Source organism: Globicephala melas, chromosome X (assembly GCF_963455315.2).
Source record: "Globicephala melas chromosome X, mGloMel1.2, whole genome shotgun sequence".
NCBI lineage: Eukaryota > Metazoa > Chordata > Mammalia > Artiodactyla > Delphinidae > Globicephala > Globicephala melas.
The window spans coordinates 4,401,386-4,544,923 of NC_083335.1; the positions used below are offsets into that span (position 1 = coordinate 4,401,386).

Consider the following 143,538-nt stretch of genomic DNA (forward strand, 5'->3'; position numbering starts at 1 on the left):
TTTGAGGCTCTGCTGGACAGGACAGGACAGGCCTGCCTCAGTGTACCTGGCTTCCTCAGCCCCCAAAGTTCCAAAAGGTGTTGGAACATTTTGTACCTTGAGGATGAGGATATAAACTCTCCCTGCCTGTTAGGGGATTAAAGCTGGTGCTTCAGCTGCGCTCTTACAGCACACGGGGTGTGTGTGTGTGTGTGTGTGTGCGCGCGCGTGTGTGTGCGTGTGTGTGTGTTCCCAGCTAGCTTCCTCACTCCCTTTGCGGAGACGTGGTTCCCTCTGCAACGCCCCTGCCGCCAACGCGCCAGATCCCGGCCACCTCGTGGGAAAGGCACAGGTCCCACCCACCTCTTTAGGGTCCCCTTCAGAATGAGGCCACATTTCGATGAAGCTCTGTGGAAGCCACTTTCTTGCTGTGAGGGAGGGTCCCGAGTGTGAGGTGACAGGAGTCCCTGTTGTTTTCGTGCAGTTTAAATTGGTAACAGCCTGCCGCCATGATGCTGCCTGCAACTGCTGGCGGGGAGGGCGGGGAGAGGAGGAGGCCGAGCGGGGATTGGGTAGCAGGTCGGGGCGGGGCTCCAGGGGCGGGGCTCCTGGAGCTCGACGGGCGGGACGACGGCACAGCCGCTGCATGCCGTCCGCTCAGCACCCCGCGCCGCTGAGCTCTGCCCCCTCCAGTGCTAAGGACGAACAGGGCTGGCCTTAGCGTAGACTCTGGGGGAGGGCCCGGGGACGAGGAGCCGGGAAGACCCTTCTCTCCCGGGACCACGCCTTCACCAGGCTCTTCCTGACTCTCTCTGTGAAGTGACGGACAACCTCCAGCCGCCCTATGTGGGTCCCCCTTACGTGGGAGGAGCTGGATCTTTAGTTGGGCCTGTCACCCTCTCAGTGGAAAGAGGATGGTGGTGGGAGAGTCTAGATTCTCAGCTCAAGCCTCCCCCTGCCCCCTGCCCCCAGCGCAGAGTCACCTTAGCGGCTCCCCTGTTTCGTCCTCTGTAGAAGGAGGCGTTCGAGTCAGAAATGATGTGCTTCTATGCTGTGATGTGAAAGGATCGCGGCTCACGCTACACAAACTTCTCACCCCTCTCCCCTCGGTGGCCAAGCATTCAGAAAGGCCCGAAGACACTAGCGGGCTTAGCTGACAGGGTTTGTAGATGCTGAACGCTCCCTGGAGAAATGAACACATAGAGGCACTTTTCTCCTGGTTGTTTATTACAGTACGAAGAAAAAACGCACTGGTTGGAAACAGACGCCAGATTTCAAATGTAGAGGCGGCAATTAAAATGTGAGAAAAGTTTACAGGACAGTGGGTGTGGGTTTTCTATAACAGACACTTAAATATACATGACGATAATTGCAGATAGAAACCATCAAAGACAAAGCCCGAATCAACAATGAATGTTTACAGACCCATTTTCCCCCAGACCACAGAGCCTTACATCAAAACAAATACCGAAAGGCTTTAAACCGGGAACATCTCACCTCCACCCAGCAAGGTGCTGCTGGAGTAGTGCCAACCGTCTGAGGGATAAAGGGAGGAGACTCAAGATCCTCAGACGGTGCCCAGCTCACACATTACCTCCTTGCTTCTCCCAAATCCACAGAACTCTCCGGCCTCCGGGCAAATAATTCCTCTGAGGGGCACTTAACGATCAAACGGCTTGTGCTGTAATATGCTCGTCAGGAAGGAGCTAGCAGAGACTGAAAGGTTTGCGAAAGAGGTTAAGAACCACACAGGGCGGCAGAAGTTTTAGTATTTGTCAGTTTGCACAACACCTCTTGATCACATCCACCACTGCATCTAAAGCGTACGTGACTCCACCACCCGGTTGATAAGGTATGGCTGGAGTGAGCGACACAGTCTGCGTATTGGCAACAATGTAGAATAAACACAGACAATGCATAATGGACACAGCTCTACTGAAAGGAAAGCCGTCACTTTATTTACAAAGTCACAAAACGAAGTATAAATACTTCTGTCGTGAATGTTTAGGAAAACCATTTACAAAATGTTCAGATATGTACAGGTAGCTTGAAAAATCACCAGCTTTCCATTTCGTCACAGGTAGCGAGAGGGGTGGGCGTGGGCTGACGCCCCTCAATCGTAATGAGGCAACAAGCGTGTGGCTACGTGGGACCAGCTGCGAATTTGCTGTGGACTCACACCGCTCCCCGGAGTGATGGCCCCGTGGAGGTTTCTCTGGGCATTTAAAGCTCGCCAACATTCTGGGGGATGTGGCCAGCCTGCTCAGGGATGTGGCCGGCACTCTGGGCTGCGGCAGTCTGGGCAGCAGCGTGCTGTTCTAGAATGTCATCGATCAGCCTCAGGTTGCACACCCAGTCTTCATCTGGGCTCACGCCGGGGCCTTTCAAGAGAGCTTCGATGAAATCCACCTCAGTGCAGTCAGGGGGTGAAATGAGATCGTTCAGTGAGGCCTGGGGCAACAAGGCATAGGGTGGCAACTCAGGGGGGCTCCCCACGCTGTTGAAGGGACCAGGGGACGGGCTGGCAGCGACAGTGGAGGCGGCGGCGGCGGTGGCAGCCACATAGCTTGGTGGCTCGATGCCCTGGATGGGACTCACGGGCCTGAAGCTGGCCATGCCTTGCTGGAGGGACTTGGTGGCGTGCAGCACAGGCACGGGACCCCGCAGCGGGCTCTGTCTGAGGCTCTGGTGGCCCAGCAGGCTGAAGCCTGCGGGGGCAGCGCCCACCTTCTGGCTGGGTCTGCCTCCCGGGGCCACCTGACTGGGGGACACAACTGCCTGTTGTGATGGAAACACTGGGGCTCCCTGGGGGACTCTCACGGGGGCCTTGGCAAAGAGGGAGTTGCTATGGAAATGCTGCTGGATGCCATGGGCTGCTTGCCTCGGGGGTGGCCCCCTCAACACCGCGGTGCTCACAGCTGCTGCTGCTGCCGCCACCCAGGCAGCGTTGTGGAGCACGGTGGGCACTCTTGGCACGCAGGGCTGTCTGAGCTGGTGGGGACTCAGGGGCTGGCTGCCCAGGGGGCTGGGACAGAAGCCGGGCAGGGGCACTCCCGTGGGGGCGGCCTTGGGAATCCGCGTGCGCCGGCAGGTGGACCCGAGGCTGCCCGCGGGGTTGTGGCTCAAGCGCAAGGGTGTGGGAAACGGGGGGCTGGAGCTGAAAGTCCCGTGCTGCTTGCCTGGACTTGGTGACATCAGGGCCACGCCCTCCCGGCTCTGGTGCCTGGCGGGCGGGACCATTCCTGGGCTCAGAGCGCTCTGGAGGAGCGCAGCTCCGGGTGGCATCATGGGTTGGTTGGGTGGGGAGCTTGCCTTGGTCCGGCTACACTTGGAGGTGACTTGATCTTGGACGGCTACAGAAAGAGAGAAGTGGGGGTCAGTTCCAAAGGCATCTTCAACTTGGGCCGCAGCTGCTGGCGGGGAGCCACCGGCCCAGCACTGACCTCTCACCTTCCGCCCTGGGCTCTTCCCGAACATCCCCTGCTCCCCTGGTTCCTCCACCCTCAGCCCGGACTGCAGTTCTTGGAGGAAGCCCTCCTAGACCCCCTGGGTCTGTGCTCATGGCTCCCCCTCCGCCCAAGAGCAGATCATGTTGGACTGAAAATGCCAGTAGTTTGTAAGCTCCATGAAGCCAGGGTCTGGGTCTACTTTTCTACTCAGTATCCGTACGCAGGCCTGGCACCGCCCACCCCCTGAAGGATGCCCAGTCCTTGACACTGGCCTTTCTGGAACTTGTCCGTCCTGTCCCTGCGGCTGAAGTGTGCCTGACATGCCACTCCAGCCTGGACAGGTGGGACATTCAGCTGGTATCAGACCCAAAGGAACAGGGGTTTTTGCAAGAGAATGCAGGAGCAATGGGCCATTGCTGGCCACTGGGCTACAATGAAGCTGCCGAACACCTGTTGGAGGGCAAGCAGCTTCCCCCAAACCCCAGGCAAGAATACCCTTGGCCTGGTCCAATGTCACTATTGGCTGGAGAGGACTGCTTAACGCACGTTTCCCCTGCTAGTCCGGCAGAGACCGTGTCTGGTGTTTGGCTAACAGCTGTATCTGCGGCCAGTCAATGTTGATTACAGTCCTAGATGCCATGGGTGAATCAATCTCTTGAATCAAACAGCGATTTCAGAGTCATTAAGACTGAGCGTTTCACTGGGACTCTACTTAAGCTTTCCACGTGACGGATCCAACCAGGCTGCCCTGGAAGTGCCTTGCAGACCTCCTCTCTTTCCCTCAATGCTTTTCAGAAACATCTCAGTAACTGTTTCTGCTGGAATGAATTCTCCCCCAACCTCACACACACGCCCCCTGGCCCGCCCTTTCGAGAACATCGAGTTTAAGTGCTTACCTTGAAATTGACTCATCTGTTGGGCGAGATATGCACTCCGCTGTTCAGGGATCATTGCCATAAGACCTGATTTCTGCTTCTCTTGCTAAATAGAAGATGAGAAAGAAGTGTCAGATTAGGGATACCAAGAAATACTAGCCTTGGGATCTCTGTGTGGGGACTCAGGACTTGGCTTTGGTGTAGCAGAAAGCATGAGTGAACACACCAACACACACTCGCATGCATGCCCCACCCTCCCAAGCAAAACTCCGCAGGTATAAATAAAAGTAGGATTCTGCACCTGGGTTAAAAAACCAACTGCGACAGCGTAGGATAGGGCGGGAGACACAGAGCTTAACAGCAAGAGCACGGAGAAGAAAGATTTAGGCATTCTGGACATCCTTCTGCTCAGGATGGGGCAGCAGTGAGATGTGGTCACCAAAAGAGCAAATGTGACATTAGGCTGCATTAGTAGAAGCAGAGTATGTAGAAGGAGGCAGGTGACAGTCCTACACTACTCTGCCTTGGCCAGACCACGTCTACGGTGCTGACAAGAGTTTGGGCATGCCAGCCTCAGGGAGACCCAGACAAACTGGCCGCACTCGGAGGACACTAAGTGATGGAGGTAGGGCTTGGACTCCCAACCACGAGGGCAAAGAATGGCTGAGCGAACCAGGGATGTCGGGGCTGTCATGGGGAAAGGGCCAAGGCTTGTTCCAGGTGGTCCTGGCACGAAGGGCGCGATGATCACACGATCAGATGGACGCACTGGCCGACGCCCGGAGTAGCCACTCAGTCCCAGCTTCCCTTCGCTTGCCTGATTGGCCGCACACGGGCGATGGGAACGGGCTCCCGGTCTCCATCCGCAAGCTGGGTGGGCAGGGGGAGGAGCCACGTTCGATGGCTGCAGTCCCAGCCCTGAGGCTGGGAGCCGCTCAAGGGGACAGCCGCGAGCCAGCCAGCTGAGGGCCGGGAGAAGGCACAACTGGCCCCAAGCCCCTCAGCCGTTCGGCGCCAGGCTGTGACTGGGCCCCAGGTCTGCTTCCCAGTCCAGTGCTCACCCGCTGCCGCCTCTGTCCCCTTCTCAAGGAGTCTGCTTCCTCGTGCGCCACCAAGCAAGGCAGCTCTGTCGGGGAGCACGCCTCCCTGAGTTTACTTTCGGAACTGCGTCCCCCGCCCCCCAGATGCCAGAAGACTTGACCCGACAACACAGGCTGCCCGGGGCCTGCTTCTCTGCACTCGGAGGGCCGGCGCTTGGGAGAGAGCCCGGCGCCCAGGCCTGTCGGGCAGTTCTCGGCCTCGGTTCCTGCCAAGGCAGAGAGGACAAACACGTGGCAGTGGGCGGACCACACCACAAGCGATGTCAGCTTCCCGCCCTCAGCCTGCTTCCTGTCCGAGCTCTTGCCCCCCTTCCCCCGGGGCTGCTGGGAGGTGGGTGCCAGGGATGTCGCTCTTCAGCCCTGGAGCTGCTGTCTTCCTGCTAAAGCGTGGGGTGGGGAGACAGGACCTCAGGAGCACAGGGGTCGCATGACCACCCAAGGCCACCCCATCGGGAACTGGGGGAGCTGGGGGAGCCCTGTGCTCTGCCTGAGCTGCTCAGGGTGGGCAGGCCTTTCTGAAGGCAGCCCTCTCACCTCTGTTCTTGCCATCGAACCTCCCACCAGCCCTAGGAGATCTGGGTAGAAGACCTATGGTCCCAGCTTACTGACGTGACAACTGAGGCTCACAGAGGGTAAGTGACTTGCTCAAGGTGACACGGCTGGGGAAGTGCAGCGTCTCCTAACTGCAGATCCACTGCTTCTGCTTCCCCAGCCCGCTGCTTCCAGGAACCGGCTCCTGTGCTCTGCTGTCTATACCAGCCCTAACTCCATCCCCACCAGCTGCTCCATTAGGTGCATCAAATAGCAGAAAGTTGTACGGAGTGGGGGAAGGGCAGGTGGAGGCTACAGAGTGCGACGAAAGACAAAGCAGGGGACAGGCAGAAGAGTCCAAAGGGAGGGAGGTAGAGAGGAAAGACGCCCCCGGGGCCTGGGAAACCAAAGTGAAGGCGAGGCTGGGGCAGAGGTCAGAGTGGAGGAAGTGGGCAGTGTCTGCCAGATGAAAGGGAGTGCTTCTCGAACGGTCCACAGTTACAGGGACAACGGGATGCTGGCCGGCGTTCATCCAAGGAAGCAGAGAAACCCAGAGGATCCAGAGTTGAAGCGCGAGTCTGCGGAGCGGCACGGCTACAGAAGCTGCCGAGTCCGAAGGGCACGGCCGACGCCGGCCTGGGGTGTCGCCGTCAAGCAGGGCTCTCTTCACGCTGCTGGGGCATCGGGGGGGGCACCGCCAGCCCTCTGCTCCCGGCCTGTCCTGTTGTCCCTGGCAGAGCAGCCAGAGCATTCTCTCCAGGCCTCCCGAGGAGGCTGCTTCCTTTGTTTTGCAGACAGAGGCCCCCATCCTTTGTTCTGAATCAATGTGCTCCAAAGATAAGCCCCAAGAAAACAGTTGTTGCCTTTTGACACTGACAATTAGAATCGTTGGAAAATGGAGAAAACAGGAAATGACAAATGTTTTCAGTGACCAGGAGGAAGCAGCGGCTGAAAGGGGCTGCTTAGTGATGGACGCACTGAAGGATGGCCCAGGCAACCTGTGGCTTTCCACCACCGTGGTCGTGGAGGAGCTCACCCAAGGCCTGCCTTTCCTAGGGCTGCGGTCGGCTGTCACGGAGCTGGGTGCTGCTGTACCGGGTGACGCCGGCGGGGCGGCGTCGGGTGGGCCTGTGTGAGCCTGGGTGTGCTTCCCCACGTGGTCCCCGGAAGGAAGTCTCCCCAGGAACGAGGGCCCTGGCTCCTCCTCCCACCTGGCCAAGGGGCCACCTTCACAGACAGGCCTCGGCCAGGATGGTGATCCAGGAAGTCCCGGGGCTGCCTTTCGAGGAACTTCCTGCCGATGCCCCAGGAAGCTCTGGGGGCTCACCTGAGGGCTAGCGTTCACCTGCGGGTGCTATAGGCACAGGCAGGACAGACGGGCAAAGGGCCGGCCCGAGCCCCAACACAGCAGAGAGCCCAACACTGGGCCCCCCCAGGGAGGCCGGGCCGCCCTATGGGCCTCACGCTTTGGCCACCACAGGAGGATGTCTCCTGTGAGCCCCAGAGCACGCACCTGACGCGTCCTCTCCCCACTGCAGGCCGAGAACAGTCTCATTACTGATTCAACCACTTCATGAGACCCAGGGACGCTCTAACTGGATGGGGATGAGGCAGAGGCAGATGCGCACACAGGGTTCCTGCGTCTTGGGCAGATTCGGCCTGAAGTTACTTGCCCCACGATCCCCAAGAGGAGAGCATTCTGACTGGGGAGGGGATCCAAGGGAACAGCTCTGGGGGAATGCGGGGATGGACGTGAAGCCTTATTTTGTGCAGCAGAGTTAAGAGAGGGAAGGAGGGGGGAGGGAGAGAGACGGGATGACAGAGAAGGGAGAGAGTGAGGGGAGGGGGAGAGGGAGATAGAGAGGAGGAAGAGGAGGAGAAAGGGGGAGGAGGGGAGGGGGGAGGGGAGGAGAGGGAGGGGAGGAGGGGGAGAGGGGGAGGGGAGGAGGGGAGGGGAGGAGGGGAGGGGAGGGGGAGGGGAGGAGGGGGAGAGGGGGAGGGGAGGAGGGGAGGGGAGGAGGGGAGGGGAGGAGGGGAGGGGAGGGGAGGAGGGGGAGGTGGAGGTGGAGGGGAGGGGGAGGTGAGGAGGGGAGGTGGAGGGGGAGGGGAGGGGGAGGGGAGGGGAGGAGGGGAGGGGAGGGGAGGAGGGGGAGGTGGAGGTGGAGGGGAGGGGGAGGTGAGGAGGGGAGGTGGAGGGGGAGGGGAGGGGGAGGGGAGGGGAGGAGGGGAGGGGAGGGGAGGAGGGGAGGGGGAGGGGAGGGGAGGGGGAGGGGAGGAGGGGGAGGGGGAGGAGGGGCAGAGGGAGGGTTTTTCTTTTTCCAGCACCAGGCAGCTCCTTGCTCCCTTCCCAGTAGACAAGGCCCTGGGTGCCCCACGCAGAGCCAGCCTGCCACAGCAGAAGCCACTCGCCTCTGTGTTAAAGGGTCAAAGGTTAGCGAGCTCCAGTGTGTGGGCTGGTTGGTTGTTTCCTCCTCCAATAGGAAAAGCACCTTCTTTTGTGGTTTTGGGAAGGCAGATTTGGAAACAACTCACCCACTCTTGTGACTTTTCCTTTGAAATGACGGGAAGACAGCGTTCTGCATGGAGATCTGAATTCTAGGGACTCCCACACGCCTGTGGATGGGGACTCCTCAGACCCGAAGCCCTGTTTGAGGGGGCGTGGATGCTCTTAGGCTAAAACTCTCCTCAGGTGTCCTTCAGAAACGGGCTGCCCACAGCGAATGGCAGGCCAGCTTCAGTGTTTCCTAACCCCCGCTCCTAACTCTCTGAGCCCGTGACTCAGTTTCTCCAGAGTGCCTCCACATGGGAGTGCTGAGTGGGTCATCAGGCCGCCACTCTTCCCTGCGGACCTCAGAGGCCAAGGCCAGGGCGGGGGGAGGGGCGGCCACACACCTGCCCTTTCCTCGGGCCTCTGCTCAATGCCTTTCCCTGCCCGGAGGGCAGCCTCCCTGACTCCGGGTGGGAAGATATAGGGTTCACCTGGCAGCCCGGTGAGCCCCTCTGTCAGTCAGCTGATGGACATTTCTCACGGGTCTACCATGGGCCAGGCTCTGTCACAGGCATGGGGTGGCACTGTGTGTCTCTACTCTCATGAAGCTTACAACGGAGGGGGCAACTGACAAGACGCAAGCAATCAGTCACAGAAAGTCATTGCCAATGGTGGCGCATCTACTAAAGAGAACACGACAGAGTGACGGGACGGGGAGTTGGGCGGCACGGCAGAAACCCAGGCGCAGACCGTGGGGCCCTCAGGGCACATGGGAACGTGCCACACCCGGACGCCGGGGCGCCAGTGGCCTGCTGAGGTCTTTCTTTGACCCTTGGGGCCTCTGGAGCAGGAGACAGGGACCACCCGCACGGTCATGATGCTGCCCTTGGGTTTGAACCGATCTGAAGCTGCCACCGGGCACTTCACAAAATCAACGCCATCGAAAACGACTTTTCTCTTTTCCATTTTCTGCCTTTGCAGTTGACCTCCAGCTGTACGAACTCTCTCCTGACTCCACCTCCATCTCGGCGGTTTCAGGGCTGCCTGGTCCCGGAAGGGCTGGGTCTACGTGCTAGGATTGATCTGGCCGCAAAGGAAACAAATGTCTTTGCAGCTTGCCTTTCTTCTTCCCCTGGGGAGCCTGCATCCTCCGTCTCACACTGTGTCTGGTCTTCCTGAGTCATGGCTGAGCTGGAGGTCCTGTCCCTCAAAGCCCCCCGAGGTGGGCCCAACTTCCAAAGCTTCGTAGGGAAGATCTGAGGGCCAAGCCTCCGCCCGCCCCCCACCTCCAGTGCAGGGTGGAAGGCCTGGCTTGGCTTTGAAGAGAGATAATAAGATGGGGAAATGAATTCTCTCGAGGCAAGCTAGCTTGGATCGCTCATTTTTTGCGTTTTGGGGACAGGGAAAAACAGGTCAGACCAGGGTGGAACTCAGAGACATCCTGAGTGGACGATGCCCCAGTCCATTTTGTTAATTCTGTTTCCCTGGCAGCTTTGTACTGGACAAGCCGGAGAGCACCGTGAGAGCACACAGAGAAAAGGGGGAAGAAAAAGAGAGAGAAAAATCGATAGCCCTTGAATGGAAAGCACTGCTTGTTCTTGCGGGCCGAGGCAGGTGGGATGGGGAGAGCGAGGCCTCACGTACCGAAGCAGCATTTCCATTAAAGGCCAGAATCCCGGAGGTCCTTTCAGCCGGATGAGCATCTTCTGATCACTATCACTCAGCCAATGCTCATTTCTCTAGCTTTCTCTGCAGAGAGGTCTGACTGATATTTCATGCGCCAGAACAACAACTCCACGAGCCCAGTGAAATTCTCTGCAAAGGCCCGCTCCGGCTGGCGTCCACCATCTTTCTCTCATGCCCACTAACGTGACTCCTTAGGGCAAGTCAAGGCATTTCTTTGAGAATCTGGGCTTCCTTCTGCTTGCCCTCCCCCGGGGCTACCAGTCCTCCAGTGGGGCGATCCAACTTCCCACTTCTTGGGGTGCGTGAGTCCCAGGTGGGGTCAAAGAACACCTCGGGGTGCGGAGTCCACAGCAGACCGCTGGAGGGAGAGGCAGTTCCCGAGCGCCCACCGGCTATGGAGCAGGCAGGCACGGGGTCGGGGCGGATGTGGGGGGTGGGATTCGGAGGTGCAGAAGCGCAGCCCCTGTGCCCCACGGACTCACAGCCTGGCCGCAGGGACAGACAGGCAGGGAATGAACTGGGGTGCTGGAAGGCCAACAGCCGGGAGGGAGCAACTGCGCCCAGGGCGATCACCACTCAGTGCCCCGAAGATGAGGCTGAGATGCCGGAGCAGTCTGCTTGCCTGGGTGGTCTCTCTGCTAGAAATCCCTCCTAGGTGAACAGAGCTTTACGGGCCGGGCTGTCACCTCCTCTGTGCCCCCCAACAACCCTGTGCGGCAGGCGGGCAGGCTGAGCAGGGGACCGTGCCCAGCTGACAGATGAGGAAAGCGAGGCTGGGGGAAGTGACTTACCGACAGCGTCGCAGCTAGGCAGTAGTGGAGCGGGCACCTGCCTCCAGGCCTTCGGATCCCAGCCGCCCCAGGGCGCTGCCTCTGAGGTACTGTACGAGGAGGTGACTCGGGCCAGCTCCTGAGCAAAGGAGCTGCCGGGCAGGAAGGACTCACTCCCCAGGGCCTGGCAGGATGGGGGCTGTCGCCCGAGGCTGACCTGGGGGGGCCTGGCTTCCCCAAGCTTGCAGGCTTTGTCTACATGAGTCTACAACAACCATTGAAGAGTCCATCAGCGGCGTGGCCACGACATGCCTCTGAATGCTCCTGTCACTGCCCTGACCGCCTAGCGGGGTCGTCTGGGTGCTCGGTGAGACACACCAAGTGGTCTGGGCCAACCAAACCCAACAGCTTTGTGGTCTTGGTTGTCTTGGGTCACAGACTCCTTTGAGAATCGGCTAAAAGCTATGGTCTCTCTCCACAGAAAAAGCACTTACGCTGGTGTCTCCCCCTTCCCAGCCCACCGACATCTTACGTATAATCTCAGGGGTTTTCTGGACCACTTACTACCCATCCGTGGGTCTCAGTTAAGGAGCCTCTGCCTCCATCAGTCACTGTCTTGTTGGAAATGGGAGTCAAGCTACGTCATCAGCAATGACCTTGACCAATCCCGATCCCTCCCCACGCCCCTCCCCCCCCAGAGCACACCATTCTAAACTGGTGTGTAGGTACGTGTGTGTAGACACATGCTGAGGAATCTGCAAAACCAAATGGTGAGTGCAAAACCAAGCAGTCATGTGGAAACCTCACAGCAGCCCAGCCCTGAGCGGCAGCCCTCACTGCACTTCACCTTGCCGGGGCCCCCACGTTTCAGGACTTGCGTGTGAGTGGCCCCTCCCCTTTCCGTCATATTTTAGAAGGCAGGGATTTCACCCGAATTGAACATCTGACCCAATTCTTTTAGCCAAAGGCAATTAAAAACCCTCACACTTGATATCCACGTCACAGGAAGCCTCAAGACTCCAAGGAGCTGCCGAGACGGCTCTGACATCCTGCCGAGCGCAGCGAGCGCTCGGCCACAGGGGTGCCCAAGAGGACCAGGGGGAGCCTGCCTTGAGGAGAAGGTCTTTCTACGTGAAGCAGCCTCTTCGTTGTCGTGCTTTTAACACCTGAGCTTTGAGTGATCACCTGTGTCTATCAAACAGCCCGGTCGAAAGGGAAATATTTATCCTCCGAATCTAAACAGTCGGAGTCAATTCAATTCATGACAATAAACACGACTAAGTGCCTACCGTGGGCAAGCCTCTGTGACGGATGACAGGCCAGTAGATATTTGGATGCCGTAGTTGAATTAACGATTAAAAACTGCCACCACTGAATTTATCGAGCGTTTGCTACGTACCAGGCACTAACCCAAGTGCTTTCAATACTCAGTCTCACTCAACACTTGCAACAGCTGTATATGAGGCAGGAACGATTACTGTCCTTATTTTACAGAGGAGGACACTGAGGCCCAGAGAGGTTAAGGAAGTTGCCCAAAGTCACACAGCTAGTTAGTAGCAGGGGAGGATGCAAATCCAGGTTTGCCTGGTTCCCAGGTCCACATGAAGTCTGGCACGGTGTGTGCATGTGTGTGATTACCTTGTCATATGGAAAACAGGCTTTGAAATGTAGAAACTGTTCAAGTGTGTCATTAAGAAAAGTACAGGCCGGATTTTACAAGGGATCTCCAGGCAAAATTTTAAGAACACGTTATAAATACTCAAAGATGGGATTAGGAAGAAAACCTAACTGCTTGGAGAGCTTTAGAGATGACACCCCTCTCCCCAGAGAAAAACAGAACCAAAAAACCACGTGAAATACGCTTAGCAAGTGAACTCACTGCACGTGGGAAGGAAAACTTTCTTTGCCATTCTGACGATAAGCCAACTACAGAGGGCCCGGCGCCCCTCCCCTTGGGCTGGTGCATTCGTGCAGAGCTGAGCTCACTGGCCACCTGAAGCTTCGCTTAGTCAAGCTCCAATTTGTCCTTGGACCAAGGTCATCTCTACAATGGACTATTCTTTGTGCCTGCATTCCTAGCGCCTTGATAATTCAAGACACTATTTTATAGCCATGTAGGAGTTTTTACGATCCCGATATGCAACTATTCCTAGAGGTCTGATTCCTTGCCCACCCCGTGACGACACAGACTGAAAGCAATGAGTGGGGCTTATTCGTAGGGAACTGAAGCATTTTAAGCTTTTGCTCAGGAATCCCTGGTAGCTTCATGTGACTTGTAGGATATTAGTGACGGGTCAGGAAGCAAGAACCCCCATCAGCATGAACATACGCTCACAGCGCCTCGGTAGTTCATCAGGCAGAAAAAACCCTGCAGATGGTACATGGAAATTACCAGCAGCAGAAGATGCCCCGACGGTGCGGGCAGTTCTGTTTCGGCGGCAGCTGGGAACGGGGCTGCAGCCACCCATTCAAGTGGAGCAGAATGGGAGCAGGCGCTTCGCGGACCGGTGTAATCCTTGGTTAAAAAAAGAAAAGAAATAAACTAGATGAGATTCAGTCTTGACTCTGACCGACAAGGAGCTTTGTAGCTGATGCTCGTGTGTCTTCTCTGTTTTATTTACTTTGGAAAAGAAACTGCTGTTACGCGCCCTGTTAAGTGGGAGGTCCAGCTTCCAAAGAAAAAGTGGTTGGCACTTTTCAACGCCTAGAGGTTTCCACACATAAGGTAAACCCACCTCTGTCTTTGGAATCACTGAAAATCTCAGAAAAGCAAAGCCAGTCCATGATTGGTGGGCATGATTACTACCTCTCGGACTGGCCGGCTCCGCGTGATTCCAAATTTCAGATGATCAGACCCTGGGATGGATAGTGCCCGATGCTGGTGCCCGATTTCACGGAGCTCACCCCCACTGGGCTTCCCGTGATCGCTAGAGAACTTGCTGGAACGAGGTTGTCCCTGGGTCCCTCTAATGGCTTGCAGCCACTTAGAGCCCCAAGCACGTCCTGCTAAACTTTGCAATTAGGGCTCTTTGTTCCTTGGCCTCCTGCCTTCTTGGCAGGCAGGTTTCCTGTCCCATGGTGTCAGGTACACTACCCCGCAGTCATACCCATGTCCTTGGAGTTCCCCAGACAGGCTGCCGCCCGCGTTCAGTCCCCTGTGATCGCGCTCCTTGCTTCGGTAGCCCAGAGAGCCCTTTCTCCAAGTTTCCCGTCTGGAACCCCGCATGTCCTTGGAGATCCACCCTGGGAATTCTGCCTCTCCTTTGGTCCAGCTCCTCTGGCTGACTGAACATCCTTGTCGGGCCAAGTCTTAATCATCTTTAAATCCCTCTGGTGCCCAGACAGTGCCTGGCACAGGCAGAGGGTTCAGCAAATATTTGGAAAATTCAACTGACTGTATCTGTTATGAGCTTGGCACGATATCCCAGGCGCTCGGGATATGCTAGTCCAGTGAGCACTGTGCTGGCTTCTTTTAGGGATGAACGTTAATGATAAAAGTGAGCCTTGACCCTCATTTTAAACACATTTACTCATCTCTTTTCAACGCCGTTGGGTTAATAAAGCCCAACAGGGATCATCACACCGTGTAAATAACGTCAGCTAACATTTACCGCACTAACCGTGCACACACACATACATTTGAGACTGTCCCCAGTTTACAAGACGAGGAAGTGGAGATAGCTTTACCAGGCACACACAGGAGAGTGGGTACAGACCTGGACCTGATTTACAGAGTGACTAAACCCAAGCAACTGCTGGGTTTGGGAGAAGAGGCTCCTTCTCTGCGCACGGAGAGAAGCAGTCGGTGTCCTTCATCTACACTGGAGTGACCATGCTGTTGGCTATTCTGTGACCTCACCGTACAGCAAATGGGCTGCGGTGTAAGGCGCTCAGATTATGACTAACCTGCACAGACACTCAGACGCTTTGCAAGAAGCGGGTACCTGCTCTGGCTTTATCAGTTATTGACCGGATTCGATCTCGGTCCAGTCTTCGCCGTGGAGGTCGGAAGGAAATACACGCGCATTCACAAGGTCACAGTTGTGTACTGTAATTCCACTGGCTTCTGGGAGCTCGTTGATGTCTAGACTTACTCATCCTGAAAGTTCAGGCAACAAATCCTGCTTCACTCCTCCTTTGCTTTACTAACCGTGTAACAGAGGCGAGCAGAGAGAGCCCACAAGAAGGAACTGGAGACTTGGTGCGTGTGCCAGAGACTCTCGGAGGCCAAGGTCACTCACGGCTGGGCTGACTTCAGAAGCCAGCCCCAGCTGTTCAAGCCACGAGTGAGATGAACACGCTAGGGTACTAAATGCTACGCAGATAGCTCAAAGAGGGCAAGGCAGAGCTGCGGAAGAAGCTGGGTCTCTGGGCAAATGCATGAATGTGCAGACTTGTCAAACAGAGGTGACAGGAGACGACTTCGTAAATGTGAAGTCATGCTTTGGGAAACCAGGGAAGTGTAATGTGAGTCAGACTTCTTGGCCTCTTACTTGCCATTACACTACTTGGCCAAATGCAAATGCGATTTCAATATATCGCAAGCATGCATCTATTAATAACACTAGGAAAAAGCTATACAACTCAAGCCTGAGATTTTGTAAGAAACAGAATCGTAGAAGCTCAACAGAGCAGCACAGTCCCACAGAACCTTGAGATGATGCTGAGTCATCCTCCCAGAAAGAACAGAATGCTCTATACCTGCGCTGTCCAATACGGTAGCCACTGACCACATGCGACAATAGAGCACCTGAAATGTGTCTAGCGCACATGAAGAACTGAGTTCTTAATTGTATTCACTTTTAATGAATTTAAATAGCCACCTGTGAATGCTGGTGACAGTAACGGAGAGCACAGCTCTTCACCATACTGGCGAAGAGTGCAGGCTCTGGAGAGAGAGGGTCTGCGCTTGAATCATGGATTTGCCACTTCTTAGCTAGGTGATTGGGGGAAGCCACTTAACCTTTCTGTGCCTTAATATTCTCATCTGTAAAGGGGAAGTCATAGGAGTGCGTCATTCAGAGAGTGGCGGAGGTTATGAGGAGTCACCGAATTAACTAACACACGTGTAGTGCCTGCGTGCTGTATTCTCTGAAGGTTAGTCAGTGGTAGTCTTAATTAACAATAATACCTCTGCCGTGTATCAAGCCCTTTTACAACGTTCCAGGCACTGTCCTGTGGGAGGAGGTGAGCTGCACGTCCTTCTATTCCACCATCTTGATCCACTCCTCCTAGAACTGAACATGCTCTAAGGCGTGGTCTGGCCATAGCTCAGCGGAGCTATCACTTTTCCTATCTCTTGGTAAAACAGACTAATAATAATAATAAACAACGATGATAATATTAGAAACATTTATTGAGAACTTAATCTAAGGCACTGGGTTCAGCCCTTCCCTGGAGTCATTTCAATTACTTAATTCTTAGAACAATCCGAAGAGGGAGGCACTGGTATGATCCCATTGTAAAGATGAGGAAACTGAGGCACAAAGAGAAAGGTTAAGCAACTAGCTTGCTCGAGGTCAATCGTTAGTAAGTGCCAGGGCCTGGACTAGAACCCAGACATTGTCTGACTACAAAGCCCAGGCCCTGAGTTTTGCTTGATCCAATTGCCCAACTGAAACTTTTGCTAATGTGATATAGAGGCAGACCAGCAGCAAGAAGATTCTGGAGTGCTGCTAGGGTCTCACAGCTGTGCAAGGGCTGCTGGGTGGGCTATCGTGTGACCCAGGTGTTGTCTTCCTTTTGTAACAACTGTATCCTAAAATGAGAACTCCAAGCTGAGGGATTTCTGTTCTGATACATGTGGTACAGGGAGTGGGAGGGTCACTAGAGAGATTCTGCAAGAAAACCTCTAAGGTAAAAGTTTGTAAAAGTTTCCTTTCAGCTTTTCTAGACTTTTCCTGTATAAATGTGTATAATTGACCTCCCTATCCCACCCCTCCAGGCGGTCACAGAGCACCGAGCTGATCTCCCTGTGCTATGCGGCTGCTTCCCACTAGCTATCTACCCTACGTTTGGTAGGGTGGGACGGGGAGGGTGGGAGGGAGGGAGACGCAAGAGGGAAGACATATGGGAACATACGTATCTGTAGAACTGATTCACTTTGTTCTAAAGCAGAAACTAACACACCATTGGAAAGCAATTATACCCCAATAAAGATGTTAAAAAAAATCAAATAAGCTTAAAAATGTAAACATCACATTTAAACTTGTAAATTTCACTAAATATTTCAAACTATAATTGCAAACTTAATACATCTGGTTTTGTTAAAACTTCAAAAAACTGTGTATAATTGAATGTTAGTATTTCCAAGTTTAAATGTCTGGAGCTGTTTTCCGTGGGGCATTTTTGCAGAGTGGCCAGGGCTGTGCCCATCATTGGTAACGCTGGGTTATAGACAAGGAAGACTGCACGTCTGGTCAGGCTACTTGGGCCCCTGGGAATCAGCCTACGAGCAAGGTGAGGTCAAGGGCACTGCTACAAGGAGCGTCACGGACTGGGTCAAAGGATACCAAAGCTCTCGAGAGTCCAGAGCCTCTGGAGCCAGGCTCTGACAGCTTCTGCAAGGCTCCTATAGTCTCATGATGACGAAGGTGACGATGATGAACAGCTACCGTGTCCAAAGCATAACCCTTCTGCTTATGCGCACCGAATCCTCCCCCCATTCTGTCCAGTGTCTCCCCACTGCGTGCAGTAAGCACTGCTGACAGGCCCCGGGGTTCCAAAGAAGCCATCCGACTGACCGTCACATTCAGGCAACCGAGGAAGGGCGCGGCAGGATTTCCTTTGGAGACTTCCGGATCGAGACGGCAGACCTAATGCATGCACCTAAATTCAGTCCCTCGCAAAGCCCCACTAAAAGTCCTGTGAGGGGTTGGCCTGGTTTGGTTTTCAAAGACACAATCCTGCAAGGATAAGGCGAATGCATTAGCCCAAGCTCAAAGGCAGCTAGGCCAGGGTTAACTGACTCCACGGCCCCAGGGAAGCTGAATCACAGAATGGCAGAGGGGAAAGTGGAAAGGCAGCTTGGTCTACGTGGCAGGCTCAGGAAAAGCAGCCCCAGGTGGCCTCTGGAACTGGCAGGTGAAGTGCACGTGGGTGGCCAACACAGTGAGGCAGATGCCTGGATGGCCATCCCGCCTCCACAGCCCTGGGTATCTGCCTCTCCTCCTCTCTGGCAGAGATCTGGCTTGACCATTTGCTGCTGAATTTCCTGCTCTGTCTTCCACATCCTGCTGCCCGGATTTGCTTCACCCCACAGAGGTGTTCTCTGTTGACCTCCACCTGGAAGCTGGAGGGCCTGGAGGCAGGCTGTGGCGAGATAAAGCCCTCGGGCCAGATTCCTTCTGTCTGTCCGGTACCACGCCCATGACTCCACCAGGAGCCCTGACGGCGGTGGGCTTTACACATGGCCGGATCCGTGGTACCTTTAGTCACTGACTTCCCTAAGAGGGGAGCAGCTTCTCTTCTGGAAGCCTCCACTGAATGGTGGCACCGTGACCCTTTGCTGCCTAAGCACCTAGATGGTGCCTGCCACTTGGTTCTTCAAAACAAATCGATCGCTTGTTGAAGAGCTCGTGAATAAGTGGTGGAACTACATAGAAAAGCAAGAGAACGTTGGAATCCAGATAGTGGTTAATTCTACCAGAAGGGGCACATGGCAGCAGGGGTGCGGGGTCTACTCGGGGGTCGACCATGTTCATATAGGCCTTGCATACTTTCCTGTATCTATGTCACGTTTCACAATAAAAGGAAAAAGCCATATACACAGCTTAACGCCAGTCATGTGAAATACATATTATGGCACAGAAAAAAAATAATGTGTATTCCAGCATGTTAACAGCGGTTATCCCTGGCTAATTTATACATTGTATATTTATGTATTTTGTTATCTCATGGGATTTGTGTTTTCGCTACACTTTTCTGCATTTTCAAAGTTTACTACAAAGAGCATATATTGTTCTTGTAATCAGAAGATCCTAGGGGTAAAGCAGGAATAAAGACGCAGACCTCTTAGAGAACGGACTTGAGGTTATGGGGAGGGGGAAGGGTGAGCTGTGACAGGGCAAGAGAGAGTCATGGGCATATACACACTAACAAACGCAGTAAGGTAGATAGCTAGTGGGAAGCAGCCGCATGGCACAGGGATATTGGCTCGGTGCTCTGTGACAGCCTGGAGGGGTGGGATGGGGAGGGTGGGAGGGAGGGAGACGCAACAGGGAAGACATATGGGAACATATGTTTATGTATGACTGATTCACTTTGTTATAAAGCAGAAACTAACACACCATTGTAAAGCAATTATACCCCAATAAAGATGTTAAAAAAAAAAAAAAAGAAGATCTTAAAACATATTGAAAAAAGACAAGGTCTCCATCTAAGATTGAAACTGGTAAGGATGAACACGAAAGAGATGGGACGACCCATCTGTGGGAATCTATGCAGAAAATAACGACCTAAAGAGACTGGTGATGCCCCTAATCTAACTAGAATGAGCTCGAAGGTCACCAAGGAGCCGTGGGTAGGTTCCTAGCGTTGGCACTCAGATAGCTGCTATCTCTCTCTGGGAAGAGGGAGGGCTTCTAAGATACTGTGAGTGTTCTATTTCTTAATCTGTCCTGGCGGGTACACGGGTGTTGGTTTTATTATTTTGTTTTATATGCTCCTCTGTAGCTATCCTATAGATTAAAAAACAAACCAGGACTCATGTAAGTAGAAAATATGATGGTGTGTCAAAGGAACAACAAGTTCATGTAAAATCATCATCATTTAGGTTAAAAAAGTCACTTTGGAATTTAGATCTTCTTTTCTTTTCTGTTGCCGATCCCAGATCTTTCTGGAGATGCTCCAGTTGCTGGGGAACGGGGTGGGATCAGCACACTCTTCATGGGGTTTCGGGTGGCCTGGTGTTGACAGTCTGAATTCTTGTCAGGAATGCCAACCATTCCAGGGCTCAGGATTTGGGGTCTTCCTTCTTCCCTGGAAGATTTTGTCCATATAGATACACAAGCAGGTATTCCAATGACAAATGAGCCTGTGCCTTCCTGCTACGCCTCTCTCTCACAGCAACCTGGGTTTTCTTCCTTCCCCACTGGTATGGGAGCAGGGCATCATTCTCTGCTTTCCTTTTACTGAAGGCCTCACCTTCTGTCTTCTTCTGACCCATTCTGTCTCCCTGGGGCTAACTCCTCTCCCTACGACCCTAACGTGCTTTTCGTAACTCGAGGGAAATGAGAGATCACCTACTCAAGTCATCTTTCTCAAGAGGAGAAGGAGAGGGCCCATGGTTTGCTCAAGATTACCAAACAATGGCTAAGCCTCACCCTAGGAAAACCATCTTCCTGATCACGTTCTCTCCCCTGCCAGGTGAGCATTGGTGGTTGCTGGGGACGGAGGGGAGTGGGTCATGGGGTGTTATTGTTTCATAGGGACAGAGTTTCAGTTGTACATGACGAAAAGAGGTCTAGGGATGGCTGATGGTGATGGAGGGCACAACAGTCTGAATGTACTTAATACCACTGAACTGTACTCTTGAAACTGGCTAAGATGGTAAATTTGACATGATGCGTATTTTACCACAATTACAATATTGGGGGCAAAGAGATCACCAAGCAAGTTAAAGACAGAGAGGCCGAGTGTCAGAGAGACCTACAGAGAGCGTCTATCCGCACTGTTTTGCAGGGACTCAGTCTCTGAGCGTGGAGCCCTGCAACGCCACCCTCTGAGGACCCTGGTAGGTATGGACCCTGAGTCTCATGGTAGGGAAGAGCCTTGCCCCAAATCAGAGAAGACTAGAACTCACCACTCCAGATGCCCAGTCCAAGGTGCCTTCCGAGTCCTGACCCAACTGCATCGCTCTCTCTACCCGACTCTCTGAAACCTCTGCCTTCTTTTTCTTGTTTCATCTGGAAGCGAGAGCTTTCACTGCGACGGCCTCCACCAGAGGCCAGCCGGCCTGGTCCTCAGCATGTCCAGGAGCAAAGGACAGTCTCATCCCCCTCTTCTCCGCGCTGCCCTCCACCTTCCAACCATTTGGCCTCTGCCCTCCCCAGTGCCGCTCGCTTTACAGTTCTGCCGTCCTCATAAACGGCCACTTAACCCAGATGACACGGATGTAGGTCAACAACCTGGACTCTGAGAGTTGTCACGTACTGGCATAGGAGAGGGGGCTCTTTCCCCAGGGAATTTGGAGGACATTCCCATCCGCTTACAGCAAAAACCCATCTACTTGACTTGGCAGTAGGTGAGCTGAGAACTAATGGAATCGGGTTAAGCCAGGAGCACCAATCAGCGAGGAGAGCAGTGAAGGGCAAGGGAAAGTTCCAGAGTGGGAGGCAGGAAACCCGAGGTCTAGGCTTAGCTCCTTCGTGCACTCGGCAGCTGGGTGGCCTCAGGTAAGTCATCTTATCTCTCGAAGCCTCAGCCTCCTTACGCAGTAAGTAGGGATGACATAGCGCCCGCTGCCAGGGGCTGTCGTGAGGACCGGATGAAAGGACAAGGGGCAAGTCCCCAATATGGGGCTCAGTGCAGTGTATGCAGTTGCGAGGGCCAGTTCCACCCTCCATCCCCACCCCGACTACTATTAAGAGCTCTGGCCTGGAAGTCAGGTGACCTGAGTTTAGTCTGGGCTTTGCTATTCATTTTATGAGCTTAAGGAAGTCCCTTTCCCTTTTGCGTCTGCTGAGATGATTATGTGGTTTTGTTTTTGTCCTTTGTTCTGTTCATATTGTTCATCACATTGATTGATTGTCACAGGTTGAACCAGCCTTGCATTCCTGGGATAAATCCCACCTGCTTATGGTGCATAATGCTTTTCATATGTCACTGGGTTCGGTTTGCTAGGGTCTTGTTGAGAACTTTTGCATCTCTGTTCATAAAATTTGTTTGTCGTCTACCTTCTCCTTTTAAGGTCTCAGTGTCCCCATCTGTAAAATGATGTAAGAATTCTCCATGGGCCTGGCTGAACCTTTCTTGGAGTTGCTGTCTGAGACTCCTCATACCCAGTCTTCCTCTGTCCCACAGTCGTCACAGGCCACCTGCTTTGCGGTTTGAGGCTCTCCCCACCTTCTCTCTTTTTTTTTTTTTGTGGTACGCGGGCCTCTCACTGTTGTGGCCTCTCCTGTTGTGGAGCACAGGCTCCGGACGTGCAGGCCCAGCGGCCATGGCTCACGGGCCCAGCCGCTCCGCGGCATGTGAGATCTTCCCGGACCGGGGCACGAACCCGCGTCCCCTGCCTCGGCAGGCGGACTCTCAACCACCGCGCCACCAGGGAAGCCCTGGGCTACATATCTTTTTTGGTGACTTTCCTTCCTTGCCCCACTTATGAATTGGTTGTTTTGAAAAAGACAATGGGGAAACCCCAGACTAATCTGCTTTCCAGGGTTCCTGGCTAACTTGGGCGTTAGTTGGGCTCTAGACTGTCTCCACCTGCCCAAGTCCAGCAACTCTCAGTAAACACAGCACACTTTGTCCTGTGGAGAAGGTTCTGGTCTCCACCATACTGCTGTCTCTCCTTCACCAGGGCCTTGCAATCCAGCAAATGTGTGGATTATAGGACTGTTCAAAAGGAAGAAGGGCTCCGGGAGCCAGACAGACCTCCTTTTAGTGTGTGCTCATTCAGTGAGAATGGATCCACCAGTGACATTAAGTGTAGGCACAGGCTTCAGAGTCAACATCTGCAGGGTATACTTCTGGTCAGTTTGTAGACTTCATCTGCTTTCTCTCAATAAAGAATTTTCAGGTTTGGTTGAATTTCATTATAGTAGGGAATAATAGTAGGGAATTACAGCATTGGGGATAATAATAATAGGTAATAATAGTAGGGATAATAGTAGGGACAATAGTAGGGAATTACAGCATTGGGGATAAAAAGCGTACGAAGTTCATATCTCATTCCTGTATCTGAAGCCACCCGTCTGCTTCAAGATGCAGAATTTGTGAGCCCAGAGTCTGAGCCAGGAGTCAGGAGACTCGGGCTGTTGCCTGGGGCCAGGCATTTATTTCAGGGCCTCGCTAGACTCACACCACCCCAGGGGGAAAATGTGGGCTTCGCCCAGACCAGCTCTCTAGGCCCTGCTGGGTGGGGCATGCTGTGAGCTGCGGGGGCTTCCACTGACTTCACCCAAATGCCTAGCTCCAAACTATGGGTGTGGGAGGGGTGAAGCTGGGTGTTCAGGAAGCCGCTGTCTGGAGAGAGGAGGCCCAGGGTGCCTGGTAGGGAGACACCTAGTTCCCAGGTGCCAGGTTCCCAGAGAGAAGGCAGGAGGGGTATGAAAAACTTGGCTGTAGTTGCCAGGGACTCTGAGGCTCTCTATCCGTGTGTTTGTTTCTTCTGACGGCTTGTCTGTTTCGTTCCTTTGGAGCAACCATCACTGCACACAGTAGAACGTATAGTATAGACCGTTTGATAGCTTTCCTCGTAATAAAATACGGTGGCTGGAATCTGCTCACAGCCTGCCTCTTATAGCATTCGTGCAACACGTATTTACTGAGCACCCACCAGGATCCAGGCCCTGTGCTGTGATAACACTGGTGGATAAAGCAGAGATGGCGTCGCCCTTCTAGAGCAGGCACGTTCGTGTAATGGAGATCACTTAAACGGGATTTGTAACAAAGGTGGTAAGTGCTATACGGGAACACTGCAGAGAACAGGCAACAGGAGAACCCAGCCTGGCTGGGGTGAGGGGTTAGTTAGAGGAGGCTTCCTGGGGGAACTGAACTTTAAGCTGTGACCTGAAGGACAAAGAGATGTTGTCCAGGTGAGGGGGTCCTGGGCAGACAATTGGCAAGGTTCTCAAGTCAACTTTAGCTACATCACAGCTTCACCCAGTGCCACTCCTATCCCAAGACCTGATGGATACGCAGATTACGTAGGGAGGAGGCTTTCAAAATGAGGCCTAAGGATCTGGGTTCTCCCTGGAAAAAGGGCTGCTTTCTGGAGTCACACGGAGTCAACCCAAAGAACATCGTGCTGCAGTGGATGGGGGCGGGGAAGACGGATGAACAGTCTTCGTATTTCTATTCCTAACTTATTAAATTCAAGAAAGTTGTTGGTTTTCCTGAAGCCTTAAGCCCACTTGCGGAAAATCAGATAACAAACCGAAGCTGGGGGTCTGAGATGTTCTTAGCTATTCACATGGTAGAGTAGGGTGTGTCCCATTTATAAAACAATCTGTTGTAAATCAATGTAGAACGGAAGAGGTAGCTAAGAAAAAGCTGAGTCCCAAACGTCAGAATCAGCAGAGCCTGCGGGACTCATCTACACCAGAGGTTCTCAACGTGGGAGTCGCTGGGCCAGCAGCAGCTGTTAGAAATGCACATGTCTGGGTCCCACCCAGACCTACCGAATCAGAAACTCTGCAGGTAGAGCCCAGGACTCTGCACTTTCACAAATCCTCCAGGACACACTCCAGAGAGAACCACTGCTTTAATCCAACCTTCTTGTTATACAGAAGAGGAGACTGAGACCCGGAGAAGCAAGGAACCCCTAAGCCCGTGGATGCCGGGCTCGTGACCACCGTGCGCTGCTTTCCAGTTGCTCCTTTCCAAACGGGAGCTCCTTTTTTTTTTTTTTTTTCCCTCCTGTCCTGTACTTCTGCTTTTTCTCTGCCAAGGTGAGCGCGATGGCCGGGGGTCCCAGGAACAGGAGGGGCTATGCTCTGACCAAACTGAGGGGATGGCACGACATCTGCAGTTTCTGGATTGGAACTGAACCCCTCTGGGGAGGGAGTACATAGGTTTTCTGGAGGAGTGAGCATTTCGGGAGGCACGTGCATGGGAAAGAGGGAGGGTATGGCTGTGGATGGCCAAAGAGGTCGATTGCAGCAAAGACAACTGATGGTTAAGCTGGCGCCTAGCTCTCTTGCTCTCATTGCCTTCCACAGTTTCCGTTCAGGCGGCCTCACTTGCCCCACGTGCCTATGTGCTTTGGGGAAACCTCGCTCCACCTGGGCTTGCAGAGGCTGGGCACCGAGCTCCGCTTACACGAAGCAGAATTGTAGGCGTGTGATCCATTCAGGCCACTGAGCCCAAAGTGCCTGAGGCTTTCTGGGAAAGACACCTCTTTGCTCTTCTGACAGAGCTTCTCAAACCAGCTCTCTCTTCTGCTCCCCTGGATGAGGGCAGGAGGAGGCCTGCAGCCCCTGGAGGTGCTGAGGGCTATCATGTGCCCACAAGGGGGAGCCGGCCTGAAGACGAAGCCAGTGCTCCGGAAGGCCGGATAGACGGCAGGGAGGAAACGGCATCCTTGGTGACACTACCTGAAGTTTGCCCAAGAGCCGGCCTTCCACTTACGGGACTCAGTCAGTTCCCTTTATTGTTGAAGTCAGTTCCCTTTATTATTTCCTGCTATTTGCGACTCAATACATCCTAACTGCCAAAGACTCTAGCCTGGCCCCTCAGACCTTCACGACGTCTGCGTCACACCTCCAGCCTCACGCTGGAGGACAGCCCATCTCTGACGATGAAGCCTGGGGCCTGTGGGACCCTGCTCAGCCTTGAGTCATCTTCCTTTACCCACAGACCAGTTCATCTAAAGATGAATGCTTAAGCTGTCTGTACAACATGATCAAGCAAACGCATCGAGTGCGGATCCCACATTGCAACCTTGGGCTCTTCGCTCAGATCTCAAGTGTGGTACTCAAGCTCTTAAATACTCTATTTTGCATTAGTTGAATGTGATCCACGTTTTAGCAGCAATAATCTAGCTTAACAACATTATGAATTCCTGGATCAAATTCAATTCCGACGCTAACTCGAATATGTACTTTGTGGTTTTCTGTGAAGAAAATAATTGATGATCCAAACTGGAATTCATCTATAGCAAATTAGCGGTGCTAGCTCCTAAAAGCAATTACTGGCACCGAACTCCTAAATTTTTAAATCCCTTGAAAAGTCCAAGACCATACCAGAAAGTCGAGATTTGATTTCAGAGGTAATAACTGTAAACAAAAATATTAAAAGCCTGTAAGAGGTGTTGGTGACTCGGGTGCTGATGGCTCTAGGAGGGTTCATTCTCTTTCTCAAACCCTAGTCCAATATTATATCAAAACTTTATCGATTAGCAGATATACACTACGGTATATAAAATAGATAACCGACAAGGACCTACTGTATAGCACAGGGAACTATACTCAATATCCCGTAATAACCTATAATGGAAAAGAATCTGAAAAAACATATATAAATGAATCACTTTGCTGTACACCTGCAACCAACACAACATTGCAAATCAACTATACTACAATAAAAAAAAAGGAGTGCCAAAAAAAACACCCTTGATCTACTGCAGAGTGGGAATGACCTTCCTGCTCTCCCCTGCGCAGGGCTCATGCACCTGGAGCACTTGGGTCAGTCCAGTAAAGCCTTACCCACCCAGAGGGCCTCACGCCAATGCCCTGTGCTCAGTTCAGAGAGAAATAGTCAGGAAACGGGCAGAGAATTGGGGGTGGCAGGGAAGATTCAGTGGGAACATCCCAGTTGTCTTTAAACCTCTGAAGGGCTCTGAATTCTCAGAGAGCATATTGGACTACAATGTCTTTTTTTTAATTTTTAAAATTTTATTTATTTTTCTATACAGGAGGTTCTTATTAGTTACCCATTTTGTACATATTAGTGTATATATGTCAATCTGGACTACAATGTTGATCAACCTCACGATTTTGTCATTTGTTTCCAAAAATGGGGCATATGGAGAAGGATTCTAAACTCTAAACTGGATATTTGTTGCTCGCAGCGGAGTCTGGTCAGTTCCTGAGGCCATGAGGTCATTCCGATAGTCGGCTGACATAGTTTCATCAAAGGATGGGTCCTCTGTTGCAATCCTGCCTTTTGCAGTGAGGATGGGGTAACTACGGCGCTTGGAAGAGCAGTACTGCCCACCGGCTGCTGAGGAAAGGGCCAGGCAGAGCAGATCTACATGATGCTGGAGCTCTAGGAGTTCAGAGGGAATCGGCAGGGTCAAGGCCGTTGCCAGAGGCTGCCCTTTTCAACCCCATTCTGCTACTTTGATCTGTACCAATCTCGAACTATAACAGCTGATATAGCAATAGGGGACATCAGGAGATCTTTCTGGAGGGTGCCAGGAAGGAATCTCTGTGATGTAATTATTCTGCTAAAGAAGACACTTCCAAATGAAAAGTGAATCAAGCAAATAGAAGAAGCTAACAATACAGCTGTCAAAATGACAAAAACAAACAAATCAAAACGAAACCCCCAAAGATCATTTCCACAAAGGATATAAAAATCTGTGCTCATGAACTAGTAAAAAAAAAAAAAAAAAAAACCTTTTAATTCTTTTAAACCAATGGGGAAAGCTTATTCAAATACAACCAACTGTTCTTATAAGTTAACATTTAAAGTCTGACAGGACAAGAACATACACTGAGCAGCCTTCAAAACTGAAATTGATTGGGTTACATTAGGAATAACAGTGCTGCCCCAGAGCGGCATAAGCGAAGCTGAACTGGGGAAAAAAGCAATGGAATGAGTGGCCTGAATTTCTAAGCCAGCTTTTTTTTTCTTTTCTTATATCATGTGCTGCTATCATTGTGGTATGTGAAATAGCAGCCAGAGGTCTTGTTTGTCCTTCTAAAAGGCATGAAACAACCGCTACCGCTGCAACAGAACAACCAGTGCAAATTACCCCTGGAGATCCAAAACGGTGTTATTTGTTAGAGTTTGAAGAAATCAAATGTATTCAGATAGTGCACTTGTAGAATTGTAGGCAAGTGCCTGTCCTCGTGCTGTTGGCAGACAAGAGCCCCAACTGGACCAGAAAATGTCTCACGGTCACAGTCACGGGGTAGGGACCCTGCGTGCAGAGGCGGAGCTCTCCCTTCAGTCCAACACAAGAATCTGAGTTCATCAGCCTCCTGGGCTTCAAGGATTGGGGATCTCTACCAATAGTTACTCTAAAACACTCAAAACAATCTCAGGAGCTTAATTCTCAGAGGCCAGCAGATGCAACCGATTTATAGGTTGATTCCTTCCTGCCTTCTTCCAGTCATGCGTTCAAAGGCTCCTTGAGCTCACGTTTACAGACCTAGATAAGACATCATGTGCCTGAGGAATCTGCTAGCAAATGGGGGCACAGGCAAGACACAAATGACTCTGATTAAAAAGTGGACACTGCCAGGCCCTGAAAGGCAGAAACCGAAGGTCTTGAGAGCTGGGGTGTGAGTGGGGACACAGTGACCAGGTGTGTCAACTTCCCAAAAGTCAGTTGAACAATGACTAGAGGTTCCTGTTTCCTACTTTGTGTGTCAGGGTCAAGCCTGGTTTGCACTGTAGCCGAGACCCTTAACTCTTTCCAGAACTCTCCCCCAGAGCCTAGCACTTGCTCCAGAGGGACACTGTGCACAGACAGTGAGTCCCTCGCATTGTTCTGTTGGCTCTTGTATTAATCAGCAAACTGCGAGCCATCCTAGTATTTCTAGGCTTGCACATGCACCAGAGAACCCATGAAGCCAGTGGGCTTTCTTACCCCATTCCGGAGCAGAGACCCCATTCTGTCTATATCACTTCTCTGTTCCCCCATCCACATGTTGTCATTTCTCTAAAATGCCCAGAAAAGGACAGAAGTTGTGATCGATTTATCAGGAAAGTTCTTTCTAAGCGTTGGCTATGCCCAGGAACCCTACGCCGGGCGTGTTAACACGCATGCACTAAGTGAAAAGGGGAAGTGCACACATTCCTAAGTGCACACATGTCACTAAGGCATCTAAGAAGTGCAGCCGGCCTGCACCGAAGCATGGGTAAGGTACCTGTGCAGTCAGTACTCTCCTCTCCATGAAGGAAGACAGGCAGCTCAGCTGCTGCCACCTCGACATCACACGTTAATATTATCAAAATTAAATACTGCCTTGACTAGGAGAGGATTAGCTCATGTTTTAAAATTTGTTTTTCCTTTTCTTGTTTTCTTGCTGTTAAACTGATTTTTTAATTTAATTTAATTTTTTTTTGCGGTACGCGGGCCTCTCACTGTCGTGGCCTCTCCCGTTGCGGAGCACAGGCTCCGGATGCGCAGGCTCAGCGGCCATGGCTCACGGGCCCAGCCGCTTCGCGGCATGTGGGATCTTCCCAGACCGGGGCACGAACCCATGTCCCCTGCATTGGCAGGCGGACTCTCAACCACTGCTCTACCAGGGAAGCCCGCAAACTGACCATTTTAAGTGTCTAGTTCTGTGGCATTAAGTACATTCGCAGTGTCCTGCAGCCATCTTCCCAAACTGAAACTCTGTCCCCATTAGACATTAACCCCCAGTGCCCCGGCCCCAAGCAAGGACCACTCTGCTTTCTGTCTCTATGAATCTGACTCCTAGGTCCCTGTTATAAGTAGAATAACATGGCATATGTCCTTTTGTTGATTGACGGCTGATTTCACTTAGCATAATGTCTTCAAAGTTCATCCATGTTGCAACAGGTATCGGAATTTCCTTCCTTTAAAGGCTCAATAATATTCCACTGTGTGGACGGGTCACATTCTGTCCATCCATTCTTCTCTCTGTGGACATTTTGGTTGCGTCTACCTTTTGGACATTGTGAAAATGCTGCTATGAACACTGGTGAACAGATATCTGTTCAAGAACCTGCTTTCAATTCTTTTGGGTATATACCCAAGAATGGAATTGTTAGGCCATATGGTAATTGCATGTTTAATGTTTTGAGGAACCACCCTACTGTTTTCCACGGCAGCTGTACCATCTTACATTCCTACTAACAGTGCATATGGTTTCCAGTTTCTCCACATCTCACCAACACTAGTTTTTCCTATTTTAAAAAAAATGATAGCCATCCTAATGGGTGTCAAGATTTTGTGTTTTGATGACATGAAACTAGAAAGCCATGTTTGAGAGCTTTGCCTGTTCACATTTTCTAGAGCTCATCTTTGAAAGTGTTGCCTGATAGAGGGAAAGGTCATGGAATTGTTCCCACTTACTGTCACTCAAGGGTGGTTGGAGGCTTCCCACATCTTTCAAAGCTTTGTCACATGGAAATAAATGATCATTATGCAAAACTGTCAATAAGGAGTCCACTTTCATCTACTGGCCTCCTGAGTCAGTTGGCTTGGCAAATTCTTTTCACGTGCCACCCAGACATGGGCCTGTAGAAAAGTCTGGGTCCCCACAATTCTGCTCACTTCCTCTGCTCAAAAAGGGCCAAACATGGTAGCATGCTGCAGGGGGTAAGGCCAGATAGAACCTCTGCACTTAGCTTCAAATCCAAAGCTCCCAAAAGCAAAGCAAGAGTTGGAGTAATTTCTGATGAAGTAGGGCTATGCATCTTTCAGGCTCTGAAGGTCACATTTAGGCCAGGACTTTGTGATCATTTCCTGGACTGCCCACTTCCCCTTTTCCCGTGCACCTAGCTCTCCATCACTGAGTCAAGGTCTACGGGCTCCGTGTGAGTCCATGCTGCCCACTTTCTAATCTAACATGAAACTCGGTTCACATGGGGCGAAGGACCGAAGGATGAAAGAAATGGAGAAATGCTGCCCCTTTCTTCCACTCTCTGTCTTAGAAGCTGTTATTCCACTGGGAGTCAGGAGCCAGGGAAGGCTCAGCTCGGGGCACTGCATGGGCTCTCAGGACCACCATGCACGCACGCGGGCCTGGGGTGGAGGGGTGATCTCTTTGGACCTTTACGCTGCTTTTAGCTCACAACAACCTCACTGATTTGGCTGGGAGAAGCTAACACGATAAGCCCTCATCCAACAACAGCAAATCAAAACCTAAACTTTTTCAACTCCTTAGGAAGAAGCAGAAACTCTTTCTCTGGGGGTGGGGTGGGGTGGGCTGCTTTCATTCGCCGCTCCCTTCAAGCTCACAAGACACCAGTTCGGAGCATACGCACACTGTTGCTTTGCGCAGCAGGCCCAGGTTGTGGGATTTGACAACCCCCAAAGGACAGAAGAGGCTGAAAGTATAAACGGGCTTAGGAGAGGTTTCCATAAATTTGTGCTACGGGGCCATGAATGGGTTTGAGAGAGGGAAGCTGGGGAGGGTGCAGGAAGGAGGGGCAAGGATGCAGTGCAGCCCCCTTAGGACACATCCCTTGCTCGCCCCAAGGGTCGCATCTCTGACCTGCATTGCTCCTCTGGCGCCATCCTGCACTCAGCGACAATGTTGGCTGTAGGTGTTAGGGTCACAGCCGAACGGTGCAAATCCACCGTGACCCTCCATCTGCCCCAGACATTTTTTCTATTTTGCTAACTTTTCACTTGGGGTCACAACAGTAGCTGACCCCTTCACTTTCAAACCTGTTTTATGTGTGGAAGTGGACGGCCTCTCCTTGAGGTAGTCTACATTTTGGGTTTGTAGATATTCATAAGCAGTTACAGTTTAAAGGAACATAACACAATGATTTATTTCTGTCCTCTTCGACTCTTTGAAAACTGAAATCAGATTCCTTTCCTTGCTTTACAGTGACAGATATGCAGCCGGTTTCAATGAACTTAGTATAAAATAATTTACATACTTCATTTTTAAAAATCTCATTTTTGGGCACCCCAACTTCAGCAATGTTTAGTGTTCCTTTTCAGATATGTAAAGACAAAAGGAACAAACAAAAAACCAAACAAAAACTTCACGGGAGGTTTCTGAAAATGGCTGCCTTTCCAGCTTTCATGGGTCAATTGTCAAACAATTAAACATTAAGGCTAGGGATCGCCATTAAGGAGGCATCTGAACTGGGGGGCTTTGTGCATCCACGTTAATTTTGGTGTTGACCTTACTAAGTGATGGATCGTTACTCCAGGGGCAAGTAACGCTGCCTCATTGCAATGCGACGTCTCACTTATTCCTCAGCCTCCGACACAGGAAAAGCTTGGTGTTTAAAAAGTTAGCATTTGATAGGCAGCTCATTTAAAATGTCCACTTTTTGAAAAAGGGACATAGCTTTGAGGTGGAGGATCATTAATGGTACTTAGAAACCAAAAAAGAAACTGAAAAACAAATCTGATTCTTGGTAGCATTAGTACCAAGTTCTGAGCCTGCGTTTTGCCAAACAGACTTTCATTTCCTGGCAATTCAGAGTGGTTAAAACAAAACTTATTCAACACAGAGATGTCGGTCTCTAAATTATCAAAATGTATATTACAGTAAGTCCCCTACATATGAATGAGTTCTGTTCTGAGAGTGCATTCGTAAGTCCAATTTGCTTGAGATCGAACAAAGTTAGCCTAGGTACCCAACTAACACAATTGGCTATATAGTACTGTACTGTAATAGGTTTATAGTATTTTTCACACAAATAATACAGAAAAAACTAACAAAGACAAAAAATAAAGAAATTTTTTTAAAAAAACTCATTGATTTATTTATTTTTGGCTGCATTGGGTCTTCACTGCTGCGCGCGGGCTTTCTTTAGTTGCAGCGAGCGGGGGCTACTCTTCGTCGCAGTGCGCGGGCTTCTCATCGTGGTGGCTTCTCTTGTTGCAGAGCACGGGCTCTAGGCGCACGGGCTTCAGTAGTTGTGGCTCACGGGCTCTAGAGCGCAGGCTCAGTAGTTGTGGTGCACGAGCTTAGTTGCCCAGTGGCATGTGGGATCTTCTCGGACCAGGGATTGAACCTGTGTCGCCTGCATTGGCAGGCAGATTTTTTAAAAAATTAATTATTTATTTATTTTTGGCTGCGTTGGGTCTTCGTTGCTACATGCGAGCTTTTTCTAGTTGTGGCGAGCAGGGGCTACTCTTCATTGAGATGCGCAGGCTTCTCATTGCAGTGGCTTCTCTTGTGCAGAGCATGGGCTCTAGGGCGCAGGCTCAGTAGTTGTGGCTTGTGGGCTCTAGAGCGCAGGCTCAGTAGTTGTGGCACGCGGGCTTAGTTGCTCCGTGGCATGTGGGATCTTCCCGGACCAGGGCTCAAACCCATGTCCCCCGCATTGGCAGGCGGATTCTTAACCACTGAACCACCGGGGAAGTCCTGGCAAGCGGATTCTTAACCACTGTACCACCAGGCAAGTCCCAAGAAAACATTTTTAATCTTACAGTACAGTACGTTGAACAGTACTGTAGTACAGTACAACAGCTGGCATACAGGGCACGTGCGCATCTTTGTCTAATTATATTTCCTCCCAAAGCAGCTAAAAAATGTTTCACCAAATTAAATAGTTCTTTGCTGCCCAATTTAAAAAAAGAAAGGAAAAACTAAGCTTGCATGTACAATCATGCTTAAATACAAAATAAAGATGCTTAGGGACTTCCTTGGTGGTCCAGTGGTTGAGAATCCATCTTGCAATGCAGGGGACAGTGGTTCGATCCCTGGTTGGGGATCCCACGTGCCGCAGGGCAACTAAACCCACGCGCCGCAACTACTGAGCCTGAGCGCCACAACTAGAGAGAAGCCCGCGTGCCGCAACTACGACCCAACACAGCCAAAAATGAATAAATAAATAAATTTTTAAAATAATAATAATATAAAAACAAAATAAAGATGCTTATTCAGGAAAATGTCCTCATGTCTGGTAGAGAAGACGTGTGCAAGGCGAGGCTGGAGCTCAGACACATGGGCTCTTTGAAATCTGACTTTCCTGCCCCGCTTCTTCCTTAGTTCAGGCCAGAGCTTCCCCCAGAGGCCTCTGCTCTTGCACTTCAGCAGTACTAACCTTTGAAATGAAATCTGTGATGCTTCTCACCAGGATTTGTAAAAGACAAAGGCGAAGAAACTTTCCTCATTACACGGGGAGCAGTGCTGCCCTGCCCTGCCTCTTAGCCTCAAAACAGCAGAAGAATTAAGGGAAGCTGGTGAAAGGACTTTCAAGTCCGAGGTCACAGGCCCTTCCTTGACAATGTGCGGTACATCTGGCAAGATAGTGGTCACTCGCTTTTAAAGGGTCATGAACGATGTTGAGGCTAGGAGCAGACGCACGCTGCCATTTCTCCTGACTCTCTTCCTCCAGTGGAAAATGGAGCCGGCATAACTTTGACAAGATTAGGGAATTCTCTCGGTCTAGCTAACCTGCTTTTATCATTTTGGTTTTCAATGGGAGGCCACGGTGTGAAGGGAAAGATTTTAATTTGCAGTGTTAATGGAGACAGCAGTAATTCACGGTTCTGCCCTACCGAGCAGTCGAGTCCAACCTCGGAAGTCCAAACCAAGTGACCACGATGAACCAGTGCTCCTGGCGGCGTTGGCGCCGGGTGGCTGGCAAGGCTGGCCCTCACTTGCCCTTCATTCTTTCTCTCCGCCCATCAGCAGCAGTCCCTCTGGATCTAGAAACCCAGGCAGCCCTCGGCCTGTTGCAAGCGGCGGGATTGGGGCCCAGCTGAATGCAGGCAGAATGTGTTACTCAGCACACACGCGGGATGGTGCAGCCCCCTGCGTGGCTCCCTCTGCCGCCTGTGCTTGGAGGGACAATGGCCAGCACCGTCCCCTCCCCACTGGCCAGGGTGCTCGGGAAGCTGCAGCCGGGCCTGGCTGCTCTGCTCCTTTCGGGGGTCACCAGTCTGTGTCCGCCACTTGGCCTCCCTGACACCCCACGGCTGGAGCGCGCTTCCCCGCCCCTCCTCTGCGAGCCACCAACACTGGGAGCCGGAGAGGAGCCTGGCAGTCTAAACGCATTCCACTGAGGGCCGAGTTTCAAGAGCTTTCTCGAGACAGTAGAGCTAACATCGGTGGAGCGGGATTGTGGCCAGGCCCTGGGCCAGGCCCTTCTACCTCACCTCGTTGAATCCTCTCAGCAGCCCCATTTGATAGGTATACAAGTGCCTCCATTTTGCAGATGGAGAGACTGAGGCACAGAGAGAGGAAGGAGCGCGCCAAATGAAACAGTGGCAGAGCCGGGATTTGGACCTCAGCGATCCAAGCCTCAAGCCCAGTCCCGGGGCCCGCACCCTGCCAGGAAGCAAGGGCCAAGGCCCCGCTGTCCCTGGCTCTGTGCTGTCTCCCTCCAGGCCCTGGGTGCTGGGGGTGCTGCGCTTCAGAGGCTCAGTTCCCAGGGACAAGAGGCACCCACGGGTGAGGGTGACAAGAGGGCTTCCTCACGGTCCCACTTCAGGCCGAGGTGCCCAGATCCCCCTCCTAGGCCCAGCCCTCCAGGAGGGTGGATGGCAAGTTCTCCTAATGAGCCCGCGCCTCCACCATTGCTGGGTGCTCACTGCTGCCTAAGCATGGGAGACGGGCGGCTGGCATTCAAGGCGGAAGACGGGGCAGACGCAGGTGAGGGCTCGTCCAGCCTTCCCAGAGGCAGGCTCAGGTCCCCGCTCTCGCCCCTCTCAAAATCTCTCCAAACGATATCACGCGCCTCTGGTCTATTTCTCTGCAGCGGCCCACCCCCCCACCCCAGCCTGCCTCAAGGATCAGATTTCAGGCTTTTTTGTGCTTATTCCAACTGGCCACCATCCTCGTCCCTCCTCCCCGCCATGCTACACTCCCAGCTCCGACTCTTCCAGAGCACAGGTCTCATCTCCTGGACAGAACTGTTTCTGTCTTTGAGTAAATGTCAGTTCCTCAGCCAGTGGCTGATAGTCCAATTGAAGTCCTAACCGTGATGTTCACAACACCCTACGGTATCCTCGATGGTTTTCAGCGAGAAGGGGCATTCCATTATGGAAACAAAATTCATTTTGCCTCGCTTCGATTAAAAACAGAGGAGTCACGCAGCCTTGGGAGTAGGGTGGGGAATACAGTGAGGAGATTTGGGGGCCTTGGAAGTCACCACACCAGGGCTGGGTGTCACAACTCCATAGTCCCTTCCTTAATAATTCTAGGTCCACCTCCCTTATCTGTAACTTCAAGCCCCAAAGCTCTGCAAACCTATTTTAGTTCTGTAAATTCGGTGCCAAAATTTATTTGGGAACAAAACTTGACCTGGGCTTCGTTAAATATTCATATATCTCTGCAAAAATAATAAAATGTGCCCCAGATTCCACCGGAGGCTTGTGTCATATTTGCTACATGCACCACATTCCTTTTCTAAAGTCCCCAAAGTTCTGAATTTGGAAACGCGTCTGACCCCAGGGCTTCCAGATCCAAGTCCGGGAGCCCACGCCTGCCGTGCCTGGGTGCGGAGTGTGGGCCGGGCAGGGGTGTGAGCGGTATCGGGTCAGCATCTCCTGTCTTTCAAGGCCCTACGCGGTGGGGCCCATCCCTTTCCCCAGGTACAGCTGAGGCTCAGGGGGCTTAAGTGACACTGCTCCTGGCACAATGCCCACTTAAGAGTTGGTGTCCGGACTTGAACCCCAGTCTGTCTGCCTCCAGCGCCCCTGCCATGCTGAACTGCTGCCCTGATGCCAGATGGCATTTACCTCTTACCTTCAGGGCAAGCAAGCGGGTCGCTGAAATTGGATCGCTCACGTAACTGGTAAAGTGAAATCCCCCAAGCTGAGAAAGGCTAGTCTGAACATAAGAATGAGCTCCTTGCGGCAGCCGGACTTGGCATTTCTGGTTTAAGATGAATGCCCAGTCCTTCCGTGGTAACCGCTACCGTCCATGGAGGTGCGACGAGCTAGTCAACGCCGTCCACGGGGTAACGAGTGTTTCCCGAGGCTCAGCTTGGCCATCAGTAAAACACTGCAAGTTCTCCCTGCTGGGAGCAAGAAGCATGAACTTCCTCACCACGGGGGCCTCAAACACTCGCCTCTTCCTTTCTTCCACCTTCTCCTGGCCAAGTGACCAGAGCTGGGTTCTTAGGCCTTAAACTGAATGCGGAAAGGCCATGGGAAGGAACAGCGGAGCTGCTGACGTGCCCGTTTGAAGGCCTCGTCAGTGCATTTTGGCTAAAAGAATGCCGTGCACAGAGCAGGGAGCTGGGAAGCGGGGCGGAGCCAGCGTGAAAGCGCCGAGGCGGCTCGTTCCCCTCGCCCAGCGGGCCTGCGGTGGTCTAGGCGGGGCAGGGCCTGGGACAAGAAGAGCCCACGAAGCTAGTGAGCCCCGCCACTGCCGTCCATCTCACTGGCAGGCGTGGAGGCTGGAGACAGCACTGCTCATATTCCGTCCTGACACAGCCCCAGGTTTGAGAACCATCTTGGCCCCCAGGAAACAGATCTGGAGACTCAGGACGAGGAGTCAGGCTTTCGTTGGCAGGTTTTGCGCCAGGCTCTGTTTGGAGCGCTTTCGACGCGCAGAATCGACGCTTTTAATCCTCAAACAACCTACCACCACACCCACTTTGTAGAAGAGGCAACCGTTAGGAGGTCAAGGCAGGAACAGAGGGCTCTGGAGGCCCCCGTGCGTGGGGTTACAAGTGTGGGCTCTCTAGCCGGACTCCCTGCTCTGGCCCCGACTTGCTGTGTGACTGTGGGCAACTCTGGGGACTTCTCTGTGTCTCAGTCTTCTCAACTTTAAAGAGAATGATAACAGCCCCTACCTCTGAGGACTAAGACAAGAAAAGGCAGGTGAAGTCCCAGGGAGCACACTCAGCCCCTGGGCACTGGCCAGTGCTGGCCGGGAAGGCAGCTCTTGGCGGCAAGAGCGTCCCATCGGGGAGCCCGGCCTCTTGCCTCTGTCGACGGAGATCACCTGAGCCCCTCCTGACCTGGGGAGCTTGGCTGCACGCGCTTTCTCCCGGACACTTTCTCCAGCCCCACCTAGGGAATCAGTCGGGTGTGATTCTCACGACCCTAATCATTAAGGCTTCTCTCTGTGAGCCAGGTGGTCTGGCTCCGAAGCAACAGTCAGGCTACACATGTTCCCCACTGAACACAAAAGAAACCAAAAAGGCTCACAATGTTAGACGGTGACACGGCTCCGGGCTGAGGCTCTTTCCTGCTAGGATAAGGGCTCCAGTGCTGAAGCTGGCACTCCCCCAAGCCAGCTGCAGAAGTCCACGAAAACAGCTGGCAACAGGCCTATAACAAAACCAAACCAAAGTGCTCCTGAACTGTGGACAAGGGCCGGCCGCTCACCCTGGCCACCCCCACGGGCGCTCCCCTCGAAGGACCGACCCCTGGCGTGGAGTACTCTGCCTGGTGATACTCCACGAGACCTGGATGAAAAAGACACGGTGTCTCTCCTCCGGGGACTGCCGCGGCCATGGTCATCCAGGGCCCTCAGCAAAGAGGTCAGCCCCCACTGGGAGCTTCCCTTGGGCCACATTCCCAGACAAGCACTTTACGGCCACCTACTCCTTGGCTTCTCTACAGAAGAAGGAGGCAGAGTGGGAGGCGGAAGTGCAGAGGACAGCTGGGGCAAAGCTTCCCGGGGGCGGGGGGTGATAGTGACAGAGCCTTAGGACCTGTAAGAGTGGGACAGGACAGCAAAGGTGGGCAGGGAAGGCCGGACACAGGCAACAGTGGGAGCCAAGGCCAAGGGCGCAGAGTGGGCCAGGAGTTGCAAGCACTTTGGGGCCCGAGGGACACCGAGTCTAAGGAGGTAAGATGGAGTCACAGCTTACGGGCCTCCAGAATCTTCCGAGCAAGTGTGAACATGGTCAGGTCCGTGTCACAGCAAGTAATTCTCAGAGAAACGGATGGTTTATTGGAACAACCAGTTTAAGAATCAACTGTACGAGTTCGGACGAAGAATCGAGAGGGCCTGAACTCGGGCAGGCCTGAGAGCAACGGAAAAGAGGAAGCACGAAAGACGGTATTCGGGGCAGGGAGACATCTGACGTGGTCCCCAGGGATCTCTGGTACCCTCCCCAGCCTGTAATCCCCTGCTGGTACTCACATCTTCATGCTCGCGTCTAATGAACAGAATACTGCACACGTGATGCAATGTCACTTCCCAGGCTAGGTTATACAGACTGTGACTTCTGACCTGCTGGCACTCCCCCTGCCTCTCTTCCTGGCACATTCTCTCTTGCTTGCTCTGACGAAGCTGGCTGTCATGTTGTGAGAGGCTCTATGAAGAGGTCCACGTGGCAAGGAACCAAGGGAGGCCTCTGGCCAGCAGCTCATGAGGGACTGAGACCTCAGTCCAACAACCCACAAGGAACTGCTTCCTGCCAACAACCACAGCAGTGAGTCTGGAAGCCAGTCCTTCCCAGTTGAGCCTTAAGATGACTGCAACCTTGTGAGAGACCTGGGGCCAGAGGGCCCTGCTAAGCTGTGCCAGGATTCCCAGCCCCCAGAAACTGTGAAGTTACGTATGTGTCTTGTTTTAAGCAGTAGTTACGGGCTAACTTGTTACGCGGCCATAGGTAACTAATACAGGCAGGGGTCAGAACAAGTGAAAAGTGGGAACTATGATAGACACTGCCCAGGGAGAAGTAGCTGAACTGAGTGACTGACAAGACTGTAGGAGATGAGAGAGACATCATGGGGATTTTGAGAAGAGCACGGGCTCTGGAGCAAGCCTGCCTGCCTTCAAGTTGCTCCTGGGCCTCTCGCTAACTGTGTGACTCTGGGCGAGTCATTTCAACACTCTGAGCCTCAGTTACTTCGTCTGTAAAACGGGGATGGTAAGAGTAACTACCTGACACGTCTCTGACAGTTTCATTTAGGACCTGCCTCAGCACCTGGTGCAGGGGTGGATGGCACGCTGCCGCTGCCCAGCAGACGTTTGCTGTGACACTTCTAGAAGGCTCGGTGTGCAGCCTCATGCCAGCTGGGAGAAAATTTAAATGCTTCAGTGCCATTTCCTTGCATCCTATGAAGGCTTCACTGGTCCTGGGTGAGGGGACGTGCCTCACAGCCCAGTTCTGTGTGATTCTGACTCGTCTGCCCTGGTTCCTTCCCCTGGCGGCACCTTGTGGGTGAACTTTTCTCCCAGGGAAGCTAAGCAACCTGCACAGGAACTGAAACCCTAACCTTGACCTCATGAATACTGCGCTTCGACTGCGCAGAGTAAGTTGGCTTCAATAGACTTTTCCAGAGTGAAGTCCACTCTCAAAGAGGGCTACAGCCTGGATCTGCCTCCAAAGGCGGCTCTCAATACATGAAACGTGGTTCTTATTTCCAAAACCAAGGGACGCAACCAGAGATGAGACCGGCTTACCTGTCTGGGCAGAGAAGGCATGGAATCCGAGGCCACCGACCGCTGAACACGCTGCGGCTGCTGCGTCACGTGCTGCAGAAGGAACGAAGCGGCGTCCGGCTGCTGCTGCAGCTGCAGGCTGGCTGTGGCCGTGGACGAGGCCGTGGCAGAAGAGGCCGGCGTCAGCGTCGGCTGCTGCAGGTAGTGGAGCAGGGCAGGCTGCCGAGACGCGGCGGGCACCGAGGGCATCTTCGGGGGGCCCGGCTCAGAGACGAAATGTGACAAGGGCTTGGTGTGGCCGAAAGGAAAAGGCTCCGGGGCTCCCGGGCTGGGGGCGGCCAGCCCCTGCTGCATGATCAGGCTCAGGGTTCTGGGCGAGCTGGTGGCCATGGGCTTGAGGAGGGTACTGGCTGGCGGAGGCGGAGGTGGCGGCAGCTGCAGCTGCGGCTGCTGCGGGCCGAGCGGATTGCTGGTGGGAGTGAGACTCCGGATCAGGGGGCACTGTGGGGTGAAGGACTGCTGCGGCAGCCCGGGGCTGGACAGCTTCTCTGGGCGGTAGGGAGTGGAGGGCCCCGGGTTGCTGGTGGGCAGAGTGGATATCAGGTGCCCTTGAGGCTGTTTGATGGTGGAGGACACCAGGTTGGCAAGGATGGAGGGCTGCGGGCTGAACTGCGGCTGCTGCTGGAGCGCGGGGCTGGGGAGCTTCTCGGGGGCATAGGTCATGGCCGGCCCCAGGGCAGCGCCGCTGCTGGGCGCCACGCTGGACAATAAGGCATTGGGAGAGCCCTGCAGAGCGCTCGCCGGCAGGCTGCTCGATGACATGCAGGACACCATGAGGCCCTGAGGGCTGAACGGCTGCAGCGGCTGTGGTGAGGGCAGCGGGCGGTAAGGCGGGGAGAGGCCGGGAAGAGGCAGGCCGGACCAACTGGGAGCGGGGCCCTGCTGCTTCGTACTACAGCCCTGCTTGCTGGCCGCCAGCACCTTCAGCTGGTGGGCGTGATGCCACTGAGGCACCGGGAGCGGTGGCAAGGCAGCCGCAGGGAGCGGCGCCTGGACCTGGCTCTTGGCCTGTGCTGTTGAAGAACTGGGGGAGACCATCTGCTTACTGGTGGAGGGAATGACGTAGCTGATCCCCGCAGAGGAGGGTGGGATTTGAAGCGACACCCCCGGGACCTGGCTGCAACTTGAAGCGAAGTCCTTGCTGGAACCAAGGCTCTCCAAGTGTGGCATCTGAACCGCAGGCTTGGGAGTCACGCCTAGGGTTGCCGGGGGGTGATCTAAGACCAGCGGTTCTTCCGGCTTGCTCCCCAGGATTTTTTCAAGGTCGAGCTCACTCGGAGAAGGTTCTTGAATTTTTGTTAGCTCCTCCAGCAGATCTTGAAGCTCCTGGTCCACAGCAGGCACAGTGTTGGTCTTGTCATAGTAAGAAAGAGGGGGGCCTTTCAGTCCCATTTCCGCAGTTGGTGGTACCACAAACGGTGAGCCCATTACGCTGCCGTTCATGGGGTTATTTTCGAGAAGTAATGAATGACCAGCCGCTCCCATCGCTGCAGAGCCAGGGTTCATGGGTAACGCAGGAACCTGCAGCTCTGCACAGGCTGTGCTGGGATGATGGGCGCCGGGGCCCATCGAAAGCGTGACGTCTTCAAGGCATGGTCTCTTAATTTTATTAGGGTAACCTCCTTCGGCCATGCCTGAAAGCTGGAAAGTTTCTCCTTCCTGCCTCCTCTTAATGGTTCCCTGTGGCTGGAAGAGAAAAGAGGGATGGGAAGGAAGGGAGGGAGGGAGGGAGGGAGGGGGGAGAGAGGGAGGGAGGGAGAGGGAAGGGGGGAGGCAGAGGAATGTTTATAAAGGCTTGGCACATTAAAGCTATTGAACAGGAAACTTGCAAGATAAAACAGATCTCTCAGTTTCAAGACTTAGAAAGAGTTGTCAAAACTATACAATACAGCCTATTTTTAGAACCATGATGCTTGTTGTTTTGTTGCTGTCTTTCATTTAGACTGTTGCGTTACAGTTCAAATAAAGCATTATGCTGTCTCTACACCAAACACTACAGAAAGTCACGCGAAGGATATTCTCTGCCCACTTAAAGGAGCTTTCAGCGGAACTATGCAGACATTGGAGGGCAAAGGAGAATCGCTAAGAAACTTGCAATTCCCACCTGTCTACTGCTAACCTGATTTTTAAAAAGGAAAAGCGTGACGTAGACGTTGAACTTTTAGGTTGCTTCCCTGTCTCGGTTAAATGCATCAGGCTCTAGTGAGTGAGAAAATGGGATAAAGCAGAGGCTTTGGAGGAGTGAAGTAGATCTGGCGTGTTCTTTTGGGCAGCTGTCTGAGAGACACTGTTTGGAGCGTGACACAACTGCGTAACAGTCACTATAGCACGGTTCCATTGATCTGTACACACACACACACACACACACACACACGTGCATACACATATACACACATTTCTACGAGTGCACAAAAACACCTTGGAAGAAAGTATATGCAACTCTTTGGAGTAGTCGTCTTTTGGGGGTGACTGGAAACTCACTTTCTGTTCTCTGTATTTTTCTATAGAAGCTTGTTTTTAATGGAATGACTTACACTCCTCCACCAAAAAAGTATAAAGCTATCTAATTAAGAAATGCCTCTGTGCAGATGTATCCTCAGGTCGGGGAGATAGGAAACAACAGGAAAGGGCCCCGATCTGTGATCTGCACTGGGGGAACTGCCCGCCATTTATAAAAGCCTAGCCTTTGGGAACAAATCAAAGAAGTTACTGATGCAGTATTTCCTACACTTTCAAGGCTTCATACAGTCATCCGTGGCTGTCTTGTAAATGACCATGACCTGCAGTGAAGGGGAAGGGAGTGGAGCGCAGGATTATGTGTGGGAGGAGATGGGCTTGGAAATCGCCTAAAGGCCAGCGCTCTACCAGATCCATTTCCCCTGAAGCACTTTTGCACGAAGAAACCTCTTTCCAGCTTTGAAGTCTTACTGGGACATCCGGTGCGGATCCTCTGACGTCCCCTTACGCTTGCCTCACTGGAGGGTCAAGGCGTGCGCGAGGGCCACCTACTAGCACGACAGTGCTCATGACTCTTACAGCAGAGTGAACGTCAAGAGATCCCCTAGGGCTGCACATCTGGAGCCTTGGCAGCCATCAGATGCACTTAGAAACCCCCAGATTCCCAGGCTCTCCTACCACAGCTGACCTGCTTCAGTCTCCTCCGGGCCGGGGCCCAGGAACCCAAGGTTTGTTACGGCTCCCTGGCTGGCTCTCAGTGGACTGCCAGCTTGAGAGCACGGGTGCAGGCAGGATGGCCTAGGGCCCTGGTCCCGAGGCAGACGCAACCACTACGTATTGGCCTCCGCACAGAATCTCTTGAGTTCTGTTTCTTCATTTGTAAAATGAGCGTCATTTCAGTTCTCATCTCATGATGCTGCTTGGACTATTACACGAAACGGGACGGATTCCGTGGTACCTAGAGGACCCTCATTAACTAGTATCTGGCATTACAGAGGGCAGATCCGGAAGTGCTCTGGGAGTCCAACCCTGGCCTTTAAAGACAGGGAGGGACCCTGAGACCCTGGGATGGGCAAGGCTTGCCCCGAGCGGCTCAGCTAGAGGGCCCCAGGGCCTGCCACCGTCACTCGGCTGTTCCCCGACCCGCAGCCTCCATCCTCCCCCACTGACCGCCCCATCCCCGCAGAAAGGGCTCCCCCTCTCTTAGCGAGGGGACGTGCCTACTTCTCTGCCTTTCCTTGTGAGATGTCCACCACCCGGCCAAGGGCACTTTGAGGGGCAGGTCCGCCACCAGATTCATCTGAGGTCTGACTACCACCGGGCAGGCAGGAAGGGGTTGGGGGGTGAGGTCGAGTAGGCACAGGAAGAGGTCTCTCCAGTCATCTGCTCCACTCTCCCGCCCAGGAGCGCTCACTAGGTATTTGGCCCACGGCAGGTGCTCAGTAAACAGAAGCTGAATGAATCCATGGACCAATGAACACAGATGACTCAGCGCCCAGCGAGCTCTGCCTCGTGTTTTCCTGGCCGTTCATTCAATCAATCATGGGCCACAGAGAAGTCACTGCATTTCAGGCTGAAATTTGGTCTCTTCTACGCTCTCCCAAAGACTTAAATCCATTATATTGAGAACAGAAATGTCTAAAATGGATCAGTAAGGAACGACTCAGTGTGGGCTTTACATAGGATCCCCTGCCGGGGTCTGAGCTGGCGATGGCCGTGCCCAAGGCGCTGCTCGTGATGTCTTGGACTCGAGGAGAGTTTACTGCCAGTGAAGTCTGCATAGGACCAGGCGGGGGAAGGATGGGCTTGGGGGATGGGAGGGAGGGCAGGAGCTGTGAGTTGGACCGGCCTGGACTCCCTGGCAGATACTAGGGCTTTCATTTAATTGTTGGTCTGCCATTATCCCGTTGGGACTAAGGTGGTAGGAGGTGGGGAAGGTGGGACATGACCCCCAGATGCTAAAGTTAATACTGGGAACCACTGGCGAAGGAAAAGGGTCTCCAGCCCTCTGAAGTGAGAGTGTGTGCCCCCGACTTTTCAGGCCCTCAACCCCACAGCGGACCCCAGGATGCCCCTGCGAGGTGCTGGGGGCTGCCGTGCTGCTGGTGGACACCATCTGCTGGAGCAGGTGCTACCCTCGCTGTGCCAAGCCTGCAGCCGGACGCCGCTGGTGCTAGCTTCCCTGAATGCTGTGGGAGGCTCCCTAGTCGGCGGGCAGGCTGGCCTTGCTATCCCTGGGGGTGCAGTGGGGGGTGCTGGTTGACGCCACAGTCTCAGCGGTGGGGCAGGCAGGAGCCTCTTCCTAGCTTTGCTTTCTCCATGGACTAAACGAGACTCCACTTTGCTAGAGGCTGCAGCTCTGCAGTTCGGATTTCACTGGGGAGGGCTTTCAACAGATTGCCTAAAGTACCTTGGCCGGATGGCCAGATCCCCAGGCAAGCCTAAGCAAGCCGAGGGGAGGCGGCTGTGTTGACATCTACTACGAGTTCATTTCGCCCCTAGACCCAGGCTGCTGCCACCACCGAGGTCAGCCTGTCTGGGCTGTTGGGCTTGACTGAACCCCGTGGCCACCCTTCTAGATCAAGTGCAGCAGAGAGCTTGCTACCCCGGAATGACTTCCCCTCTCAGCATCACGTTGGTGGTGGCAGGTCCCCACCAAACTTCCAGACCCTTCTCAACAGCTTTACCTATGTGCCGTTTTCCAGTCTCTGTGGACTCTGTACAGCGAGCTATGGGTCCCACCTCCCGGCCAGCCCCTACTTCCTTCAGGCCTTGTACTACACGTGACCCTGCCCACTCACTGGGAGAACATTTGTTTTTTGTTTTTTTTTACCATAAGTGAATCAGTAGCCACTAGCAGGATTGCTAGACAACACACGTCAACCTTCACTTTTTACAGAAAACAGAATGGGTGGTGATTTGCTTGTGGTCCCACGGCTAGTTAGGGGCCAACACCAACACTAGACCCCAGGAGGGCCAGCCCTCACAGGTCCGGGCAGTGGTAGGGCGGGGAAGGGGAGTGAGGGACGGTATCCTGGTGTCTTTTAGAAAGGAATGACTTTATCTCCATGCACCAGTGCTGGCGGAGTCCCATTTCATAATCGGGCAGACAAAGCCACCAATGTGATCCCCACGACCTTATAAACATTCATTAAAATGCATTTCAAAGCATGTGATGCCTTCCCCACCCCCTAAATAATGAGAAAACAAAGGCAACCCTTCTGATAGAGGCCAAGTTCAGCTCTGAAGTCAACATTATTTCTGGTTCTGTCTGAACAATGACATATGGCAATTCTTCCCTTTCTACAGTTTTTTAGTCCAGAATGGCAAAAAGGGCAAAGCTTTCTTGGGAAAGGGTCTAGATTACAAGAGTACAGTCCAGGCTCAGAAAATGGGCATAAGGAGAAGAACATATATAACTCTTTCCAAAGAAGTCTGGCAGTTGCTATAAACACTTGATTTTGAACTCTAGCTGGAAGTTTATCACAGACATCTACAAAAGGCCAGCAAAATTATGCACAGTCCCTCCTGGGTAAGAATGCAGGAAGCCGAAGGTGTGCAGGACAGATTGGCTCAGGGAGCCTCGTTTTTCCCTCCAGAGAGCCCCGGGCAAGATTGTCCAAAAGCTGGAAACTGCCTGTGGTGTATTTAGTCTCCCCTTCCTCTGTCAGTAGCGCCTCCTGCGGTGCAGCCCCGGCCAATCTGCTTCTGCTTCTGCTTCTCTCAGTGTCTCTCACACGAGCCCACCCATGCTCCATCAACACCTTTCCTCGGTACTGTTACACATGCTCCCTGGGAGTTTCCAAGAAGCTCACGCTGGCCAACTAGCTGTGATTTCAAGCCCTCTGAGACAGGAGTGTTCCCCGGTAGACTTGCTCAGAAGAAAGGAGAACAGATGAGACACGATGCAGCAGGACTGGGTTTGCAGGAAGAGAGACAAGGAGGGAAGGAGGGAGAGAGAGGGAATCTGCCTGCGTGTAGACATGGGATCAGATGAGCACCGACAACTGCCTGTACTTGAGCTGGTGTATCATTTGCACGGTTGTTTTTCAGAACGAAGTCCCCACAAACTGGTCTTTCTGTAGAACAAACAGGACTTTCAGCATTTCCAGAATTGCAAGATCTGAGGTTCTGGAGAATCCCAGGGTGGATGGGAACTGCAGGGAATCCTGACTGGCTTCAAGAGGAGTCGGTTTGTCTCAGGAATGAATCTCTGCTAACAGGTGGTTTGGAGCAAGAATCTCACCCTAGAAAGAGGGGATATATTGGCGCCCTGGGCTTGCCCCGAAGTGACAGAGGCTGCACGTGCTGCAGGTAGAGGCGGGCTGGGCTGGAGGGAGGAGCATTGGAGTAGGCACCAAAAGACCTGATGGAAGCCCTAGCTCCTCCATCTGCTGTATGACTGTGGGCAAGTCACTCCCCCTCTATGAGCCTCAAGTTTTCTTCTGTAAAATGAGTCCTCGGCCTGCCCTGGGTGCCTCACAGCATCTTTGAGGAGTGCACGTCAGAAGCAGTCACTGTCACTGATGTCACTCTCCAGGCCCTGGGTCCCCAGGCTGCCCCAGTGCCCTCCAGTGTGGGCCTCGGCTTGCTCTCTGGCAAATAAGGACACATGCTCTAGAATCGGGACATGGGGTGAGAGTGGAGAGAGACGAGCAGCCTGGCGCTGATGGCATCAACCTGACGGCCAGCGGTGCTGCCTGTAAAATTCCACCTTCTGCTGTTCGCCATCGCCCACCACTCTGGGCTCCACCACACTGTCTGCACCCTCAGGCTTCCCAACATGAGGGCTGTGGCTTCAACAAGCTTCAACCAGAGCGGCCCCAACAAATGCAGAGATGAGCAGACCTGGGGGTTTTTGAGAACTGTGTTCTCCCTTTCTGTAGTGTAGACATACCAGCTGGAAGAACTGGCGACTCTAAGAATGGCCCCAAACAGATAGATGCATGTGGACTTAATGGGCTCGTAATTCAGCGGTTCCACCCCGAGACACCTCCAAGTGTTCCGTCATTGACCAGGCGTTCCTTGAGTGCGAGCCTGGCACTCCTAGAGGCCGTCAGAACTGCCAGGCCCTTAGTGACGGGCTGGTCCCTCCCATTCACGTGAGGGCTCATGAGGCTGAGAGCCAGGAAGAGATGTGCCCGTGGGCCTGACTGCCAGGTTAGCCTCTTTCCACTGGAAGAAACCCTGCCCCCGTTTCCTCCAAAGGCCTTCCCATGTAGCATCATTAGTGGGATAAAGACGACCACTTCGGGGGAGAAGGGGAAGATGGAGTTGGTTTCAAGCACCTGCATTTGATGAGGTTGGCTGAGAGACCAAGCAGGCACTGCCTGTGGAGCCAGGCTAGAAGCTGAAGGTCAAAGGCGAGGGCATTGTCCCAGCCCAGATGAGTCTGTCTGTGCAGGACTCAGGGTAACAGGGGTCATCTGTGTTTCACCTGAATTAGGCTGACGCACCAGGAAACATGCAGGGAAGAGGAAGAGCGAAGGCAGAGCCGAGGTTGGAGACCACCAGGGCCACTGGGCAGACCTGGGTTTCTATATATGAAAAGGGCAGAAGGGCCCTCGGAGTTCATTTAAGCCCAACTTTCTCACTTCTCCCAGGGCTCTGCTTCTAAGTATTGATACCTTGTGGTGTGACCTCTCATAGGTCCCGACCCCACTCTGAGCCTCAGTTTCCCCACCCACACAGTGAATGGGTCCCAGCTTTGGTAAGCTGATGCTATGACTTTCTTTCTGCTCCTGCAGAGAGAAGATGAATGCTCTTGTCCCCCACCCAAGAGGGCCTCTCTCCCCGGGGTGCAGATAGGCCAAGGAGAGCCTCGTGGTTCACAAGCGTCCTTGCCATGGGCAGGAGGTGTACATCACCTCCAATTCCAGACGATGTTAAAGAAAGCACAACTTGCCCCAGACCAGCTGGGGTCAAATTATGATCTTCCCCAAATAGCTCTCCACGCCCTCTGCTTCGTGGGGATTGAAGCTAGACGATGCGAGGCACCCACTTTATGAAAGGGAATGTAAGGTTCAGAGAACAAAATTACGTCCCAGGCTTCGTAAGGTTCGAAGGCCAGTCCTGAAGCTTAAGCAGAAGGGGACTTTGCTTCTGCCTGTGTCCCAACAACGGGCTAAATAAAATGGCGACAGGCTTTAGACCATGGCAGGAAGTTCCCTGCATGAGAAACCCAACAGCTGTGTAGGTGGGGGAAGAATCCAGAGACACCCGGTTAGTCCGGTGTATTCTGGAGGTCACGTGCTTACTGAATAAGCACATTTTAGTGGCTAGGTGCCAACTTCTGGCTCTAAAATACACTAATGGCCTGCAAATGTACGCACCCTAGTTAGCAGACCTTTGAGTAAGGCTGCTTGAGCTCTGATGCCACAGAAGCAGAGGCTGGGAGGGGACATGGGCTAAGGAGCTTCAGGTCAGTGCAGAGACCCTCCCCATGGTCTAGGTCCTCTCTTTTTTCCAGCTTTACTGAGGTATGATCGACAGCTCAAAATTATATGTATTGAAGTACAACGTGATTTTCTGAAAAGCGTGCAACGTGACGATTTAACATATGCATACACTGTGAAATGACTTAGGTCCTCTCTTTTTGAAATTGAGGCAAAATTCGCAGAGCATGAAATTAAGCTTTTGCAAGTGTGCAATTCAGTGGCCTCTGGTACATTCACAGTGCTGTGCAGCCAAGATGGGGAGCGTTGAGGCCACCCCACAAATTTGTGACCAGAATCACGTGAGCTTAGAGGTGGAAAGTGCGCATAGTGCCTGGCATGGTGTTCGTACCAAGTAAATAGTCTCTCTCTTTCCACTCTCGAAAATGCAAACACATTCTTGGTGGTCCTAAAATAGCCTGTAACATAGTTACTCAGCGGCATTTGCCATTCAAGGCAGATCTGCCTTTACTCATTGGCTGCATTCCTGAACAGCTGTGTGCAAGGCTAACTTTCGTCAACCAAATCATAATAAAATGCAACGAGAATCTGCCATGGAAAGGAAATCCTTTTATGAAGTTAAGATCTCTCATCCAGACCTATCTGGCTTAAAGCTGTAGTCCTCGGAGGCACTGGCCTTCCTTGTAAGGAACCCTAGCTTAATTCTGGCCACAAACACATGGTGATGCCCCACAGCCCCAAATCCCACAGCAACAAGAGTAGATTACACACTGTGTGTGGAAGGTGTCTGCGATTACATCAGGGAGCATGTCATAGAACCTGAAAAATTGCCCCTGTGTGTGTGTCTGTGTGTGTGTGATGGTGGTGGTGGAGATGGTGCTGATGGTGGAGATGGTGGTGGTGGTGGAGGTGGTGGTGGTAGAGGTAGTGGTGGTGGAGATGGTGTTGGTGTAGGAGATGGTGGTGGTGGTGGTGGTGGTGATGCTGTTGGTGGTGGAGGTGGTGATGCTGGTGGTGGAGGTGGTTGGTGGTGATGGTGTTGGTGGTAGAGGTAGTGGTGGTGGAGATGGTGCTGGTGTAGGAGATGGTGTTGGTGGTGGAGGTGGTGGTGGTGGAGATGGTGCTGGTGCAGGAGATGGTGTTGGTGGTGGAGGTGGTGATGCTGGTGGGGGAGGTGGTTGGTGGTGATGGTGTTGGTGGTAGAGGTAGTGGTGGTGGAGATGGTGCTGGTGTAGGAGATGGTGTTGGTGGTGGAGGTGGTGGTGGTGGAGATGGTGCTGGTGCAGGAGATGGTGTTGGTGGTGGAGGTGGTGATGCTGGTGGGGGAGGTGGTTGGTGGTGATGCTGTTGGTGGTGGAGGTGGTGATGCTGGTGGTGGAGGTGGTTGGTGGCGATGGTGCTGGTGGTGGATGTGGAGGGGTAGTGATGCTGGTATTGGTAGTGGCCGGAGTGCTGACAGTCAAGGGGCTACTCCTACAGAGTGATTCCTTCTTGCTCCACCTCACTGTAAGAAGCTGCCCTGAGTGGGCCGGAGAAAGAGGACTCGCCCTGAATGTGTTATTAACAGAGACCTCAAAACTGTCTCCTTGCCATCATTCGTAATTACTTTTTTCTCACTCGGAAAATTGAAGCTGAATTACCGGTGAAAACACAGGAGAGTTTTGTTTGTTAAAATGCTGCCAATAAAGTAATTTTATGTCAGATTTAACTACAGGAAAGGGCAAGGCATTTCTAAGTTCCTTGGCTGTCATGTGGCTTAAAAACATAGGATGGACAGCACTTTGCTACCGTGCACTTAGCTCTTTGAAGCCATATATTCAGAAGGCAGATGTTGGATGTTGGTGTTTGGGGGCTGACTTCCTGGAGGTACTTTATATAGGCTAAGTTCATTGTTCTAAAGCCCAAAGGCTTGACTTAAAGGAGAAAAAGAGGCAAGAAAATGTTGAGATTTTCTGACAGCGTCACACAGACAGCCCTAACACTAGACAACTTTATTGCCTCAAGTTTATTTTAGAAAAGGAGGCAGCTAGCGAGTGGCACTGAGCACCTGTCCACTACAGAGATGGAGGCTTCTAACTGTGCAAAGCAGGGCTGTCTAGGGGGCCCAGAACAGAGATCCCCTCAGAATGAGCACATGCCGGGCGAGGAGCGGGGAACCAGAATGAGACGGAGCTGGAGTTCTAGTGGAACAGACGGTATAAAGACAGCAAGAACAAGAACAGAGTGAAGGAGCAGTGATGTGACAGAGTGGCCAGGAGAAGGACTCGGGGCAGAGCGCTCCAGGCAGGAGGGCAGAAGGGAGAGGCCCTGGGGGAAAGCTCTCGGCACGCTCCAAGAACGGGCAGGTGGCCACTGTGCTTGGTGCGCAGCGAGCCAGGGGGACAGCCATGGCTCACGGATGGACCCGCAGCCCTGGGAAGCGGGTGGACTGTCAGATGTCTGCGGTGGGAAACCACTGGGTGGGGGGTTATACCGAGGAGTGGTCGGCTCCATCTGTTTGTAAAAGGTCTGGCTGGGTGCTGATGGGAGAGAGAAAGGGATAGGTCCAGAGGGGGGTCAGGCCAGCTGTGGCACAGGAGAGGAAGCAGAATGCCTGGAGAGGTGCCAGGACCTGTGATTGTCCCTCAGGTGGCACAGAGCCGAGCACCCACTTATGGGAGGAAACTACGGCCTCAGAAAATATGATCCCAAACCCAGTGACCTAGATCAGGGGGTCGTCAACTTTCTGTAAAGACCCAAAGAGTAACTCTCTTAGGCTTTGCAGACCAAGTGGTCCCTGTTGCAACTCCAGATGATATGTTAATGACTAGGTATGGCTTGTGCTAATAAAACTTCATTTGCAAGAACAGGCTGCCCGGGGGGGACTTTACCAAGCCCTGACCTACAGCACAGGCTGAGCGCCTTCCCCAAGGCACAGAGGCTATTTCCAAATCGCCCCCCTCACACTGCAGGGGGCCACGTAGGCCTACTGTTCACAAGACAGTGGCAGGCAACATTTTCGGAGCTGAAAAGCTTCAAGATTTCTACCATCGTACAAGTTAGGTGACCATTTCTGAATGCACGAGGCACGTAGCAGTCTCAAACGCCACGTTTAACCTGCGCTTACGATGGTTATTATTACTGCCCATCTGTTGGGTGCGCCACGGGTTCCATGAAACAGGACACCGCCTCCTCCAGAATGCCTGGCCGTCTGCTTGCTCTTCCAGCCTTCGTATCCTCGTCAACAATTCGCACCTTGTCCAGCAGATGAAAGCACACCCTCCTCCCTCGGGCCTTCAAGGGTCTCTAGGATAACTCGGCCTCGAGCCCCACCCCTTCCAACCCAGGCCTCCACAACGCAGCTCTCAGAAGACTGGGGCTGTTTCCTCCTCATCTCTGCACCCCCGTAGCACCTAGTGTCGTGACAGGGCTCAGCTGGCATCTGCAGATGTGAATTAAGCCCTGGAGCAGAAGGTTTCCTACAAATGATCCTGTTCTCTTCCATTCCCAGCACAAGGCCCAGAGGCAATCGCTTTTCAGAAACTGTGATGAATTCACTAACTGGCCCCGTGAAGGACACGCCTTCTCCTTCGTGCGTCTGGGCCTCCTGTGGTCAACAAAGGAGGTGACCTGGACGATTTCTAAGGGACCTTCTGGCCAAGAGGAAGGGCAACCACTGTCCACCGAGCATTCAGGGTCACGAGAGTGCCTGTGTGCCAGCTGACAGGCTTGGAGGGGGGCGACCGGCCTGGAGAAACAGCTCTGGACGGAGTCAGAAGAGGGACCGCACCCTGCAGCACCAGAGGGAGGCACACAAAGGGGGTTTGTGAGGAAGCGCGGGGGGGTGAGGGGGCAGGGAGGGAGGGGTGGCGGCAGCCTCGCCTGGGCCTTGGGTCTGGGCCCTCAGGGGTCGAGTCCGGCCTGGGCTCCGGCCCGTCTTTTTAACTTTGGTACTTTGGGGCTGGCGATCTGGTGAGTCAGGGGAGGTGGTAGATGAGGAGAAAGGAAAGGCCAAGGAGCAGCAGGCAGGGTTTTGACGAATTCTTCTATGTCGACTGCAGAAATCAGCACCTGTAGCCTAATCTTCAGAAGTGCGTGCTTCCCGTGCCTTGCCCAACCTGAGGTCTAAAACTGGGTACCCCAGGGGCAGCTTATGACCCAAATATCTGTCTGCAGTCAGAGCCACGTTGAGCTCTCCAGCTGGGGATTTTCAACAAAAGCCAGGGGCCTCAGCCTGCACAGGCCAAGCCAGAGTCTGAGGACCCCTGGGTCTGCGCCCCAGGGCTGCCCCCCCTGGTTTGCGCACACCCTAGATGGAGGTCGTGCCCGAGTGTCGGCTCAGCCAGACTCTCCTGACACCCTGACCTGGGGTCCCCCTCCCCCGGGCAGCTCAAGCTCCAGACACCTGTCACCTCGGGCCTGATGTCAAGGAAGCTGTGGGCAGAGGCCAGGCAGGAACGCAGACACAGCTAACGAGGGCTCCTAGAAGTTCAGAAATAGGCAGTGTCGAGCGCCCAGATGCCAGTGGGTGCCAGCTGCCAAACAGACCTCCCCTCCCGGCAGCTCCCCCTGCGAACAGACTGCGATTTTCAGGTCACCGCTTTGCTGGACGGGGCTACCCAGGTGGGACCCCGACGCAGAGCCCAGTGGTGTCCGGCCAGCCGAGCAGCGTGCAGCCTTCGCAGAAGAGCCGAAGGCAAGGCCTCTGCCTGGTGGCCCAGCCCGGCGGGGTGTCTGGAACAGGGCCGGGCCCTCACTGCAGGAGGAGGGGGCGGGAGGAAAAGGAGCGAACAGCTGCGCGCTCCGTGGGGAGGATCCCCAAATAGAAAGTCACATACGCACTGCAGGCTTTGACCCAGAATGCTCAGAGCTACACCGTCAATCCAGCGCTCCTCGGGCAGCGGGGCTGCTGATGAGCCTGAGATATCCTCAGGGGCCCTGTGTCTCTACCTGAGCTCCAAGGACACTCGTCTCTCATCGCCTTTCTGAGCCAATGCCAATCTCTGATCATTAAAAAAAAAGTGCTCACAGCGGTAATACCCTGTGTGGTTTACACTGCGTTCATATCCACACCTTGTTCATCGTCATCTGACGTGGGCAGAGGGCACAGCCTCATGCCGCACCCCAGTCACTGTCTGGGACAGCTGCCTCCCCAGTGAGCTGATTCCTGGACCCGCCGGCTCCTGGAAGCCGGGGCCATATACCCTGCTCCCCTCTCCTGGGGCCAGTGCACCCTGCCCACAGCCGACATGAAGCAGGGGACACTGGGCTGCCTCTCCAGGCTTCCAAGAGAGCTGTTTACACAACCCAGCCCAGGTCCTGGCTGGCTGTCCCTACTCCCTGTGGGGTTTTAATTAGCCTGGCTCTCGGCTCACAGGCTGGGCAGTGGACGATGCTGGTCAGGGCACCTGGGTTTGAGATCGGAATTTCCAACCTACTGCCCGCGCAACATTGGGAAAGTCCCTCGGTCTCCTCCCCGGTGAAGTGGAAATATTAGTCTCTGTGTCACAGGAGTAGACGAGCTATTGTCTACAAAAGAACGTGCACAAGAGAGCCACTTGGCCATCCTCTCCTCCCGGCTTCCGAGGAGGACAGGCAGAACTACAGAGTAGCACACATCTGTTCCCAGTGCAGGAAGCCTGGGAAGAGTCTACCTACCCCTTGACTGGGAGCTGCTGTAGCCCATGGTCTAGCACAGGGCTGGGCACACAGGAGGAACCCTGGAAATGTGGCAGGAGGCCTGAGATATGCAGGCCCTCTGACCTCAGGAGCAAAGGGACTTACCCAAGGGCTCACAAAGTGCTAGTTAGAGCTCTGGAATGAAATTTGAGGTCTCCTGAGTCCCCTGTGCTTTTTGCAAAGAAAAGTGTGTGCTTTCGAGGATGAGGGGCACAAACCCCCAACCTGATCACACGCCACGGCAGCCGGTGAACGGCCCTCCTCCTACTGGGCATATCTAAGGTCACCAGTCTAAAGCAGAGGGACAGACAGGACTCCTTTCTGCCCCTTCCTCAGCTCCATTTGCACTCGAGGTGACAAGAAGGAGAAGAAGGGGTGAGTCGTTGGTTTAGGTCATACTGCAGGTGGAAAGCAGGCTGCACTTCGGGCCACCCGAATGGGGACCCTTGATAGAGCTCCCCACCTTCGCCATGAGCATCTTACTACAAGTCACTGGATTTCTTGGATCTAAGTGTCCTCATCCATAAAGAGGGGCAACGGCTGGGAAGGTCGGAAGGAAGACTGGACATGCCAACTCATGGTAACTAGAGAGTCAGCCATTCGTTATCATCCCATGACGACACACAGAAGGTGCGCCGTGAGCGCAGCATCCCGTTCCTTCTCCGACTGTACGTCTAATGCCCTTAATGCCTCCATTTTCTCTGGAGCTGCCTTATGAACGGAATAGGCGGCTGCCCAGAGCTGGGGAATCTTCGCAACTTTGGGTGCAGACTGAGACGGAGACGACTGGGCTCCAATTCCACGTGGGCTCTGAAGCGCTCCCATCTGGGGTGCTAGTATTTTAGAGATTCGTGCACTAGTAATCAATCCACTCACCGTGCTGGGGGAGGAGCGGAGATCTTAACTTCAAAAGGAGGGAGCAAACATTCTGCCTCCTGTTAAAACTCCATACACTCACTGCAGAGACTGGATGCCTTATTAAGCTTGGGTGGATGCCCGAGTGTTCAAAAGGTAAAACTCCAGACCACGAGTCATTAAGCCATCAGGCTGCTGAGTGAATGAACAAATGCTGACAGGGTGCTGCACTTTCTTACGACAACTGCTCCCACCTGATATGTGCTTGGAGCTTTGTGGTTTTCAACATGCTTCAGAGCCAAGAGGCAGCAGAGCACAGTGGTGAAGAAAGCAGGCTCTGAGCTCTGCTGCACCTTGTCTCTGTGACTTTGTCAAGTTGCTTAACCTCTTTGAGCCTCAGTTTCCTGCAGCTAACCTCTTCATCTCAGGGTTATCCTAAGGATTACAGGAAATAAGGCAGCCCAAATGCTCAGCAAGTGCGCAGCGCCTAGTCAGCACTCAACTCAAGGTGGCTATTCTTACTCCTGGTTCATTTGATCTTTGTCCTCAGAGTGGGCAAAGGATGGACAAAGCCCCACGGCTAGTTAGGAGCAGAAGCAAGACTGGAATCAGGTGTCCTGGGCCCTGGTCTTAGGCCAAGAAAAATCGTCACATCAGACGCACGTTTTCCTGCAAGGGGACTCTCAAAAATTCACATGGAGAAACGTCTATTTAGGTCTTCTGTCCATTTTCGGATTGGACTGTTCGTTTTTTTGATATTGAGCTGCATGAGCTGCTTGTAAATTTTGGAGATTAATCCTTTGTCAGTTGCTCCATTTACAAATATTTTCTCCCATTCTGAGGGTTGCCTTTCTGTCTTATTTATGGTTTCCTTTGCTATGCAATAGGTCCCATTTGTTCATTTTTGCTTTTATTTCCATTTCTCTAGGAGGTGGGTCAAAAAGGATCTTGCTGTGATTTATGTCATAGAGTGTTCTGCCTATGTTTCCCTCTAAGAGTCTTATAGTGTCTGGCCTTATATTTAGGTCTTTAATCCATTTTGAGTTTATGTTTTGTGTATGGTGCTAGGTAGTGTTCTAATCTCATTCTTTTACATGTAGCTGTCCAGTGTTCCCAGCACCACTTATTGAAGAGGCTGTCTTTTCTCCATTGTGTATTCTTGCCTCCTTTATCAAAGATAAGGTGACCATATGTGTATGGGTTTATTTCTGGGCTTTCTATCCTGTTGCACTGATCTATGTTTCTGTTTTTGTGCTAGTACCATACTGTCTTGATTACTGTAGCTTTGTAGTATAGTCTGAACTCAGGGAGCCTGATTCCTCCAGCTCTGTTTTTCTTTCTCAAGATTGCTTTGGCTATTTGGGGTCTCTTGTGTTTCCATACAAATTGTAAAATTTCTTGTTCTAGTTCTGTGAAAAATGCCATTGGTAACACCTCACACCGGTCAGAATGGCCATCATCAAAAAATCTACAAACAATAAATGCTGGAGAGGGTGTGGAGAAAAGGGAACACTCTTGCACTGTTGGTGGGAATGTAAATTGATACAGCCACTATGCAGAACAGTATGGAGGTTCCTTAAAAAACTAAAAATAGAACTACCATATGACCCAGCAATACCACTACTGGGCATATACCCTGAGAAAACCATAATTCAAAAAGAGTCATGTACCACAATGTTCATTGCAGCACTATTTACAACAGTCAGGACATGGAAGCAACCTAAGTGTCCACTGACAGAAGAATGGATAAAGAAGATGTGGCACATATATACAGTGGAATATTACTCAGCCATAAAAGAAACGAAATTGAGTTATTTGTAGTGAGGTGGATGGGCCTAGAGTCTGTCCTACAGAGTGAAGTAAGTCAGAAAGAGAAAAACAAATTCTGTATGCTAACACATATGTATGGAATCTAAAAAAAAAAAAAAAGGTTCTAATGAACCTAGGGGCAGGACGGGAATAAAGACGCAGATGTAGAGAATGTACGTGAGGACACGGGTAGGGGGAAGGGTCAGCTGGGACGAAGTGAGAGAGAGGCATGGACATATATACACTACCAAACGTAAGGTAGATAGCTAGTGGGAAGCAGCCGCATAGCACAGGGAGATCAGCTCGGTGCTTTGTGACCACCTAGAGGGGTGGGATAGGGAGGGTGGGAGGGAGACCCAAGAGGGACAGATATGGGTATATGTATATATGTATATTCACTTTGTTATACAGCAGAAACTAACACAACATTGTAAAGCAATTATACTCCAATAAAGATGTTAAAAAAAAACTTCACATGTAAATCCCAGGGCTGTTTCAAAGAACTCTCCTTTGGGACTGATATAATTTTATTAACAAAACTTGACTTGAAATTTGTTTTTTGTTGTTGTTATTGTTAGTCTGTCTCTTGGGAAAGGACAAAAAAAAACAGGTAAGCTGAATGTCTGTGTCAGACCTCTATGCTGAGGATGCTGCCAGGACAAGGGAGGGTGGAGCTAGGGAACTGCTTCCAGAGGCACAGAGTTTCCTGGGGCTGGGGTGTGGGTTGTCATCCCTGGATGTTATAAAAGCACCCGAGGGAGAGCAAGCATTGGAAACAGCCGAGATCCAGTCCAGGCCACACCTGGGAGGTGCCAGTCCAGCTCCCACAAAGGACTGCTTTCTGCTGCTGCCGTCCTGGGCCCTGTATTAACTTATACGGACAGCAGGTGTCATGGTGAACTGACTGGCCATTCTGCTTTGAATCTGTCCGTCTGTCCACAAACACGGGGCTGCTGAGCCACTCAGCGTGTGGAGCAGAGCTCCGTGTGGGCACCAGGTACCTTCCTTGAAGCTGCAGGGATTGACCAGCTGCGAGAAGTCAGCTGTGCTCAAACCAGGAACTGTTCAAACCAGAACTGGCTGCATCAGCAGTGCCTGGCTCCCAGCATACCCATCAGGCAGAGCCAAGGGAGCGGGTGCCCTAGGTGTCAGCTCCTCAGAGGCCATGTGCATCTTCCAAGAAGATGAATGTGATTTTGACCTTTCGGAGCCCAAGCCTTGGTTTTTGGATCCCCTCCACCGGGACAAATCCATGGTCTTCTAGGACAGCTTGGCTTTTCAGAAACAGCTCACTCTGAGCCACTGGCGGAGAATAAGGTGTGCCACGGAGGAGGGAGAAGGGCTGATTTTGATCAAGACCGAGGTGTGACTCTAAAGCAATGAATGTGAATTTTTGGCAAGACTTACAAAGGACTCTGAAGGCCACCTACAAAGAGAAGCCTAGCCCGGAAATGGCGTGAGCAAGGGCCGCTTCTCCAGAGTGAGGGCACGGGTGGCAGCTCTAAGAACCTGTTCTAGGAAAAACCCATCCTGCGCTGAGATCTACACTTATCAAAACCAAAACGATTACTTACTGGTCACACTTTTTAAAAGGGTGTTGGTGGGGCACATGGGGGGAAGGGGAAGAGGATCCTGCATCTACAACCCACCCAGTCTTTTCCCCTAGGGTTGGAAACAAGCGTGAAACAAAGGAGAAACTGCAAGTCCTGTTGAAACTGACCATGAACTCTGGACGCATTACCTAGAGGCTTTCCTTCACTGACTTAGTTCTTGACCATAAAAGAGAAGCAAGAACTCAAAAGGGTAATTAGGATGGAGGGTAGAGATTGCCATGGAAAGATGCCTGGCGGAACGGCTGGCAGGACAGGCCAAAGAAATTGCTCCCTCTCTGCCATCCCATCTTTCTGCCATCTCTGTGAGAGCTGGAACTCCAGTAAACAAAGTTTTGTAAATGCCTCAACTGGATACCACATTTTCAGTACATTGTTGGTGGTAGACAACCAGGGCAAAAGACAGCAACAGGATTTCAACAATGTCCCCGCACACTTGTGCACAGATCAGAATCCTCAACTAAATAGAAAACTGACTTACTGAAAGTGGATTGCCCTTGGAATTGGAGAAGCCAGGCCCTCTAGTTATGTGAAATGACATTACCTCAGAGCCCCCAGCTCCCAGTTCTCTGAACGGGAAGGAAGCAGACCCACGGGTCTAGAAGAGCCATTTCCTCTCTGCTCTATTAATTGCAGAGATTAAGTGAGCCACTCCTTTGTGGACCTAATACACTGAGATAACAGCCATTGTGTTTGCGGCACCTCCTATTAACTGAGCTAACCCTGGTAGACTGGCGAGGTTGCAGGCTTTTATTGTCAGATTCAACCAACCAATGGCTCTCTGGAATCCCTAACCCTGAGTTTCGGACCCATGGATGACATCTGAGTTCCAAGGGAAGAAAGCAGAAATTTGTCAAATGAGTTTTTGAAAGGACATCAGGGCCAGAGAATCGAATGGGAATAGCTTTCTGTGCCCTACTCACCGGCTTCCTGTTCTCAGTGGTACTAGGAAGCTAATATAATATATCTAGTTCCTGTCATCCCCACATTCCCGGTTTCTATTAAGGTAAAAAGTAGGTCTTTTTCCCTTTTCACCCTTCATCTCTTTCCAGTTGAACAGGTGCAGTGCAGAGAGAGCTGGACTGGGAATCCACATGGAACCTTGGACTCTATTTCCTGCTCTTCCAAAAACTCACAAGGGGCAAGGTCAGCTCATCTCCTAGATCCCTTCTAGGTCAGATTTCAGTGCCTTACATTTTGGGTTGGTTGCTTGCCACCAAGTTCGCACAGAGAATTTCAATAACACATATTACGTTCAAGTATAAGATTAGAAGCATTCAAAACCCCCCTCCCCCCGATAGCCCATTGTCTGACCGATTCCTGGAGCTTTCTGGGCTCCTGACGATTTCCCACCATGCCGAAATGGGGAAGCATGCTCTTGATTACAAGCCGACTTTTCCAGTCATCCATTGTTTGACCTGCAATTTTATTCTTGACTCTCCAAGGCGCTTCCCAAACGACCTAGACACAGGGCTTAGGGAGACAAAAAGTACACTGTCTTTCAGATATGAAGATGAGACCATTGACCCCGTGAATCACAGACTTGCATTCTGAGGACAGGTTTAGGTGGAGTCAGCCACGTTCATTTTCCTGTCTCTCTTCCCACCCCACCACCCTCATGGAGCACCTCCCACCTCCAGGGATGAAGGGCACCTCTGGGAGGCACTTGGCTGGGATGAGACCGCAGTCCCTGGCCATGGGGCAGAGTGAAGTTCACTGGAGAGCTGAGGGATGGGTGGAGAAGCAGCCCAATGTACCTTAAATAACAGCGGGCTTAAAGGCAGGGAATGGGGCTCCTGGGTCTGCCTTTGCTTGTGTGGTACGCAGTGAGATCTGGGGAAAGGCTTTTCTGTTTTCTGACACAGGTTTTGTTTTTTTTTTTTTTAATATGAAAACCATGGCGGTTGGATCACGTGATGGCTTATTGCCCCTTCAGCTCTACTGAAGCCTTTGGCCCATAGAAGGAGCAACTCCCCACTCTGCCCGTTAGCACCCAGCCAAGTGAGCTGACAGGTCATAACCTGACAGTCAATGGAAAGAAGCAATGGACGTCGGAAGGGGCTCATGAAAACCTGGTGCACTGGTTTACAAAAAACTAACCGAGCTGGCTGCCATCACGGCTGCCCCAATTTATGCCCTCCATGACAGATGAGCGGACACGTGCAAACCCAGGTACAGCGGACTTTTTTCGTTTTGTTTTGTTTCATTTCTTTTTGTTCTCACAATGTAGACGTGGAATAGGAGCTCTGCTAAGACATTCATATGCGAGGGAAGCTCTCCTTCCCATAGATCTACTTGGCAGTACAAAACCAGGTCTAAAATTTCCATGTCCAGATGCCTGGCTCTGGAAAAATGGAGAAGTACTTTCCCAATTCTCCCACTGAGTACAACCGAAACCTCTGGACATTACATATAAAACAAACATAAGAAGACCCTGAAAGGTGGAGAGAAGAAAGCAGGCTGGTAGGGACCTTGGGCCCTAAGGAACACCGCGGTGGCGAGCTCCCTGGGTTTTCATTCTGCCTCGTAGATCCCAGATCAGGACCGGAAGCCAACAATCCAAAGTACCGATGAACAGAGACAAAAAGGCTCCAGCAAAAGCCAAAGGACTGGGAGAGGGGCAGCCTCCCAAGACCGAAAACTTTTATACAAGAACCACTCTAATTCAGCTAAACACCATAGAAAAAAGGGTGTTCCCACCCAGCCCCATCAGTAAAGGCCAGCTGGGGACCTAGAATCCACTCCCACAGAGCGGTGATGAGTCATCTCTCCCTGTCCCTGCTAGGGTGGTGTTAGAAGAGACCTCACAGAGAGCCAGGACCTTTGCCCCGGCACAGCGGTAATAGGTCCACATCCCATCCCTTCCAGTGTCAGTGGAGATCACATGGGGAACAGTAATGAGGCACTCCTACCTATCCCAGCCAGGGTGGCATTAGTGGAAGCCCAGTGGGGAGCTGGAACTGTCACCACTGCCCAGCAGTAATGAGAAGCCCCGACCTCCCCGGTGTCAAGGAAGGCTAAGTGGGGAACCTGGATTTCTATAGCTACCTGGCAGAAATGAGAGAGTGTGCTCCCCCTTTCCCTGCCAGAGCATTGTCAGAGGAAGTCAGCTAAAACAGAAGATCTAAATAAGTGCTGAGAGATATGCTTCAGGTATGGAAGGGGAATCAAGACATTCTTAGATGAAGGGAAACTAAAAAGGCAAACTAAAAGACTTTGTTAACAACAGACCTCTCCTAAGAGAATGACTAAAGGAAGTTCTCTGAACAGAAAGGAAATGATAAAAGAAGAAATTCTGGACATCACCAAGGAAGAAAGAACAATGGAAAGAGAAAAAATATGGGTAAATAGAATAGACTTTCCTTTTCCTTTCAAGTTTTCTAAATTATGTTTGGTGTTGAAGCACCAATTATAACAGTGCTGTGGTTCTAAATGTATGTGGGAGAAATAGTTAACGATTACATTATAAACAGAGGAGGGTGGTAAAGCAGTGGAAAGAGAGGTAAGGTTTCTATACTTCACTTGAACTGGTAAAATGTTGACATCAGTAGATGCTTATAAGTTATTTATATACGATGTAATACCTAGAGCCAGCAAGAAAAATGGTATACGAAAAGAAACATGCAAAACACTGTACATGAATCATCAAATGGAACTCTAAAAAATATTCAGGTCACCCACAGGAAGACAGGAAAAAGAAAATAGAGAAACAAAAATAGAGAGCAAACAGAAATTAAAAATAAATTGGCAGAATTAAGCACTAACATCAATAAGTACATTAAGTGAAAAGGATCTAAATACACCTATTAAAAGACAGAAATTGACAGAGTCAATAAAAAAACATAAGCCAACTATATGATGTCTGCAAGATGCTCACCTCAAATATAATGAAAAGTAAAAGGATGAAAAAACATGCAATTGTTAATTTAAAAAAAAAGGAGCAGGGGTGGCTCTAGTAATGCCAGATAAAGTAACTTCAGAACAAAGAAAATTACCAGGCACAGAGAGGGGCATTACATTACGGAAAAAGGGTCAAAAGTGAACATGACTGAAAGGAGAAATTGACATTTATAGTGGAGACTTCAATGTCCTCTCTCAACAGTTGATAGAACAATTAGACAGAAAATCAGCAAGATACAGAACGCAACACCACCACCATCTAATAGGATCTAATTGACATTTATAGAACACTCCACCAAGAAACAGGAAAATTTACATTCTTTTCAAGCATCCAAGAAATATATACCAAGATAGACATATTTTGGACTATAAAACAATCTACCAAATTTTTAAGAAGTTGAAGTAATACGTGATGGCTTAGTACACTGTGGATGTACTGATGCCGCTGAATTGTTACGTGAATTTCACCTTCATTTAAAAAAAATCAATACCACCAAATACTGGCAACAACGGGAGAAACTGGATTACTCATACATTGTTGGAGGGAATGAAAACTGGTACTTTCTTAAAAACCGAACATGCAACTCCTACATGACCCAGCAGTTGCATTACTGGGTATTTATCCCACAGGAATGAAAACTTGTAGTCATACAAAAATTTGTAAACAAGTGTTTATAGTAGATTTATTCATGATAGCCCCAAACTGGAAACAACCCAGAAATCTTTCAATGAACGAAGGATTAAACAAACTGGCACCTGTATACCACGGTACACTCCTCAGCAAAAAAAAAGACACGACTGTTGATATATATATAATGACCTGGATGAATCTGCAGAGAATTACGCTGAGTGAAAAAAAAAGGCAACCCCCCCAAACTTACATACTGTGTGATTCCATTTATATAATTCTTAAAATGACAAAACTATAGAAATGGACTGATTAGACATTGCCAAAGGGTAAGGAGGAGGTTGGTGTGGGAAGGAAGTGGATGTGTCCATAAACGGGCAAAATGAGGGATTCATGTGGAGATGGAAATGTTCCGTACCTTGACTGTACCCTGCTTGTGATATTATACTACAGTTTTGCAAGATGTTATCATTAGGCGAAGCTGGCTAAAGGGTACATGGGATCTATTTGCATTCTTTCTTTTTTTTAAAAAAATAAGATGTTGGGGGTAGGAGTTTATTAATTAATTTATTTATTTTTGCTGTGTTGGTTCTTCATTTCTGGGCAAGGGCTTTCTCTAGTTGTGGCAAGTGGGGGCCACTCTTCATCGCGGTGCACGGGCCTCTCATTATCGTGGCCTCTCTTGTTGTGGAGCACAGGCTCCAGACGCACAGGCTCAGTAGTTGTGGCTCACGGGCCTAGTTGCTCCGCGGCATGTGGGATCCTCCCAGACTGGGGCTCGAACCCATGTCCCCTGCATTAGCAGGCAGATTCTCAACCACTGTGCCACCAGGGAAGCCCTATTTGCATTATTTCTTACACCTGCATGTGAATCTACAATTATCTCAAAACCACAAGTTCAATTAAAATCACATGACCGTATTATGTGATGCAGAAAACGGACTTCACAAAATTCAACACCCATTCACGATGAAAACTCTCAGAAAACCAGAACTAGAGGGGAACTTCCTCAACTTGATAAAGAACATCTACAATATATCTACAGCTAACTTCACACTTAATGATTAAAGACTGAATGCTTTCCCTCCACGATTGGTAACAAGGCAAGGATATCTGCTCTCTTCACTGCTTGTATCAAATCGGTATGTTGTACATCTTAAACTTACACCATGTTGTGTGTCAAATATATCTCAATAAAACAAAAACACAGTACTGGAAGTTCTAGCTAGTTCATTAAGGCAAGAGAACTAATAAAAGGCATACATATTAGAAGCAAAACTATACTTATAGGTGATATGATTGTCTACATGGAAATCTTAACAAATTTACAAAGTAACTCCTGGAACTTAAATGTAAGTTCAGGAAGTTCTCAGGATACAAGATCAACATATAAAAATCAATTGTGGGCTTCCCTGGTGGCTCAGTGCTTGAGAGTCCGCCTGCCGATGCAGGGGACATGGGTTTGCGTCCCGGTCCAGGAAGATCCCACATGCCGCGGAGCGGCTGGGCCCGTGAACCATGGCTGCTGGGCCTGCGCGTCCGGAGCCTGTACTCCGCAATGGGAGAGGCCACAACAGTGAGAAGCCCGCGTACCACAAAAAAAAAAAAAAAAAATCAATTGCTCTGGGACTTCCCTGGTGGCGCAGTGGTTAAGAATCCGCCTGCCAATGCGGGGGACACAGATTCGATCCCTGGTCTGGGAAGATCCCACATGCTGCAGAGCAACTAAGCCCGTGCGCCACAACTACTGAGCCTCTGCCCTAGAGCCCGTGAGCCACAACTACTGAGCCCACGTGCTGCAACTACTGAAACCCACACACCTAGAGCCCGTGCTCCACAACAAGAGAAGCCACTGCAGTGGGAAGCCGTGCACTGCAACGAAGAGTAGCCCCCACTTGCTGCAACTAGAGAAAACCCGCGCGCAGCCAAAATAAATAAATAAATTAAAAAAATCAATTGCACTTATAAATACCAGCAATTAACACATGGGCGCTGGAATTAAAAATACGATGCCGCTTACTATTGCTCAAAAACTTCTTAGGTGAAAGCCAAGCAAAACACGCATAGAATTTGCATGCTAAAAGCTATGCAACACTCATGAAAGATCAAAGATGATCTAAACGAATGGAGGGATACTCTGTGTTCACAGAATGAAAGGCTCAACATTCTAAAGATGTCAATTTTTCTCAAATTGATATACAGCTGTAACCAATTCCTATCAAAATCCCAGCACGATTTTTTGCAGATATAGACAAAATTATTCTAAAATTTTTATGGAAATTGCAAAGGAAGTAGAAGAGCTGAAACAATTTTGACAAAGAAGAATCAAGTGGAAGGAATCAACCTACCCGGTTTCAAGACTTATCATATGACTGCATTAGAGAAGATGGTGTGGTGTTGGCAGAGGGACAGACACATAGATTACTGGAACAGAACAGAGATTCCAGAAATAGACCCACACAAATATGCCCAACTGATTTTTGACAAAAATGCAAAAGCAATTCAGTGCAGGAATGGTAGCATTTTGAACACATGGTTCTGGAAGAACTGAACATCTATAGGCAAAAAATGAACTTCAAACTCAACCTCATACCTTACACAAAAGTTAACTCAAAATGGACCATATAGTTAAATGTGTAAAATTACATAAGTTTTAGAAAAAGGTAGGAGAAAATCTTCGGGATGTAGAGCTAGGCAAAAAGTTCTTTCTTAGACTTGACAGCAAAAGTGTGACTCATAAAAGGAAATATTGATAAATTAGACCTTATCAAAAGTAAGATCTTTTGCTCTGTGAAAGACCCTGTGAATAGGATGAAAAACACGACTAGGAGAAAATATCTGCAAACCTCCTATCTGATAAAGGAGTAGTATCTAGAATATATAAAGAATCTCAAAAACTCAACAGTAGGAAAACAAACTACCCAATTAGAAAATGGGAGAAAGACATGAAAAGACATTCCACTGAAGAGTTTCTGCGGAAGGCAAATAAGCACATACAAAGATGTTCAGTATCATTAACCATTAGAGAATTGCAAATTAAAGCCACAATGAGATACCACTACTTACCTATCAGAATGGCTAAAATAAACAGCAGTGGGAACACCAAAAGCTGGTCAGAAAGTGGAGAAACTGGACCACTCACTGCTGGTGGGAAATGTAAAACTAAACACGCAGCTGTAGGATGACACAGCACTTGCACTCTAGGGCCTTTATTCCAGAGAAATGAAAATTTATGTCCTCAGAAAAACCTGCAGCAATATCAATTTTCTGGTTTTGATACAGTCCAGGGCCTCTCTGTACCCTGTTTGCAACTTCCAGTGAATCTATAATTATTTCATAAAAGAATAGCTAACTTCTATTCAAAAAAGATTTCAGTGTCCAGACCCACGGGGACACATTCTTCTTATTGCTTCTGGGGCACGTACAAGGTAGCATTTTTTAAAAAGTTACTTATGTATTTATTTTTGGCTGCCTTGGGTCTTCGTTCATGCGTGGGTTTTCTCTAGTTGCGGGGAGCGGGGTGGGGGTACTCTTCATTGTGGTGCATGGGCTTCTTGTTGCAGTGTCTTCTTTTGTTGCAGAGCACGGGTTCTAGGCGCATGGGCTTCAGTAGTTGTAGCTCTTGGGCTCTAAAGCATAGGCTCAGTAGTTGTGACGCATGGGCTTAGTTGCTCCACGGCATGTGGGATCTTCCCGGACCAGGGCTCGAACCCGTGTCCCCTGCACTGGCAGGCAGATTCTTAAGCACTGCGCCACCAGGGGAGCCCCCAAGTGGCATTCTTTTCTCAAGCAATGTACAGAAGTTTGTGCAGACCTTTTTATTCTTGAAAATACAAGTCCCACCCAAATCTTTGTTGAGTGTTTCAGGGGCCAAGCCCAAGGCCTCAGCTGTGACCACACTCAAAAACTAGACACCCTAACGAGGACAAAATGTCATATAATATACAGTGCACCCAAATAAAGATGGAAAAAGGAGACCTCATTTGCTGCTGAAGCGTCACTAACTCCCTGGCCCAGCATCTCGAGCCTGTGTGAGGGATGGAGGCCCAGATCTCATTTTAGCACTGGCAACACAAAACCTACCAATACCAAACAAGCTACCCGTTTAGCTCCAAGGAAAAAAAGGCAAAATTAAAAAAAGAAAACGCCGCTTTGGCTCTTAAAGACTCCACTCTACTGATTTCTTGACCCGCCCCTTTGCGGTTCCCAGCAGCCAATGTAGAGAGGACAGGTAGAGGTAGCAGCCAGAGCTCCGAGGATAAGGGCCTGATGCTCTGGTCTGCAGGAGCGGCCTACTGACTCAGCACCGCATCGCCGAGTTTGGATACTGGCTGGGCCCAGGGCTGGAGAGCGTGGCCAACAGCGGAAACGCAGGTGAGAGTTCCTTGCCTGGAAATTGACTTTGTTTGGTCCAAGTCAGAAGGCGTCTCCTGCCGTCGGCACACCAGCCTCTGTGGCTATGATATCGTTTCCTCTTTCCCTGGAGATGAATCTGGGCCTGGGAAACAGCCCTTGGGCAGACCTTCCTGCCACAGCAGGGGTGTGCTACCTCCCCCCCGCCAGAAGCATCCACGAACACCTGAACAGGAAGCCTATATCCCCCATAAAAAGAAACCAATCCTCAGCAATGTTTCTCCGCCAAGCACAATCCAGGACTGTGGGTGAACCCCCAAATCATCTGCCGTACACACTTCGGATTTCACCCTCAGACGTCCATGTGAATTCAGTTTTCTATATCCGTGTCAGGTTTAATACAGAAAGAAAATGCCCCTCCCCGCCACCCATCATCAGGTAAGTGGATGCTCCAGGGAGAGGCTTTGCTCTGGGGCTCTGGAGCCTGTTCATGTGGGGAGCGCGGTGGGTGAGGGCTGTACTCACACTTCAGGTTCGGAGCAGAGGCCTGAGGGCAGTCTCTCTTGCCCCATCAGCCTGGGCTCTGGAGGCACCCGAGGGCCCCCAGGGTTGTCACTGGCTCACCCCTCTCCATCTGAGCCAAAGCCTCTACTACTGGACCTCTTGCTGCCCAGACCTGTGATTCTGCCAGACGCCTGACGTCCACGTCAAAGTGCCAGTCGGGGTCAGATCTACGTTGTTGCCCCCCGAGTCTGGACGTGACAGAGGAAGGAAACGAAGAACCGAATCAGAGGCGCTTGGCAAGGAGGCAAGCCGAGCGTGAGGATGGAGCAACACTGAAGGACTGAAACCTTTCCAAGTGCAAAAGAGTCCCAGTCCCCTGCCCCCCCAGGAACTAAGCAGCAGAAAGAGCCTCGGGCTTCGGACTGGAAGGTATAAAGGTGAGCTGCATTGTGAAGCCAAGCTGGGTGCACCCCACATCCCCGAGTGCATCCCCCATCTTAGTTGCTTCTTCCTTTGCGCTCCCCAGATGAGGTGACGAGACAGGTCCTGCTCTGCCACTGCCAAAGGAGTCTCTGAGACCACGATGTCCCATCCTGGGTCTCTGGCTTATTGGGCATAGTTTTGGTCAGGATAGAAGACATTGGATATTAGGTCCTCATTTTTTCAAGGGTGAAATTTAGCTTCCAAACCAAAGAAAAAGCCAAAAGATCTCTGGACTTCAAATGGGCTTACAGAGGAATCGAACCCATCTAGTCGGGTAAAGGTAATGTCGATGGCAAAATAATTCAAATCTGTCTTCAGACGTGTACACTGGTGTTAACGTTGAATTGTGTCTCCCCCTCCCCATTCATGTGTTGAAGTCCTAAACTTCAGTATTTCAGAATGAGACCTTATCTGGAAATAGGGTCATTGCAGATGTGACTGGTTAAGATGAGGTCATACTGGAGTAGGGTGGGCCCCTAATTCGGTATGACGGGTGTCCTTATAAAAAGGGGAAATTTGGACACAGGGGCACGCACACAGGCAAAGGCCACGTGAAGACTGGAGTTATGCTGTCATACGGCAAGGAACAGTCCTCCTGACACCTTGATCTCAGACTTTACCTTCCAAGACCGTGAGAAAATTCTTGTCTACGGTTTAAGCCACCCAGTCTGTGGAACTTTCCCACGGCAGCCCTAGCGCACTCATACACTGGGGATAAAAATCTTTCTATAGCAAAGGCGTGGATGCCACGGAGGGCTGGCCTGTGCCAGGGAGGGCTCCCTCCGGGGGCTCTGGGGCTTGTTTACTCTCTGGTCGTGAAGGATCCTCTCTTGTTTGGATTACTAGGAGCTAGAGCGTTCTGAGCCCAGGGCTGGCTTTGGCTCTCGGCACTTAGAGAACGCCCTATTCTGGACCGTTATTACCCTGTCCGCCCCATGAAGCTGCAGCCGGGAATCCTCTGATCCCAAGCAGCTCTGAAGTGGAGCACGCATCACAAACTTTTGTAGACAAAACTGGGCTGCAGGGCCACGTGGAAAGCGAGAGGAAGCAGTGGGAAGGAGGGACCTCTAGTGCAGAGTCACACGGCCTGATGGCGGGCTGAATACAGGCCAGGAGGCTAAGGCCACTACTACCGTCCAAACCTCCAGCAGAGGACGCCTTGTGGGGAACAGATCCAGAAACTCACTGCCGTCAGTCGTGGGCACTTTGGGCTGTAATCGCAGCACGTGACCCCGCTCGAAAGGAACTGGATGCTGCTAATCTCGATCTGCCACGGGCAATCTTGGTGTGAAGGTGTAAGGAGTCAAGTGAGATGCCCCGGTCCAGCGGGAGCCAGTCCTGGGAGAGGCAGGCAGAGCCCAGGCTGGAGACAGGTGGGTCGAGAGTGAAGAAGGCCGGCCTTCTAGATGTTAGGAGAGTCAGGGCCTCGGAGCCCAAGGAGAGGCCGTGAAGCAGGAGGGCTGGCTTCTAGGTCATGAGTTATGGGGCTCTGGGAAAGCTGCTTAACCTTGAAGAGTGAGTTTCTTCATGTGTAAAACACAAGGTTCTGTACAGAAGTCTAACAGCTACCACTGCGTGTGAACGGATTCAAGCTTGGGTGGCGGCTGCCCTAGAACCATTTGAAGGAGTCCCTCAGCCTAGAGCCTTGGTGACTCGTGACCCTCAGCCTAGAGCCTTGGTGACTCGTTGGGTTGGAGCCCATGTGTCCTCAGGAAGGCGTAACACATTGTTCAATATTTCTGTGCGTTTGAAAGGACCGCTTTGACGGTATTCAAGAGCCACAAGGCATATAATTATAGCCTTGTGTTAATAAATACAATATTCTAAAACACACCACTTTCCATTTGTAAAAGTTGACTTGAAAAAGCCCAAAGTGATGTGGAGAAATTGGAACCGTCACATATTGCTGGTGGGAATGTAAATGGTGCAGCCATTCTGGAAAGCAGCTTGGCAGTTCCAGAATAAGTTAAACATAGAATAGCCATATGGGCCAGCAATTCCGCTCTCGGGTATATATCCAAGAGAAGTGAAAACATGTCTACACCAAAGCTTGTACATGACTGTTCACAGAAGCGCTATTCATGATAGCCAAGAGGTGGAAACAACCCAAATGTCCATCAGCTGGTGACTGGATAAGCAAAATGTGGTCTCTCCATACAATGGAGTATTACGCAGCCATAAAAAGTCATGAAGTACTGGTACACGCTACAACGTGGATGAGCCCTGACAACATCATGCCAAGTGAAAGATGCCAGGCGCAAAAGACCACATGACGTATGCTTTCATTTATATGAAATGTCCAGAACAGACAAGTCAAAACAGTGAAACACATTGAACTGTATACTTTCAAAGAGTGAATTATATGGTATGTAAATTATATACTAATTAAGCTTTTTAAATAAAGCCCAAATTATTATCACTCCTTAATCTAACTTGGGGTTTTAGAAAGTTGTTCCTTTCAGAGAAACGATGAAGCCACATCTTTTAAGTTTGGGGAGAAAAAAAATGTTTGTATCCTGCACTCTTAGCAGGACTAGCTCCTTTTGAAATGGGGTGTCAACAGGCCTTTTCTTCCCTTAATGACACAGTGGTGCCGCAACCTTTCCCTAGTGACCCACGTCATCGATAAACAACTTACAAAGTTGGTTTGGAAATAATACCTCAAGATCTGGTTGACTTGAATTTTGACATCGCTGCTGCCACTGCCAGGGACCTCCCGAGTCCCCCGCCTTTCGGATTTGGGATGTCACGCCACTGAGGTTACAAATGCCTGTCCGCCACACACTCCCCTGACCGTCCCATGCCACTCAGTGATGAATCAGCTTGGGGCTGGGGCTTCCTGGCAAGTACAAATGTTCTGCGATCTCATACAGTGGGCTCGGACTGCAGAATCCTGCTTTAAGGAGACAAGACTTGCCCAAACCAACAAGTCAGCTGGGATCACTGTGTCTCCAGCTGGCCCTGCCCGGAAACGGATTCGACTCTAAGACCGAGCAGCACACAGTGTCCATCCATGACAACAAGCAGAGAACAGAGTTTTCTGGAACTTGGGGACACACAGAAATGAGGGCAGACTGAGACAGCCTTACAGCAGGGTTAACAATGCTGATCTTGTCACGTGATCGACTGCAGCAGAAACAGCCTCAAGGTGATGTGAGGCCAAGTTTCGTCAAGACCTCATTTCTCCCTGAACTTGTTCAGCATCATCTTTTTCTGTTCCGGACATCATGTGCTTTGAAAATTGAAAGAGCCCTGGGATTTAAAGTGGTAGTCCAGACGGCCCTTCTAGGTGCTGGCTTTCCTGTGTGCTGAATGCCCACAAGCCGAGTTCCCCTAAGCTTCCTCACAGCTGATCACCAAGGTTGCGGTTGGCCTGGGGGTGGGTGGGCGTCAGGAAACTGTCCCGGTGTCCTCTGCAGGGCCAAACCACGCCACTCACACGGTGGTACGCACACAGACACAGATGCACATAGTCACACATGTACACACCAACGCACATACAGATAGACACACACGTGCACACAGACAGAGACATGCACACAGACACAAAGACATACAAATACAGAGGCACACACAGACACACACAAGCATGCAGACAGATACACACGGGCACACACATACAGAGACACACAAAGACAGGCACAGACAGACAGAGACACTCTCTCTCTCTCTCTCTCTCTCTCTGTCCTAGAAAGTACTCAAGCACTAGAGGCCCAGGGGGAAAGGCTCCCTTTCTAAGTGGGGGATGTCTCCATCAGTCCATCAGTCCATCATGTCTCCATCAGTGGGTGCCTGGCCCCTCTACCTTGCCATCCAGCTGGGCTTCTGCTCAGCAGCCCTCGGGCGGCTCCGGCACCGCCAGCAGAGAGGAGAAAACCTAAGGTGCTCGCCTCCCTTCCTGCCCCTGCTCTCCCCTCAGCTGTGGCCCTGAGGCAGATATGAAAGCAAGATTCTTTTCCCCTCGAAATGATTTTTTAAACAACGCTGTCCTTAGACTTATCGTACAATAACTGGAGATGCTGGGCTAGGGAGGAAGTGGCTTGGTTTTGTGGCAATTTCGGCACGCAATAGCTTCAGCGTGTACAAACAACTTATCAACGTGTGCCACTTGGGCCCTGATGCCAGCTGTCACAGCAGGCCGAAGCAGGCGCGTGAAGGTTTGCAAAGCGTCTGTAGCTGGTGACCTGGGAGAAACTGTGGGCTGAACACCGGAGCCAGGCGACCTGGCTTGCACTCACATCTTAAACCAATCATTGACTCTCTGACCCTCAGATTCCTCGTCTGCAAAGCAGGGCTGATGCCCTTTGCTCTTCGCCTTTCACGTGTACCGTATGAGGGTCAGATGATAACTTGAACCTGAAAGTCCCTGTGACAGCGGCTCTGGGGGAAGACAGCCCCTTTCAGCACCTCTGAGCAAATGAACTGAACAAAAGGAAGCAGTCCCTTTTGTCCCCCGCCCCGTTATAGTGACGCTTGGTTAGAGTCCTAGAATCTTAGTTTTGGGAGGCAAACTAGAGATTGTAAGGTAACCCTCTTCGTGAGCAGAGAGGGAAATCAAGGCAGAGACTGGAATGAGGCAGATCCTTGGATGAGGAACGATGGGCAGGGAGAGTTGACGCCACACGTCAGGTTCACTGACTCCCGAGATTGCGGTGGGCTGGGCTGGACACAGGCGCCCCAGCTAACGCTCACCCTCTGGTCCACATTCTAAAAGGTACTGACCCAAGGAGCCTAATTAATATCTGAGGCCGCCTCCCAGGCCGTCCAGCGACCCCGCCTCTCTTCAAAGTGTCGGCAGCACTGAGGTTGCTGCCTCCCCCTGCCAAGGCCGACGAGCGCGCCGCTTCACCTCTCCGGGGTTCACTTTCTTTCAACAGACGAAAGAGTCTGGCCTGGGTGACCCTATGAGCCCTGCCGGCTGGCGCTGCCTCAATGGGTCTCCACCCACTATGAGTCCCCAGCCGGAGCGTACAGACTTCCCTTCAGCGGCTGTTGGAAAGCCCCTCAGCCGCCTTCGGAATCCTAGTGGGGCCGGGCAGAGTTTGGGGTCCCCTCTTTCCACATTCAGCCAAACACGCGTGTGACCCCCGCCCCCAGATTCTAAACAAGGCCATCTGGGGATCAGAGCCCTGCATCATGAATTAGGACAAGGCTCAAGAATTCAGCAACCTCAGAGTCCAGAGCGCTCTAAAAAGAAAGTGGGAGGAAACAAGGAAGGCCACGGCTACGAAATGTGGCACTTGTCACTGGGCATTGCACAGAGGTGTCCCCGAGGTCTGCACGCACGGTCCAGCCTTCTGTCTCCATCTACACTGTGACGGGTCCAACTGAGAAAATTACCTAAGAAGGCATATCGGGGGAGCGGAGGGTACGTAACAAGTGGCCTAAGGAGCAGTGAGATAAAAGAGCAGCCTTTATTTTTATTTTTTTTAAATAAAGACCATTAGGCTAGAAAAGATTTGTGAAGAGTTCGTGTTTAAACTGCCTTCCTGGGGACTTCCCTGGTGGCGCAGTGGTTAAGAATCTGCCTGCCAATGCAGGGGACACGGGTTCGAGCCCTGGTCCGGGAGGATCCCACATGCCACAGAGCAACGAAGCCCGTGCGCCACAACTACTGAGCCTGCGCCCTAGAGCCCGTGAGCCACAACTACTGAAGCCCACGTGCCACAACTACCGAAGCCCACGCGCCTAGAGCCCATGCTCCGCAACAAGAGAAGCCACTGCAATGAGAAGCCAGCGCAGCGCAACAAAGAGTAGCCCCTGCTCGCCGCAACTAGAGAGAAGCCCGCGCGCAGCAACGAAGACCCAACGCAGCCAAAAAAAAAAAAAAATTGCCTTCCTGAATACATTCCACTCTCCTGATGGATTTCGAATAAGAAAAACCTTACCGTTGCACTTAGAGATTTCATGTGAAATCCCATTTGATGGGAGCAAATGTGCCTTCAGTACTTACTCTGACGCAATAAATTCTCTCCATTCTTGGAAATCCTTCTCTGCAAATATTTTAGATATTATTTCATAAATGAAAGAAAACAGTCAAGGCTGCTAGCATCAGCTTTGGAGGAAACAATCTAATTTCAAAGATATTTATCTATCACAAGTTGGCAACAATGGCTCCAGTTACTGAAGAAAGTGGGAAAATGGCTGTTTGGTCCCCAGACACTTCCCTTCGAGAACACAGTTAACAAAATGCATAGAAGCAGGCATTAAAGACAAATGCAATCTAACAGGCAAGAGCAATGTTGAACACATGGCCCGATTCCGGCTTCTAGAAGAGCTGGAGCTGGAGGGGAACACTGACGTGAATGCTTTTGGTAGGCTACTTGGGTTGAGAGTAAGTGCGGATCTCCACAGTTCAAACTACACAAGTCGATGTCTACGGCCAGCCCTGTGCAAAGTTAGCCTATTTATCAAGCAAAGACTGTTCCAACCCAGAAGCCCAAGTGCTAATACCAGGGCAAATAGGACATTTTTGCTTGATCAAAAGTGTCTTCCCTGAGTCAGAAAAAAAACGATGCCCTTGGCTGGAGCTTAAAACTGGGGGTGGGGTGGGCTGGGGGGAGGGGCCCTGTGCAGTGTGCTAGTTTACCAGGAGGAAGAAGGTTCGGGAACACGAACCAAGTCCTGCTTCAAGCTCTGTGCACCTGAGGAGGCAGCCAAGAAACATGAAGTTCTGGTTTCTCCTTGATTTTATCTACTGTATTCTTCTAAACTGATTTCTTCAAAACCCAAATCAGGACCACCTAACTCCATTGTGGGTCAAATACAAATGTATATTTCTGTGGTTTAAGGGTTCCAACAGCTAAAGATTAAAAGGCATATTCCTAAGACCATTACAGACCCACAGAGCTCAAGACTCAGATGGAGTATCACCCGTTCCTGATGCTCAAATGTGCACAGAGTTGATTTGGAATTCAGAAACGCTCCAAATAAACACTTCTGTGCCAAGACTTTGCAGTTCTTTCATCCCGTCAGCCATCCGTTTATTCATCCAATCAAGCTGCCTGTGTCATACTGATTCATCCTTCCTCTTTTTCCTTATACTAAGCAAGTATGAGAGAATCGTAGAGAAGGTATAAGAAAAGAGACAAACTTTTCATTTTGTACTGCAGCGAAGTTAAGGCTCAGTAAAGTCCTGTTACCTCTGTAACCTTGGTGCATATCCAAAACGTATTGTTTTAATAACGTTTTTTTTTTAATGGTTAAGAAGCCTATGGTGGTTCATGAAATTCATTTCATAGTCATATAAGAAATTGCTTTTTATGAGAGAGGATCTCTGCTGAGTTTCCCTTGGGCACTGGAAGTTAGAGGCCGATAGGGTCTCTGCTTTCCATGAAAGTGTTTTCCAACTCTCAAAGCATCTGTCAATACACTCAGAAGAATCAGAATGAAATGAGCCCAAGGCTTGGTATTCGGAACGCGGCAGATTACGATGCCGCCTGCGGGGTTGTACTCAGCCGCTCACTGCAAAGCTCTGAAGCTGGAATCAGGAGCCCTGGGTTCTAGTCCCAGCTCGGGGAGGTCACTGGTTACACTGCCTGTAATTTGGAAGCTGCTCATCAGCCTGTCTTTCCCCAGCTTGACGACCTCTGCTTGTGTATATCGCTGGATGGGAAGTGGGGAGCTCCAGGCTCCAGGGGCGGCCACGGCAGCCACTGCGCCTTCACACCCAGTGGGCCATGGCAGACGCTGCAGCCTGAGGCCATGGTCACCCTGACGGCAGGCCCAGCTTACTGCTGAATCACGATCACGGTCAACTAGAAGCTGTTCTCAAACCCAGGTTCCCCCATCCTATTCTTGGACACATGGATTCAGGACCCAAATATAGGACCTTACCATTTGTCCGTGTTCAATCTCGCATGTCAGTCTTGAGCTCGTCAAGATGTCTTTGGATTCTAACTTCCCGCTACAGAGAACTCATCACCCTCTGGCGCTACGTCAGGGCCAAACCTGCCTCGAGACTCCCCTCTCTAAGGGGGGACACGAATCCATGATCCACGGCCTTTGGATTCACTCCTTTCATTGGTCACACATCACGTAACTGGGCTGTAAACGAGGATTCCACAACTGCCGCTGCCAAAGGCTTTGCTGAGGTCCAAACACTTGCCTGCTTTTCTCTGCCCTACCTGCTCCTCCAGCAGAAGAGAAGATTCTAACCGGACGCGCTGCTCCCGTGAGCCAGTGGCGGCTCTGAGGGAGACCTGCTCCTTCTGCTTTCGTTTCGGACCCGCTTTTTGCTGGCTTCTTGTCTAACTACCCACTCCCTCGCGATTGCTCTAGGAACATGTTCTACAATTTTCCCAGGGAGCCGCAGCAAGCTGGCTGGAACCACATAAGCTATCCAGTTTAAGGAATTTCTTTTCTGGAAATTTGGAAGTAGCTGCCCATCTGGTGGTTTATGGCTCTTTTTGGCAGTTCTGCGTGATTCCAGAATGCTCTCCCTCCCTCTGTGCCCAGGCCTGTCATTCACCTCGGTCCTCAGTGAGCAGGCAGCCTCCCAAACCCCTTCATCCATCACCATCTTCTAGTCTAGCTGAACCATCTCACCAGCTGGTCTATCACTCCCAGGTTGAAGGGCATTCTCTTCTGCAAAGAAGTCTGAAGTTTTTCTCCCAAGAGCCCGGGTTCTCCTTCTGTGGGAATGAGTCTCTTCACGAGCGCGGGACTCCCTGGGTATGGGGTCTCTTTACCTTCTACTCTGTCTCAGGTCACATTCCCCCTGTGCTCCGCCTCTGACTCAGATGCATCCCGGCTGCTTCTGTCCGATGCTGCTGCCTCTCCAGACGGTCTGGAGCTCTGAGCTTACAACTGGTTGTTTCTTGCTCCTGGAACAGGGTTTCTTCTCTTCTTCCCTGTCTCATGCCTCTCTCCACTTTCCTGACTTTACCTTCTGTCTTCAGAACAGTGTTCTTGGGTAACCGGGGGAGGGGAGAGCCACACCTCCATAACAAACTCCGAAGCGGTCAGAGAAGGCTTACGATGACTTGCCCTGGGCTCAAAGCCGCCCAGTGAGTGTCAATCGCTGCATTTCCAAAACAAGAAGCACGTGATACTTACACAGAAGGGAGGGAATCTGAGAAATACTGTTCAAGAGAAGCCAAGCGGGAGCAAGGGAACAAAAAGACATCTCAGATGATTTCTCAAGGTCCCTGAATAAGTAGGAGAGCTGATCTGATCATCTGCAGTAACTAGAAAGAAGATGTGCTCTATATATACACTGGAATATTACTCGGCCATAAAAAAGAATGAAACAATGCCATTCACAGCAACATGGATGGACCTAGAGATTACCGTACTAAGTGAAGCAAGTCAGACAGAGAAAGACAAATATCATATGATATCACTTATATGTGGAATCTAATAAAAAATGTACAAACGAACTTATTTACAAAACAGAAACAGACTCACAGACATAGAAAACAAACTTCTGGTTACCAAAGGGGAAAGGTGGCGGGAGGGATAAATTAGGAGTCTGGGATTAACAGATACACACTACTATATATAAAATAGATAAACAACAAGGACCTACTGTATAGCACAGGGAACTCTACTCAGTATATCGTAATAACGTGTAATGGAAAAGAATATGAAAAAGAATATATATATATATATATATATATGTATAACAGTCACTTCGCTGTACACCAGAAACTAAAACAACATTGTGAATTAACTATACTTCAATAAAAGAATTTAAAAAGAAAGAAAGATAGGGACCAGCAAGTGCATACCTCAAAAATTCCAAACTTGGGTTTGTGATGCCTGAGGTAGCTAAAGGAGTATAGCAATTGGAATACAATGAATAGTATTCAGTTCGATTAAAAACAAACTTGTCAGGCTATTTATGAGAGACGGAGAGATCAAATTAGTGGCGGAGGTTGTCACAGCTCCATATGGACCTGAGGCAAAGCCCATCCACCCAGGCCGCATCCACTGGGCTGAGCTCTAGTTGCCAACAAGGTGCACAGCTGGACCAGGGGAGGGACTGGCCACAGGACACAAAGGGCTGCAGAATGGCAGGGAGCTGGCCGAGAAGGACAGGCCACCTTGAGGGATGCAGGAAGGGGAGAGGCTGAGTCTGGAGGTGGCCCTGCGAGGCGGGGAGCGGGTCTCTGTCCTGGGGGATGGTTGAGTCAGCCAGAGCCTGGAAGGGGCAGGGCGCCGGCTGAGGACACAGTGTTAGGACAGGGGAGAGCTTCACACGCTGTTCCCCAGTGAATAACTAACAGGATTTTCTTCACAGTCAGGATTGTTTGAGGTGTTCCGACGTCGGGTCATGGGCCTCAGGGTCGCACAAAATAGCATCCCAGGGCCGCTGATCTGCTGATTTGCTAATTCCTCCTCCTTACGAGTGACTATGTTTCCTTCCATGAAAATCAGTATGACCACATTAACACCATATTAGCTTTCGAACATTCTGTGCGGTCATTTTCAATCCTTGACTTTTAATATGGTTCTAGATCTTATGTTTTTGTTTTTTTAATTGATTAATTTTATTTATTTATTTTTGGCCTCGTTGGGTCTTTGTTGCTGCGCACAGACTTTCTCTAGTTGTGGTGAGCGGGGCTACTCTTCCTTGCGGTGCGTGGGCTTCTCCTTGCGGTAGCTTCTCTTGTTGCGCAGCACGGGCTGCAGGCACACAGGCTTCAGTAGTTGTGGCACATGGGCTCAGCAGTTGTGGCTCGTGGGCTCTAGAGCGCAGGCTCAGTAGTTGTGTTGCATGGGCTTAGTTGCTCTGCGGCATGTGCGATCTTCCTGGACCAGGGCTCGAACCCGTGTCCCCTGCATTGGCAGGTGGATTCTTTTTTTTTTTTTTTTTGCGGTACGCGGGCCTCTCACTGTTGTGGCCTCTCCCGTTGCGGAGCACAGGCTCCGGATGCGCAGGCTCAGCGGCCGTGGCTCACGGGCCCAGCCGCTCCGCGGCATGTGGGATCTTCCCGGACCGGGGCACGAACCCGTGTCCCCTGCATCGGCAGGCGGACTCTCAACCACTGCGCCACCAGGGAAGCCCAGAGGTGGATTCTTAACCACTGTGCCACCAGTGAAGCCCGATCATATGGTTTTAATGACTCAAATTTGATTCCCTAAATCTGACTCGAAATAATGTGACGTGCGAAGCAAACAGGCCAGTCATACAAAGTGGACTCAGTTCACTTGTGGCCCGCCTGCTTCTCCCGTCAGGAAGTGCAGTTTCTGCTCCCAGGGCTCTGACAGCTTGCGACAGCTGGCTTCCTGGGACCCAGGGAAGAAGGAAATGGGCCAGAGAAAGCCACCTTGGCAGCAAAGGGTCCCACTGGGCAGGTCTGTAGGGCAAGCTTGAGATCAGGGCAGTGTGGGAAGTGGTGACAGCCTCCCAGACACAGTGACAAACAGCCTCTGGGCAGCCTCTGGTCCAGCTTGTTGCTCACGATGCCCCTGCTCACCACAGCGGCCTTGGCTAGAGCCTCCCCACCTGGCTTGGAGGCCAAACCCAAGAGGCACCGTGCGCACCAAAGGCTGAAATGGCCTTGCAGCTGGCAAGACTGCTCCTTGGTACAGGCGGTGCTGGTAACCAGCTCGCCCGGCATGACAACGGTCTCCCATTCTCTGCAAAACCTGGTGCCCCAGCTTGGAACCCAGAGTGACGGTGGAGGGTAGTCAGTGCTAATACACTTTTGGCTGGCGCCTCAGAGCCTCATCGTGATTCTGTGAAGCAAACGGGGCTGGGCTTCCTTCCCCGGCAGAGGTGTTTGGGCTGAGAAAGGGGAACGGGGCACTGGCCAGGCCTGGTGACGCCCAGCTAGCACCTGGCTGTCTCGGAGCTCCTTCCAGGGTGAAGGTACTCACCCTTAGTAGGGAGGACCTAGGGCTGGACCCTGGCCTGGGCCTTCCTTGAACGTGGTGACTTCAGATACTGTCCCATCCTGAGAGTGCAGTAGCCGAGCAGTTAAAGCATGGACTCTGGTGCCCAACTGCCTGGGTTTGAATCTCAGCTCTGCTGCTCATTAGCTGTGTGGCTTTGGGGAAGTTACTCAACCTCTCTGTGCATCTGTTTCCGTATCAGTAAAAGAGATGATAGTAATAGCATATGCCCCGTAGGGTTGTGGTGAAGATCAAAGGCACGGTACCTGTAATGTGCTTTAAACAGTCGCTGACGTGTGGTGAGCCCCACCAAACATTAGCTAGTGGCACTGTCTTCCTCTAGACCCCCCTCCAGGTCCTGGCAGAGGGGAACCTGGCCACAGTGGCCATAGCTGTTGGGTGGGGTGAAATGTTGTCATGGCGCAGACAGCCACGCTGACTCTTTTTCTGTCCAGTCTCTCCTGACTAGAATACGAGCCCATGCTATCTGCCAGTCCCTAGAAGAGAGCCGGGCATGGGGCAGGTACACAGCGACCAGTGATGAGCAGGGGCCCGGAATCCCCCCTTGCAGCGGATGACCCTGAAAAGGGTCTCAACATTCAAAAATTACTCGGCTGCAAACACTTTTGGGTGACAGAGAGCAAAAGAGACCAATGCAGGCTGCAGACATTCTACTGGGACAGAACTACGAGCCGGCCTAGGAGTCAGGAGGCCGGGCTTTGAAAGGTTTTGCTGCTCCCTCGCTGTGGGGCTTCGGCAGTCCCTGGCCCTTTCTGGGCCTCAGTGTCGTCTCTGGATGACAAACAATGTAAGGTGGGCCCCTGCTCTGCGCCCTCCAGGAAGTTCCTTTCCCATCAGGGCCCAAAACACACAGGACACTAGCCAAACAAGAGGGGAAGGGACACACCCAGTTCCGAGGCTCAGGCTTACTCCTGTCAAGTTCAAGGTCAGGCTCAATTTCTGACAGCCACATCCACACACCATTTCTATGTCAACTCTAGGAGCCAATTTCTCTGGCTTACTTTATAAAATGCTCATTTCCCTTCCCCCCAATTCCTAAATGTGAAACTTACACTTAAAAAAGACATTTTGGAAAACGGGTACACTTTCCCTTTTGGAGCACCCCATAGCATCTCCACAAGAGAGGCTGCCTGGTCTTTGCCAGGTCGGGAGGGAGCTGACGACTCCATCACCCTCCTCCTCTGCCGGATTCTACGTCTCCGTAGCTTTAAGTTCTCTTGCTTGCCATCCCCATCGTATTTCCTTTCTCCATCCTGTGTTAGCACATTTCACAAGTGGAGAGCAGTATATACAAATGGCTTATAGGCTGTGGCAAGCTAGCAGAGAAGCATCTGAAAACAGTTCATGCTGCGCTGCCATTCGCAGACATAAACATCCACTTACGAGTTCCGAAAACACCGTCTAAGCCAACATTTGGACTCAAGGAACGCTCACAGGGCTGCACAGTCAGCCAAGTCACTTTTCTGCTGTGCGTCTTTACAAAACTCTCTGGGAAGGACACACTGGAATCTCACAGATAAGAGCTGACCAGGACATAGAAATACTGGATTGTAAGTTAAAAAGAAAAAAATTGTACTCTGCAGATAAAGAGAACAGAGATTTCTTTTTTCCTCATCTGAGAATAGATCCTTTTACAGAATTGCTGAAATGGAAGTAATTATCAAGAACTGAGAACATTCGTTAAGAAAAACCTGTTCTTTCCTTGATCTAAAACTGTGTAGATGGAAGAACCAATAGACTGAAAATGAAATTAACTTGGACCACAAGAAACACTTAGTTTTCTCCCCCCAAACCCATCTGATGTTTTAGGCTTTTCCCAGACACAGTATAGGTTGCCCCACATCACTGTGATAAGAGTGGCCTCCCATCGCCCCCACCCCCCACCAAGTAGTGTGCAGGTAAATGTTGAACAAGCAGCTTTCCAGGGAAAAAATAGCTCTGATTAAAAGCTCTGTCACACATATATACACTAATATGTATAAAATAGATAACTAATAAGAAACTGCTGTATAGCACAGGGAACTCCACTTCGCTGTACGCAGAAACTAACACAACACTGTAAAACAACGATACCCCAATTAAAAAAAAAAAAACAAAGAAAAACAAGAGCTCTGTCACAGCACTTGATGATTTCTGTTGAAACTATTCTCATATTCTTACTGTGGCTGATTTTGAGCTACCAACATGATATCAACCAGCTGGTAAATTTCCTGAAAACAGTTGGCTTTGGGGAGCCAGTATGAACCAACTCCACTGCACCACTGCCCCCTCCGCTGTCTGTGTATCCTATGCGTTCTATTCTGGGATCATGGAGACAGCAAAGAGATAAATCACCAAAGAATAAGGCAGGTTGCTATAGTGGTCCACACGTGCTGCCTTTTGGTTGATAAATTCTTTCCATAATAATAATTATTTTAGCTGACCTTTATGAAGGACCAACGCAGTGCCAGGATGTTTGACAAGTATTATCTCATTTAATTCTTGTGTCAACACTAGGAGATAGGTCCTGTTATCATCCCTGTTTCGCAGAGGAGAAGACTGATGTTCAGAGAGGTTCAGCAATCCACCCAAAGTCACACAGCTCATAAGTGGGGGAGCTGGACTGGAATCTAAGTTCCCTGCTTGTGCTTTGGCAGTAAGAGGAAAGTGCAGTACAAGAGAAAGGTGTAAGGGCGACAGTTTCACTCAGCTGAGGAATCAGGGGAAAAAGATCCCACCTAATTAAATAGGTTTCAGTGTTGCCTTAGCAGGGGACTCTTAACCTAGGGCTCATGAACAGAACCCAGCGAGTCTGTAAACTCGAATGAGGAAAAAAATTACATTTCTATTTTCATTAACCTCTAACAGAAATTTAGCATTTCCTTCAATTATGAATGTTGGCAACAAACCACAGTAATATTTACAGAACCTGTGACTGTGTCGCCAAGAGAAATCACAGATATTTTTATTTCACATTACAGTCGTAGCAGGGATCTCCAAATATCACAATCTGAAGTTACAGTAATTATGAGACCTACTGCTAGATCTTATTTACTGTGTTAAGAAAGACGTCTATAAATGTCACAAATTTGTTTTGTTAATAACTATTTTGATACTATTTTGACCTGACTGCTATCCTTTGCGATAGCATTGTTTTCTTTCGTGCATTTAAAAACATTTATTTCTTTCTGTTTGACAGAGGTCCCTAAGTTGCACCGGAAAGCCAAGGGCAACCATAGCACAAAAAGAGTTAAGAATCCCAGCCTTTGAGAGGCATTTCACCAGCACCCAGTACTAAGCATCTTCCCTTCCAGGTTGAGAACCAGCTTGGCCCCAGCGAGCTCAGAAACCACCCATCACAATTGCTGTAAGGACCCTATGACCTACAGCCCTCCGTGCCCCATGCCCAGGTATAATGAGCCTTTTGATGGCTAGTTAGAGGTTCTCCTGAGAGCTCCATGTCTGGTTTCCAGAAACGGGCCTACTTGTTTATTTAGAATGGCTGGGCCCATTCGGACAGAGGCTGTGCCCATGGCCTGGGATCATCGACGGGCACTCCAACATTCTTCCCGAGTGAGACAGCTTGGGATCATGAGTCAGTCCTTCCTGGGAAATAGCTGAGAAGCAGCTTTCTGAGATGGAAACTGGAGTGGAGAGGGCGCTGAGGGACAGGCAAGGGAGAGGCTGAGGCAGGCCCCTGACGGCTCTCGCAGGCTATCCGGCAAGCCCTGCTCCTCTGCCTGCATCCCCTTGGTGGGGGCCCAAACCTGGCCAATGTCTGCCACAGAGAAATTCTAGAACGAGTGTGTTCCTATTTTAGTGGAAAAATATGAACAGGGTGGGTCATCCAGGCAATAATGGCTGAGCATCAAGGGACCCCATCGGCACCCAGAGGAGCCCGGGGCACCCGTATTTTAACAGACTAACGAAGCAAAGCTGCAGTTTGGGATTTTGGGAGCAGTTCAGTTTGGGCGGCACTTGTTTTCGCTCATTTTTCCCCAGGCTCTGCGAGGTGATGGAGGTCCGAGGGCAGCGTGCCTTTCCTTCCTGACTTGCATGTTTGGATTTCATCTTGCTGGAAAAGGAGGTCCTTGCACGAATTCTTTTTCTTCTGAACAGCTCTGCCACTCCCTGGCCATGTGACAGGGATCAAAGACTTGACCCTTTCCGTGCCTCAGCGCCCTCCTTTGTTTTGTTTTGTTTTTTTGCGGTACGCGGGCCTCTCACTGTTGTGGCCTCTCCCGTGGCGGAGCACAGGCTCCGGACGCGCAGGCTCAGCGGCCATGGCTCACGGGCCCAGCCGCTCCACAGCATGTGGGATCTTCGCGGACCGGGGCACGAACCCACATCCCCTGCATCGGCAGGCGGACTCCCAACCACTGCGCCACCAGGGAAGCCCAGCGCCCTCCTTTGTAAACGGCAATAATAATAGAATTTACCCATCAGGTGCTCTTTTAAAGCCACCCTAGGAGCAGGTCTGCTCCAGAGGATCAACTGCTGTCATTGCTCTTCTTAGCATGATGGGAAAGGCACCCAGCACACGTGCTTGGCTAAAGGGCAGGCCTACCAGACGGTACTGCGCCAGGGTGGGAAAGACTCCCGTAGGTGCTGGTCGTGTAAATTTCAGAGATGCAGAGATGAGAGCTTTGATATGAGATGTCTGCAACACACTCCTTTCTGCAAGTCAAGGGCTAGGATGGGGCCCTGGAACTGGACTCAAGTTCTACTCATTGAAGTCAAGTACCAAACACAACCCCTGAAAGCCACAGAGCAATGCCGGGCACAAAGGTCTCTGTCCCTCCGGTAGGGGACTTCTAGAAGGCGTGGGGTCATCCAAGCCCCCTCTCCACCTTGCCTCTCTCCGGTCAGGCTTTAAAGAAATAACAGGAAAAAGAAGGGTTTACAAAACAGCGCTCCAAGGGTGGAAAACAGGTAACGGCACAACTGCCCTCTCTTTCTAAGAAACTCATTCCAAGTTAGAGGCCAAGAGGATGCCGCCCGGTTGCAACGGGTTCCCAAAAGCAGGCAATAACATGGCCACACAGATGGGCTCCAGGGCCTAGAAGTGGGCGCCCAGAAAAACGGTCCACTCATTCTCCCGGAACTTTCGGTTTCTTCAGCAGGCAGCTAGAGCAGGCTCTGAGCACTTCGCCGGCCCCTCCCTTCCCGAAACCTCTGACCCCCTCATTCGGTTTTCCCTTCACCATTTGCCCCTCCTTCCCATCTTGTTTCATAATATAGACCAAAGGTTATTTCTGGATCAAGCCCAATGTCTAATTTGATGCAGAACCTGTGAAAAGCCACGGACTTCTGCCAACCCCATAGAAAGCCATGGATTTAAAAAAATCACACCAGCATGGAATGTGATATGGTACAACTACTTCGAAAAACCTGGGAACGTCCTCAAAAGTTAAGAAATACACCTTATGACCCAAGCAACCTACTGCTGGGTATTTAACCTAAGAGAAACGAAAGAGTATGTCCAGGCAAACACTTGTATGTTTACGTTGACAGCCACTGTATTGATGGTCGCCCCAAACTGGATAAAACCCAAATACCCATCAACAGGTGAATGGATAAATAAAAGAATCCCTATTCTCTGATTCCATTTATACAAAACTCCAGAAAATGCAAGCTACTCAGGATTGACAGAAAACAGATCACTGGTCGCCTGGAGGCAGTCGAGAGGCGCAAGAGGGAGGGATTACCAACGGGCATAAGGAAACCCTGGGAGGTGATGAGTATCTTCATTATGGACTGTGGTGATGTATACACGTGACAGAACTAATCCAATGGTGCTTCAAACGTGTATAGTAATTGTCTGTCAATTACACCTCAGCAAAGCGCTGACACCATCCCACCAGCAGCTCAGTTTCCAGAACCTCAGAGTATGGGAGTGTGCGCAATGTTCGGCCTTTCATAGGATGTGTCAATGCACTGTGCTCAGTCTATACTTTCCCAGCTTTCTGGGTGAGTCTCCCGTATAATTTCACTTGGACTTTGTGGAGGGCTCCCAGCAAGCGATCGCACGAATGCATTGGGCCTGGCCTCTTTCCACTGCCATTCTACACCCTGTCCACCACAGGGGGCACTCAATCTACCCAGAAGTGATGCCCAGGAGGGTCTGGTGACCTTGCTCTTCATTCCAAAGGAGAGTCAGTGTCCGCTCACTCGGGCCCTCTGGGCTGCCCGGCCCTCCTCAGGGCCACAGACAGGATTACTGATCTCCAAATTTTCAGAAACCAAATAATAAAATATGGTTGGTTTCAAGCCCCCAATAATTTTGTTTATTGGGGTAAAAATCACATAACCAAGTTGGCCATTTTATTTTATTTTTTAACATCTTTATTGGAGTATAGTTGCTTTACAATGGTGTGTTAGTTTCTGCTGTATGACAAAGTGAATCAGTTATACGTATACATATATACCCATATCCCCTCCCTCTTGCGTCTCCCTCCCTCCCACCCTCCCCATCTCACCCCTCTAGGTGGTCACAAAGCACCGAACTGATCTCCCTGTGCCATGCGGCTGCTTCCCACTAGCTATCTATTTCATGTTTGGTAGTGTACATATGTCCATGCCTCTCTCTCGCTTTGTCACAGCTCACCCTTCCCCCTCCCCATATCCTCAAGTCCATTCTCTAGTAGGTCTGTGTCTTTATTCCCATCTTGCCCCTAGGTTCTTCATGACATTTTTTTTCTTAAATTCCATATATATGTGTTAGCATACGGTATTTGTCTTTCTCTTTCTGACTTACTTCACTCTGTATGACAGACTCTAGGTCTATCCACCTCATTACAAATAGCTCAATTTCGTTTCCTTTTATGGCTGAGTAATATTCCATTGTATATATGTGCCACATCTTCTTTATCCATTCATCTGATGATGGGCACTTAGGTTGTTTCCATGTCCTGGCTATTGTAAATAGAGCTGCAATGAACATTTTGGTACATGACTCTTTTTGAATTGTGGTTTTCTCAGGGTATATGCCCAGTAGTGAGATTGCTGGGTCGTATGGTAGTTCTATTTGTAGTTTTTTAAGGAACCTCCATACTGTTCTCCATAGTGGCTGAACCAATTCACATTCCCACCAGCAGTGCAAGAGTGTTCCCTTTTCTCCACACCCTCTCCAGCATTTATTGTTTCTAGATTTTTTGGTGATGGCCATTCTGACCCCTGTGAGATGATATCTCATTGTAGTTTTGATTTGCATTTCTCTAATTAGTGATGATGTTGAGCATCCTTTCATGTGTTTGTTGGCTTTGTCTATTTGCAGCGAGCGGGGGCTACTCTTTGTTGCAGTGCACGGGCTTCTCACTGTGGTGGCTTCTCTTGTTGCGGAGCACGGGCTCTAGGCATGTGGGCTTCAGTAGTTGTGGCTTGTGGGCTCAGTAGTTGTGGCTCACGGCTCTAGAGAGCAGGCTCAAAAGTTGTGGTGCACGGGCTTAGTTGCTCTGCAGCATGTGGGATCTTCCTAGACCAGGGATAGAACCCGTGTCCCCTGCATTGGCAGGCGGATTCTTAACCACTGCGCCACCACGGACGTCCAGTTTCTGCTTTATAACGAAGTGAATCAGCTATACATATACATATATCCCCATATCCCCTCCCTCTTGCGTCTCCCTCCCACCCTCCCTATCCCACCCCTCTAGGTGGTCACAAAGCACAGAGCTGATCTCCCTGTCAAGTTAGCCGTTTTAAAGTGTACAATTCAGTGGCATTCACAATGCTGCACATCCGTCACATCTACCTGGTCCCCCGATGTCTTCCTGAGCCAAAAAGGAAACCTCGTACCCGTGAGCTGTCGCTCCCCACCCCCCAGTCCTCACCCCTGGCAACCATTAGTTTGCCTTGTGGCTCTTCTGGACATTTCCTATAACGGGTCATACAGTATGTGATCATCAGTGCCTGGCTTCTGGTCCTTGGCACCACGTTGTGGAGGTCCATCCACGTCGCATGGCTCTGTATGTCACTCCTTTTCTGAGTTCTATCCCAGTGTATGGGCTGTGGTGACTAACCTTCTCAGGGAACTTCCAGTCTGTGCCCAGGAGGTTACCACTTAAGCCACAGGGCAGAAGGAATTTGTAGATCTCTTAGGTTACCACCTTGTGTCTCTGACAATAGCATGTGACAAGTTCTGAGCAACACCCAGTATTTTTTTTTTTCTAATGAGCATCTCTTTAGAGAGCAATGGGACAAGCTGGGTTACAAATACAAGACGATCTCTTCCCAAGCCACCAGGATAATCGCTGACAGATTTCTACACCGTGAATATCTCCTCCTAAACCCCCTCAAGAGTCCCTGAGAGCCCATTCAATTGTTCTTTCGTACCATTCATATTAGTTTTCTGCGGCCGCCATAAAAAATCACCACAAACCAGTGGCTTGAAAACAACAGAAATTGATTCCTTCACAGTTTGGGAAGCCAGGGGTCAGAAATGAGCGCGTCAACGGGGTTGGAGGCTGGAGGCGATGAGGGAGAGTCCAGTCCAGGCCTCTCTTCCAGCTTCTGGTGCTGCCAGCAGCCTTTGGTGTTCCTTGGCTTCTAGATACATCACTGCATGTCTGTCTCCGTCTTCACGGGGCCTTCTTCTCTCTGCGTGTCTGTGTCCAACTTTCCCTCTTCTTAGAAGGACACCAGTCATACGGGCTTAGGGCCCATTCTAATGACCTTACCTTGACTTGGTTACATCTGCAAAGACCTTATTTCCCAGGCTTAGGCTGTGGAAGTTAGGACTTCACAGCATATCTTTTGGGGGGAACACAGTTCAACCCACGACACCATTCAAGTCTCTGAATTGTTGACAACGGTAGTTCTATCGCCGATTCTAGCCCACATCTCTGTACGGGTGAAACATCCGTGAAGCCTGTCTTTGGAGCGGTAGTCATCTGTTGATTGTGCCCCTTGAGCGTCTGTCTGGTCTGTCTGCTTCTACTGCCCTGGGTTAGCCTCATCATCTTTCCCCTGGAACCCTGCCACACTCCTCCCAGGGAACCTCTCCTGCCTCCAGTCTCTGCTTCCCGCTTTGTCGTCTACGCTGCAGTCAGAGCAATCTTTCCCAAACACTGATCTGACCACCTTCCCGGCTCAAAAATCTGGGTGGCTCCACACTCCCTCTGGGGAAAGTTCCAAAGCACGGCCCCTCCCTGGCCTGCCTTTGGGCTTCTGGACCCCCTGCTGGTCCCGAATTTGCCACCTGAGAGCCTAAGCAAAGGCCAACCTGCTTGGGGGACGCCTTCTGCCCGGCATGACCCGCTACTCATTGCGCATGGCCTCTGAGCCGTACGTCCCCCTCCTTTCCCTGAATGTGAATACTTGGTTTGGACCTTTCTAGCATCCATCCATCTGACCCCCTGAGAGCTTACTCTGGGCTGGGCTTGGGCTCAGTGGGAGAGGTCGACCTATGACACACATCAGATGGTGCTGGAAAGCAAAATCGAAGGCCGTGAGGGTGACAAAGCCCGGCCTGATGGTGAGCTGCTGCCCGGCAGAAGGCATCCCTCCCCAGCATCTCATATTCAGTGCCTCGCCTGGTCCAGAGCACATGCTCAGGAGATGCTGTGGACTGAATTCTGACAAAGGAGATGACAGAGAGCTTTCCAGAAGAAGTGACATATGAGTGAGACCCTAACGAGTGAATGGGATTCTGATGGGGAAAGAGACAGTGGAAGATCCAGAGGTGGAACCAAGACAGTCCCTGCCCTAAAGGAACTAACCTTCTAGAAAGAATTCCACTGCACGGCTGCAAATAACCAATGGCTTCCGAAGAAAGAATGCGCTATCGGGGTCCACAGAGGAGGCCGCCTTCTGTTTGGTTTGCACTGTGGCCACTGATACATTTATTTATTGGCCTGTCTCTTCCACTAGCCTGGAAGCTCCCTGATGGCAGCATATGTGTGTCGCACACTCCAACTGTGTCAAGGGAGTAGGAAATGACTGCTGAACAACCATTATTGAGTCCACATCAAAAATGCCCCAGTGTATTTGCAGCAACATGGACGCAACTAGAGATCGTCATCCTAAGAAGTGAAGTAAGCCAGGCAGAGAAAGACAAATACCATAGGATGTCACTTATAAGTGGAACCTAAACTATGACACAAATGAACTTATCTATGAAGCAGAAACAGACTCACAGACACAGAGAACAGACTTGTGGTCGCCAAGGGGTAGGGGGGTGGGGAGGGATGGAGTGGAAGTTTGGGAAGAGCAGATGCAAACTAGTATATATAGGATGGATAAACAACAAGGTCCTACTGTACAGAGCAGGGAACTCTATTCAGTATCCTGGGATAAACCATAATGGAAAAAATATGAAAAAGAATGTATATATGTGTATAACTGAATCGCTTTGCTGTACAGCGAAATTAACACAACACTGTAAATCAACTATACGTCAATAAAATGAATGCCGCAGTGTAACTATCACTGACTGTCTTGGTACTAAAGAGGCCGGTGCTGCCCGTTCTCTTCAGTTCCACGGATAGAGGAAGAAAGAACGGATATTCGCAACCACTGTCGATAAGGGCCTTTGGAAAGCTAATGTTTTCTCGATCCTTCCTCCTTCTCCGCTTTCTCCTCTCCCTCTCCCTCTCCCTTCCCCCAACCTCAGAGTAGTTGGAGATGATGTGGGAGAGGAAGGCTGGGGTCAGAAAGTGGTCTGGACGTTAGCCAAGGAAATTCACCCTTCAGTCTGCGTGTCCCGGAGCCTGGCAGAGCCCTGGCCAGAACCATCTGGTAGGAGAACCAAGCACACGGGGAATGATTTTAGAAAGAAGGTGATGAATTTGAAATATATATGTATGTGGAGTCAGACACGGCCAGAAATAAAATGGACTGCCACATAAAGGAGTGACTTTCCGGCCCCTGGAAATGTATGTTCAAGCGTGTGCCAGGAGACCACTGAATGGAGACACGGAATAGAGAATTTAGGCATCAGAAGTGTGGTTAGGCTAGAAAACTTTATGATCCTGTCTGACTTGGAGATTACATGATCACAGCTTCTAAAATGCCAGAGAATCAGGACTTCGTGACCAATTAGCTAGTGAGGGGGTGTAAAACGACGAGTTGGAAGTAACGCCCCAGTTTCTGGTGAGTGTTTACTATTACTGGAGTGAGGGTGAGGGTGAGCAGGGAGGAAGAGAAGTTGCACTCAGGGAGCTGAGGGTGTAACAGAGCTACCAGGTAAGCAGGTGGGACGGACTGTGACAAATCTGGGTCTTAAGCTCACACGACACGCTGAAGATCCAGACGTGAGAGTTACAGGTTTACTTCCTATACCCAACTAACCTTAGGGAGGAGACACACATGATAGGAAAGGAAACTCCATTTACAAAAACAACAAAGAAAGCGGCACCCTTAGGAAGAAACATAACAAGCATGTACAAAACCTCTCTGAAGGAAATGCTAAAACACTCCGGAAAGACTTGAAAGGAGACCTGAACAAACGGAAAGACACTTTTTGCTTTTGAATAGGGTGACTCAACGTCATAAAGATGTCAGTTCTCACTTACTTAGTTTATAAATATCAAATGCAATCCCAATAAAAATACCAACAAGGTTCTTAACGCGGCTAGACAAGTTGATACTAAATTTCATACGAAAAAAGCAAACATACAAGAATAGCCAGGGAAACATACTATAGGACTCTTCTGGTTCTGACCAAGATGGAGTAGCCCCGTTCCTCCCAGGTCCTCCCTCTGTAATTAAAAAAAAACCTTGCACATTGTCTAACAACATGAATATACTTAATAATATTGAACTGTACACTTGCAAATGGTTAAGATGATAAATTTCACGTTATGTGTATTTTACCACAATTAGAAATGTTTTCAGAAGCAAATTGCAGAGACAAACAAGCAAAACCTGGACATAATACAACAAACAAGCATAAGCAGATTCTACGAGGTAAAAAGAAAAGTCAGTCAGTCGAAGGACCTAGAGACTTGAGGCACAGGACAGCAGGGAGTTTCCTGGGTTGCCTCGCTGACTGTCCCATCCTGGACAAATTGCTGCAGAAGCCTCCAACACAGAACCACCAACGGGTACAGGCACACGTGCACGCGCGTGCACGCACGCACACACACACACACTCTCTCTCTCTCTCTCTAGTAAAAGCCCTTCCCCTCAATCAAAGGACTGTGAAGAAGGTAGCCTACATGACAGAAAACTTTCCTGAACATACTCACCCTGCTCTAGCCAACACCAACAGAAAAGCCATCCCCATCCTGTGTTTTCCGCCAGGCAAAGTGGGTTCCACCACACCCCAGCCCCACCCTCACGTAAGCAGGTTGCGCCACTCTGATTCCTCCACCCAGAGGTGTCAGGGGTCTAAGCATGTTCCCAATCCCTCACCCGGGTAGTGTCCCCAAGGTCCTGAGGGGAGCTGAGCCCCCACATCCACCTGGCAGGCTTAAGGAGGTGTTGTGAGTTGCAGCTCATCAGCACTAGACTTGACCAAGTCCTCCCCTCCCCAGGTATCAGTGAGATCACGTGGGAAGCTTAACATCCACCTCCAGCCAGCACTGATGAAACTGAACAAGGTCTTGCAAGTCGGGGCTGGACAGGACTCCGCTTTCCACCTGACCACTGGTGTGAGTTAAAAAGGACCAGTGAAGGGCTTCCCTGGTGGCGCAGTGGTTGAGAGTCCGCCTGCCGATGCAGGGGACGAGGGTTCGTGCCGCGGTCCGGGAAGATCCCACATGCCGCGGAGCGGCTGGGCCCGTGAGCCATGGCCGCTGAGCCTGCGCATCCGGAGCCTGTGCTCCGCAACGGGAGAGGCCACAACAACGAGAGGCCCGCGTACCGCAAAAAAAAAAAAAAAAAAAAAAAAAAAAAAAAAAGGACCAGTGAGGAACTGAACCTCCACACCCTCACCTGCAACAAGACTGAATGAAGCCGAGTGAGGCAGAGGCTGACACTGCCCTCTTGTCCCCCGTCCTGGCCTGATGTCAGCTGGACCCAGCAGGGATCTGAGATTCTGCTCTCACCTTGCAGCAAAATGACAATGTGGGTCAGGCCTCCACGTCCCCCCTCCCCAGCAGGACCTAGTGGGGAGCTGAGCTTACACCCCACTCAGAGGCTAGGTGAGGCAAGGCGAGGCAAGTCCACGCTCCACTTTGCCAAGGAAGGTATCGGCACAGCCCAGGGGTAGCTATATCTACTCTAGCCATCAGCAATAAAGCTTTGTCAGTTCAGCTCTCTACTTTTGCCAGGGTGGTGTTAGCAGGGCCCAGCAAGAAATTAAACATACATACCCAGTAAGCTCTCACATTACACCTCAACAGGGGGACTGCCTGCCTAAAAGTGAGATGGAATACCGTCCAAGGTCTCATATATAGTATGCAAAATGTCTAGGATATGATTTTTTTTTAAAAACATCACTCATCATAACAAGAACCAGAAAAATCACAGTGTGAATGACAAATGATGATCAACAAATGGCAACACCAACATTATTCAAATTTTGGAATTATTCAGCAAGAACTTTAAAGCAATTATCATAAAAATGCTCAACAAGAAATTACAAATAGTCTTGAGTCAAATTAACAAAATAGAAAATCTCAGCAAATAAATAAAAGTTATAAAAAACAACCAAGTGGAAATTATAGAACTGAAAAATAAAATAAAAAAATAGAGTAACCCACTGAATGGACTTAGAGGAGAGTGGAGATGAGAGAAGACAGAACTGGTGAACTTGAGGACATAGCAATAGAATTTGGCCAATCTGAAGGACAGAGAGAAAATAAACTAAAAAAGGAGGAGGAGGTAGCCCTCAGGGAAATGGGGCGACAAAAGTTCAAACATTTGCATCATTGGAGGCCCAGAAGAAGAGGAGAAAGATTGAAAAATTAGTCAAAGAAATAATGGCTGAAAATTTTCAAAATTTGGCAAAACCATAAACCCACAGACTCCAGAATCCAAGATAATCCCAAACAGGATTTCCAAAGAAATCCATGCCAAGACACTTCAGAATGAAACTTCTGAAAACTAAAAGACAAAGAAAAAATCTTGAGAACGACCAGCCAGTAATGACACATTATGTATCGAGAGCTATCAAGTCAAATGACAGGGGATTTCTTTTCAGGAACCATGGGGTGCAGAAGGAAGAAGCATAACATTTTTCAAGTGCTGAAATCAAAGAACTGTCCACTCCAAATTATATATTTGGCCAAAAATATCCTTCAGGAATGAAAGGGAAATCAAGACTTTTTCAGATGAAGGAAAACTAAGAGATGTTGTTGCTAATAATCCCACTATTAAAGGATGGCTAAAGGAAGTTCTCTAAGCAAAAAGGAAATGATAACAGAAAAAGATCTCAAACTTCATAAAGGAGTGAAGAAATTCAGAACAGGTAAAAATAGTGATAAGCATAATAAACGATTCTCATGAGTTTCTTAAATCACATTTGATGGGTGAAGCAAAAATTATAACACCATCTCATCTGATACTCAATGTATACAAAAGAAATGGTTAACACAATTTTATTTTAAAAGTGGGGAGGTTAAAGGGATTTAGATGGAATTAATATTTCTATACTTAAAGTGATAAAATGTAGACTGTGGACTGTGATAAATTACTTATGCACACTGTTATTAGAGTAACCACTAAGAAAACTATGCAATGTGATATACTCAAAAACAGTAAATAAAAATCAAGATGGAATCCTAAAATATGTCTAAGTAACCCACAGGAATGCAAGAAAAGAGAACAAGAAGAAGCGAACAGGAAACAAATAATAAAATAGCACACTTAAGCTGGAGCATATCAACAATCACCTTACATTTATGTGGTATAAATATACCAATTAAAAGACTGACAGTAGCAAAGTAGATTTTTTTTAAAAAGAACCTTACTATATTCTATCTAGAAGATATTCCAAATACAACAATAGCACAGGTAGGTTGAAAGTAAAAGGATGGAAACAAAGATATACTGTGCAAACATTAATGTTTTAAAAAGCAGTAGTGGCTATATTAATATCAGAAAAAGACTTCAGAGCAAAGCAAATTATTGGAAATAGACAGACATTACATAATGATAAAAAAAATCAATCCACTAGTAAGACATGATGTACCAAACAAAAGAGTCTCAAAACACATGAAGCAAAAACTGAGAGCTAACAGGACACATAGACAAATTCACATTATAGTTGGGGACTCCAACACCCCACACTCCGCAACAGATACGATCACTAGTTGGCAACAACAAAGATGAACTCAAGAATATTTCATTTATAAAACACTCCACGCACAACAGGTGATTACACACTTGTTTCAAGAGCCCACAGAACATATGGCAAGATAGACCATATCTTGGGCCCTAAAACACACCTCAACAAATGTAAAAGAATGGAAATCACACAGAGTATGTTCTTTGTTTTTCTTCAGAGTATGTTCTTTAATCACAACGGAATCGTACTAGACATCAGCAACAGAAAGAAAACTGGAAAATCTCCAAAAACTTGAAAATTAAACACCACACTTCTAAGTAATCCATGGGTCAAAGAGGACGTCTCAAAGGAAATAAAAAATGGCATTGAACTGAATGAAAATGAAAACACAACTTATAAAAATATGTGGGACACGGCTAAAGCAGTGTGAAGAGGGAAATGTATAGCGCCAAATGCGTATATTGGAAAAGAGGAATGGTCTCAATTTAGTAACTAACCTAAATCAATAATCTAAGCTTATACCTCAAGAACCTTGGAAAAGAAGTGCAAAGTAAACCCAAAGCAGCAGAAGGTAAGAAATAAAGATAGGATAAAAAAAAAACTGGAAACAGAAAAACAATAGAGAAAAGTCCATGTACAAAAAGCCGGTTATTTGAAAAGATCAGTAAAATTGACCTCTGGCAAGACTGAAAATAAAGAAGAGAAAAATGACCAGTATCAGAAATGAAGGGGATAACACTTACACGAACTGGCAGACATCAAAAGGATAATAAGGGAATATTACGAAAAACTCTATACACATTAAATTTGACAACTTAGATGAAATGGACCAATTCCTTGCAAACCACAAACTACCAAAATAGATTATTTGAATAGCCTTATCACTATCACTCTTAAGGAAAATGAATTCATAGTTTAAAAACTTTCCCCCAAGACACCAGATCCAGATGGTTTCATTATAGAATTCTACCAAACATTAAAGATAAATTAATACCAATTCTATACATTCTCTTCCAGAAACTAAAGGAAAGACTTTCCAATTCATTTCATGAGATTAGTATTACCCTGATATAAAAACCAGATAAAGACAGTACAAAAAAAGAAAACTAGAGGCCAAGGCCCGTTATGAACATAGATGCAAAAATCCTCAAGAAATTATTAGCAAACTACCACAACTCACACAATATGAATTATAGAACCCAAGTCACCCTATAACTACTAAGGAGATTAATTTGTAGTTTAAAAATCCTCAGAAAGGAAATCTCCAAACCTAGGTGGTTTCATGGGAGAATTTTACCAGATGTTTAAAGAAGAATCAGTACTGCTTTTACACAATCTCTTTCAGAAAATAGAAAAGGCAGGAGAACTCCCCATTTCATTTTATGACTCTGATACCAAAACCAGTCAACCACAGCACAGAAAAAGAAAATTACAAGCCAATTTAAAAAACTTGAATTAAAAAAATTAGCAAATCAAATCCAGGAATATATAAAAGGAATAATACATAATGACTAAGTGAGGTCTATCCCAGGATTCCAAGGCTGTTTCACTTTAAAAAAATTAATCCAAAGAAAGACAAATATATGATATCACTTGTATGTGGAATCTAAAAAAATAGTACAAATGAACTTATTTACAATACAGAAACAGACTCACAGACATAGAAAAGACTTATGGTTACCAACAGGGAAAGGGGAAGGGATAAGTTAGGAGTATGAGATTAACAGATACACACTACTATATATAAGTTAGATAAACAACAAGGATTTACTGTATAGCACAGGAAACTATATTCAATATCTTATAAGAACATATAATGGAAAAGAACTGAAAAAAAGAATATATAAATATACACCAAATCACTTTGCTATACATCTGAAACTAACACAATATTGTAAATCAACTATACTTTAGTTTAAAAAAACAGTGAAATAAGAAAAAAATTAATCCATGTTATCCACAATATCAACAGGCTAAAAAAGAAAAACCACATGATTATATCAACGATGCGGAAAAAGTATTTGACAAATTCAACGCCCAGTCACAATAAAAAAAGAACTCTCATAAAAGTAGACTAAATAAAGAAGAACCTTCGTCAACTTGATGTAAAGCATCTACAAACTCTACAGCTAACATTATACTTAACGGAGACAGACCGGATGCTTTATCCCCACGATCAGAAACAAGGCAAGGATGTCTGCTCTCACCACTGCTATTCAACGAAGTACCTGTAGTTCTAGCTAGTGTAATAAGCTACGAGAATGAAGTAAAAGCCATACAAATCAGAAAGGAGGAGCTACATCTGCCTCTATCTGCAGATGACATGATTGCCCATACAGAAGATTCCAAAGACTTGACAAAATAACTCCTAGAACTAATACGCGAGCTCAGCAAGGTTGCAGGATATAAGATCCACAAACAAAAACCAATCACATTTTTATATTCTAACAACAAACATTTGGAAATGTTTGATTCCAAATTAAAAATTTTTTAATTAAAAACACAATACTCTACTGGCATGAGGATAGATGTATATAGATCAATGACAAAGAAATGAGGGCCAAGACCTAATCAAATGTATAAGCTTTTGCACAGCAAAGGAAACCATGAACAAAATGAAAAGACGATCTACAGACTGGGAAAAAATATTTTGCAAATGATGCAACCAACAAGGGGTTAATTTCCAAAATATACAGAAAGCTCATACAACTCAGTATCAAAAAAACAACCTAATCAAACAATGGGCAGAAGACCTTAATAGACATTTCTCCAAAGAAGACATGCAGATGGCCAATAGGCACATGAAAAGACGCTCAACATCACTAATTATTAGAGAAATGCAAGTCAAAACAACAGTGAGGTATCACCTCACATCAGTCAGAATGTCCATCATCAAAAAGTCTACAAGTAATAAATGCTGGAGAGGGTGTGGACAAAAGAGAACCCTCCTACACTGTTGGTGGGAATGTAAATTGGTGCAGCCACTATGGAAAACAGAATGAAGGTTCCTTGAAAAACTAAAAACAGAGTTACCATATGATCTAGCAATCCCACTCGTGGGCATGTATTCAGAGAAAACTCTTAGTTCAAAAAGATACATGCAACCCAATGTTCCCATCAGCACTATTCACAATAGCCAAGACATGGAAGCAACCTAAATGTCCACCTACAGATGGACAGATGTGGTGTGCGTGTGTGCTCATATATATATATATATATATATATATATATATATATATAATGGAATATTACTCAGCCATAAAAAAGAATGAAATATTGCCATTTGCAGCAACATGGACGGACCTAGAGATTATCATACTAAGTCAGGCAGAGAAAGACAAATATTCTATGATACCAGTTATATGTAGAATCTAAAAAAAAATGACACAAATCAACTTATTTACAAAACAGAAACAGACTCACAAACATAGAAAACAAACTTATGGTTACCAAAGGGGAAAGGGGAGGGGGGGATAAATTAGGAGTCTGGGATTAACAGACACATACCACTATATATAAAATAGACAACAAAGATTTACCGTATAGCACAGGGAACTATATTCATTATCTTGTAATAACCTATAACCTGAAATAACACAATATTGTAAATCAACTATAGTTAAATTTAAAAATAGATAAAGGAAATGAGCGTCAAGAAATAAATCTTACATTTATGTTCAATTGATTTTTGACAGGAGTGCCGAGACAAAATAATAGTCTTTGCAATAAATGGTGCTGTGACAACTCGATATCCACGTGCAAAAGAATGATGTTCGACCCTTTTGTCACTCTACACAAATATTAACTCAAAATGGAAGACAGACCTAAATGTAATAACTAAAACTATCAAAGTCATAGAAGAAACGTAGGAGTAAATCTTTGTGATCTTGAATTAGGCAATGGTTTTTTTTTGGATATTGGCATCAAAAGCACAAGTGATAAAAGAAAAAATAGATAAATTAGACTACATCAAAATTAAAAGTTTTGTGCTACAAATAAAACCATCAAGAAAGTGGAAAAATGACTCAGAGAGTGGAAGAGAAGATTTGCAATTCGTATAACGTATAATAGTTATAGGTTTAGTATTCGGGATATATAAAGAACACTTAAAAATCAACGATAGAAAGACAAACACCCCAATTTTAAAATGAGCAAAGGATCTGAACAAATATTTCTCCAAAGAAGGTATACAAATGGTCAATAAACACATGAACAGTGGACTGACATCAGTGGCTATAATGCAAAAGACAGGAAATTACAAGTGTTGGTGAGGATGTGGAAAAATTGAAACCCTTATATATTGTTGGTGAGATTGTAAAATGGTACAACTACTTTGCAAAACAGTCTGGCAGTTCCTCAAAATGTTAAACATAGTACCGCCATATGATCCAGAAATTCCACTCCTAGGTATCTACACAAGAGAAATGAAAGCTATCCCTACACAAAAAATTGTACACGGATGTTCATAGCACCTTCAATCCACATTTCAATCAACTGACGAATGATACAATGGATTATTTGGCAATGAAAAAGGATGACGTAGTAATCCATGCTAAAACATGGGTGAAACTTGAAAATATTATGGTAAGGGAACGAAATCAGCCACAAAAGGCTGCCTGCTGTATGGCTCCATTTATAGGAATGTATAGAAAAGTCAGACCCATAGACACCTGAAACAGATCACTGGTTGCTAAGGGCTGAGGGTGAGGAGAAATGGGGAATGGCTGCTAGTGGGATGTGGTTTCTTTTGGGGGTAACTAAAATGTTCTGAAATTAGGTGATGGTGATGGTTGCACAACTCTGAATATACTACAAAGCACTGAATTGAACACTTTAAATGAACTTTGTGGTATGTGAACTATATCAATAAAGCTGTGTTCAAAAAACACAATACCATTTACAATTGCTCCAAAGAAAATGCAAAGTAAATCTAAGAAAATGTGCACAGAATCTGTATCCAGAATACTACAAACTGCTTATGAAAGAAATGAAGATCGAAATAATGAAGAGACACACTGAGTTTATTGATTAGAAGACTCAACATAGTAAATATTTCAATTGCCCTCAAATTGATCTACGATGTTAATGCAATTCCCATAAAAATCTCAGCAAGATTTTTTTTTTTTTGTAGCCAAGACAAGCTTATTCTAAAACTTATACGGAAAGGTTCAGGTCCCAGAATAAAACAATTTTGAAAAACAAGAATAAAATAGGAGTCACTGTACCTGATATCAATGTTTATTATATAAAAAACATTAATCAAGAGTGTGTGATATTGGCAGAAGAATAGGCACATAGATTAATGGAGCAGAAATAGACCCACGCAGATGTGCCCCATTAATTTTCGACAAAGATGCAAAAGTAATTCAATAGAGGCACAGCCTTTTCAACAAATGGTGTTGGAGCAACTAGCCATCCGTGGGCAAAAAAAAAATGAACCTCAATCTAAATCTCACACCTTATACAAAAATTAACTTGAAATAGATCACAATCTTAAATGTAAAATGTACGGCTATAAAACTTTTTCAAAACTGAGAAAATCTTGGTGATGTAGGGCTTTATGAAGAGTTCTTAGACTCCACAACAAAAGTATGGTCCATAAAACAAGTTCCCTGCGAAAGACCCTGTTAAAAGAATGAAAGGACAAGCCACAGACTGGAAGAAAACATTTTCAAATAACATATCAGACAATGGACAAGTACGTAAAAAAAATAAAAAGATGTTCCAAGTCACTCATAATTAGAAAAATGCTAATTAAAATTACTGAGATACCATTTCTCACCTATCAGATTTACAAAAAATTAAAAAGTATAGCAAACATTTTGTTGGCGAAGCTTTAGGGGAAAAGGCACTCTCACGCATTGCTGGTAGGAATACAAATTGATACAACCTTTCAGAAGGGGAATTAGGCAATACCTAAGAAAACTACCTACGTGTTTACTTTTTGACACACAAATGTCACTTCTAGGAATCTACCCTGAAGATGCACCTCCAACAAAATGAAAAATACATCTGCATGTGGTTGCCTTACGGCATTGCTTATAATCGCTAAATACTGGAAACAACATACATGCTCAAACATAGGAGGGTGGTCGAATTCGCTATAGTCCATCAACACAATGCCAAACTACGCAGCTGTAATAAATGCATGAGGAAGATCTCTATGAATTGATACAGTGATTGCTAGGACATACTGTCACTTTAAGCAAAGCCCAAAAGAGTATCTATAGTACACTACTACCTTCATGTAAGAATGAAAGGGGTAGGGGAAAATACACAGATACCCACTCATTTGTGCAAAAAGAAACCCAGGAAAAAGAACGAGGTTGGTTACTTAGAGGGCACGAATGGAAGGCACAGATTTAACCTTTGGAATTACGTTATTTCACATGCTAAAATAATTAAAATGAACAAAGATGGGGAAATAAAAATCCTCAGAGGGATCGAAACAGAAACAGGTGAACTGAACCATATTCAAATGAGCACATTTGAATGTGCTAACAGTTTAGTTAGTAGGCTTCTTTCCATAGACTTATGGATTAGCAATTCTGAAACTCCTTTCTGTGTATTCTAGAATTCAGTAAGTAAGTAAATCTATTAGGGATAATAGCTGAGAGATTTCTGTCATGGAAGGGTTTACAAATATGGAAAGGGGAAAGACAGAACAAACTCTGGTGTTGGACTGGAATTTTGAGGTAACAGTGTGAACTCATGGTTTATAGATAGGTAGGTAAGTGATAGATTACCACAATAATAAAAATGAATAAAATAATAAAATAAAATGAAATATTGATGGAGATAATTAATTACTTAATTTCCTAGCTTTGTGGACTGAGACGGTCTACTAGCAATAGCACTCCTGTAGAAGTGAGCACACACTTAGTTCCCACACTTTGATTTCTAAATACTATTCTCCACCAAAAGAAACTAAGGCTCCTTGGAAAAATGGCTGATTTTTAGGGCTGGAGCAGAAAATGTACGGATGAGCCTGGAGCATCTTGTTGTGCCAGAAATTAAGGCCATGCTCAGAGAATGACTAGGGACATGTCAAAAAGACCTAAGAGCCAACATAAAGGGGTTCCCACTGGCCAAACCTGGGACAATTTGAACATCAAAATAAATAACAATAGTCAAGGATTATAACTCACTGAATAAAAAATCATAATCCATGAGTTCACCTGATATAAATAAAGACAGAAGTAAATAAATGATGGCGGAAAGAACACTCTCTTCCAGTAGAAAGCCAAATATAGAAGGGATAATGGAATTAGAAATTCATTATTTGGCAACCAGAATGATAAACTTGCCTCAGGCAAGGATCATTGATGGATGTTAAGCTAGGGAGTGAAACTTTGCAGAGTAACAATTTATCGACATATTTTCAAAATATATTCCCATAAGATCCTTATTAATTACCAAGGAAAAAATAGTAATTTGATTGTGGAGAAACATGGCCAACGACCGCATTAAGCAAGTGCAGAACGTGAATGTAATCATGAGGAAACATCAGACAAACCCCAAATAAGGGACATTCTGCAAAATGACTGGCCTGTACTCTTCACAAATATCAATGACACAAAGATAAACTGAAGAACTGTCCCAGTTTAAAGGAGATGTAAGAGACATAATGACCGAATGCACCGTATAATCCTGAATTTTCTTTTGTGATAAAGGACATTATTGGGACAATCACTAATATCCGAAGAAGGTCTTTAGATTAGACTGGTACCAATGTTAGCTTCCTGATTTTGATCAACGTTCCGTGCTTATGCAAGAGAATGTCTTATTCTTAGGAAATATACATTCAAGTGTTTTGAGATAAAAGTGCATTGTGTCTGCAATGTATTATCACACAATTTAGAAAAAGAAATGTATGTGCGTGTGTGTGTGTGTGTGTGTGTGTGTGTGCGTGCACGTGTGTGTGTGTAGGGGGGAGTAGATAAACAGAGAAAATGTGGTAAAATGTTAATATTTGTGGAATTGAGTAGAAAGATATTCAGAAATTATTTGAACTCATCTAGAAAAATGGTACAGATCAACCGGCATGCAAGGCAGAAATAGAGACACAGATGTAGAGAACAAATTTATGGACACCAAGGTGGGGGAAGCAGGGGTGTGGGTGGTGGTGGTGGGATGAATTGGGAGATTGGGGTTGACATATATACACTAATATGTATAAAGTAGATAACTAATAAGAACCTGCTGTATAAAAAAAATAAAATTCAAAAAATAAGAAAAAAGAAATTATTTGTATTATTCTTACAGCTTTTCTTTTTCGTTGTTGTTTTTTAAAATTAATTAATTAATTAATTTTTGGCTGCATTGGGTCTTCGCTGCTGCGCGCAGGCTTTCTCTAGTTGCAGTGAGCGGGGGCTACTCTTCGTTGCAGTGCATGGGCTTCTCATTGTGGTGGCTTCTCTTGTTGCGGAGCACGGGCTCTAGGTGCGTGGGCTTCAGTAGTTGTGGCACGTGGGTTTCAGTAGTTGTGGCGCGGGGGCTTAGTTTCTCTGCGGCATGTGGGATCTTCCCAGACCAGGGCTCCAACCCGTGTCCCCTGCATTGGCAGGTGGATTCTTAACCACTGTGCCACCAGGGAAGTCCCAACTTTTCTTGAAGTCTGAATTTATGTCAAGCTAAAACTTAAATTTAAGAAGCTTAGAAGTGATCAATTAACCCACCAGAGAGATAGTGTAGACTAGAGGCCGGAGGGCCAACCGTTAGAAAATATTCACAGTTGATGCATGGGTTTACAAGAGGCAACGGGACAGGAGTATCAGGTACACACAGGCATTCCGGGAATGCTAACTGATGTTTTGATAAATTTCAAGTCAAAACTGGAGCCTCTTCCCAACAAACGACCTGTCTCCAATGACCCTCAAACCCGGCTTAGTGTGGCGGACACCAGCTGGTCCACTGAACTCCCTCTAGGTCCGCATTCAGAACCCAGACCACGAGGCAGAAAAACTGAGAATCAGAAGGCTCCTTTCCAGTAGAGCCAATTTGGAGAATGGATGGATGGATGGATGGGTGGATGGATGGATGGACAGTAGACATATGAGACTTAAGATATAAAAGGCTACTAAATACCCATGGTGAAAAAACTTATGTAAGTTAATGATGACTAGCAATATTATCTGTTTTAAATAATTTCAGCCCAGTCAGCAAAGAAAGCACTCTATAAAGTACAGTTCATCAGTGACCTGCTAAAATGAGAACGTTTAACTTGAATAGTCTAGTTGTGTGCTTTCCAATATGGTAGCCACTGGCCACATGTGGCTACTGAGCACTTGCAATGTGGTTAGTCTGAACTGAGATGTACCGTAAGTGCAAACCATACACTGGAATGTGAGGACTTAGCATCATAAAACAAAAACTGTGTACAATATCTCAACATTTTTTGGACTGATTACATGCTGAAATCATAATTTTAGATAGATTGGGTTAAATAAAACGTATTATTCAAGTTAATTTCATGTTTCTTTTTTACTTTTTTAATGTGGCCACTAGAAAATTTAAAATTGTATATGTGTGGCTCGTACTTATGGCTTGCATTATATTTCTAGTGGGCAGAACTGGCCTAGTTGATAAATGGTTTTACAAGTTTTTGCTCAGATCTTACCTTCGCTTCAAGGTCCTTGCTGGCCATCCTATTTAAAAGTGTACCCTTGAGGTAAAAGACTTATACTCTGAGAACTATAGAACATTGATAAATGAAATTGAAGATGATTCAAAGAAATTGAAAGATATCCTGTGCTCCTGGATTAGAAGAATTAACACTGTCAAAATGGCCAGACTACCCAAAGCAATCTACAGACTTAATGCCATCCCTATCAAATTACCCATGACATTTCTCACAGAACTGGAACACATAATCCTAAAATTTATACGAACTGCAAAAGACCCAGAATTGACAAAGCAATCATGAGGGAAAAGAACAAAGCTGGAAGCATAACCCTCCCAGACTTCAGACAATACTACAAAGCTACAGTAATCAAAACAGTGTGGTATTGGCACAAAAACAAACACATAGATCAATGGAACAGAATAGAGCCCAGAAATAAACCCACACACCTATGGTCAATTAATTTTAGACAAAGGAGGCAAGACTATGCAATGGAGAAAAGACAGTCTCTTCAGCAAGAGGTGTTGGGAAAGCTGGACAGCCGCATGTAAATCAATGAAGTTAGAACACACCCTCACACCATACACAAAAAGAAACTCTCAAAATAGCTTAAAAACTTAAATATAAGACATGACACCATAAAACTCCTAGAAGAGAACATAGGCAGAACACTCTCTGACGTAAATCGCAACAATATTTTTTTGAATCTGTCTCCTAGAGTAATGGAAATAAAAGCAAAAATAAATAAATGGGACCTAATTAAACTAAAAGTTTTTGCACAGCAAACTACAAACAAAATGAATTGGAATGGGAGAAAATATTTGCAAGCAATGTGACCAACAAGGGATTAATCTCCAAAATATACAAACAGCTCATACAGCTCAGTATCAAAAAAAAAAACCCAATCAAAAAATGGACAGAAGACCTAAATAGACATCTCTCCAAAGAAGACACACAGATGGCAAACAGGCACATGAAAACATGCTCACTATTGCTAATTACTGGAGAAATGCAAGTCAAGAGTACAATGGGGTATCACCTCACACCGGCTAGAATGGCCATGATCAAAAAATCTACAAATAATAAATGCTGGAGAAGGTGTGGAGAAAAGGGAACCCTCCTACACTGTTGGTGGGAATGTAAATTGGTGTAGCCACTATGGAGAACAGTATGGAGGTTCCTTAAAAAACTACAAATAGAACTACCATATGACCCAGCAATCCCACTCCTGGGAATATGTCCAGAAAAGACAAGAACTCTAATTTGAAAAGATACATGCACCCCAATGTTCACAGCAGCACTGTTTACAATAGCCAAGACATGGAAAGAACCTAAGTGCCCACTGACAGATGAATAAATAAAGATGTGGTATATATACACAATGGAATATTACTCAGCCGTTAAGAAAAGAATGAAATATTGCCATTTGCAGCAACATGGATGGACCTGGAGATTATCATACTAAATAAGTCAGACAGAAAGACAAATATCGTGTGATATCACTTATATGTGGAATCTAGAAAAATGATACAGATGAACTTATTTGCAAAGCAGAAACAGACTCACAGACATAGAAAACAAACTTAATGGTTACCAAATGGGAAAAGGGTGGGGGAAGGATAAGTTAGGAGTATGGGATTAGCAGATAAACTAACATATATAAAATAGACAAGCAACAAGTTTCTACTGTATAGCACAGACAACTATCTTCAATATCTTGTAATGAACTACAGTGGAAAAGCCTCTGAAAAAGAATAGTTGCTGTACACCAGAAACTAACACAACATTGTAAATCAACTATACTTTAATAGAAAAAAAAATAAAGTACCTCCTAAGGAGAAAAAAAAAAAGTGCACCCTTACGTGACGTCCCCCAACTCCCTTCCCTGATTTATTTTGCTTCAAGACACATTGCCTCAAACATACTATAGTTTTTGCTTATTAATCTTGCCTATTGTTTGTCTCCCCCACTAGACTATCATCCACGAGGGTTTTTTCTGTTTTGTTCACTCTTGTATCCATGACACATCATTAATTGGCATAAGTTCTTTCACCTTGGGTATGTTTTTTCAATTTATTTATTTATTTGTTTTTATTTTTGGCTGCGTTGGGTCTTCGCTGCTGTGCACGGGCCTTCTCTAGTTGCAGCGAGCAGTGCACGGGCTTCTCATTGTCGTGGCCTCTCCCGCCGCAGAGCACTGGCTCCAGGCGCACAGGCTTCAGCTGTTGGTCAAAGGCTGGTCGTAATGTCAAAGAAGGGACAAAAGGACTGTTCACCTCAAAAGAGACCTGCCTTTCTTTTGTTTAATTTCACAGGCCAAATGGTAAGTCAGCAACCCAAGAGCGTGGCCGAGCTTGCCGTCTGCAAGACGGTCTCTCCAACACCGTCTAGTTGGAATCTCCCACGATGCCATTGCACTGGGCGGGGCCAGCCTTCTCATATTTCACGGACTTGATTAAAATCCCGCAGCTGGTCAACAGGCACCAATGGCAAAGCGCACTGTTCTTCCCACCACAGCACAGCGTTTCTGCCCGTGTGGTAACCAGCGGTGACCCCGCAATCTGGCACAGCCCAAGGCACCATGCTGAGGTGTTCTTAACCTGTCTCGAAGGATCCCTGAGGGAACCATGAATGGGCTTCTAGAAGGATCTATGAGCCCCTGCAATTAGACACAACTTTGCATATAATTCGCAAAGAAGTCCGTGACCCACAAAAGGCACAGAGCTGCCCCTGCTCCAGAGAGACAGGAATCAGGAGACCAGCTAAGGTCGGCTTCCCTGAAACCAAGCTCAGAAGAGGCTTGGCAGCCAGGTGAGCCTGGCCGTGTTCCAATCTCATGGACAGAACCAGCTTTACGTGGGCATGATGCCACTTGGGGGGGGGGGGCCCAGAGGCCCTCCCTAACCCTTGAACCCCTCCTACCTGAGCACTGAAGAGCACATGCTCTCCAAGGCATGGCAAACCCTTACTTACCATAATTCAAGTCAGAGGTTCCAGATTCTCCCAAGTAAGGGAGTCACATTAAGACACACAGGGCTGAGGATGGTGCCTTTGCAGCTAAGGGCGAGGGGACAGGTCTAGGACCCAGGAAGGGAAAAATGGGGGGACTGAACCCAAACGAGTTTGCTCAGAATTTTGCAGAGGGCCAACCCCAAGGCATGACTGAAAAGGCCAGGCAGCCTGTCCTCAGCCATGGGGGGAACAAGGGCTGCAGACCTAGCCCTTTCTATCTGGGTCCCGCCTTGCAGAAAGGATGGGCTGAGGATACTAAGAGAAACAATGTCAGCATCTTGTTCTCGACTCCTGGGACAAAACGTGCTCGAAAAGGCAAAGTGCCTCTCCTTTGTGGGAGGAAACGAAGAGCAATCATGCTTCTGGGCTCCTGAGATAGGGGTGCGTGTGCGAGAGTGTACGAGTCTGGCTCTCCACGACTGCCGGGCCGGGAGGCAAAGCCCCACAACTGGCTCACCAGCTCGGCACTCTCATCCCACAAGTCTATTTCCGTGCACTTGGAAAGAGAAAGCAAAGGATGCCGTGAAGGCCTCCTGCCCCGGCTCTGAGAAGCCAGACTTTCCAGCCACCCCGGGGTGGGAAACGGGCCTCTGACTGCCACAGTCGCTGCCGCTGTTTGGGGAAGGCTGCTGCTCTGGCGGGGGTGGGGCACAGGGAGGAGGAGGGAGAACAGCCTGCTTGGAGAATCCCTGTAGCTTAATCTTGCAATTTCACTGTCGCTGCGCTCTGAACGGGTTCTGCCTAGGGAGCAGGCCCTCGGGAGGCTCCAATTTGATAATGGCCTCACCTCTACTGAGGGTCCAGACCTCGCCACCTTGCCCTATTAGCGGGCAGGAAGCGCTTCCAGGCTGGCCTCCAGTGCAGGGCATTAGTCACGCTCCAAAGGCAACACACGGGCCACGTGTCGGGAGTACTGGCTGCCCCAGTGGGATTGATGTGGCGACACTCTCCCATATTTTCAGAGCTCGTTTTGAGGGCTGCGAGGACCACGATAATAATATACAATCATACCATATAACCATAATACTCTGTACCCCATCGCTGGGGGGTCACTAGAAACAACCAGATCGTTCACTTTCATTCGAATGTCAGCACCATTATTTTAACACCAAGTGTGTCCGATTTGACTCCGTATCCCCCCCAGACGAATTGCAGAGCGGCGGCGAAAGGAAATGGCATACTTCTTTGAGCTTTTGTTACAACATGTTTGTGCAGCAAACTGCGAAGAAAATGTAGTAATTAGAGGTTAAATTAATCCTTGACAGACAAGCGGCTTAGGAACTCCCTCCGCCCCAAACCCAGCATAACGCACGCCAGTCTTTGAGAATTAGACACGCAAAGCGTGTGACGCCGGCAACTGCACCAAAACTACTCTCCCACTTAAAATTCCGAGGTCGGCGCTGCAACTTCCAGAGACAGATCTTGACACTGAGATCTCATTAAGAGCAAAGCCCAAACAACCGTCGCCACTGCCAACAAAGCCCACCCAGCCGAGCCCTCCAAGGGGCTGGCGGCCCAGCTCTCTGTCAGCAACTTGAAAACAAGACGTGACACACGCCTTTCGGAGGCACCAAAGCCTGAGCCCCAGTCTGATCCTTCATTTACAACCTCCGATTTCAACTGGTTCTAAGCGTTGGCTTCTGATGCCAGCATGCCCCTCCGCCATCCTAACGATGCTAAGCAAAGCACACACTGATCCAGGGCAAATCCCATTACCCCACAATTAAACCTGGTCCTTCTCCTCGCGCTGCATCTCCTGTCATACCTGCTCTTCCTCAAAAAGGGAAGCCCGCGTGCCCACAGCATGGGCGCCAAGTGGGCATTCCGGACCCAAGTACTTGACTGAGAGCAGGAGACCGGAGTTCTATCTCCTTAGGGCTCCCCTCACTGTGTCTCCTCAGGAAAGTCGGGCCTCCTCTCTGGGCCCTACTTTTTCTCTTGTAAAGTCACAGGGCTTTACTCCTGCAGCTTGAAAATTCTTTCAGCATCTGAGTATGTAGTGCCTTGGTTCGTCTATGCCCACTCTGTGCAGGAACTCGGGTCAGCTGGCTACTGGGCCCGCGAAAAGGAAGGCAAAGCTGGATCCTCTCCCCTCGCCCTCCATGTCACATGGGGGTTTCAGGTTCAAACGCTGGGCAAAACAGAAAAGCACTGTTAAGGATGGGGGAGGGGGACTCGGGACAACTGGACAGAGGACCTGAGATTGTCCCAATCATTCAGGGTGACCTGACTTGGTTTTTGTCCTGTCTCCAGTTCCCAAAGGCCCACACTTGCCCTCCAAAGAGGGGAGGCACCAGCCGGGGCCACCAGGCCCTTCTGACGCAGATGCCATTCACTATCTCAGGCCCCGCGGCGTCCAGTGGCTTCTTCTAGAATCAGCAGAACTGTGTCCCTGTGGCCTCGAGTCCAGGTATTTCCACAGGTGGAGGAAAGGGGGAAGCACGTGATGAAATCCCACGATTGGCCCCATCCTCCTCTGGGCCTCATGGAACAACCCTCAGCCTTAAGAAAGTGGCATTTCCCAAACCGCACTTGATGGTTATTTACTGGGCAGAGCCAGCAGCAGGGCACACCGGGAGGGGAAGTGGCTGGGACCCCACTTCGAGGCTGGGACTGGGCTGTATGTAAAGGGGCACTGTGTGCGCCAGGGTCAGAGGGCAGCCGGGGCGGGACTTAAGCCCTGTCTCTGGAAGCCTTCACTCTGCAGAGCCCACGGTCAGCAAAGCCCCTCGCTATGCCTCACTCCGGGGGAGCTTTCTGGGCTGTGACAAATCTGATTGCTTTGGAAATCATGAAGAGGTCAGATTTTAGGTGGGGGGACTTGAGGCCCTAAGGAAACTGGAGAGGTTCTGTGAATGGGGAGAAGAAAGCAAGCAATGGGGTGGGGGAGGGAGGGAACCCAACTCTTTTTGCTTCCATCCTCTCCCCCTGCAGAAAATGCTCCTGGGGCTTCAGTCGCCCAGGCTGGTCATTTGTGAGCAGGACCCCACTGGGACTGTGCATCGAACTCCTCCCAGGTAAACAGTGTTAACACAAGCCACGCCCCTCATCCCCACAGTGACCCGCCCCTGACTCGCTGCCCGAGGGCTCCCCGCTGTTCCTCCTTTGCTACATTTGCAGATGAAATGATGACACAGTGATGACAGAAACAAGTAATAAACACTGCCATAAAACCCCGTCAGGTTCACACAGATTTATGAAGTTTCTCTCTCAAAGTCTGGAAGATGTTTCAGGACTCAATGTCTGAAAAATCAGATTGTTCCAACTGAGCTTCGTGATGCTCCTTTCCTGCCGTACAGTTGACTGCTGCTGCCTAGGTTACGTCGGTGGCTGGCGTTGTGAGAGGTGTATGATGGGAATTGGTTTATTGTGCTGATCCATAGTAACTGACTCCTGTTCCCCCATCGTTTATCTCCCTCCCCAGCACATCTGGGTCGGTCTATTCACACTCTCAGCATTCTATCTGCTCCAACAAACACTCAGCCTCTTCTGCTTGGATAAGGAGATTTTTTAGTTACATCCATTATATGTGTATCAACATTTATGGCAGCAAGATAATTGCTAAAGAGCTCAGAGGATAAAAGGTCCTCCTTCATAATGTCTACCCCCCCATCCGTTAAAAAAAAAAATCAATATTAACATGAAGCAGGACAGTGGCAGATCCTTGCATGGCTGCTGCGTCCTCCAGGTTGGTAATGTGATTTTTAAAAAATACCCAGGTGGTCTAGGAAGAAAAGGTTCAGCAGTGAGTTCAGAGCCCATATACTCCAGTGGGGCACATGTGTGGAGAGGGAAGGCCTTTTTGTCCTTGAAACCTTTGCTGAATAACTGCAAAGCAGCAAATCTGTTCTATATTAGATGAGTCCTTTGGAAACATGCCAGTCTAATTTCAGAGAGTTTGGATCTCGTTATCTGGAAACCAACCCAATGATGAGAAGGCCTGCCGTCAGTAGGTCCTGAGACCACCGGATTAAGGGTACCGGACAGGAAGCCCTCAGGGTCGCTTCCCAGCCTCCACCATCCAGGCTTCTGGGTTAGGTGTTCACATGGGTGAAAGATACAGAGAGGGAACAATTTCGACTTCCATGTTGTTTGGATTGACCTTCTGTCCTTTTTTCCTCCTCCCTCTTCTCGCTGCCCCTCAAAATCTCAGTCCCATTTCTTTATCTATCTAGCTGCTATCCCCGACAGCATTTCAGTTTCCCAGAAAATGACTATTTCATTCACAAATCACAGTATGTCAGAGCTGGAAGGGACTCGGACTCCGAGGTCGTGGTGGTAGAGGGACAAGGAGGGAGGACTGACTTGCCCAAGACCACTGTGCTAATTAGTTGGGAGACTGTTCTAGAACACAAGTTTCCCAGCTCCTAGGCTAATTATCTCTCCGATGCAGCGCTGCAGAAAGAAAAAATCAGAATCGTAAAAAAGTTTACTGCAGATAGGAAGCCCCCTTAAAGGAGGAGAGTGGTTCTACCGTCAGAAGGACCACTTGCCTAAGGTCAGTTTCTGCCCATTTCAGAAGCCTAAACAGACAGCAGTTGATTTCCTAGGGCTGATCTATTAACAGGTGCATTTTAAGCCTTTGGGTGATCCACTTAAAAGGGAAAAAATGATATTAAATGTGCTGGCTAAGCTTGACAAAATCCCTTTCCTTAGTGAAAAGAATCAACAACAGTAAATCTCCTACCTTAAGATGCAGTGAATGTATGGCCCCGCTCCCACCCAAGCAACAGGCTATTTTCTGGTTGAGTTTAAAAATTCAATGACGTTCCTGTTTCAACCCACACATCTGTGTCACTGTCAGCGTCAGTGGCAGGAAAACAGACGAAGTCACCCTTTGCTAATGATTTCCTAACATGGAATTTCCTCGTATCTCCTCAAGCCTTTCTTCTTCCAATGCCAAACTGTTCCCCCCCCCCTTCTCAAACACACTGTACTGAAGGAAAACTGAAAATGGTCACAGCCGGAAGAGGATGATTTTTAAGCAGATCTTATAAGGAAGAGCTGCAGCTCTTTGTGATATTTTTAAGGGGTGGGGAGAGAACTGCTAGTTTTTCTAAAGCCAGTACCAACAAAACAGAGACTTCCTCCTGGGCATCTGGGAATCTCTCAGCCTGGCTCTCTTTCCCCTTTCCCGCCTCCTTCCCAGGTTCCACTTTGGGCAACGTTAGTACATTAGTGTGGAAGGAAACACACTCAAACGCTGGAGGCACGAGTGGGGTGAGGCCAAGGCAGCCCTCAGGGCAGGGGACCAGCTTTGCAGAACTACCAAAGCACAAAGCAATATAGGAGCCCATCACGTTTCTCCTCTGGAGAATATCCTATTTAATATGCAAACTGGTCATCAAGAGCAAAGAGGGCTGTTACTTTAAGGGGAAGAAGCTGATTAGCTGCTCTGGCTGGCAGCAAACAGCTGGTCTGTCCGGCAGGTTCAAGGCCATTTCAGCTTCTCTCTTATGGAGGAACCATATGTTCCATCTCGCACATCAGCAGCTTTATTTTCCAATGATCGTGTTCCAGAAGGGAAGCACAAAGGGGGAGGAGAAGGTAGAGCCCACAGTTTACCCTTTGAGTACTTTCTTGTGGTTTTAGATGCAGTTGGGATGTGTGTGTTTCGAGGGTGGGGGGGAGTTAACGCTTCCTTCTGTTCCAAAGACCAGAGAACAAATGTTCGACCAGCACTTACGAATACCCTCCAGAGATCGGAGGAGAGCGGAGCAGGGGAAAGATATGTGAAAAGGCACACACACTGTGTCGCCGGGAGATTAAATGGGAAGAGGGGGTGGAGCTGGCGAGAGACCGGGAGGAATTTGACTTCGCTCAGGAGACCTACCAGTCGAGTTTGGGCCCCGCCCACTTCTCCTTATTTGTCAATTTTTCTTATTGTCAGTATTCCCCTTCCGAACAAACTTTACAAGTAGAGAGGCGGACCGGTCCGGGGGTCGGGGGCGGGGCCGGCCAGGCCGACAGGCTGGCTAAAGGTTACTCCAAACATTATGTTTAACATTCCTCCGCGCAAGTCCGAGTTCCCGCAAGTTTGGGGGGCAGGGCAGGTGTAAGGGATAGGGGCCGGCTGAATCCTCACTCCAGCTAGTGCCGGGAACCCGTGGGTCCCGGACACCCCCAAGTGCAGGGCCTTGGCTCCATCAGAGGCGGTAGGCTGACGCACGTTCCGGAGGTGCATCCTCGTCCCTACCGCCTGCCCGAGCTACACGAACCTCGGAGGTGGCAGTTCCAACGCCCTCCCTCCGTGCAAACAAAGAGGCCCCGCGGAGCGTTTGAGCCCCTGTGTAGGGGGCTGGGGGTGGCAGGAGGGCGCGGGAGGAGGGAGGAGCGCAGCCGCGGGGTGGCGTTAGCCTCAGAGTCGCCGCCGTCGTCTCAGCCGTCGTCTTGGCCACCGGCAGGTGCGACAGCCGCCCTGAGTCTAGGCGGCGAGGGGCGCGGGCTGCAAAGCGAAACCGAGGAAAGAGCGCCCCCTATGCCCGCGCCCGGCGAGCGCAGCGGCGAGCGGCGTCTGCCCAAGCCGCCGAGCGTGCGCCGCCTCTGGCCTCCGCGCCCGCCCGCTAGCCGAGCCGCCAGCCCAGCCGTCCGGGCCGCGGGGGCCCCGGGTGTCCACCGCCCGGCTGCCGGGCCCGCTGCAGGCGCCAGGAGCCGGGGGCTCCCCACGCCTTCTGGGGTTCCTGCGGAGGGGATTCGAGACCCAGCCTCCTCCCCACCGCCTACACTTGCCCTCCTGTCCCGGGCGGCTCGCCCCCGCCCCCTGCCTCTGCGTCCCTTTTCCCTTCCCTCTCTCCAGCCTCCAGGGAAACAAAGGGGCTTTTTATAAAGCGGATTGTCGGCGGCAGCAACGGCGGCGGGGGTGGGAGGGAGGGGGGAATCTATAAAGACAAGAAGAGGTGGAGTGGGGGAAGAAGCTGCGCGGCCTCCGGGAGCCCCGAGCGGCGGCGGCGGCGGCCGGGAAGCCCCAGCGGGAGCGAGGCCGACACCACCCGGCCCGTGGGCACCCGGGAGGCGGCCCACGCCTGCGGAGGGCTGGGCTGCCCCGCTGCGATGCTGCCCTCCGGCTTGCCGCAGCCTGGGAACGGGATCGCCCGGCCGTGGGGCCCGGGCCGGCGGGGGCGGCGCGATCCCCGCGGGGGTCTCCCCCGGGAGACTCGGGCCCTCTTCCCAACCAACTCTTTCGAAATTGCTCAGGCTCGGGGAGACTTTGCGTCTTTGTTCCAGCGCGGCCGCCTCTCGTACGCCCAGCTCGCTCGCCCTCACAATGTCCCGGAGCTGGCCTTGGTTGGCTACCCGCAAAGGGCACGTTCGCCGTGGGGACGGCGCCCTGGGGCCGGGGGGGGGGAGAATTCCTCCTGCTGCCAAAAAACGACAAGCCACCCCAGCAAGTGGAGTCGCTTCTCTCCACCTCCCTCAGCCATCCTGTGCTCCCGCCCGCGCACACACTCCCACCCACACTCGGGGTGTCCCGCTCGGCCGCACCCAGCTGCAGAAGCGCGGCGGGGCGAAGCCCCCGGCCCGAAGTGCGTCTGTTTGCTCAGGTTCCGACGACTTCAGGGCAGTTTTCTGCAAGCTAATCCTATTAGTGTCTGCTCAGTCCGAATTTAATCACGGATCAAAATCAGACCGTATGGCCAGCTTTCCAAGCGGCTTCGGACACGCTGCATCGGGACGGAGCCTGGCCGAGCCAACTGGCCGTGAAAAGTATTTGGCGGCGCTCCGGGGGGCTTCCCGCCCGCCCTCGCTGGCGCCGGGCGCCGGGCGCCGGGCTGTGCTGCCGCTCCGAGGCCTGGGAGCTCGGGGCGCGGGGGCGCTGGGAGCTCCGGGCAGGAGCCCAGTCGGGGCTGCCTCGAGCCGCCAGCTCTGCTCAGGGCTGCTCTCCAGAGAATTTGGCAGGGGAGGGAGCGAAAGGCGGCGGGCTCGGCGCGCGCACACTCCACACTCCCGCTCGGTGGCGGCAAACTGGGTACGGGTGGGGTTGGGGGAAATCCTGCGCCCAGCGCCCACTGCCGACTGGCCCGAGCTCTGGGAGCCGGTATGCGAAGGCAGCGTCGCCGGTGGCATCCGGGCTGCGAGCGGCCCGGGGTGCGCCGGGTCGGAGCGGGAGCCTCCCGGTAGCGCGGCGCGGCCGGGGGAGCCCTCGTGGCCCGCGCCCCTCTGCCTTCCCTTCTCGGTACTCGACTGCCCCTACCCGATTCCAGACGCCCGGCGGGCACCGGGGTGCAGGCACAGGCCACAGTCCCGGGCGATGCGAGCTGCGCTGAGCTCGGCCCAGCCAGTCCGAGAAGGGGGCGACCACGCGCAGCGCCAGGTGGGCCGTGTGCTCGGAGCAAACTTCGGGGTCCCCTGGCTCTCAGTATCCCCGGGCCCCCGCTTCTCCGCGACGGGGACCACAAGTGCGGGCCACAAGTGCAGCCCGGCGCCCCCAGAGCAGTCGGACCTCCCGCGCCCGCCCTCAGCCTTACCGTGCTGCGGAGCTCCCGCGGCGGCGGCGGGGGCAGTGCCCGAGGGGCGGGCGGCCACCGGCGCGGGCAGTCTGGCCTCCGGCGCCCGCCGAGCGGCCCGGCCCGATTGCAGATCACCTCTGGCTAGCGGCCGGTGCCCCCGCGCCCGCCCGCCTCCGGCCGCTTCAGCTCGCAGCCAAGTTCATGCCGGCGGCGCTGCAGCGGCGGCCTCAATCTGCTCGCTCCATTCCCACCGCCCGGCTCCGCGCCGCGCGCCCGGAAGGTGGAGTTTCGGGGGTTTAAGTTACTGATAGGCATTTCTCACTGCTGTGTCACTCGGGGAGGAGGAGACACGCACGCCGCACACTCACACACCCTCACACTCGCGGCGACGAGCGGCTCTGGCCTTAAAGGGGAAGCCACGCCGCCCCGCCCGCGACCCCGCCGGCCCCGAGCCCCGAAACGCCGAGTTTCCAGGCCTGGAGGGGGCCGGGGTTAGCAGAAGCGCGGCGGCCGCCCGAGGGGCCTACCGGGCCCTCCGGCCACTCTTTGGAAGGGAAAGCGGCCGCAGGCTGGCTTCGCCGCGGTTGCCTCGTTTCTCCACTCAACTCGAGCCAGGGCAGCCGGGCAGCAGCGGGAGGGAAGGAAGGGGCACGCGCACACTCACCTCGGTGGCTCCGCACGCAGCGGGAGGCGGTCGGTGCCTTAGGTGGCAGGTGGCCCGCCTAGACGGTGCGCTGCTGGCGAGAGGCGACAGCGGGGTGGCCGTGCGCCCCCGGGCACGAGCGGATGGAGCTCGCCCGAGGGCGGCAGGCGGAGCCCCGCGCGCTCGGGAAGCCGGCTCACGGCAGGTAGACTTCCCGCTTCTGGGCCGAGCGAGCTGGTGAGCGGCGCGCGCCCCTGACGGACGCGGAACGAGCAGGGAGAGCGGGAGAGCCAGCACTCACCGGCGACAGGGCCGGAGAGCGCTCCAGACGGACCGAGACCGAGGGAGACGAGAGACAGGGAGAGACCGAATCCCCGAGAGGCCCTGGCGAGAGAAAGAGAATGAGAGAGATGGCAGCTCCCCGAAGGACCCCCGATCGTCATCCGGACCGGGGTGTCAGCGTCAAGTAGCCAGTTCCATCCCCCCCTCCCCCTTTTCCCGTCTTCGGCTGAGACCGACCTCGAGCAGCGGCCTGGCCTCCTCCCCCTCGCCCCGGAAGGGTGCTCACCTTCCGCGGACGGCTGCGGGCAGAGGAGCGCCGGTCTCACGGCCGCCGCGTCTGCCCGCTGGCTCCCGCCCAGACGGCCAAGGCGACCCGCTGTGACGGCAGTGGGGACCAGGGCTCTCAGGTGGCGACTGCCGAACTGCACCCGCCCCGCTCCTGGCCTAGCGGGCCCCCTCCGCCCGGCGGGCCCCCGCCCCCTCCTCCTCCTTGCATTCCTCCGCCCCCCGCCCCCGCCCAGGTGCGGACCCTGTCTGTGCCGCCCGCCGAGGAGCCCGGGCGCGCCAGCCAGTCTCCCGCCTCTCTGGCCTCGGGCCGGCGGAGCCCCCGCGGGAGCTGGGCCGGCCTGGCCTCTCGCAGCGCGGGGTTATCCCGGGGCAGACACCTGCGGCTTCTGCAGGAACACGGGTTCCTCGTGAGCTGCCCGGCGGCGAGCCGCAGCGCGCCGTCCTCCCTCTGCCCGGGCGCGGAGGCCGGTGGCTCCTCTCCCCGTCTCCCCGGGGGCTGGCTCGCGCCCCTCCTCCGGGGTCCACAACCGGGCTGCGTTTCCTAACCTGCACTTCCCGGGCGGCGGCAGGGAGCGAGCTCAGTTCGCAGACGCCGCGTCCGGTCCGACAGCAGCAGCGCCGAGCGCAGCAGCCCCAGAACGGGCTCTGGGCTCCCGCCTGCACCTCTGAGGAGCGACCTGTCACCAGCACATCTGGTCACACTCGGCCGAGCTGCGGGCCGGGAATAAAGGGGTGGGCCAACCGCCCACGCGGCCCCTCCTTCCCTCCACGCCCACGCCCTCGGGCCGCGGGAAGCGCGGGGCCCCCTCCCAGAACCGAGCGAAGTCCTTTCGTGGGCTGCGTAGGCGCGACGGAGCCGGGCGCTTGCCTCTGAGCGTTTGCCCAAGTTTCCTGACTGAGGAGCGGCGTCCGGGCCCCACCGTGGGGCACAGGTGTCGGACTCCTGCTCCGCGGCCCCGGTAGCGGGGCGAGCGCGGCCCAGCGGGCGCGGCGGGGGTCCGCGGCTCAGCGGGGCTGCTGGGTAGGAATCCACCTTGGCCGGGCCCAGCCGGGGCTGCCCTGGAGAAGGCCAGCGGCCAGGAGAGGGTATTGCTCTCCGGTGACTGAACTGATCGCAGCCCTCACCTTCACTCCCGACAAGGCCGCGATGGAGTCCCCGTCCCCGGCCTGTTGGGCTACTGCGGGGAGGGGGGTGGTCATCCTAGAGCGAGTTCGTGTCGGCCGGCTTCCCGCGGGCCGAGGGCGAGTTCATGTCTTGAAGAGAATCGGATTAAACAAAACGGAACCAGGAATAACTGTGTCTATTACCGAGCATGGCCCAGTGCTTTTAAAATTTGATTCCCGCCCGCCTCAAAGTGCGGTGGAAAATGGGGATCTGTTCCCAGAAACCTTCACTCCACCCTCATGTCCCTTCCCGTCTGCTTCCCCAGCGGAGCGGGTGATGCCCACTCCCCCCGTGGGTCCTGGGAGCCTGTGAGATCACAGCCGCACCTGTGCCAGAGGATGAACGGCCCGTTTCGCACCACCACCTGGATGGCTGCCGGACATCTTGAGCCGCACGCAGCCTGAGCTGAGCTCCTGAACATTTCTGAAACCGGCTTCTCCCATGGCCTGCCACCCGAGTCCATGACGCTCCGTCCTGCAAATTGCCCAGGCTGAATTCTCTCATTTTTTTTTCTCTTTTGCTCACACCCCACATCCAGAGAAGCAGACAGTTCTGTTGTCTCCATCCTCAAGATGCATCCACACTCCCAGCCTTCTCCCCCGCCCCCCCCCCCACACACGTCCACTGCTACCCTCTGGGCTCAGCCATCAGCATCTCCTACCTGGATTATTCCAGTAGCCACCTAACAGGTTGCCATTTCCTACCTCCCTCATCCTCCCTCCCCACCCCAGTAAGGTCTCTGTTCTCTGAGCACCTGCAGCAGCTCCTCTGTAAACTAAAGTGCTTCTGGTGGCCTAGCAGACATGCCCCCATCCCCACACCTGGATGACATCATCATCCTTCTTGCCCTCGCTCTCACCCTGCTCCAGGGCTCCTGACTCTTCCTCAACACACCAGGCACATCCCTCCTTAGGGCCTTTGCACTGGCTGTTCCCTCTGTTGGAATGCACTTTCCCAGATATCCACTGGGCCAGCTCCCTCATTTCCTTTCATCTTGACACAACCGTCACCTGGCCAACCTATGTAACAATTCAAAGCCCCACACCCATCTCTGGCGCTTCCTCTCCCCTTCCCTGCTTTGTTTTCTCTTTAGTACTTAATGCTAGCTGACCTCCTCTATAGGTTAGATCCCAAGAGGGCCTCGATCAGTGCCTGTTTTGCTCACTGCTGTATTCCTAGCTCCTGGCACGGTACCTGGCAGGGAATATCTGCTCACTGAATGTTAGTAGAATTCTATTTTCCTGGAAGTTTTCAGGAAACTCTGGGGGCCACAGGATTGTACACATACGCTGGGGAAGGGGCCCATAGCTGTCATTACATTTTCAGGAGGTTCGTGGTGTCCTTAAGAAGGATGGAGGTCAGGCAAAGAGCTTTGCATTCACGTGATGAAACCAGTCTCAGGTCATGTCACCAAGGGGCACTGTGGCCCAGATGCGTTGGGATTCTTTCAGTTACTGTTGGAAACAGAGGTTCCCTTCTAGTTGTCACCTTGGGTATTCCAAGTTTGATGGAGAAATGGGAGAGGAGGCCAGAGACAGTGAGGGTGAGGGCTTTGTTCTCAGTGAGTAGACTGGCTGTGAGACCCTTTTGTCACTCCAAATGTGGACCGGGTCTGGCGCTAACAGCTCCCTCCATGGATCAAGGTGTACCATGTACTTTACCCGCATGAGTCCATGTACCCATTGTGGTGTTAGCCATTGTCATCTCCGAGTTCTCGATGAGGAAATGGGAGGCTTGGAGAGGCTAAGGGGCATGTCCTGGGTCAAGCAGCTGGAGAGTGGCTGAGCAGTAAGCAACTGGGCCTCAAAGCTTGGGCTGCTTCCACAGCGGCTCCAGGCAAGGAAAGGAATCCCACAGGTTCTCCAGGGGCTGCCCTTCTCCTGGGGGAATCTCCTGGCCCTTTTGGTGCCCAGCTGCCAATCAAAGGCTTGGGCTTGGGCTATGGGGGTCCAGGAGCACCATGCCAAGGCCAGTGTGGGCCCTGCCTTTGGTCTGACCCAAACCTGGAGCTCAAGAGATATGAAAACAGTCAGCAGCCACCTGTCATTCATGGGCATAGTCCTGTGAACATACACGAAGTTTCCCCAAGTTTATGTGACCGATGTTGGGACCTTAACTGGGCAGCTTCTGGAATTCTGTGTGCGGCACAGGTAGGGGCCCATGGAGAACAGGCACGCTGACTGCCAGTAAGAAACACACATCCAGTTGCACCGTTCATCGTACACCCTTGTTCCAAAGCCTCCTGTGGCTCCCTACTGCCCACAGCTCTAAATCCCAACTCCTCAGCCTGGTGTTCCACAGGTGGCCCCAGCCTCCGTGTCCAGATTCATCTCCTGGTGTTTCCACACGTGCTTCTGGGCCTCCTGCCCGGCTGGACTGTTGATTGGACATCGAACAACTCTGGTTCTTCTGGCCTCTCTACCTTTGCTTATGTATTTCCCACGCCTAGAATGCCAGCTGTCCTGTCAAAATCCCACCTGACTTTCAGGGCTCATCTCAAAAGGCTCCTCCTCCGTGAAGCCTGGCCCAAGTTGCAGCAGGCACTGGTGCCCTCCCTCGCTCCGCCAGCCACGAGCCTGTCTGTACCTCTCTGACTCTGCAGGCCTTTGCCCTAAGCTCTTCCCGTTTCACTATTTTACCAGAGACGTTTGGGGTTCCCCCAAAGCTTCCCTGAAGAACTCACTGCTGACCCATGGCTGGGGCAAAGGGGGGTTCAGGGTGCCCTCCAAATGACGGAATCTGGACCCAGAGGGAAGAAGTGGGGTGATGCACGTTGCAGGGCTCGCCACAACACCTGACGTTTCCCACCCGTCTCCCAGCTGCTGCGCACGTGCAGAGGCTGTTGGCTGTGCCCACCTGGAGGTCACCCCTCCACCTGCTCCTCCGGCCTCTCCCCTGGCTCCTGGCCCCCTGCAGCTATGCGCCCCCCCCCCTTCCCACCATGCAGAGGCCACACCCCACAGCCCAGGCTCTGAGCCCTAGGCTCCTGGAGCATCCGCTCAGGGCTTCTTAACTCCTCCGCTGCATAGAGTCCTAAGCCTGATGACCAGTGTTTTCTGGCCCCAGCAGACTGGAGGCCACAAGCAACAGGCACCTGGACAGACAAATGCCCGTGGGGAGTCCCAGGGTGGTGACTGGCCCACGCGGAGGAAGTACAACTTGACCTGGGAGGCTGTGCTGTAAGGATCTGCTATCTCCCAGCTGTATAAGCTTCTGAGCCTTGGGTGTCTGCTTTGTCAAATGGGGTCATAGTGGGACCTGCCTTACTGGGGTGCAGTCAGAGTTGCAACCCTCTCTGTACGGGACCACCCTTGGCAGGGCGCCTGGCCCATAGGATGTTTGTCCTCAGAGAAGAGGCTACTGTTATGTACCCCAAACACCCCCAAAGACAGGAGGCAGGTATTGAATGAAAGATGTTGACTTTCAGGTGAAACGTGTTAGGATGAAAGCCCAGGCCTGCACATGGGTCGGAACCCTGTATGACACTGGGCAAACGGTGAGTGTTTTGATATGTCTGGCAAAGGGTGATTCTGTGCCAGGTGAGGAGCCAGATTGGGGCACTTGCGGAGCACACGTGGCATTTTGCCCTGGGGGGGGTGGACGAGAGCCACTGGGAAATCATTTTGAGTTGAAGTATTATTTCGAGTTGAATTATTTCTCTTCACCATGTTCTGAAACAATTTTAATTTTCTCAGGGACGATGGTGGCGGTAGGAATTTTTAAGACTCACAATGGAAACAAATGGGAAATTGTTAAAATATTGATTGTAATTTCCTGGTGACTTCACTGTTTAAAAAATAGGAACCTTTAAGAAAAAAGCCCTCATTAGCAAGCGAGCAGTTAATTAAAGGGCTGTAGAATGGCTTGCATTGATTTCACCATGAAACCAGAAAGCCGTGGCTACAAGTCAATTTTTCCCCTGCAGCTCCTTGCTTACCATAAATGCCACTTCCAGAATGCCACAGGTAATATCATCAAAGCATAGATAAGGACGGGAAATGGTTATTGAAACAGAGATGGAGAAATAATTTAGGGAATTAACGTAAATCCAGATGGCTGCCAGTTTTCCTCTTGCACCATACACACAACTGAAAGACATTGTCAGAGCTTTTATATAGAAAAAAGTATGCAGATGGCTTGCTAATTATTACTCTTTATGCAATGACATTTTTTTCCAATAGCACAGGCACGACTCGGGCCCCACATGGGAAGAGGCCCCATCCACTATTCTAGGACCCTTCAGACCATTTGCAATTTTGTGATTAGGGAAAAAACACACACACACAACAAAACCCAGGCCTGTGGCTGTCCTAGCAACCAGCTAGGCTACTGCTGCACCATCACTACAACCTTTCAGAAGGTTAATATGACGTAACACCAGGGAACCAGCCGGAGCCCAGCATCGAGCAGGCATGCTATCCAGGCAGACGTCAGCGGGGGTGGGGTGGGGGTGGGGGACAAAAAACGGACAACGTGTTCCCGCTGTTCTACGTTTGGAAACACGATCATCTTAACAATAAAAGCAGCCCAAACTCTGGGTACACCAGTCCCTGTGCTTCACATCGTGGGCTCAATGAAGCCTCATAAGAACTAATTTCAGAGTTGAGCAAACTGAGGCTCAGAGACGTTCAGCAACTTGTCTGAGATCACACAGCTACTCACCGGTGAAACCGAGATCCGAATGTCCTAGGTGGCCTGGGACCCAGCAGCCTCCACAAAATCCCATTAAGACAAAGCTCACCAGGGGATTGGGAAGGAACACACACTTCTTCGCATGTTACCAGCTCTGAGCCCGGCGCTTTGGCGCTTTGCTAGTTGGCTGGCTTGCGCCAGCTCGTGAGAAAGGACTGCTACATCTTTAGCGATTTTATGAACTTGTTGATGACTCTTGGTAGCTTGAAATTGGCCGTGGTGGGAGTAGCTACACCACAGAAATGGGCAAATGCCGCAAATCAGGGACACTTACCAACATTCCATTGCATGCGGGCATCAGAGCCAGACCGCCCGGTTCATATCCTGGGCCCACTGCTTACCGTGCAGCCTGGGGCAAGTTTCCTAGTCTGCAACGTGGAGATACCACAGCACCTGTCTCATCGGCTTGTTGCAAGAGTTAAACATAATAATCCATGTGAAAGCACCTGGCGCAACAGAAGTGATGGGCTAGTGTTAGTTGTAAAAATAAGTGTACCGCAACTACTAATTATTACTATTATATTAGGCAGCCAACCACTTTCGTCTAGAGTCCAGCAACATGTCGTAAATGTTCTCCCTGCCTCTGGTCTCGCACACGCCAGTGCATCCTCCTCACAGTAGCTAGGGTAAATTTCTAGAACACACACTTTACCTCATTCCCCCCTTTTGTTCAAAATATTTCTATGGCTCCCTATTACCCTCAGGGAAAAGTCGCTGCCCCCAAATACCAAAATCTCGTAGTCTGCTCGGGCTGCCATAACAAAGTACCACGGTCTGGGGGCTTAAGCAACAGAAATGCATTAGCTACCAGTTCTGGAGGCCAGATGTCTGAGATCAAGGTGTGGGCAGGCTTGGTTCTTTCTGAAGGTTGTGAGGGAAGGCTTTGTTCCAGGCTTCTCTCCTTGGCTTGTAGATGGCTATCATCTCCCTGTGTCTCTACATTTTCTTCTTTCACTGCACGCCCTGTGTCTAAATTTCCCCATTTTTATAAGGACACGGGCAGTATCGGATTAGGGCCCCACCCTACAGCAGTATCACCTCGCGTTAACTTAATTAATTACATCTGCAGTGATCCTAGTTCCAAATAAAGTCACATTCTGAAGTACTGGCAGTTAGAACTCCAACATATGAATTTTTATGGGACACAATTCAACCCATCACAGTCTGCCCTCTGGCCCCCCACAAAGTTTGTGTCTTTCTCACATGAAAAATACATCCAACATCCCATCCCAACACCCGCAAAAGTCTTAACCCAATTCAGCATCAACTCTCAGTCCGAAATCTCATCCACGTGTCATCTAAATCAGGTATAGGTGAGACTCAGGGTATCATTCATCCTGGGCCAAAATTCCTCTTCACTTGTGAAACCAAGCAACAAGTTATCTGCTTCCAGGATGGGTGTAAAGGTTATTTTGTTTTTCCTTTGAATCCAGCTTTTTTTTCTTAGAAATATATTGGAGATATTTTTTCAAATTAATAGGTAAAGATCCATGTTAACATTTTTAATGTCTTCATAGTATTGCATTTCATGTGTCTTACCATTTATTTAACTTAACATATACTAATAAGTGTTCAAGTTGTTTTCAACCTTTGGCCATTACGAACAGGATGTATCTTTGAATTAAAATCTTCAATCACACACAAATATGAAAAATTTTTATTTAGACTACTTCATGCTGTGAGTCACAAATACTACATAAATGCTCCAGTGGGTAATGGTACTTATTTTATAAACCTTTGAAACTGGAATTCCACTTGGCATTATATGTATGTTTCTCCGTTAGCTCAGAATATTTCATATTTCCCCTCACGTATTCCTTTGGAGGAGTTCAAAGGTGGTCACTTCTATCTACATTTGACATACTGACTTCCAGTTGGAGCATCCAAAGTTATAAACGTGGGAGAGGCAATACTAACTAAATCTAAGGAACGTAGTTGCTTGCATCTACTTTGTGTTCTTTCCAACGGACCGGAGCTTTCCCCTGGTTCTTGGTGTGCGAGGACCCCTGGGGAATTAACTAGCCTAATTTCTCATTCCTGCCTCTTTTCCTTCAACTGTAGTAATCTTTTCTGTCTTCATCCAATATCTCCTTTAAGTTTGGCTGATGTCAGAATACCTATTAGTCTCTCGTTGATTATAATCACTTCTCTACTCTAAAGCGCCTTCGCAATTAAATACAGCATTCATTGAGAGTTTATTTTGTGATCTTGAATTTTATGTGGGTATCTCTGTTCTTCTCTAGTCTGTAAACTGGTCATCAGAGACCCAAGACGCTATTTATTTGGAATCCCCTAAAGGCATCTCGCACTTTAAATAACACACATATTGAATATAGTATTTTAAACTATACTGTATCTATACAGCAATGAGAAATATTTTAGCTTTTGGACACCATCAATACTTTCTCATTATATTATGTAAAACTATTTATTTACTGTATTAATTAATTTAAAGAGAGAGGGTACTTCAGGTACTTTTCAGTTCTACTTTGAGTTCATTTTGGAGAAGAAATTTGACATACAAGATCCATGATTTGGATTTTTGTTTTTTTATTTACTTTTGGCTGCGTTGGGTTTTCGTTGCTGTGCGCGGGCCTTTCTCTAGTTGTGGCGAGCAGGGGCTACTCTTCGTTGCGGTGCATGAGCTTCTCATTGCGGTGGCTTCCCTTGTTGCGGAGCACGGGCTCTAGGCGCGCGGGCTCAGTAGCTGTGGCTCGTGGGCTCTAGAGTGCAGGCTTAGTAGTTGTGGCGCACGGGCTCAGTTGCTCTGCGGCATGTGGGATCTTCCCGGACCAGGGCTCGAACCCGTATCCGCTGCATTGGCAGGTGGGTTCTCAACCACTTCACCACCAGGGAAGCCCCAAAATCCATGATTTTTGAATGTTGAAAACCATTAGACTAGAATGAAAGAAATATATGGAGCTGTATTACATATAACTATTATTATAGCATGGTTTTTAAAAAATGTTTGATAGTTAAGTCAATCTCATTTGATTTTTTGTTATTTACTATAGCATTTTTTGAAGTACCTTTTAGCAAAAATGCATACCGTTATACAATTTGTCCAGCTTTTGAATACAATTTTCCATACTTTCAGAAGAGATCAAATGATGGCAATACAGTTTGGAAATCCTTGTCACAGATCCATTTCTTAGGATTTTCATCTCGGAAATGTTGACTTGCATAAGCATCAGGACCATACTTGTTTGATAAATGCATTGTCGGGACATACTTTTTATTTTTATGGTAGAAAGAAAATGGCAAAAACCTATGTCATTCACATTTCGAGTCCATTCCTGTCTCTGGAGCTGTGCTCTGGCCCCATTTAGCCCATCGATCGGTTCTGCCACTCGCAGCGTCGGTTCCAGAGGCTTGTAGCACTGTTCCAATACTTCAGAGACATCGCAGAAGGGTCCCTGACATCGTTTCCTATCAATGGGTGGCAGAATTCCGGACGGAGGAAAGGACCAGGCACTCGGCAAGCCAGCCAGCTGCCGAGGCTGACAGAGTGCTCCGGCTTCACTTTAGGTCTTCAGTGCATTAAAGGCTTTGCCTTCTGTAACCACAGCTCCCATGGATCAGGACCTTACCGTATCTACCTGGAATCTGCTAGTGTTGGAGGGTCTCCCGCAGAGGTGGGGGGCGGCTGTGGCTCACCGTGGGGACAAGGACACTGGCCAACGTTATTTTTATGTGCTAACTTGACTGGGTTAAGGGAGGTCCAGAGAGCTGGTAAAGCCTTATTTCTGGTTGTGTCTGCGAGGGTGTTTGTGGAAGATATTTGCATTTGAATTAGTAGACTAAGCAAAGAGATCTGCCCTCACCAGTGTGCCTGGGCATCATGCAATCCATAGAGAGCCCAAATGAAACAGGTGAAGGAAGGGTGGATTCCCTCTCTCCTCTTGGGCTCAGATGTCCATCTTTTCCTGCCCTGGAGCTTCAGAGCTCTTGGTTCTCCCACCTTCAGACTCTGGGACTTACCCCATTGGCTTCCCGGGCTCTCAGGCCTCCGGACTTGGACTGAATTGTGCTGCTGGTTTTCCTGGGTCTCCAGTTTGCAGATGGCAGATCTGGGGGATGGGACTTCTTGGTCTCCATCCTGTGTGAGCCAATTTCTATCATAAATCTCCTCTTCTTTCTCTTATCTGTGTATCTATCTATCATCTCTTCTTGGTTCTATTTCTCTGGAGAACCCTGACTAATACAGCGGGACACGCAGAGGATAGCCATTCCCATTCCAAAAGGGAGAGATTGGAAGGAAAATAGGGACCACGGGTCCCAGGAAAGTCTGAAACCTAGCAGGGCAAATTCCTTTTGATTTTAAGGCTTGCGAATAATCCTCTGGCTCAACGGACTGCCCTCCGGGTTTGTTCTTTCACACCTCCGTGCCGCGCACTCCGTATTCCCGCGGACCAGAGGGCCGTCCTTTCCCTCCTCACCTGGGCCACTCCTCTCAGCCATCAGGCCTCGGCTGAAGCCTTCGTTCTCGCCTGTGTCACCTTCACGGACCACGGCCCCTCCTCCCCAAGGTCAGGAGAAGGGGCTGCCTTTTTCCAGAAAGCACCTCTGGCTCTGGCGGGTGAGCTGCCGCTCCGGTGGGTCCTTACAGCCCTGGCCTGTAACTGCGGATCCGCCCACCTCCCCACTAGACTGGGTGCCGTTGGATTTCAGGCACCAGCTGTTGTGTATCAGGTTTTAGCCCAGGGCCGGGCGCAGAGCTGCTATGCGATATGTGAATGCCTGTGTGTCTGAGTGACGAACTGCACAGAGGAGCCTTTTCTGAACACCTACTGTGTGCAGAGCGTTGGACTTGGGCTGGACACTCTTGAGGGGGCGAGGAGGGACCATCTCACACTCATCATTAGAGACAACAGATGTATCGCCCTGCAGAGCTGGAGGGGCCCTTGGCAGCAGGCGCTGGCACCTGACACATATTAACGCATCAGATCCTCAAACCAGCCCTGCGACCCTGCGACCCTGTGAGAGATTATGTAGCACAGTGTAAAGGCAAGCAACCAGGGGCCAGCCTGCTTTCAATCCAGGCTTTGCCACTTAGAAGCTGTGTGACTTTGGGCAGTTTGTGCCTCCCTCTCTGTGCCTCCGTTTCCTCTTCTGTAAAATGGGGCTAATTGGGGTACCTACCTCACGGGGTTGGAGTGAGGATTCCGTGACTTCATATCTGTCAGGTGTCAGCTGTCACTCAGCTACAGCCAGTTTCTAGCTGCTGCTGCAAAATGCTTGCCAGTGCAAAGCACGCTCATACACCCAGGGACAGGGCTGGGAAACGCGAGTCCTGTACATGAAATGACTATAGTGCACCAACAGGCAACACGGACAAATAAATGTGTGTATGTGGGGAGGGGGACAGTGACACTGGATGTCTGTTGGTGGCAGCTCCTTCAAATGATAAGAGGCCTGGCCTGGGAGGCGAGACCCCGGGTTCCCAGCTCAGTCTTGCACCTGACCCAGTGTGGGACGTCGGGCAAGCTCCCTTCCGTCTCTGGACTTCACTTCTGGCTCTCCACAGGCTTGGACCTCCCATCTGCAGCATTTTCCAGAAAGTCCCCCCACTTGCCTTGGTGGTTGAGAGACCAATCCTGGGTTGCAGGCGGCCTCCAATTGTGCTGGAGCTGTAGCTATGCCTTCCCATCCTGCCCCCTGGCTGCACAGTGTGTCTGCCAGCAGGGAAGCAGCAGGCCTTGCGGAATGAGTATAGATGCCACCTGGTGCAATTCGAGTAATGAAACCAAAGGGCAAGGCGGTGGCTTGCCACTCTTCCTGTGAGCTGGGCCATTCGTCTCCCCAGCCCTTCCTCCTGAGCACAGAGGCAAGCAAGGCCAAGAAGATGCTTCAGTACCCAAGTGCATTCTCTCCGGGCACCTCATCACTGCCCCAGCACCTCGGGACCTAAGATGCAGTGCAGTCTTCTTGCCCCTGACATGCTGCTGCCCGAGGCTCTTCCAAGGTGGCACTATATGGGGAATTACGGTACTGGGCATTTGCCAGGAGGAAGAGAGTGTGTGCTTTACATGGGACTGAAATGTCCCTGCTGTTCAGAGAAAGGAGATTCAGAGAAGAAGGCAAAATCAGTGCCTCTTGCAGCAGCCAAATTTCCATCTCGTTGCTGTGTGCCGGCAACGTGATGCCCGGAGCCAGATCACACAGGCTGGTGTCACGTTGCATCAGCGGCGAAACAAACAGCTTTAGTAATCAAGTCCCCTGGCTGCGGTGGCAGATGCCTGGCTGGCTGGGAGGGCCACAGCGATCACTCTAGAGATGTGGGGTTCTAAGCAAGCCAGACGTGGTGCCACACTGAGCCTTGAGGACGGCTCAGCCTCTTCTCCATCCTGCCCCTGTCCCCAGGCCTGTCCCACAGGAGCCCTCCTTCCCAGTATGTGTCATTGTTCATTCCAGGGTCCTGGCCCTGTCTGTGAAGCCATAGCCACACAGCGGCTCCTCGTTCCTGAAGAGCAAACGTGGCAGTGTGCCACATCACGGGCACCACCCCACCATGCCACTTTGTGGGCTCAGTCAGGCTGGTGGAATCAGAGCAGAACCCTCAAGAAAGTTCTGGACTGTAAATTCTGTAGTGTGGCCACGAGGGACCGCGTTTCTCTATAGTAGGATCAACAGCAAGCAGAACATTTCCTGCCCCTGATGGAGGCATAGAACCCGCTGTCCCAGCCAAACTCCATGCCAACCTCTCTTGCTCTCTGCTCAGGGCTTGTTCCTGATAATGAAATGGCCATTTTGCCTGTGTAACATTAGTGATTTATTAGTGATTATTGATTTTCTTTTTTTTTTAAATTTGTTTATTTATTTATTTATTTTTGGCTGCGTTGGGTCTTCGTTGCTGCGCGCGGGCTTTCTCTAGTTGCGGAGAGCGGGGGCTACTCTGCGGTGCGGTGCACGGGCTTCTCATTGCGGTGGCTTCTCTTGTTGCGGAGCACGGGCTCTAGGAGCGTGGGCTTCAGTAGTTGTGGCACACGGGCTCGGTAGTTATGGCTCATGGGCTCTAGAGCACAGGCTCAGTAGTTGTGGCACACGGGCTTAGTTGCTCCGTGGCATGTGGGATCTTCCCGGACCAGGGCTCGAACCCGTGTCCCCTGCATTGGCAGGCGGATTCTTAACCAATGCGCCACCAGGGAAGTCCCTGATTATTGATTTTCAATTGTGGTTTCTTGGGACTGTGGGATGCAGCAAATCCAAGGCATCCTGCCTGTGGATCTCCATCCGTTTGCTTGAGGCCATGGGCTTGGATGCGAGCAGCTCATCCATGGCCCAAAGGGCCGCTTGCTGCTGCGCAGTTTCCTTCCACTCACTGTCTCCCGAAGACGCCTCCGTCCCTCTTCCTCCACAGCCCTAGCTACAGATGGGAGCGGACAGGGCTTTAAGTGGCGGCTCTGATGATTTGTTTCCATGGCCCTGACTGGATCCAGTTCCCACCTCTCAGGACCCGCTCTGCCCCCTTTTTCCCCAGAGGTCTCCCTCCTTTATTCTCCCTTAAAGGATTCTTACTTCTTCTGACTGTCCCATTGTTCCCGGGCTTGGAGAGTGGTGGCCTCCGTCCTATGGCAGGAAGTGAGCAGAAGCCCCTGGGCCAGTAGTCTGTATTGCTCGTGGCCTTGGTCCTTCCTACCAGCAGCTTCCTGGGTCTGGAAAGAATCCTAAGCGAGGTGGTTCAACTCCTTCCCCGACCCTGTCCCTGATTCCCGGCTCCAGCTTCCAGCCTGAGAAAAAGCACCTTGCCCCAGCACCATACGAGGCGTGGAGCAAAGATCTGGTTTTTTTGTTTTCTGTCTTTTTTTAAACAATGAAAAAGAAGGAAAAGGGAGGGCTATTTCAGATGTGCTTAGCCTCACCTGGCTCTTACTCTAGTTCTTTCTGTGTGGAGGTTCAACAGACCTCATGCAGGTACAGCTCGAGAGCACCTCACCCCAGGTGCTTAGCTGCACGCCTCTATCCTGGTCTCCTTTGCCGCTATGACATGGAGGTCCAGGGCGGCTTGTTGGCCATGCGCACATGCCACATGATGGCCAGTTAGGCTCCCACGGAGGGAATCTGGCCAATGGGGAGAGGAGATGAGAGGTAACTGCTCCCCTTCTCCCCCTAGTTTCGAGACATATTTCATTTGGCTTCTCAGAGGCTTATATGGCATCAGACAACCAGTCACCCACCATGGTGCATAATTAGATATCATATACTTGTTCTGGCTCTTCCTCCTTCCCTATTTTGCCCCCCTGCTCACCCCCACCCCTGCTCTCCGGGCTCCCATTTCCCAATAAAGATACATGCATGTGACCCTTTGTCTTAGGTTCTGCTTTCCGGGGAACTGGGTAGTTGGTACTGTGAAGGGCCTTAGAAATCCTGAGGATGGGATTTGGGAACTGGACCTCTAACTAGTCAGTGGTAATAAGGACCCCCTTTATGGTGGAAAAAGGGGTGTGGTAACTTCTGACGTGCAGTGGCATCACAGTAATTCAGATTCTCACCTGTGAAGCATGTGGTTCTGCCCTGGAAAGCACGGGCACAACAGGAACCAGAAGGATCTGGGGGCTGTCTGGCTTCTGTTACTTTGAGAAACTTGCCGTAAAGAAAATGGCAGACGTGGGTCAGCCAACCACCGATTCAAAACAGCCTGTGAAAACCAGAGGGAAGCATTTAAAGGGATCCTTGTGTCCTTCAGCAGTAGAGCAGACCATGATGAAAATCCGACCCAATATCAAACTGTAAAAATACAATGTAGCAAAGGAGATTAAATAGAGCCTCAATAGTTTTCTGTATCACGGTCTCAATGGGAAAACAGTGGGACTTGGAGACCTTGAGTGGGGACATTTGGGTGGATAAGCCTGAGACTGTTGAACCCCCATACTCTCTGGAAACCTCCACTACCTCTCATTGCCTTCAGGGTGTTAACCAGGGTTAGCTCTCAGTGTAGCCTAAGCTTGGAAGTACAGTTCTTGTTCTGAAAGAAAGTAGCTTGCATGAGAATTGCAGAAACTGGCTAATACATGCGAGCAAGAATTGTGACAGTGCTGATGGGAGCTGGCTATTGAAGACGGTGGACCCAGGGAATTGACAAGGCAGAATTTATTGACAATAGTGGCACTCACTTGTGCCCAGGGATTCCATGTTCAGACAAAAGCAGTGGGAAAGGGTCCTAATACTCTCCTGGGATGTTCCTTGAAACTTGGACAAGACAATAGCCTATAATAAATGAGATGGAGTTGCCCTAACGTTCTTGGTATGGTAGCATAATATTCAGAGACGTGTTAGAACAGATACGTTATGTGATATCAGAAAACCTACCATTTGACTGTGTTCCTTGCGTAGGGCGAAGAACGCTTCTGTCATCAGGGCAGTATGTGAGAGGGGAACTGGCATATTTGAGAATCTTTGTAGGTAGCTGTCTTCTCTAGGTTCAGTGTTACAGTAGGAGATACCACCATGGAACTGGGTTCCTTTGTATCAGTGGAGATGATGAGATTCTATTGATAGAATGGCAGAGGCCAGGTGGCAACACTTAGCCATTATTGTAATGGGAAGCAAGGTCAGACTAGCAACTGAGGTGCCATACCTGCTGGGATCTGTACAATGACCAACAGACCATGTGTTCCTAGGACAGATAGGTGGATTGATAACCAGGGTGTCACTTGATTAGCATAATTTTAAACAAAATCTAAAGCTTATGAGCAGAAGGTGGGTGTCAGCCACCACAGTGAAAACCTCAGTTTCCTATTCAGTTTCCAGATCTACGTCACTTTCCAAACGCAAGCCCAGATTGAAGGGGAGACTGGTTTCCTTGTGGAAGAACCCTACGGTGCCACCACAGTTCCGTAGGACAAATATTTTCCCAATCTTTCCCCAAAGGGACCTACGGACATTTGTGACGGTAACTGTGCTAGGAAAAGGGAACTACTTACACTTTTTGAGAACTGTTGAATACAGGGTATGAACTTACATCAACATCAGGAAACCCAAAATGCCATCATGGTTTTCTTGTTAGAGTGGGGACTTCCTGAAGTCAGATGATAGGTGGAATTCTGGCCCAATGGTCTAATGGGTCTGTGGACCCATCCCGTGTCATTTCCCTGGCTCCCAAGTATATAATCGGGATAGATACCTTTAGCAGCTAGAAGAACCCTCACATGGGTACCTGACTTGTGGAGTAAGAATTATTTTGATAGAAAAAAATCAAGTAGAAAATGCTGAAACTGTCTGCTCCCTCAACCAAGATAGTAAATCAGAAGCAACAGAGGAGGAATTGCCAAAATTCGTTCCACTATCAAAGACTTAAAGGATGCAAGGGTGGTGGTCCCCATCACATCCTTGTTCAATTCACCTATGTGGCTCCAGGATGAATTGTGGAAGATGATTGGGGACTGCTTACTGTAAACTTAACTAGGTGGTCGTTCTAGATGTGGCTGAACTACTGGATGTGCTATCTTTACTAAAGCAGACCAGAACATCCTTTGGCACTTGGTGTGTGGCTATTGGTCTGGAAAATGCATTACAGTAAGTCCCCTACATACGAACGAGTTCCGTTCCAAGAGTGCGTTCGTAAGTCCAATTTGTTCGTCAGTCCAACAAAGTTAGCCTGGGTACCCCACTGACACAATCGGCTATATAGTACTGTATTGTAATAGGTTTATAATACTTTTCACACAAGTAATACATAAAAAACAAATGAACACAAAAAATAATGAAAACAATTTTAATCTTACAGTATAGTACCTTGAAAAGTATAGTAGTTCAGTACAACAGCTGGCATCCAGGGGCTGGCCTTGAGTGAACAGGCAAGAAGAGTTACTGATGGGAGGAGGGAGAGGAGGTGGGAGATGGTAGAGCTGAAGGGTCATCAGCAATAGGAGTCAGAGGGCAAGCTGCAATGTCACTCACACCGGATGTTGACGGAACGCACGCGCACATCTTTGAAAGTTCGCAACTTGAAGGTTCCTATGTAGGGGACTTACTGTATTTTAATCCCTATCAGTAAGTGGAATTAAAAGCAGATTGCCCTTACACAAGGAGGCCAGCAGTACCTATTCACTATTTACCCCACGGTTGGGCGAATCTCTGCTCTCAGCTCTGTCCCAGCGTAGTCTGTAGGGGCCTTGATCTTGACATTTCACAGAGCATCATACTGGTCCACCATGTTGATGAAATTGCTGACATCAGGCTAATTGGACCTGGTGAGCATCAAGTGACAAGTACCTCAGATGTCCTTGTGAGACACATGCAAATAAGAGGGTGGGAGGTAGAACCCAAGAAGATGCATGGGCCTGCCATGTCAGAGAAATTTTTAGGGTTCTAATCATCTAAAACATGCCATGAAAAAGACAAAGGACAAATTATTTTTACCTTGAATCACCCACACTAAAAAAGAGACACAACACTTAATGGGTCTTTTTGGATTTTGGAAGCTGCAGAGAATGCAGTTGGGAATTTTTCTCTAAGATATTTATTGGATTGTTCAGAGGTTGCCAGTTTTGAGTGGAATTTAGAACGAGGGAGGGCTCTGCAGTGGGCTGAGGCTGAAGTCTGAACTTCTCTACCTCTTGGGCCTAATGACTCAGGTCTGATGGTGCTAGAGGTATCTGGGGTGGATGAGAATGCTGGGTGGAGTCCTTGGCAAGCTCTAATAGCAGAGACACCTAAGTACAGACTCCTAAGGTTTTGGAGAAAGGTCATGATTTCTGTGGCAGAGGATTTTTCTCCTTTTATAAAAGGGCTCTTCAAGTGCTATTGGGCCTTGGTAGAGACTTAGTGTTTGACCATGGAACCCCAAGTAACTATAAGCCTTCAGTTGCCCTTCATGAGCTAGGTATTTTTAGATCCAATAAGTTATAAGGTCAGGCAAGTATATCCTTTGTATGATGAAAACTATTATAATTGGACTTTGGATCCAAGAAGGACCACAGACTCAAGTAAATGGCACAGACAGGTGGCCCAGATTCCTGTGCCATCTACATCTGTTGCGTTGACCACACCTTTCCATCAGCTCGGACCTACAGCTTTATGGAGTTTCCCAATGACCTGCTGATGGAGGATAAAATAATTTGGGCCTGGTTGTCAGATGGCTTGGCACAACGTATTCGTGAAAGCTGAAAAAGAAGTAGACTCTTGCTTCATTCCAACCCTACTCGGTGATGACATAAAGAGGAGTGGTAAAGGGAAAGACTCCTAATGGGTGGAGTTGCAAGTGGCAGAGTTGGTCATCAACTTGATGTGGAGGGAGAAGTAGTTTATAAAGGTCAGACCCCTGGACGGTAGCGATTGACATAGCTTGTGGTCATGGATTGAATTTAACCACCTTCCAAATTCATATGTTGAAGTCCTAACCCTGGTACCTCAGATTATGACCTTATTTGGAAATAGGGTCATTGCAGATGTAATTAGTTAAGATGAGGTCAAACTGGAGTAGGATGGGCCCTAATCCAATATGACTGGTGTCCTTATAAAAAGGGGAACTCTGCACACAGAGACACGCATAGAGGGAAGATGGGATGAAGAGACACAGGGAGAGACGGCCATCTTGAAGCCAAGGAAAGAGGCCCTCAGGAAGAACCAACCCTGCTCACTCCTTGATTTTGGACTTCAAGTCTCCAGAACCTGGAGACAATACATGTCTGCCCTTTAAGCCACTTTGTTATGGCAGCCTTGGCGAAGTAACATACCAGTTGGCTAGAGGTCTGGAGGGAACATGCTTGGAAAATCATGTTCATGGCAAAGAAAATGCAGCAATGGGCTCACTGGGATGGCCGTGTAGTCAATCACTCATAGTAGCGTGCCTGATAGAATAGCCTGTTAAAGGCTTATCTAAGATGTCAGCGTGGGGACAAAACACGGGGGTCGAGGCACTGTCCTCCAGGACACAGTAAGTACATGGATCCAACGGCTGATATATGGTCCCCAATAGCTAGAACCCACAGATCTGGAAACCAAGGGCTGGACAGACAGAAGAGTGGGCCTTCTCACCATCACTCCCAGTGACCCATTTGTGGAATTTGTGCTTCCTGTTCCTGAAGCCTTAGTCTCAGGCAGATAAGTTCTGGTTTGATGGGACAGAATGTCTCCCCCAGGGGTCACAGTAAGTGTTCCATTGAACTTGAAGCTGCATTGACCATCTTGTCAGTGTGGGTTTCTCGTGCAAGCAAGCCAGCAGGAAAAGAAAGGAGGGGTTAGGGCTGCTGTCATACAGTGGTGGCGGGGAGGAATGTGTTTGCAGCCCAAGGAATTCGATGGAGGTGTTTGCTTGGTGCTTCTGTGTCCAGTAATAAAGGTGTGAACGGGCAATTGCAGGAACCATGGCCCACTGAGGTCAAGGCAGCTACGGGCTAGACTCCTGGGCGGTACAGGTCTGAGTTGCTTCACAAAGCAAGCAGCACAGAGCAGTCAAAGGAACAGAGGGTGCAGGAGGGCGAAGGGGACGAGCAATTACGGCCCAGGCATCACCTGTGGCACTGGGGACTGTCATTTTCCCACAAACCCTCTTGCGTTAAATCTCTGCAGAGATTGCAGCTGACCAGCACCCCGAAGGGGCCTCTGAGTAGAGTGGTCTCGGATTTTGAATGTTTCGAAAAAATGGAAGCCCCATCTGGTAATGTGGGAGCTGGGTGTAACGGAGGATATGAGGCAATGTGAGTGGTTCAAGGAGAAGGCTGCATCAGACGCCTTTCACGCCCCACTTCGATTCTCTTGGCCTCGCCCATCTCTTATTCCAGCCACTGCTGTGGTGACTGGTTCTGTGAAGCTTCTGACCACCTTCACACTGGTGCAACCTGCCAGCGCCTCATCTGCCTATGATACCTGCTTCTCCCCTCCTTCCTTGGGCTTCTCTGGTGCCAAGAGATGAGTCACCGTGGGAGCTCAGTACCCACGCATGTGCACCCTGGTGTTTGGGGAGTTAACACCCCCTGAAATAACTGCTTCCCTTTTTCTTCCACCGTAGATGATCTTGAGATGCATTTCATACGGCGCTTAGACAGTGCCACAAATTCAAGAAGCCAGTCGCCTTTCACGGCGGCCACAACTCAATCAACACGCTCCGATATGGACTTTCCTTCCATCCCTGCGTGGCTCCCCTGCCCTTCACTTCTGTTGCCTGGAGTCACTCTCTCCCCAGAATACTCGCACATAAGGCTTTGTCTCAGTTTCGACTTTCTGAGGAGTACAGGCTAAGAGCAAGCACATGCCTGCCCTCACTGCGCTTCCAGACTGGCTGGGAGACAAACACAGGACATTTACGTACCTGCTGTCACGTGTCCCGTTCAGGGGCTGTACCCAGTACGGCGGGAGTGCGGGAGATCACAGCAGCCTTAAGTAATCTGGCAGGGAGGCTTAGGGGGCTTCCTTAAATTGTGATACCTGCAGCATGAGTAGAAGTTTCATCAGGAGAAAGGGCTGCTGCTTTGAGGGGAGTGCTTTTTCAGGGGTAGAGGGGTTGGGGATGCATCCAAGGTTGCTGGATGTTTCAGCCTTAGGAGCAAGGTGGTTTGGGTGAGAAGCAGGGCAGCTGGAGCCATGCATTCTTTCTAGAAGAAGTGAAGCCCTGAAGAAGACAGGGCAGGATGGGGTTCAGGACCCAGAGGAAGGGGTCCCCACCCACAGGGGAAGGAGCAGCCCTTTTCCCTCTGAGGTTGAAGAGAAAGAAGGAAGGGAGGCGAGGGTGGGTGCGGTGGCTTTGAAGTGGCGAGGGCATGGAAGCCTCGAGTAGGCCAACTCCGGTCTCCTCTGCAAAGTCCAAGCCGAGCCGCTGCTGGCGGAGTCCGGGCGGGCCGGGGGAGGCTGGTGGTGAAGGTTCAGGGCAGCTGCCGTGGGGGATTCCAGAGGGATCCAGTGGATGGAGGGCACGCCCTGCCCCACCTGCCTGCCAGGCCGGCGGGGACTTTGCGTAGAGTAGGGCCATGGGGTGTCTGCTGAACGAAAAGGCCCGCCATTTGAGGCCTGAGTTGCTGTGAGCTCTCGCTTACCCTCGTCTTGACCCCTATGGGGTCCTCCTTCTTCCTGCCCCTACCGCTCTCCCAAATGTCCCCCTTTTCCCATCCCCCCAGCCTTTGCCTGAGCTGTTCCTCGTGCAGGCAACAACTGGTCTTAGATCTCCCTAAGCCACAACCCACATTCTTCAAATCGCAGCTCAAAGCCCCACCTCTAAGAAGCTATCTTTGTGATTAATACCGACCATTCTCGAGCCCCTCAGCAGAAGCCCCGGACCGGCCCTCTTGCGCCATGCCCTCGTATAATTCCCGTTGCTTTCTGAATTTAGCCCCAGCCCATCTCTGGGCCCATGTGTCAGCTCTGAAGGGCAGGGGTTGAGTCTCCTGCCCCCTCACCTCCCACCTAGACAAGAAAGAAGTCTCCAGACTTCTGTTGGGGGGAGGGCAGTCAAAGGTTTTTGGAGATGAGCCCCATCCAGGAGGCCAAGACTATTCCAGGGGTTCTCAAGCCAAGCCCAGACGCCCCTAGGAAGCCCAGGAAGGGCTCCAGGTTATTCATGAGGCCCTTGGATTTGGATGCAGGATATCTTGTGTGCAGATGTACGCGTGCACGTGTGCTTCCGTGTGCTCTTCTGGGGAGAAGTTCCAAAACTTTTCTCAGGTCTTTGAAAAAAATCTACCATCCCCAGGCAGCCCAGAATCCCTGCTGTAAACCTTTCCTGGAGGACACAGCCTGCAGTGAGCCTGTACCTCACGACACAACTCATCGGCTGTCAGACTGTAAAATCCAGACAGTCAAATGGTTGCTGTTCCCAAGTCCCTGGGCCACTGCCAAGGGTGCTGTGGCCACAGATATTTGCACTCAGCCAGAAGCCAGTGCTAACATCCCCCCATATCCCGATGAATGAATGACAATTACTATAATAGAGACCCGACCAGGTTTATGAGTCTAATAGAAATTTAAAAAATACTAACCTGCTGAAGCTGAAAGGCTGTTAAAGGACACCAAGTTCAATATTTTTAGCAACGTGCTCTGTGGGAAACGAGTTTTACCAGATGTGAATAGAATAGCTGTTCTAAGAGAAAAGGATTCTGAAATCAAACAAGTGCAGGAGATACTGGTTTAAACAACGTTAAATGGCTCTCTTTCCAGTACGACTTCTCAGAGTCGCCAGCAGGTAACGGAGGCTTTGAATTGCAGGAGGGAGATAGAGTGTTCCCCAAATGTAAGGTACCGTGAAATGCCTTTGCAGAGTATCTGGTGGAATCACAGTCTTCTGTTGACCAGGTTTGCTTCGGAAAGCATTTCCTGAGATTCTGGAAGTTCCCTTCACTCCCTACTTAATTGGAGAACTCTGCTGGGCACGTGAGCTTCCTTGGGGAGGAGTGGAGGGTTGTGGGCAGATGCGTGGGGCTCGGGGACCATGCACCGTCACTCTCCAGCTCCTGTCCTGGTCCAGCTGCTGGTGTTTATCCAACCAACCCTAGTGTAGGCTGACTTCTATCCCACACACCATCCCAAGCACTCTCCAGTTACTCATTGTAGCCGGCAGGGCTGTCCAGAGAAACCGAGCCTGTAGGCTCTAAACATATATCAAGGAATTGGCTCATGGGATTCTGGGGGACTGGCAGGCCCCAGATTTGCAGGACAGGCCAGCAGGCTGGAAACACAGGCAGGGTTGATGCTGCAGTCTTGAGGTGGAATTTCAACTGATGAGGGCAGGCGGCTAGCCAGTGACCAAGGTGGGATAGCCAAGTTCACGGGGTGCAGTGACCGCTCGAAGCAGCCTGCCGAACGAAAGTAACAGGTCTCAGGGCAGCAGCCCTCTGGCTTTCAGGTCAGGCTTTGGGGCCAAAGCCCCAGGCCAGCCACAGTCTCAGCCCAGCAGGGCTGTTATGCACCCTTTCCCCAGGATTTCTCCACCGACAGGAGATGCTCCTACAAAGGCAGCAGAAACTTGGCACGTGCCTGGGCCCAGCCTCCAGGGCCTTATTTGTTTGGCAGTGTCTCCAGGTGGTATCTCCCGGCCAGGTGTGCTCAGGCCCGTGGTGGGGCGCGTGCAGACCTCCTGCCTGGTTGGGCTGTGGAGCCGCAATACCCCGCCACGTCCAGCACTGCTCATGAGCCGTTCCAACAGCCTTGCGCCTGAACCTCAAGCTAGGACTGTGGGCTACACATATCCCAAGTGGGCATGTTTCAGGGAAATGCCCCAAAGTGCCTTCCATGCAGGCCTCGGGCTCTGACGAGGACTGAGTTCAGCTCAGGCTTGGGCTGGGGGCTGATGAGGGGACGGCCCTCGGATTGGGCCTGTCCTGGCAACCTCAGAAGTGGCCTGCCCCCTCTCTGGCCTCAGCGACCCCATCTGTATGATGAGAGAGGCGTTCCAGAGAGCTCTGTTGAGGACTCTTTCTGGAGCTGGGTCTCAGGAGCTGGCTGTAGACGGCTGGTGGCTAAGCACGGCTTGTTTGCACACTTGTGGAAAACAAATAAACAAAACCCCAAAGTAGGGCTCGCCATTCTAGAGGCAAGGGATGGTAGTGCTGAGACCAATCGAACTTGGGAGGAATCACTCGGCATAAAAAGAGACGAAATTGAGCTATTTGTAGTGAGGTGGATGGACCCGGAGTCTGTCATACAGAGTGAAGGAAGTCAGAAAGAGAAAAACAAATACCGTATGCTAACACATATATATGGAATCTAAGGGGAAAAAAATGTCATGAAGAACCTAGGGGTAAGACGGGAATAAAGACACAGACCTACTAGAGAATGGACTTGAGGATATGGGGAGGGGGAAGGGTAAGCTGTGACGAAGCGAGAGAGAGGCATGGACAAATATACACTACCAAACGTAAGGTAGATAGCTAGTGGGAAGCAGCCGCATAGCACAGGGAGATCAGCTCGGTGCTCTGTGACCACCTAGAGGGGTGGGATAGGGAGGGTGGGAGGCAGGGAGATTGAAGAGGGAAGAGATATGGGAGCATATGTATATGTATAACTGAGTCACTTTGTTATAAAGCAGAAACTAACACACCATTGTAAAGCAATTGTACTCCAATAAAGATGCAAAAAAAGAAAGAAAGAAAGAAAGAAAGAACTTCAGGAGACGCAGCCTCTAAGATTCTTCCATCCTGTCCTCCCTCCCTTGCCCTCTGTCATCTGACCCCAGGCACAGGTCACCTCGAACAGCTGAACAAGGATGGCAGGCGTGTCTGGGGAGGGGGCTGCACAGCAACACTGCTCCCCGTCTTCCCCTCACGGGGAGCGCGCGCTCCCCCATTATTCTGAAAGGAAAATGCCAGGATTCCAGGAAGCAGTACAAGCGTGTGCTGCCCTTGCCCTGGTAGCAGCTTTTCCTCAGAGCAGAAGCCGCCAGTGTGCGGCTGCCATGTGCCCTCACTCTGCTTCTGGGCCCCAGGGCGGCGCATCCTCGGGCCTCGACTCTGATCACGGGGAATGCAGGAGACACCCTGGCAGGCAGCCCTGACCCACACCGAATTTAGAAGGAAGAGCTCGCCCAGCCGAGGCACTCCAGGGAGGCATCCTGTGCTGGGCTGTCTCAGGAAGAACAGTTTAGAAGCCTGAGCTCTTGTTCCGGCCTTTGGCCCGCTGGGCTCCCTCAGGTGTGCACAGTTCTCGACAGATTACCAGACACCGCTCGCCCATTCCATTCATCCATTCATCCGTTGACTCTTAACTTGGGCGCTGGGCATCGGAGGTGAAGTGATGACAAGATCCGCCTCATCATTGCCCTTTCATCCTGCAGGGAAGAAAGAAGAGGAACAAAGAATTCCAAGAGGGTCATGTTTCAAAGACTATGAAGTTCTACAGTAGTTCTGAAAGGGCTGGGGATCGCCGCAGTCAAGACAGTGTCGTTAGAATGAGGCAGCTGGGGCATTGGATCCCTCACGTCCTACCTCATTCATCCAATGAACTCGGCCAATGACAAGGTCCTGCATTGGCTTCCTCTTGGCAAACCGGGTGACAAAGCTGACCTCTCTTTGGCGAGGTCAAGAGAAGGCCAAGCCCTGTACAACCAAGACCATTTATCAACCTTCCCTTGGCATCCGTGCTTGCCGGCAGGGCCAGGTTCAGCCCCGGAGTTCCTGACACTTGGGAGTGGGACAGGGTTACGGGGACCCGAAGGGTGGGCCTTTTGGGCTGGGACTGAGGAGAGAGTGACCTGCCTCAGTGGCGGGTGCTGTGGATGTGGGTGTGTTTAGCATGTAGGGGGAAACAACCAACTCTGGGCCCCTCCCGTGTGCAAGAAGCTTGCATGCTACAGGTAAGGAAGCTGAGACTTAGAATGGTTGGGAATGTGACTTGCCCAATGTCACTTGGCTAGTAAGTGACCAAGCTGGGAGCAGACTCCACTTCATTGGGCCCCCACGGTCATGTTTTTAAAATATATATTTATTTATTTATTTTTGGCTGTGTTCGGTCTTTATTGCTGCGTGCGGTCTTCGTTGTTGCGCACGGACTTTTTCTAGTTGTGGCGAGCGGGGGCTACTCTTCGTTGTGGTGCGCGGGCTTCTCACTGCAGTGGCTTCTCTTGTTGCGGATCATGGGCTCTAGGCATGTGGGTTTCAGTAGTTGTGGCATGCGGGCTCAGTGGTTATGGCTCGCGGCTCAGTAGTTGTGGCTCGTGGGCTCTAGAGCACAGGCTCAGTAGTTGTGGCACACGGGCTTCATTGCTCCGTGGCGTGTGGGATCTTCCCGCACCAGGGATCGAACCCATGTCCCCTGCATTGGCAGGCGGATTCCTAACCACTGCGCCACCAGGGAAGCCCCCCATGGTCATTTTTATTTGCACCGTGCCATACTGCTTTGGAGGGTTTTGAAGGGAAGAGGACCTGGTGTTGACTATCCCCAGCGTAAGAGAGCTCGGAGGGCACCAAAGAGTGTCAAAAAGGGGCGGGAGGGCGAGGCTGTCTGGGTGGCAGGGTGGGCTTCCAGCCCTGGCTCTGCAGAGAGGGGGTGCCCGCTGCTGCTGCTTGTGC

General features: G+C 50.2%; 1 protein-coding gene across 13 annotated transcripts; it reads right to left on the reverse strand.

Moving 5' to 3' along the window:
* Window positions 1-1,195: 1,195 nt before the first annotated feature.
* MAMLD1 (mastermind like domain containing 1) lies at window positions 1,196-118,443 on the reverse strand. Of its 13 annotated transcripts, none has more exons than XM_060292183.1 (8): window positions 118,294-118,443; window positions 117,199-117,561; window positions 59,890-60,048; window positions 39,753-41,477; window positions 37,541-37,663; window positions 13,271-13,393; window positions 4,325-4,409; window positions 1,196-3,332 (listed from the first exon to the last, which is right to left on the reverse strand). In XM_060292183.1, exons 3-8 carry the CDS (start codon window positions 59,983-59,985, stop codon window positions 2,203-2,205), a joined length of 3,282 nt encoding a protein of 1,093 aa, XP_060148166.1. In that variant the 5' UTR covers window positions 59,986-60,048; window positions 117,199-117,561; window positions 118,294-118,443; the 3' UTR covers window positions 1,196-2,202. The 13 variants fall into 13 exon arrangements, with proteins under 13 accessions (XP_060148166.1, XP_060148167.1, XP_060148168.1 ...); XM_060292184.1 differs by lacking the exon at window positions 118,294-118,443 and adding an exon at window positions 117,697-117,724; XM_060292185.2 differs by lacking the exons at window positions 117,199-117,561; window positions 118,294-118,443 and adding an exon at window positions 116,553-116,836 and having other exon boundaries at window positions 39,753-41,471.
* Between the last annotated feature and the right edge of the window lie 25,095 nt (window positions 118,444-143,538).

Bases quoted from the DNA above. Each gene is read 5' to 3' on its own strand.
- MAMLD1 (XM_060292183.1), bottom strand. From the start codon at position 59,985: ATGGATGACTGGAAAAGTCGGCTTGTAATCAAGAGCATGCTTCCCCAT. The intron at 37,664-39,752 runs GTAAGCCGGTCT...GTTTTGTTATAG, and splicing joins TGCCTTCTCTGCCCAGACAG to GCCTGTTGCCAGCTGTTTTC. The intron at 3,333-4,324 runs GTAAGCACTTAA...CTCTTTCTGTAG, and splicing joins ACAGATGAGTCAATTTCAAG to CCGTCCAAGATCAAGTCACC.